This window comes from Thunnus maccoyii, chromosome 5 (assembly GCF_910596095.1).
Source record: "Thunnus maccoyii chromosome 5, fThuMac1.1, whole genome shotgun sequence".
Taxonomy (NCBI): domain Eukaryota; kingdom Metazoa; phylum Chordata; class Actinopteri; order Scombriformes; family Scombridae; genus Thunnus; species Thunnus maccoyii.
Genome location: NC_056537.1, coordinates 32,802,716 through 32,917,373, shown reverse-complemented (window position 1 = coordinate 32,917,373; position 114,658 = coordinate 32,802,716). Strand labels below are relative to the sequence as shown.

The window sequence follows — 114,658 nt, the reverse complement described above, 5'->3', positions numbered from 1 at the left end:
TTGCAAGCCAAGCCCTTGGTCCTCTGAAGGTTTCTGTTCTACTGTATTTAGAGCACTGGGCCCACTTAAATTGCTTTTGCACCTAGTGAAGCTGTTGTCCTGGAAGCGATTACATCTGTTCCTAGATTTTATGTTCACTCAAGCCTATCTGACTCTAGTGAGACCAGGGATTACTGGGACCAACACAAGTCTACCAGAGATTGTTCTTCAATGTGCTGGTCCTGGTTCAACTGTGTCCCTGTTCGCCAACTTCTTGTGTTGAGTGTTTCAGTCAATAGAAGCTACTGCTACAGCTATACTGCTGGTTTACTGGCACAGAATTCCTAGGTCTACTGAAGAGATGGCACTGGGTCTACTGGAGCAGCAGACCTGGGTCAGCTGAAGAGGTGGTCCTAAGTCCTGATTCTACTAGAGTAGCAGTCCTTGGTCTACTAAGATCTAGTCCTGGGTCTAATTGTGTTGTGGTCCTGGGTCTACTGAAGAGGTAGTCCTGGGTCTATTGATGTAGCATTCCTGGATCTACTGAAGAAGTGATGCTGGGTCTGACCAAAGTAGTGTTCCTGGGTCTACTGATGATGTGGTTCTGGGTCTACTGAAGAAGTCATCCTGATTTGACTGAAGTAGCGTCCCTGGGTCTACTGAAGAGGTGGTCCTTGGTCTACCAGTATAGTCTCAAGAAGAGCTAATCCTTCTTTCTGATGAAGCAGGGAGGAAAAAAACAATAACAGTCTGATCTGTTGTTAGATGAAAAATTCTCCCTGTGTCGCTGTCCTCAGCACAGTAAGACAGAAGCATGCTTCTCTCTCAGAGACATCTAGTGAATGCCCTTGCTGCCCCTCTCTCTCTCTATCTCTCTCTCTGTTTCAAGGATAGGGAGAGCTGCTCATCTAATCGATCAAACAGCCATTAACAACCACTTCCTCTCCTCTCAACACAACAACACTGCACATTTCTCTCTCTCTCTCTTCATTCCCCTTACTGTTGTTTGTGTTAGTTTTGTTCTTATAGTTCTTGTGTTCTTTTTTTAATTTTATCACTGGGACTCACATCAATAATCACATTCCTTTAGAGGTTCTTTATACATGACTGTCCACAAACAGCCCTGCAAAGTCAAAATACAGTAATATAACTGAGGAAGTTTAGTTACTGAACTTATTACAACAAATGTATTGTTACTCTAGCGTTTATTGTATGTGTGTAATTAGTGCATTTTTAAAATATTAAATCTAAATACTAAACGTGGCATTTACCTTTAAAACTCAAAAACAGAGGTTAATGCTGTTTGGACAAATTGACTCATTAGGGGACCTGAGAGAAAAAACTATGGGCACCCCATTTCCTCCCAATCTTTGTGCATTGTGTATGTAGCCTTACTTTCAAGTGTCCATCATAGTGAACACAACAGTGTTCATGGCAGTTTCATTACATTTTGCCTGTTGCCCCACATAACCACTACTTTTTTTGCAGGAACACTATCTGTGCCCTCAATTAAGTTTGTGATAATTTAATTAAACAAAATCTATTTAGAAATGTGTATCATTTAAGCATAATATGAACTGAAATAACAGGACCCTTCCATGAGACAGGGCCACAGGATAAGGTAATATTTGTCACTTTATCATTTCAGCGAATATTGTCATTAAGCGGTGGATACTGACATGCAAAAATTGTGCTATAGTGATTTAAAATTATGGACTGTTCCATCAGGATTAAAGGATCATTTTGGTTGTTATTACAACTTGGTCCTTGGTTACACACCAGAAATGTCTGTCTCTAATAATCGCTCATTGCTCAGGAAAACTGAACTACAATACGTCAAAGGTGAACCTCAAAGTTGGTCTGTAAACTGTGATGGATGTTTACAACAGACAGTTTGAGTGATAATTGATCGATAGCCTTTGTTTTCTACTCCAAATAAGTGAATTACCTTTAAAACAGCTTCACATTGTTAAATTCTTCACTTTTATTTGAATACAGGGAAATGTTGTATCATTAAAACTCACAGACCACTACACTCACCAAAGTGTTCTCCTCTATCCCTTACTACCTCTTTATTTCCTATCTTTCATATATTCCTTTTTATCCTTATCTTCTTTCATCCATTTCCCTCTTATATATCCGTCCATCCAAAGTCTAGTCAGCATCAGCAGGTCTGTGGCATTAAGACCACCCCCCACTCTGGTGCATTAGGACTGCTGGAGCTTGATGATAGGGGGATGTTCAGGCTAATACACAGTAACCATCAAAACCTAACCTGAACAAACAGAGAAAATACATACAACATGTATTTGTTATGAAGATATTAATGTTGAGGATCAGTATGTGTCAAGTTCAGGTTGGTGCACAGTGAAATTTAATTCGAGGTCTATTTTTGGATTCCCATCTGTCCATAAAAATGGCTATTACCAAACACACACACACACACACCACCCCCTTCCGTCTCAACACTGTCCTGTTCTGACGGTAATGTATCGAGTAACACTAGAGCACATCAGTCTGCAGAGTCCTGATATCCTTTACAAATCATCAGGGAAGGATGCAGCCACAAAGTCCTGATGGACACCTGAACATTGGATGGACGGATGGATGGATGAATATATGAAAAAATGGAGCACAGGAAGGAGGGAACAATATCAAGAATATGTAACACTGTATTTGAATTTGATGCTTTACAGGCAGATTATTATCAAAGACAAAATCTAACAAAACGGAATATTATTATTATTGTTATTATTATTTACCTTCATATTAGAATAGTTTTACATGATGATACCTTTACTTATTTACATTTTTAGTGATTTGCCCAGCGACTCTTATTTATATCACTGTAGTCAGTGATCAATATTTGGTCATCTGTTGTTGTTAATCTCTGTTTTTCAGTGATTTTGAATGGTTTCCAACTGTGATGTCTTTATATACAGTCTATGATCTGACTGAATGAGAGAGCAACCACCAGAATGAATGAAATGGTTCAAATGAAATTATTATTACTGCTGCTACTAAGTATTCAAAGTAATTTCAAGTACTCAGTATTTCAAATATTTTATTTTAAAACTTTATATTTAGATAATTATTTCATGGTCTGGTCATGAAATTAATTTATGCAACATGTCATTTGATATATATTTATTCCTAATATATTCAATTCAATTTCATTTATATAGGGCCAAATCACAACAAAAAGTCATCTCAGGGCACTTTTCACATAGAGCAGGTCTAGACAGTACTCTTTAATTTGCAGAGAGAGAGACCCAACAATTCCCCCATGAGCAAGCACTTGGCGACAGTGGTAAGGAAAAACTTCCCTTTAACGGGAAGAAACCTCAAGCAGAACCCGGCTCTTGGTGGGCGGCCATCTGCTTTGATCGGTTGGGTTGAGAGAGAAAGAAAGAAGGAGGGGGGCACAGACAAGCACAACAACAACAACAACAATAGATAGATAATATATGTATCACTTATTTATTTTGCTGTCTCTTTATTTATATAATATTGTCACATCTTGCATTCCTTAAGCTTGAAGCTTCTGTACTGTTGTTTTACTGTTGACTATTGGCTAACCTTTATGTAGCTTTATGCTGAGGAGACATTTGGTCATATTGTTACTGATAACAAAGAAGACTGTTAAAAGATGTTAAAAGACACAAAATGACTGTGTGGACACATTATGGATTTTGGCCTCCGTCACTTACATTGAAATCACATTTGAAGGGGATCTTTTAATAGCCAGTGTGAACAGGATGAATGATTACAGCGAGGAAAACCTCTTTCACTGTTCATATGGACATCTGACTGTTGTTTTAGGACACACTTGAAAAATTGCGAAGCTATCCTTTAAGTTCTATAGCAGAGGCCATTAAAACCATTATTTTTATTTTTATTTTTACACCTGACAGAAGCCAACACGAAACAAAAATAAAAAAAGAGAGAGAAACCCACTTACCAGGAACAGATGCCATAGCTTTGAGAGCCTTCACACAAGACGTGTACCTCACCTGTGTGACTTAGGACATTGGGGTACTGCCCATTGGCTGATGACACTTGCATCAGCCTGCACTCATGGAAATAAAATTGGGGGGGGGGGGTGATGGGTATCCTAAATACACAAGGAACATACAGCACTTCCCACATCTCATTAATTGAATCTCTAAAAGTTAGGGATCTGGTAATGTAGCACAAACACAAAGCACACCATGAACTTCTGTCAATCACAATTCCATCAGCAATTTTAATGAAAATAAACTCTTTTTGTACAATACAAAACAAATAAATAGCCATGTAGCCCACAGTTCTCAGACAGACCTCCAGCCCTGCAGAGCATCATACTGTTGTTAGTTGGAATGTACAGCAAAATACAAGCGTCTAATGTGGGCTTGTGTTGTGTTCAGGATTAGTGGGAATTGTGATCTTTTCTGATCTGAGGAGAGGCTGAACCAGGGGGTCAAACGCAAGCTCAGTCAGCAAGTCATTTCAGGTTTCATGAGGTTCTTTTACCTTTGAGGATGCAAACTTCAGAGTTCCCGCTTGTCTTGAACACTAACAGTATGACAGTTGCCCGGGCTGTGAGGTTTGTCTCTTAACAATCTATGATCCCTCTCCTGGGAAACTCCGACCCATCCACGCAACACTAAGGGGGTTTCACAAAGCCAGGCAGAACTGTTACTAAAGGTTGAGTTAAAAAAAAAAAGACATATGCACGTATAAAATCATATTTCTGTCTTTTCTTGGCATCTGTTTTTGGTTTGAAGTGAGTCAAAGGTTGAGGTGAAAACAAAGTTGTGAGGATGAAATTGCCTCACTGATTGTCACTTTGAAAAACACTCTGATCTTAATTCGATTATTTGAAAACTTTCAAAGTAAAACCTGGGTCTACTCCAGAATTAATCTAACTGAGTTGGTTTGATTCCATGTTTTGAAACTTGATGGGAATTCCACTGAGCAATTTCTTGTGTTCCAAAAGTATAAAGTCACTATAATCCATTGCCAGCTAATGTTTCTATTTAATTTAATGTTATTAGAAAATAAATATTGTTGAATTAAAACAATTTTATCTCAATTTACTCAACATGAATCATTAAATGGCATCGGAAAGTTAATCTGTAGAACTTCTGAAATGTCTTTTAGGGATTCAGAAGGTAAACTGGACTGGTCATGCTGAAACAATTAGTCAATGACTCAATAGGTTCATCAACAGAAAATTAATCTGCAACTGTTTAGATAACTAAATAATTGTTTAGGTCATTTTTCAAGCAATAATGCCCCCCAAAAAGTTACTGATTCCAGCTTTTCTCTTTTTATATAATAGTAAACTGAATATCTTTGTTTTTTTGACTTGTTGTTTGGACATTGAAGTGATCACCTTTGACTCTGAGAAATAGTAATGTGCATATTTCACTATTTTCTGACATCTTACAGAAAAAATCATTTGTCGATGAATTGAAAAAATAATCAGCAGATTAAGCATTTATGAAAGTAGAATATTTACCACAAGCTTATCAATTTAACAGTTTTTTGCTGTATCTACTGCCCTCTAGTGGATGCTTTTGGTAAGAAACATCCAGGCAGAAACGAGCCTTTGTGAGACCCCCCTTAATCAGACCATTAGTAAAACAGACAAGTTATGGTTTTACATATTTTATATACAACTCTGATAAATATATGGGGAGAACAACACGCCAGTTTTTTCTCTACATTCATTCCACAAAAGCAGCATTTTCAATTGCCACAGAAAAAACATGGCAAATGCAAATATTTCAGTCTGGTGGACTCTTCTTCATTATCCCCCTGTGTCACATCTACAGTATCTAAATTCATTTGCCTCATATATATGTTCAGATACAAACATGTATATGAAAATGTTCAGATAAAGGCTCTTGCCTTGGCTTCTTCATTTACATTGTTTCAATTAGCAATTTAGTAGACCTTTGTAGATGTGTGATCCTCAAACAGACAGGGGTTTTGTGATTTAGGGCATTGGACTATAAAAATGTTTCACTAATTATCACCATTGCTGCTTGCAAAAATATCAGATAATTTCCAAAAACATTCATATTGGGCATTTACATATTAACATGTACAGTTTCGACTGTGTTCTCTAGTGTTTCTTTGTGTTGTAACATGGTTAAATCAAGGGAACGTCTAACAAAATCATCAGGGTCACATGAACAAAAATATCCTCTATTTCCTCGAGGTCAGACATCAACAAGAGCATTCTCCCATCTGAATATAAATGAGTGCCTCCTAAAGCTGTACATTGAAGGGAGCTACAACATAAAGTGAATTTTAATACAGTTCACTGAAGGTAAGTAAATCTGTCTGAAGCTCTAGCAGTGCTCCTGCCTGCCTCAAAATCAAGGCAATAGTCCGTTTTTGGCCTGATCATGGTCTAGACTGACCTGGTTTAGTCCATCACTCTGGGACTCTGTTGTCACCCACAACATATTCAAAGTCATAAACCACAGGTATACAAAATCGTTACTGCAAAATGTCAAAATACACTGCTTTATCAAATGACTTTCTGAGGAGTTTTCTTCCCTAGAACAAAGAGCAACAGATGACAGCGAGAGTCTGGTGTAGAGACAGGACAGTGTGTTTTGGCAGGTGACATTAAGGCTCCTGTAGTACCTTGTTTCTATGGAGGTGATATTTGTAGAAGCAGGAGGACAAGCAGAGATGTGCTACTGCTGACAGCCACACTATGTTGTATAGATTCAACGTGGATATGGTGTGTAAGAGCTGCAGTGCATTATGTTGCTCCTTATTAGCTGTGTGTGTGTGTGTGTGTGTTAGTAGTGTAGCGGAACCCCCACAGTTCGGTGCACATGTGAATCTCTGTAGCTACAAGTCATGGACAGACAGCGTGTCGCTAACAGGGATTCTGAAGAACAACAACTAAACCAGCATCTAACGGGTCCAAAGTGACATCTGCAGGTATGTTTACATGCTGTTTAAGGGGCTGCAGCTGCAGCCAATTAGCTATCTAGCTGCTAACTGACGTTAGCGGTGCACTTTTCACCGGTGAATGTTTGTTTGGTGGCTCGTTCAACAAACTAAGCTGCAGGACAAGATGTGTGTTTATGTTTCTAAGTTATCATCAAGTTTTGATGATGTGGACACAGACTGTTGTTTCATTCACTACCATGTTTAAAAGAGGAAGGTATCAGGCCTCATATTGCACTTTAATTTAACAACTGAGTATTGAATATTTTATATATTTTAAGATTTTATTTAAACATTGGACATCTTGAATGTTGTTTTCATTTAAGACCATGGACAAAAGTTCCTTTCTTTAAGTGTTATACAGAATAAATGGAAAACAAAGTTATATTTGTCTCCCTTCTTTTTTTTTTTTTTTTTTTTTGATGATCTGAAAAATGATCCGATCCATGTCTCAAAACCGTGATACGATCCGAACCGTGAGTTCTGTAATCCGTTGCACCCCTAGTGTGTGTGTGTGCCTCAGGAGTGGCATTGTACAAGAGAAGATTACTCATATTAAATCTTTTCAAGAATTATGACCTCCACTTCCTCAAATAAAGATGATTTTGAATCATTTACAGTCATTCTGGACTGGTTCTGTTGTCAAAATGGCTAATTTATTTGCATTGAGTTACTCTTATTTAAATGCCTGTCTAGACAGTATTTCCCATTTTTTCTGACTGGAGTAAATTTGAGTAAAAGGCTTCTGTACTGCTTCCACATGTGTTGTATGCATGCTTCTATATATATTTATGTTGTCCACATATCCAGAACATTGTTCCTTGTATATCTTTATGAGTCCAGTAGTCCGGGATGGATGTTTGAAAACCGTTCCCTCAAAGTCCTGAAAGACAAACCAGAGCAGAAAACAGGGTTTTAGCTACTGAAAAAGTACTGGAAGTCTGTGTTCTCATGTGTCTGATAGAGTATGTGAACTTGCTTTATTGTGATACTTTAGGAACTACAGCCTTTTATTTGCTGGTGAGGTGACTTATTGTCTGTTCACATCAGAAAATGCAAAAATTCCTTTTCATATCCGTGTGAAATAGATGGTGCTAGAAGCTTGGTGACACAGTGGCAGCTGGCTGGGCCAATAATGATGTTAAGACAATACAGCTGGTGAGCTATGTGGAAACATGCTAGTATTAGCCAGCAACTGTAGCTAAGATGACTGGCAAACAGTTAGCAAGGAAGCTTTTTTAACTGGTTCAGTTTTTAAAAATGTTTAATAAGCTAGCTAACTTTTTGACCTGTTTCAATTAAAAAGACAACGGAGTGAACAATCTGGGCTTTTGAGCAGTTTCAATTATGAAAAAGACAAAAAGTTAGTAAGCTAGATTTTTTAACTTTTCCAAATAACAAAAATTAACAAGCTAGCTTTTTGAACCATTTTAGTTATTAAGAAAAATGCCAGCTAGCTAGCTTTTTTAACTGTTTTTAGAAGAAAAGTTAGCAAGCAAGCTAGCTCAGTTCCTATTCAGACAATAACACATTAACACACATCATTCAAGAGACATATTTGTACCATTGTCTCCTAACAGCTGACTCCAAACCCTGCCTCATGTCTTTTGAGGAGGAGGTTATACTCCAGCAGAGCAGGTTCATAAAAACTGAGATAGTGTGGCAGAACTAATATGATAGCCTCCTCCATTTTTGGAAATTGCAAATTTTCCTTTGTACAGCGCAATTCTTTTTATATGCAGGTTAACCAAACAAGATATTATGTGTTAGTGAGCTTTGGTTGCTTGCAGGCATATTTTTCACTTCAAAGAGAGCCAGATTAGCCATTTACCCCTGCCTCCAGTGCTTATGCTGAGCTAAGATAACTATGTCCTGATTCCAATTCTGTACTTAACACAGACATGAGACTGGTATCTTCTCATCTCGCTCTCAAAAAGAAAGAAAATAAGGATATTTCCCAAAATGCTGAACTATTCCTTTAACACCATGCTGTTCCAAAAGCACTGCAGCTGAGGCTATAATATTTAGTAGACTTGACTACTATAGTAGAATTGACTACTGTAACAGTGTCTTCACAGGTCTCCCTAAAAAAAAAAAAAAAAAAAAAATCGATCAGACAGCTGCAGGTGATTCAGAACGCTGCTGCTCGAGTCCTCACTAAGACCAAGTGGATCATATAACTCCAGTTCTCAGATCTTTACACTGGCTTCCTGTCTGTCAAAGAATTGATTTTAAAATACAACTGTTGGTTCATAAAGCACTGAATGGTTTAGGGCCAAAACGCATTCCTGATCTGCTGCTACATTATGAACCCTCTAGACCTCTCATGTCATCTGGGACAGGTCTGCTTTCTCTCTCCGGAGTCAAAACTAAACATGGAGGCAGAGTTCAGTTTTTATGCTCCACATATCTGGAAAAAACTCCCAGAAAACTGCAGGTCTGCTGCAACTCTCAGTTTTTTTAAATGAAGACTTTTCTGTTTGCAGCTGCCTTTTATTGAACCAAATTTGAGGGTTAATATTTACACTGCACTGTAACTTTTATTCTCCTGTTTTATGTCTTATTCTTTTTTTAGCTTCTTTTTATTCCCAAATTTAACTCTTTTTAATTGCATTTAAATAGTCTTTTTACTTGTGTTGCTTTTATATTCTGTCTTGATGCCTTTTATGCTCTATGTAAAGCACTTTGAATTGCCTTGTTGTTGAAATGTGCTACACAAATACACTTGCCTTGCCTTATATTTGCAGGCAATATTGCCATGTGTAACAACCATGCCTCTTTCTACATGCTTTTCTAGATGTTTGCTGTTCATGAAGCTACTGTATAATATACCTCTTATCACTGCTGATGTCCTGCCAACTCTCCACAAGTCTCCTCCTCCATTCTCTCCTCCTCTTGCTCAACATCCTCCTCCATTCTCTCCTCCCCTCCTGCTTCCTCCCTCTCTTCATCTTCGGCTCTCCTCTCTCCCTCCCTGGGTGCTGGAGTGCAGCTCTGCCGTCCTCGCTGCCTCTGACTGCGTCGCACCTTGCGGGTGAGGCTTTTCCTCCTCGGCCCTAGACAGGAGGTCTGAGTGAGGGTCGTGGCTGGACTTGTGGTTGGGGACAAGGCGGGACATGAGGAGGAAGGGGAGGAGGGTTTGGACCTTGACAGAGGGCTCTGGGCCTGTGTCGAGGCTGGGGAGGGAGGAGCTGCTGTGGCTGGTGGGTGGCCTGCAGATGTAGAGGTTATGGCTGCAGGGTGCTGTCCATGTGAGCCTGAGGAGGTGCAGGCTGTTTGGGATGGGTGACTGGTTGCTGCCTCCTCCAGATCTGGATGTGGGGCAGTGTTGGAGGATGCACAGATTGTGGAGGAATCAGGAGCTATAGAGCAGCCAGTGTCTTCACCGTCTGCAGCACCTCTGGGAGGAGAGTCTAGGAAAAGATGAGAAAATTATAAACATATATTGTGTACAGTTTGTCACATGAACCCAAGTAATAATCGTATCATGAAATTTAATTCATCCTTAATGAGACAATGGGAATCTTTTGTGTATTTGCTCCTACCAGGACCACTGCTGGTCTGGGACTCATCAGTCATTGGTGGCTCTGCCTCCTCCTGGATCGTTGGTACTGATGCTAGTAGACCTGACACACACACACACACACACACACACACACACACACACACACACACACACACACACACACACACACACACACACACGCACATATATATATAAGTGCATTGTAAAATAATTTTCAGACCACCAAACACTGTGTGTATCTACAGAAAAGTGGCACAGTAGACATTAGGGATGATGACAGTCATTAATAACTTCAACTGTACATAAAGACATGTAAGCCAGGACAAAATAAGTATTTCAGAATAAACAATAAACACACAAGTTCATGCATAGTTCACTGACCCATAAGTGAAACACAAACTGTACTGCAGTACCCTGCAGGTTAGTCTTGTTAGTTGACTTACTAAGTCCTCTGTAATGGGAGAGTTGCTGGTAAACTTGTTTCATCCTCTCGATGTTGAGCCTGCTGCCCTCAGCATGGTTGATCATTGGTTTGGGGTAATCCACTCCCACCACACAGTTGGCTGCCTTCTGGACTGACTCTGGGGCATTCCAGGGCTCATAAATGTAGCGGTTTGGGTAGTCTTTTAAGATCGGGATGTAATGCCTACAGGAAATTTGAAAAAAAAAAGAAGAAGTTTGCAACAATTTTAATCTTGTTTACTGCCAACAGAGATTAAATATGGGAGATAATGGTTGGTGGTAGGGTAGGAGATACTGTAGGAGAACCAGTGTATGGTCTACCTGATATAGTCTCCTGACGGGTCAGTTCTCCTTCCAAAGCCGACAGGACAGTAGCAGTGGAAGAACTGTTGGAAGAAGGCACTGCAGGACAGCCACATCCAGCTGCCAGCATTTACACTCCAATCAGCATCCAGCAGCAGCTCCTCAAACACCTGCAGGAACACACACACATACACACCACGCTTACTGCCTGATGTATACTATCATTTGTCTCACACTAATCATATTGCAAAAGCAAACTAGTGTCCTGCGCCCATCAGACACCAGCTTTGTGTTTGAGACTCTGTCCTACCCTCATGCCGCTCTCCCAGCTGATCCACAGGTCTCCCCTGGTGAGGAAACAGGCCACAGCGTGTCGGGCCAGGTGGTGGATCCAGCCCTCATGTCTCAGCTGGGTCATGATGGCGTCGATCCAGGGGAAACCAGTCCGACCCTCAGCCCACTTGGCCAGTGCCTCGGGGTTCTGATCCCATGGGATCTGGAGATGAACGCATGAGACATGAGAGATGTGAACTTCTCTCTTCTTGCTTTCAGAAGGAGAAAACTATTTTTTTTTTTTTTAAGTCTCTCTTTAACTGTATATTCTGCTCTGAAAACAATCAGTGGTTACATGCTTAGTGTTTAGGGTGATGGTAATTATGTGATATCAAAAACTCAGGAGCAGAACAGCACTCCAATTAAATGGCTCCTGCAGAGACGTTTCAACAGTGTTTGTCGGGCTGAAGACAACATCTCACTCAGAGCCATGAGAATGAGTGAGGACTTTGTTAGAAACAGGTTCACATGGGCAGACATGGGAGTGAGTAAAACTGTCTAGCTGTGATGCAAGCAGCCAAAAGGAGAAAGCTCTCCCCCTCCTGCCTTATCAAACCAAATGTGAACAGCTGCTTTTGTGTTGTGGATTCAAAAGGCCAAAAACATAAGAGGAAGAGACTTTTCAAAGAGCTCTTATCTAGTTTGAACCAGACCGTACCCAGAGGTGTAAGTTTGGATTCAGTCAGGTCTACTGCTAGCAAATCCTGGATGCTTATCTACCTGAATAACACATTATGATAAAACTAGTCGGATTAAGGAGCACTTTAATGATAAAGACTTCTCATTGTCCTATCCTTGTTTTTGCGAGTTCCTTCTTTGAATGAGTATCGTTTGGGATGGAAAACATCTTATTGGTTACATTGTTGCACTTCATTATGTTATACACCTCACCTGTGCTAGGTTGTAACAATGTTGCCATTTGAACACTGAGGGGCATCTGCATGATACGTCTGTGCATGATTAAACTATTTCATTGGAGCACTGCTCCACTCCTGATTTTTGCTTTTGAGTTATGTTATTGTGGTATTCTGTTTTTGGAATTAATCGAGTGTTGCTATGTCTAGATCATCGCTGTTGCTCATGATGTTTGCAGAGGAAAATGCATAGTATGTGGTGCGCTCTAGCAATGACCGCAAGCCTACACATATATCACAAAACATACGTACGTATCGCAAAACATAATGTACTGTGTGAACAGTTATATGGGTTTAGATCTAATAGAACAACTTCATTTGCACTCATGGAATTTGTTTTGATTGTTTTGTTTATTTCTTGTTCTGATTGGTTTGTTTTTGCTGTTTGAGCTGCTCTATTTAACTATCTGTCCCTTTTTGTGTGTTTATGTATGTATAAAAAAAGAATTTGTATATGCAGACCAGACAAATAAATTCTAATTATTTTCTATTAACGATGGAGCTTGTGATAAGCAAGTTTGTACTGTTTTGACATCAATGCTTTCTTTTTTTTTTTTAAATATCAGCATAGTATTAATATTATTGTGGTAAAACTACATAATCATAAATGTGAATAATTCAGATTCTTAGATTTTTAACAGTTGCACCAGAGCGTGACAAGCTGTTGCACTTTATACCAAATGTCTAACACCATTATATTATTTGTGTTGATAACCTCATGTCTGAAAATACTGATTGTTTACAAGTTTCCTTCCTGAGTGTGAACTCTTCTTTATGAACAGAGTGCTGCATAGACCCACCTGGACACAGATGGGGTTTCCCTCCATGCGGTCAAAGTTCGGGTTGTTGGTGGCGGCGGTGTAGAAGAACTCCCTCCATAACAGCTGGCCGAACAGGGACAGAGGTGGACTGCAACGCTTACGGAGCTGACGGAGAGAGTCAGAGAGAGAGGAATTGTGATTAAAAAGTTATTGCAAATATTATAGTTTTCATAATGATCTGAGGTTGAGTTACAGATGTCCACAGTACCTTCATGTAGAGCTCTCTGAGGTTGTAGTAGAGAACTCTACAGGACAGACAGCCGAAACGCAGGTATGGGCTGAGGCCGGTAGGACTGGCATAAAGAGAGCACGTGTTGACCCGAGGGTGCTCGAAGTTAGCCACCCACACCTACACAGACAGACACAAATCATCGATTAATCATTCATTCATTTAAGTCAATTTTAAAGCAAAAATTCCAAATATTTGATAGTTCCATGTCAAAGATACAATTTACTGACTGTCATATGCACATATATGTAGTGATATCCATCTGTCAGTAGTGAGAGCCTGTCTTAGTCTTAGTCTTTATATTTTCCAATGTGTTGTCGTACAGCAGCACCATATGTCTTGAGACTGCACTGTGTCAGATAAGGTTGTAGAGTTGACGTTGTTCTGCCCGTTTGATAGCTCCGCTGCCTCACATCTGCAGGGCTGCCAACTCTCTCGCATTAAGTGGGAGATTCGCGCAACTAACACAGATCTCACACTAAGCATGCCTTTTCTCATGCTAACTCTTAGTCTTCGCTTCCTTGTGATTTTAAGCGAAGGACTTCACTCTCTTTTAGCTCTGTTTTTGCTCTCTACCAACTCCTGAGGGAAATATCTGGTTCTTTAGCTGCTAAATGCTCCACTATGTTCACCAGCTAGTCTACAGCTAACTGTGTCTGTTTGCCGTTTGGTGCTGAGCAGGTAGTGTACAGTGGCTTTTTAGAGCTTTTTCCTTGAAAACAGCTGCCTGCTGCAGCCAAAAACAACAATATGAGAGCACTGAGATTGATCCAAAACAGTAAAGTTGTAGCCAGACAGCTGCAGATTCACTGATAATTCTCTGTAGGTTCATCACTACAAGCAACGCCTCTCACTGTCATTTGATACAACATGACTGAGTCAAATTCATGACTCTGTTGCCCTGAGTTTCTCTCTTCTGTTTTTGTTTTCAATCACTTCCTCTTTGCCGTTTTCTGATCGGTACATACGATCAATGAAACTCAACACTTTCTGCCCAGATGTTTCACATTAAAAGCCTTCCAGGGGTTCATATCGTACTTCCCTTTCCTGACAGATTTTAATCTGAATAAATCTCCAGGATATGTCGGGTTCGACTGGCAAAAAAAACCTTTCTTACCTTTCTGTCCAGATGTTTATTGAGTCTGTCCAAGGCCTCTGACTCTCCTCCTTTCCACACAGCTGGCAGTAAACCCTCTGTCCTGAAACCTGTACACATATTAACACAGAGACAAGATCAAATACAAACCATCCCTAAGTGCTTACTGCTCTCCACTGCATTAAAGGGATATCAAGCTAAACTCCATTTAGCCATGTGGTGTATGAATGTGACTATTAGCAACCGTATCACGAGTAAAGTATGACTCGGGACCTTTGGAGTTATGTGCTAACCCTAACAAATAAGCAAGGACATTTTAATCGACAGATTTCTGAATGAAGTCTGGCATGATGCCATCTCCATTTAAGATGTTATTCAGTTTCACACACTAGCTTGATTTTTTTTTTCCTGAATCAAACATAGCAGTAATCAATAAGGCTAATCACATGCCCTCTCCTTCTTCTCCCTCTGTATACCCAGACAACAGATAAGTGTAACCATCATGGTGTAGTCCTAAAGATGCCATATACTGAATTCTAAAAATGTAATAATAACAGTTGTGTGTACCTAGTTCTTCCAGTGAAGGTATACTGTATAGCTGGTCATGGTTGTCAGCTATTTTGGTGTGACATTTGTCCATCTGCTGCTGGGTGATGGGAGGCAGGGGTCTCCTGGGCAACTCCAGTCTGCTCACAATGGTCTGAAAGCGCTTAAAGGTCAGCGGAGGACTGTTGTTGTTCATCTCTATTATCCTGGAAGCAATACAGAAAAGATACAAGGTGAAACAAATATACAGCAGAAATTATGTAACAAGTTTAATCAGTGACAAAGTTCTGTTCTAAGATCTTAAATCTCATGAGAGAAATTTCAAAAATAAACTGTAATAATATACGACTAAATGTTGGTGAATAATGCTCCAATGCCTCAAACCACTGAAACTACGCAGTGAATTGGCTGCATATACGATGGTTGGCATTATCATTTTTCTACAGATATTTACAAAGATAGTCTACTTTTAACATGACTACTGTTTCACCACATAATCAATCTGAAAGAAAGACCCTAAAAATAGAATATACAATGGTTCACGATTAATTATCCACCACTCTGTGTTTAAAATAAAACTTCATTCATTATGAGAAATCCATGGGTAAAAAGATCATTTAAAAACAATTACAGGAACTTCAACCATCGCTTAGAGCATAGATATGGAGTCTGCAAAAATATCCACAGCAAAGTTGACTTTTTGAATTGAATTGAATTACTTTTCACAATGCCTTGTTATAGATACCATATTTAGAGGTTACCCAGGTAATATAGTTACAATCAGTATCATGATATTTTAAGAAGCCTATATTGAACATTTATGCAAAATCACATAAAAAGAATCAAATTTGATTTTGTTTGATTCTATTGTTAGTTTGTCATAATAGTTTGCTTGAAGTCATTAATTTGGACGACAGAATTTTATAGTTGATATGATCACAATGTGATTCCACTGCAAGTGTATGAACAATAATATTGACAATGTTGGGATATTTTGATCTGATGGTGGTGGTAGACAGACAGCCAAGGGTTTGCAGATCATTTGCGTTTCTCCTCTGACAACCATGAATATTCACAGCAAATTTCTTCAGACTGAGATGGGCAACCTAAATCCATCAACTGCACTGAACTGCCTTTAACCTGCTAAAATTGCATGCAAGAGTGACAGGAACCTATTATTTACCAAAAACTCATCACTTAGCGTTTGTATTTCAACTTAAATGACTTATTTTCAAGCTGTTTGCCAGCAGAGCTGACAGTGAAGCTTTGTATTTATAGTTTCTATCTTATACAACCTGTCTATATCTGTGAGGACGCTCTGAATCCTTGGTTGGTGGATTTGCAGCAGAGATGGCCTCCTATTGGTCAGTTCGTTGTGACTACTATGAATGAGCGCAGTAAGCTGAGCACATGTTCACAACCACCGATATAAACCCAACAGCCGAGTGTACACACACACAAAGCTAAGCTCCCCCTGCCTCATGCACACATACAGTATTCTTAAAACACACGGACCAGTCATACTCTAATAGATTATGTAATGCGGTGCTGTAATACTGTGCTGAGCTGAATGCTCTCCATGCAGACGGCCAGGCACAGGCAGGCTTGTATATGGGGAAAGTCCGTTGCTCCCGTCTCCACTCTCACCCCTTCTGCCACCTGGTCTCAGCACATGGACAGGGGTGTGACCTGCAGTAGCATTGTATGACCACCGGAGGGCTCTGACACATGAGATGCACCAGGATGGATTTTAATACTGGTAGTTGAGATTCTGGCCAGCATCCTCTGGGTGTCTGTTCATCTTGACATGACAACCCAAACTACACTGCTGATGATGGGAGTGTGTTTACCATCAAAGACCGCTGCATTTAGTCCATCAATACTGTGTTGATAATTTACAAGCTGCAGTAGCAAGTGAAACTTCATTAACTCACATCTTTCAGCATCTAGACATCTTGCCTTCATGTAAAGCAGCCTTTGCTTTGAAACTCTAACCTTAAACATAAATGATTTTAGAAGCAGTTTTAAGGGATAAGATGCCTTCTGAGCAGCCTTTATATTTAATACAATTTATCTAGCATTTTTAAGGGTTCATTCTCAGTAAATTTAAGAATTTCTCAGTTTACCACAATTTATAAGATGTAGAAACTTACTTGAGCACTTAATTATTGACTGCATTGCTCTAATTTTTCAGTCTGCATGGCCACCTGTGCAGCATCTTCCTCAACTTCCAGTATCTGTTTCTATGAGACTGACTGAGTCTGATGGCTTTTAGACGACATTCATCTCAAAGTAGTGCCTCAACATTTTACATTAAGGCGCATGTAAATTGCTACATGTTGAATTTAGCAAAATGCTGCACCTAACTACACAATTTGTCAACACAACATAGTTCAACTCTGACCAACAGAGCTCTGCATTAAACATACTGTAACAGAAAGGTCAACCTGAAGCACAGACAGTGTGTGTGTGTGTGTGTGTGTGTGTGTGTGCACGTGCTACAAACCTATCCAGGTTGTAGAGAGTGTGTGAGTTTCTGACAACAGTCTCCACTCCAAACTCTTGGGCCATCTTGATAATGGCTCCATCCCTCTCCTTCCCATAAGGCTCTGGGTCATATTCAAACGACAGCCTGGTCACTTTCCACTCCTGCAGAGGGACAGAAAGACTGCGTTAGTGAGTAAACAAGGCGAGTGCAGATTGCGCCGGGCATATAAAATCTTCATCATGGATCATTCAAGTGTTTGAATTCAACACGGTGCTCAGTAATCAACCTTCAGTGTTTTACAAAGTAACAGAATCAGGTCACGGTTCGTTCCATATGTCCAATCAAGCTGCAGTTTTTTGGACGCAGAAGTAGTGGACAGAAAGGTCACTTTGAGGTCATGTAGTTTGGTTCATTTGGTCTGAACCAAGGACAGAAGTGAGCAATTGTTGCTTTTTAGTTCCAGTCTTGTTCATGTAATCATCACAATTGTGTTGTATCTAGAGCTGTGATGATTAGTCAATTACCTGATTAGTTGATACAGAGATGATTGACAGCTTTCACACCAGAGAACAGTTACATGTGGAAGCACCCTGACGGACAGGATTTGATCAGAAAATTGGTTTGGTGATATTTCTGTCATATATTTAGTGACACAGCACCTCCTGTAACAGCCTACATATTTTACCTGTAAGACTTGTGTTTTAAGGCTGTTGTTCATCATTTGTGATGGGAAATGATCCTGATTTTCACACAGACAAATAAAAAGTGTGTGTCCTGGTATTAGTTCACTAAAAAAAAAAAAAAAAAAAAAGCAATCCAAGGCTCTGTCAGTCAAAGGCTCAGTGGAGGAGGTTGTACCAGCGTCTGATTAAAAAGTAGTTTTGTTGACTTTGTTGACATTCAGCACTGGAGCTTAGGGCGTCAAAACAGAGAACAGAAAAGGGTTGTTCTGCTCTGCATTGTGCTGCCCTTTATTTCCATTACAGTGAGTTTTATTGTTTGGTAATTTGGAGATAAGACTCAGTTTGTAAAAGTTATTCTGCTCTGTGTACAATGATGCAGCTAAAAAAAACAAGTGCAATGATTTGACTGACAAAAAAAACCAGATTCAACTCAGGGGCTTTCAATCATCAACGTTTCAGGGGCAGCCCTAATGTCTAACGTAAATATGTCTTGGTTTTTTCTTTCTCTGTCTAACTCTTTATATTGGATTCAGGGAGAAAGGTCTCACAGAAACCTCTCTTAGCCCAGAAATTAGAGCATTTTTTCCTCCTCTAATGCGAGTTGCTAACTAGGCTTCAAAGAGCTGGTAATGAAGGCAAGGAGGGCAGTTATTACATTATCTTCATCATCTTCTAAACTCATTTATTTGGCATGAAAGGGCCACAAAGAGCTGCAAACTAAACTAGACCAGACAGTAAACACAAGATCAACTGGATGTTGCAAGCTGACTTTCTTTTTTTAAACAAGCTTGTGAGAAGTGACTTCATTCCAACCGAACCTCACAGTAGCACATTTCAGTCTCCGCTGTTCATTGGCGGAGTGACTTGCGGTTGCTCCTGTTGTGTGGTTGTGGAGTGGAAAACCTGCAGACTCTCGGGTCTCCAGAGCACATAATGGAGAAGCAGCAGCGTGTTATGTAAGGGCTGTTGTATTGGAGACGGTGAGCAGCAGAACTGCTCCTCCCTGCCTGGAACTAAATCCCCACCGGGGAACCTCCTCATAAATGTTAACACCGTCTGCAGCTGCTCTAACATAGTTCAGGGTGGTGTGAACGTGCAAACTGCGGCGGGTCTGCAAAGTGTGTATTTATCTGATGTCACCTGCCGTGCAGTGACATGACAGCTCGTTAGATAAGCGTGTGCTCTGAGACAAAAAACCCCACCGCAAACGTGTTAGCGTTTACAACTCGGCTGCAGGCGTTCTCACTCTGCTAAAACAGTCCTTGTGTAACAAAACACAACACATAACAGGGTGTGTTCAGAACATTCGGACATCACATCTTCCATCTAATGTCTGTAAACTCCACATGAGTCTAAATCATTATCTCAGATCACAAGACACATATCTGCTGTCTGTCTCACATGCTCCAGCCACTAGAGGAGTCTGCAGAGAGACATTAAATTGAGGAATCTCTGGTCAAATTCGAGGCTATTGTAAATTCTAAATGATTCTTTATTAATTGTCTTTATTATTCTGCTTTATTTCTCTGCTCTCAGCTTATTTTAGCCTTCTGCAACTTTTTAATGCTGCTGTTTTCTTTCCATTTCTACACAGCAACATTGGTTTCTGTTAGATGTGAGCTACAGTAGTTCAGATTATTTGTGTTACAGCAACAATATTGACAGAGAGCCCAGAAATCATAGCGGCAGTAATGATTAAAATGAACATTCCAGCAGTAGAATTAAAACTGTAGTTTGGCGCTTGCTTACTGGCACTTACAATAAAGAGTATAATAACAGTTGAGCCTGATCTGCTGACAGAGCTGGAGTCTGGCAATGCCTCAACAATACACTGACCTTCTGCCTGACTCTGGCACACAATACAGGAAAAAGTACAATCATGTATTTGCATACCAGGGATGTTATAAAATCATTAAAAGATGTCTACAGAGATTTTAAAGAGTAATTAGGCTCTTTGTATCCAAGCTAGTCTAGCCTTTAATAATTGCTCAAACACCAGACTTTGGTCAGTTTTGGCTTTTATTGTGTAGACTGAATGTCAGTTTTGATTTCTGTGGCCTGCACCAGGGAGAGCGTGTGAAGCTCATGTGGGGAATTTTAAGATAACATGAAAACAATAACCAACGCCAACCGATTCTCTAGATATAGTTGACATTCCAGACTTGCTTAACACCTGAAATAAAAGCATTCAAACCCCTGCTAGCACCAGGAAGGAGTCTATTTCACACACAGCTGCTATTCTCAATAGTCAGCAGAAATAATGTTTGGAAAAACAGACTGAAGGCTTTGTTTCCAAAAAGTCAGTGAAGACGGGTAGCAGGCTAGAGTACAGACCTTAAAAAGTCTTGGGAAAACATCAGTGGGCTGTCCTCTGACTACAAACAATCTGGAGTTGAGCTTCTTCAAACTGCTGTCCAAGTCCTCCAGAGCCTCCAGCAGAAACCTGCACACACATAAAGCAAGGTGTTATTAGGAAGAGAGGAACAGAATTCAGTTGCTTTGGGGATGAAGTACTGACCACTATGCCATTACAAAGCATGAGCAGAGTGAATACAGCAGGACCAGCACAGTAGAAGGTTTGCATGTCTTGGTGAAGTGTTGAAGTTTGATGGTTCACCCACACTGTAGTACCTTGTGTACTTCTAATCAGCTTGCCCTGGCTGTTTCTTTATTCATTCCTCCCTGCAACATTTAAAACTGATGTCTGAAATCTGACAAAAAGCATCTAAATGAAAGATTTACTTTTACACACCAAAAGACACAGCAGTTCCCAACATCAGTTACTAGCAAAATATGTGAAGAACCTCTGAGAACCTGTGATTTTTCAACAATTACCCTAATGAGGTTGAAGTTGTAGACTAAATAATTAGATTGACAGCTTCCTCAATAATCAAACTAATTTGGAGCTGTAGCTGCTTCACTATGATAGGCTGGTAAAAGTTTGGCAGTGAAGCAGCATGGAGATGTTTGTTACTCTGTGCAGACACATGAGAAAACAGAGCTTTCTACCAGGAATTGTTGACGGAGATAGTGATCATGTGGTTGAGATTAGAGGAGAAAAAAAAGCACTCATGATGGTAATGAGGCATAATATTACATGCATGAAGCGTCTCTGTGCTTGAAGAATGGTCAGAAATTCCTTCAAGTGGAGGTTCCAGGTAGAAGTCCCTGATGTGTTACTGCGTCCTCCTACGACTCTTTTTTCCACACTACTACACGCTGTGCCAGAAAAGCAGATGTTAAATAAACCAATATCAATCAATGAAAATCTCAATATTTTTCAGCCTTGATGTTTTTTTTCCCCCCGGATGCATTCCAGCCAACCACTACAGACAGTTTTTCACTTTTAGACAGAAGAGAAATTTAGTCAGAATAATCAGATTGTGGCAAAATGAAGGTAAAGTACTACAACATGTTGTTTTAACCGACAATGAAATCGACAGAACCAGTTGTAATTTTTAAAACATCTCTGAACTTTTGTGTTGTTTTTCCTGTTTCCAGTCAAACATCTGTAAAAACAGTTCAAATACTCCCTCATTCCCTCAACACAAAACACACTGACATTAACAACCACAACTAGAATATAACACACAGAAAAGAAACTGATGGTGCCTCACATTGTTCTCAAATCTGACACTTTGTTGCTTTTCCCTCTTTTACATGATAGTAAACTGAATATTTTGAGGTTTTAGACTTTCGGTCGTACAAAACAACATATTTGAAGCAAATTGTTACGGGTATAGACCAAACAATTCATTTAAAAAACCACAGTCAGATTAATCAATAAAAAAATAATGCCTGACTTAATGTTTTGGTGATCCACAGTACCGGATCACACTGACCTCTTTTCACCTGTCAAGTCACGAAATGAAACGCAAATTGATTAATGGTGTGGAGTCCATTTTTAAGAAAAGAATATCCAAATTCTCTGAGTTTCTCAAATGTGAATGTTTTCTGGTTTCTTTCATCCTCTATGACAGTTAATTCAATATCTTTGGGTTGTGGACTGTTGGTTAGGACAGAACAAGACATTTGATGACGTCACCTCGGGCTTTGAGAAACAGTGATCGACATTTTTGTCCATTGACTGTCAGTTGTTGAAAGTCGACTAACTCAGGTTATCCCTGCTCATACAGCTAACGGCGTCTGTATGGTGAACAGTAGAGCTCCTGTTCAGGAGCGTCATGGTTCCACAGGAAGTTGTAGCTACACTGGACAAGGATCAGCGGCTCAGACGAAAACTGTGTTCACTTAGTTCAATAAACACAAGAAGGTTCTCCTGTAATTCTCCTGGTTTTTTTGTTTTTTCCCCACCGAGAATAATAGAGACTGTTTATCCTTTATCTAAATACTTACTTCAAACATCAGGTTAGTTAACATATTGACATCAGCTGAAGTTTTTAGAATATGTCATTTACTTGCTTGTTTAGAAGTATAATTTACACAGAGTGGGTTGTAAATTACAAAACTGTATTGAACTTAATTAGCTGAGCATGTTCCTAATCCTCCTGCTGGTTGCTTCTCTCATTTAACTGTTAAACTAGGCTTACTGAGAACAATGTTGACACAGATGGGAATCCTGATTACATTTTTAACAGAAAAAAAAAATGCATTCACTGTCTGTTCACTATGTAGCTTCATTTTGTTGCACAGTGGCAAAGATAAACACTGCAAAACATATTTTTTTCTGAATTCTAGCCCCCTGCTCAGGCTGCTTATAACCCACTAATCAGGAACCATTTTTTCTTCTTGTTCCTACAGTTTGATGTTTGAGCTTCACAGTACAGAATGATGTATGTGCAGAGTTTGACACTAGAAGGCTTTTTTCACATTATCTGCTGAAAATGGAAAGTTTCTCTGTGTTGATTGAAAGTCTGATTTTAAGCGGTGGGCCTATGAGCAGGATTTGTGACATCACAACTAGTTTGAAGTCGATCCTGGTCCAATATCCAACTTCTACAAGTGTGATGTGGAAACTTGAAGCCTCCAGTGCACAAACACTGAGAATGGACTTTCCAGTGAAGTAGGAATCATCTTGTGTCCAGCAGTTAGACCTCTGAAATGAAATAGATTCTGGAATATTCAAAAAAGGGGGCATATTATACCCCTTTTCCACAAGTTAACACAGTTTCCTTCTTAATAAAATGTATCTGACATGCTTTGGTCTAAATACCACAAGGATCAAGGACCACAGCAGCCTTCTCATCCTGTCTAAACAGTGCCGCTCCCGCCCACCTCATCCCCCTCTTCCACGGGGTGTGCAGGCTACCATGGCAACTGTTGAGCGTGAACCCCGAAGAAACACGGCTGCTGGAGAAAACATACACACCAAACGCCTCGCATTACTCGCATGAGTTTGACTATGGGGTCATTTGTGTTTATTAATTAAATAACAGGCAGCGAGCACCGGCAGGCAACCCAACCAGCACAGTGATGTTACTGAAGCTCAGCCTGAATGAACCCAAAATAAACTTAGATTTACATCATGAATTCATGCTTTGTCAGGTCTGTCCACAAGACGACAAGCAAGCAGTAACACATGATATTTCTAACATGCAATGTTGATTATTTCAGACAGGATAGACAAATCTACTCAATGTCATCATTCAGTCCTCTGTGCCCTCTGATCTTTGGATCAGCAAAGGTCCTTGGTCATGTGCTGCATCTGTGTGCATGTGTGTTTGTGTGTATGTGAGAGAGAGAAGGGAGGAGGAGAGATTCAATTAATGTATCTTCTTCTTGACTTGTTAAAATAACCAAATTGTTATTTTATTGTCTTTCACATCTTACTGTGAATTGTATTTTCCTGTCAGCCATCTGTCTTTTAAAGAATTGTGAGAGAGTGTTGGTGTGGTCAGCATCATGCTGTCGTAGCCCCACTTGGGAGGAGAGGTGAAAAGGGGTCTAGATCAGGGGTTCTCAACTGGTCTCACCCTGGGACCCACATTTTCCCATGGTCATTAAGTCGCGACCCACTTTTATAAAATTCGAACCAAGCAAGTTTATTTTTCAAAAACATCCTTCTAAAACACACGTGTCATCTTTTTTTTAACATAAATACATATATTTACATGTGCAAAGTGCATTTCAGAGATAGTTAGATTGATAGATGGTTTCATACTCTCAGTTGCAAGCATGTCACTACATATCACACACTGGGGTTTCTGTCCCTTTTTATCCTCAATGTATGAAAATCCACACTTTAAAATAATCCGGGTCATACTTGAGCTTCGCCATCTTGCCTCCAAACATCAACACACACTTAAGGTGAATGTCAATCAAATAATGGTTACCATAGCTACGGCGTGAGACTGCTGCACGTCTCTGACGCATGCCTGTCAAAAATTTTTTTTTTCCAAAATAAAAGACAAGTCCAACATCAGATGTGCATTAAATATTATTTATTTATTTTTGACCAGCTGTCCGTGACCCACCCAGAACGGGTCCGGGACCCACTTTTGGGTCGCTACCCACCAGTTGAGAATCACTGGTCTAGATCACTGGTCTAGTCTAGTGGTTTAAGAGCTTGTAACTTCTGAAAAGGGGTCATATCACCTCTGGAAAAACAATGACTTACTCCCTTGGGAAGAATTAAAACATTTCATTTAGTGGAATTAAAGAAAAGAAACAGACTGTCCTCTACACAGGACTCTCCGGCTCTGCTCCCTAGCTCTTTCCTTCTTTCCTTCCGTCTGTCAGGAAGCAGTGGCTCTGTTCCCCGGTCCAGCCCTACGATACATGTGAATTTTTCCCTGTTAGCTTAGCTTAGCTTAGCCCAGTCCCAGACAGTGCTTGCAAGAAAAACATGACAAACCTCAAGAAATTTAGTGGGTGGAGACTCAGTTAGAGGCATGGATGGGATACCATACAATTTCAATGAAGCCCCAAGTGATGTAAGAGGGGGCATCAAATCTGAATGGCTTGTTGAATCACAAGAGTACAGAGCAAGCCAGCCCACACGAAACTGACTGGGGTGTCTTATTTCACAGCTGGTGCGTAGGCACATCAGAGACCAAAATATATACGCACGAGCACTAAAAAAGTGAGTTTTTCTTCATACGGCCCCTTTAATGAGGGAGAAGAAGATGTAATATTAAAGATTTTAACAATATAATTTAACTTTTTTGTGGAAAAAACATATCAGACACAAATTGTTATGCAAAGTAGAGTGTTTTATATACACATTAAAACCTCTCTGGAGCACTTCTTTGCTTGTTATTCCCATGACCTCCTTTCTACGTCAATAAACACTGTGGACCTGCTTTACAACGTTTAAGTTACTGAGCACTTCGGTTGTACGCCGAACATTAAAGTGGACAGCACTGACTCGATACAGATATCGTCTTCTTCAAGGTGTGGATATCTTGTCAATAAACAAGGACCACATTAAATTGTTCGTTTCTTCTATGTAGCTCTGCATAGCAGTTTCTCCACTCTCAGCTAGCATTAGCTAACTGACGTGGAGTGGAGGCCCAAGCCTAAACTCCAAACGCTGCACAATTACCAGGCAATGAATCATACAAATGGCGACCTCATAAATTGTCTTCACATAATACGTTATGTTCAACAGACGCTGAAAGAACTTGTTAAAAATAGAGTTTAACAACAAACCTCCATCGGTTGATTCCCACGTTAGCTGCGCCAGCGAACCACGGGTCCAGGATATAAACACAGCGCACTGTGTCCGCTCCATTCAGGGCCTCCTGCAACGCCGGATTATCATGCAAACGCAGACCTTTGCGAAACCAGTGCACTGAATTCACCACCATGATTACTTCTTATTCCATCATTAGGGTAAATCCAGAGGGATCGGTCGAAATGAAGCCTAAAATAAAGATTCAAAGGCTAGGATAGTCACAGTTCAGGAGACTCTCAGGAAACTTTGGTGGCTGTCAAACGACAACCAACACTGGAGGGGGCGTGGACAATACTCAGTGGTTACACGTTACTGTCCCTGTATCTTTTCGCTGATTGGGTAGACGGTAATACGTCAACATGAATTACAAAACGGACAAGCTTTGATTGGTTGATTGGCACTTGCAGAGAGCTGCGATGAAGAGCTGTGTCACGTTCCTGTTTGGGAGCAGTGGCGTACTACCTCTAACAGAAGACTCGAGCAAGACTCTTATCTTATGAAATGATCACATATCTATGTATGCCATCATTTCCGTTTTCACATGGCGCATATTTATCCAAAGTAGAATGCTGATTTAGATTCATATTTAGGATGACCTTAAAGCTGCTGGATGATTTAATTAGTTAGATTTAATTAAATTGAATTCTTGAACCACCAAGGAAAATTTGACAAAATATGCATCACAGGCTTGGTTTTTGTCTACACTCAATGATGCAGTTTTTATCTGTAGGTTGAGGATGCATGGTTTACAAAAAACAATCTAATGTAGGCTATGTTAAAAAAAAAAAATCTATGATAGAGGATCCCAGTCTCCAAAATTAAGAAATCTAATTACTCAATGCAGTTTAACAACTTCAAATTGTATTACATGCTCACTAACTAATCCTGCTCCTTGAGATGAGCCCTTTGGCCTTTACATTCCTCAGCTGCTCTCGTCAAAACAGATCAAATCCAGTATTTTAAATCATCATTATGATTGCAAGGAATTGCCAACCCAAACCCAGTCTTTGGAATTATTCTACCTATTGCAATAGTTGACTTAGTTTATAAAAACCTTACACTTCTTGTTAGAGAAAGAAGTCACAATACCCATCTTTGGCTGCTGTTCTTTCCTCCACAAACATGGTCAATGATTTTGATAACATTAATAACATCCACAGCACATCTATCAAATGGGAACAGACCTATCTCAGTGACTGCTGGAAAAAAAAATCACCCCACTAGGGGGAAACATTGCTCAACCAGAAAAAAAAACAAAAACAAAAAAAACCCATTCACTTTTTTCACTTTGAACGCACCTCAGGTTCTCTTGCAATCAGCTGTTGCTACTTACCAATCAATTAACATGGCTTTGAGAACCCTTTAAGAGAAGCTCTTGAGCCTCATGAAGACATTGCAGAGAGGCTCCTGTGGAAGACACCTGCTGTTCCAGTAGCAGGTATGAAGTGTTTCTGTTTGGGCTGCAATCTCATCTTCATGTTTACAGTACTTAATTGTTCAGTGGACTGGTCTTTGTGCATTGCTTCTGCAGTCTCTTGAGAAGTTATAGAGCAGACTATCCTGAAGACATCCACTGAACCAAAATGATGTAAGTAATTGACATGTCTACTTAAAAATTAGAATAATCAAACATTTGGCTTAAGTGAAAATGTGTTCGCAGGATGTTATGGATTTTGTGTCTGCTGATTGGAAGCATGACCTGTACTCCTGTACGAAAAGGTAAGAAATGACCTGCTCAAAATGTTCTATTGCAATTATATGAATCAAACTACTACATTAACATTGACTCTTCCAGCCTACAGATCAGACAATGCTGCTCCGGCACCCTCAGGCCTCATTCCTTTCTCTCATTACTCTGGGCATTGGCGAGGAGGGGTGAGGTCTGACCTGGGCAGCAGCTCTTCTCTACCAAGTCTACCCAACCCAAGCTCTGGCAAACCCTCTGAGCTTCCTGCTCCTCAAGATGGCCTTTCCAGTGCTGGCCCTGGCGGTTACGGCAGCCACAACATGGCTGGGGGTAATAACTACTACAGTGGCTATGCTAGTTTCAGGGATGAGCACTTTAACAGCCCTGAGGTCAGTAACTATGGGGCTGCTTATCCAGCTTCTCAGTCCAGTGGGTATGACAGCAGTGCTCCAGGTGGCAACTATTATGGCTATGACTATGCTAGCTCAGGTATTGGTTATGTGGGGGACGCCTCTACCAGCTATGCTGCCGGTGACGAAAACCCAGAGCCGGTCTTCAGTGACGTGTCTGATCTGGAGCCAGTTTACTCCTTCAGCTCCCGCTCAAGCTACCAGCATGGAAGAGAGGTGTATACTCAAACCCGCTACACCCCAGGAGAGCCTGCTGTTCCCCCAGTCTCAGGACCCAACAGCAAAACTTCAAACCAGAGAAGTCCTGCTAAAGCACCAACCAAAGGTGGCTTCTGAAAGCCTTTTGTGGTAAGGTACAACGTGTGTGTGTATATACTAAGCATTTGCAATCCACTATTGGCTTATTTACTAAGTTTTCTTGCCTTGCAGGTCTCCATGCTGCTCCTGAATTGTACATCTAATGCCAATAAACTAAATTTCATAACAAGTCTTTGAAGGCCTCTTGTATTAAGACTGTCTTGCATTAGGTTTAAACAGACAACTTCTCATATTGGAAAGGTTCAAGTTGCCAGCAGGAACTGTCTCAAACTCAACTAGCCTACTTCACAAAACTTGCCTTTGGGTTATCCTCCCATGTCTTAGTCTGTTTTAGGGGTGTTCATTTCAAATGCCAAGTTGCCTCAACTAAACATGGTATACAGTACAGGTCACGCATGCAACCACAGCATCACTGGGACTGACTACTGTAGCTAAGCTGTTAGCCTTTTATGACATTGACTATGCTGTGCTCTGGTAAAGGCATATTCACATTCCTACTGCAGCTTGCACACACTTGCATCACAACAACCCAAGGTCATAAGATTGGTTGGCGTAGGGTGGAAAAATGCTGTGAAATCAATTGAACAGTGTATAAAGGTCCCCTTTAGCAAATGACACATTCTATTATCTTGCAGAAATCCTGAGAGGGTGCAAACACAAATTAATTCTAATGAGTCTTTATTGTAAATTGGGAGGGGTAAGTTAGAAATTCCACTTCGTAAAAGGCTCAAAGATTACAAAATTCTCTAAACTAGATCTGATACTGACAAACCATTCTTCCACCAGCATTCTGTGTGAAAGCCACCACTCAGTGGAATGTCCTACCTGATATGAAGAACTGTAGTTTTAAAACCAAATAAAAAGGCTGCTAAAAGCTATTCAACTCTGTAACCACTGACTCTTACATTTTCTCATGAACACAAATCTTGCTTTTAATTTGTCAAGCGTATATTTGTCATTTCTAGTTGACATTGTGAGTGTTCGTGATGTGCCACTGCGTGTAAGTTTGTATTATGTGTCCTGTGTTTTTTGCTTCATACTGTTTTGTTATTGTGCAGTTGTATATTTTAACTGACTGGCTGAAGGGACTGCAGATGAAAATTGGCAGTAAGCCAACTCTGGTACAGTACATCAAATGGTAACATATTTATGTTTGGTCTCTTGCAAATAAAATTGTGTATATATATTTATTCCGACAAACAGGGAGCTACCTGCTTTGGTTAAATCCAGAACAAGTTAGAGAGACTACATATCCCATCTAGTCCAGGAAAGCCATTGATCCTCCAAGGGAAGACAGATAATATGGCTAGTGAGGACGTCTAGGTTAGTTTGCTTTGCTTGTTGCCACTGTGCCCTGGATAACAATGTAGATGGTGGATGGATGGATTTGGTTTAGCAGTTAATTGATGTCTCCCAGAGAACATTGCTTTTTTAGCCATATATATACAGGTAACAGGGTTTCTAAGTGACTTTTTATAATTACATATATGCATGACAAATGTCTGCAGACAGAAACCACAGCAGAGTAGTTGGAGAATCATTACACAATGTGGTTGGCCACACTCTGACTGAGTGAAGAATACAGCCTCAGAACGACATGTTTTATGCTGGGCCTGTATGGATGTTATGTTTTCACCACTGCTGATCCATGAGACAATTCTGTGTTGGAGAGTTTCAGCCCTGAGATTGAGTTGAAGTTACAATAAAATTTTGTTATTTCAATAAAAAATACTTTGTTTATCATTACACACATACAGAAACAGATTGCTGTAGTTGAATTCAGGATAACTATTGACCCTTTCAGTCAACAGGGATTTTTAAGAACACTATTGAATATATATCTGTCATTATTGATAATCAACTTGTACATGCCCCATTGTGACTAATCCAACAGTTTAAAGACTGTAGAAAAGTGATGTTACTTTCATGAGCATTTAACAAGGAATGGCAGTACACATTTCATCTCTTGCATTTTAAATTTTGACAAACTAATGAACCATATCAGCAGAGAGGGTTACCTCTGACTGCTCACATATGTGATAAATATCAAACTGGAAAACTACGCATTAAGTCATATAAGAGACCATAATTTAAGGTCATCATCTGAGTATTTCGATGGACAAATACGACAGAGACTAGAAGCATGTGGCTGACAGAGGTCTGTCAATCATTTCATACCTAAACACAACCATTTCAACCATTCTGTGTCAGACTAAACTTTCAGGCTTATCAATGTTCTTTCACAGTTTTTGCTTTCAGCAGTCAGTCAGTGTACATTATCTAAATAATAGCCTACCACATTGTATTTGTCCCGTCATCTCTCTAACCACAGAATAAACAGCTGTTCATTATATATCTGGAATAAATCTGGGTGAGTTTGAGGCTAATGTGGGATCTTTGACATTTATATTGCATAGGTTTCATGGTATTCTATATTTATTATAATATTATGTTGTAAAAGGTAATCTGCCTCTTAAGACTGCATGACTTTGGTTCTTACTGAGTAGGTGTATCTTTTAAAATGGTCACAAAAACCAGGGGTACTTCTGCAGTTGCCAGGGGTAGGTAGAAAGATTGTGGAGGAACTCAACTAATTAGAAAAAAATAGAAATTATAAAAAATAAAATAAATGATAAGCATCTAAACAGCAGGTTTGCAATTGAAAGTGCGTAAAAATGAGTTAGCAAGCAAAATGAAAATTAAAGCTTAAAATAATGAATAAACCGTTTAAATAGTCGGCTAATAGTAATGGATAGAAGGTTGAAATAGTAAGCAAAATAATGGTTAACCAGTTAAGATAGTAAACTCAAAGTAATGAATAAATGATTGAAATGTCCAGCTTCTGCCACACCAAGTGGTAGCAGCAAATTTTACCTAATCAATGTCAGTTGAATTGTATGAAAATAATTGTAATAATATCCGAAGAGGTGAGTTCATCTGAAAGGTGCTGTGGGGGAATGTCTGACAGAAAAGGTTGGGAACCACAGCTTCAGTGAGTATTTCTGGCAGCAGGTTCCTTGAGGAGCAGGGTTTTTTTTGTTTTTTTTTTAATACTTTATTGCAGGAGTACAAGAGTTATACATATGATATTGTTCATACCTACATCATTCCTACAACATTTATATGTTTTTAATGTGAAATATTAATAATAAAGAAAAAAAGAGGGGGAATGAAATAAAATAAATAAGTCAATAACACATACAAACACAAAGAAAAGAGAAGAGAAAAAAAAGGAAGGGGGGGGGGGGACATTAACTCTTCTAACTCTTTAGGGCTGAAACCATCAATATTTTTTAATTGCGGCCCACATATTTAATCCATTTATGCCATTGTTTCAAATGTTCCTGTTCTTTAAGAAAAGACTAAAGACCTAGCTCTTTCATGGACATCTCTGCACTTGATAGACTGTAGGTAGAGAAAAAACAAAAAGACAAAAAAACAACAAACTTGCTTCTATGCAATCTATGCACTCTATGCATTGCCTTGGTGCACTGCCTGTTGGCATCTATGTCCTATCGGTCCCAAACTTAAGCTTTATGGCACTTACTCGTGTTGTTGTCTCCTGACTAGATCCCTGCTTGTGTTGTATCAGTCTCAGATGTACATCGCTTTGGATAAAAGCATCTGCTAAATGAAAAATGTAAATGTAAATGTAAATGTCTATAAGAAGATATATCTGTTGTATCCTTTCCATCTTTATAAAATAACTGCTTATAAAATTCATTAGTGTACCCATCATCTCCTGGGGCCTTCTTTTTTTTTTTTATTTCCTAATTTGTTGTGATATTTCGTCTTCTGATTCACATTTTGCGATAATGAAACTTGTTTTAACTTAAGGTTCTTAAGGTATAATTCCATTCTTCTCATATCGGTGTTGTTGGCTTCATCCTTATATAGTTCCTCATAGTATTTTGCAAAAGCTTATGCAATATTGCTTTTACTTGTTAGAATTTTTGATGTGTCATCCTTTAACTTAGTAACATGAGATTTACTTGTTTGCTTCTTAAGCCTGTAGGCTAAAATTTTCATAATCTACTATATGTAGAGCATCTACCTGATGAGCAGCTGACACAGATTAACCCACGCTCCAGGTGTCCTTTACCACCAGCTGTTAGTAATGAGCAATCAATCCCCACAGCATTGAGAATGGTTTAAAAGCAGCTCATAGTTCATGAAGACACCACAGAAGAACTCCTGTTGGGAAGGTTTTCTGGTTTGTTAGAAGGTATGAAATGGGTTTGGTTTGGGTTATAATATTGTCTCTAGTTGTTGATACTAACAGAATCTTTTTTTTCTTTTTGAATGTACAGTCTCTTTGGGAGAAGTCACAAATTAGCTTTAAGTCTAACCTGAATTTATCCACTTAACTACATCAGGATGAGGTAAGTAATTAACTAAGTTCTTAAAGGGTTACCAAAAATCTTAAGGTTCAAAATCAAATGTTTCTTTCTTTGTTGTTTCTCAGGGTGTTGTGGATTTCATGCCTGCTGATTGGAAGCATCTCTTGTGTCCCTGTGGGGAAAAGTAAGACAGGAACCACTGAAATCAGACATTGAAAAGCTCTTTACTCTAATCTCAGCAGCATGTGATGAATGCTGGTTTCTGCTAAAACAAAATCCTGTTTCTCCCCAGAATATGGTTCAGGCCCTGCTGATGCAGGGTTCAGGTGGCAGCCATCTAATGGGTATTGGTTCAGTGGAGGAGGGGTGAGTTCTGACCTGGGCAGCAGCTCTTCTCTACCAAGTCTACCCAACCCAAGCTCTGGCAAATCCTCTGAGCTTCCTGCTCCTCAAGATGGCCTTTCCAGTGCTGGCCCTGGCGGTTACGGCAGCCACAACATGGCTGGGGGTAATAACTACTACAGTGGCTATGCTAGTTTCAGGGATGAGCACTTTAACAGCCCTGAGGTCAGTAACTATGGGGCTGCTTATCCAGCTTCTCAGTCCAGTGGGTATGACAGCAGTGCTCCAGGTGGCAACTATTATGGCTATGGCTATGACTATGCTAGCTCAGGTATTGGTTATGTGGGGGACGCCTCTACCAGCTATGCTGCCGGTGACGAAAACCCAGAGCCGGTCTTCAGTGACGTGTCTGATCTGGAGCCAGTTTACTCCTTCAGCTCCCGCTCAAGCTACCAGCATGGAAGAGCGGTGTATACTCAAACCCGCTACACCCCAGGAGAGCCTGCTGTTCCCCCAGTCTCAGGACCCAACAGCAAAACTTCAAACCAGAGGAGTCCTGCTAAAGCACCAACCAAAGGTGGCTTCTGAAAGCCTTTTGTGGTAAGGTACAACGTGTGTATATACTAAGCATTTGCAATCCACTATTGGCTTATTTACTAAGTTTTCTTGCCTTGCAGGTCTCCATGCTGCTCCTGAATTGTACATCTAATGCCAATAAACTAAATTTCATAACAAGTCTTTGAAGGCCTCTTGTATTAAGACTGTCTTGCATTAGGTTTAAACAGACAACTTCTGATATTGGAAAGGTTCAAGTTGCCAGCAGGAACTGTCTCAAACTCAACTAGCCTACTTCACAAAACTTGCCTTTGGGTTATCCTCCCATGTCTTAGTCTGTTTTAGGGGTGTTCATTTCAAATGCCAAGTTGCCTCAACTAAACATGGTATACAGTACAGGTCACACATGCAACCACAGCATCACTGGGACTGACTACTGTAGCTAAGCTGTGCTCTGGTCAGAGTGCCATTCACAAGCCTAAGACAAACATTCTTTACCACAGCAGTTTGTCACAAAGACTTGCCCTTCTTGGCTGGACATGCATTGTCAGTCTGAAATACTGGATTTTAAAATGTTTTCACAAGTACAATAATGGGGTCAAGCCATAGCGTGAAGTCACTTTCACCCATTGTTTGTGGACTATTTTGAAGCCTTGCGTTTGGCAATTTGACCATTGCCATCTTTGATTATTGGCACCAGAAGTGACCATATTTGGACGAGAGGGTGGAGGTGGCCCTAGCTTGATTGGTACTGGTTAGCATGGTGCATTTAGTCTATGGTTAACTATGCTAATCTTTTTGCTGGTGAAAAACAGGCTTAAAACCATTAAAACAAAATGTACTTACTGGGAAAGATTAACATCCAACTCCTTTTAGAGGGTTTTGGTACAACCAAGAGCTGAGCAAGATTTTTTTTTTTTTTTTTTTAAGGTGACAAATGTTAACTTTCATGAGCTGAAAACAGTCAGTGAAATAGCAGCAGCTATACCTGTACTCTGTGAATCTGCAGTTATGCCATGGTTATGTTACATAATCAACATTTTCATTGTCATAGTGACTTGTCAATCACAAGGTAGCCATACCCTAAAGCATACTTTGCTTTGTCTATTTTATTCTAAATGGGACCATAATTTACAAAATGAACATCATGCTAAGAAGACTTGCAACTAGCTATTGAGACCATAAACTCATTAGGATGTGTTTACTGAGGTAATAAAGTGAGAAGTAGGATCATTTTCTCAGACTTTCATACAATCAGACTTCTTTTTGCAACCAGTGGAGTTGCCATTAGAAAGAATGCAGGTTTAAGGCACTTCTGCATTGGCTTCACTTTTCAAACTGGGAGCTACTCGCTTGGGCTAAACCCAGAACAAGTTAGTGAGACTACATATCCCATCTAGTCCAGGAAAGCCATTGATCCTCCAAGGGAAGACAGATGATATGACTAGTGAGGATGTCTAGGTTGGTTTGCTTTGCTTGTTGCCACTGTGCCCTGGATCACAATGTAAATGGTGGATGGATGGATTTGGTTAAGCAGTAAGCTGATTTCTATAATGTCATGTAAACTAGACACCTAGGTAACATAATTGGGGTAGCTGTCTCCTGGAGAACATTGCTTTCTTGGCTATATATATACAGGCAACTGGGTTTCTAAGTGGCTTTTTACAAGTATGAATGTGCATGACAAAAGTCTGCTGACAGAGAAAGTACAGTACAGTACAATCACATGGTCTTCCACTTCTTATTCACACAAAACATGTTCAACACCACATTTATGAATATTACAAGTTATCAAAAAGTTATTGTCAATACTTTGCGACATGTAGGATTTCTCACCTGCAAGCACTGTTCTAATGCTTCCCTGTATAACTACTGCCCTCTGCTGGCTAAAACTGGTATTCCCTGTGAAAAGCAGGTCATCTTCCATGTAGTCACGAAATACTTGTTCAAATAACCAACCATTATTCAAATAAACAAACAAATACATTAAGATGGTGTCATAGACATAGTTATATCAGTTTGGAACACAATAATAAGCTGTACCACATCCATGGCACCACACACTCCCCCACTTAAAAAAAGTCTTCATTTTCACAACAGTTGACATATAGTTGGTGCATTCCTGAATAATTAAATGGTTTTAATAACCAAAGACATCTACTCTGTCCAGTAGAAACTTCCATCTTACAACTTCTAAATTAAATGCATTCAAAGACCAAAGTAAAAGTTATTTGTGTTTAACTGTAACACAATGCCATTTTATCTGAACATCAAACCATTTTTCTCTTTTCCAGGCTCCACACCTTAACATTTTCAACATTTTCACCTTATTTGGATGAATTGGCCAATGTAACTCGACTCTGTTACCACACTTCTGTTGTTTACCTATTAGACACCATGAATTACATGTTACCAATGCCTCCACATTAGTCTTTATCAATATGCACTTTTAACTTCAACACTGTTTGAGAAACCATTCTCTCTTGTTTTCGGTGTTTTTTTTGTTTGTTTTGTTTTCTTTGCCATTGTAGTCATTCAGTCTGTCAACGTCTCTGTGTAGGTTGTCCCATTGCATCATATGTCAGCATCCTGGGCCGCCACCTCTCTCTCTGAGGGTAGACATTCAGCAGCTGAGGTGATGACTCCTGCTCTGATTCAGAGTCTTTATCTTGATCCTCTTCATCAGATGCTTGTTCCTACTATTGCTGAAGAGGCTCATGATCATCCTGTGTTACCTGGAGTTCAGGTTCCTCTTCTTCCCCAGTGTCAGCTAAGGCTGCCTCACCATATCATGACTGAGGCTCCTCCATTCCCTCGACTTCAGGCCCACAGGTCTCCACCTCAGGAATAGGAACAGTAACTCTCCTGCCATGTTTGTGATGGTGTGGAAACCTCCACACAAGTTCACCTCCATCCTCTCCATCACTATCCGTATCCTGGTCTGCTAGCTGTTGCCGAATTCATTCTCTTTTATATTGGGGGTCTTTTTTTCCTCTGGTGTGATCTTTTGTCTCAGGTTTATCCACTGGCAGGCTGTCACATGGAAGCAAAAGGTTTCTATGCACTAGTCTGTTCTTGCCTCCTCTCTCCAGTTTGAGCTCATAGACTGGAATGTCAGGGCTCTTTTGACTAACCACTACATACACCTGATCTTCCCAGTGTGAAGCCTGTTTGGCCCTTGTCTTTCTGACAGGTTGCGTCGCAGGATGGTGTGTGTGGAATTGAGATAAAATTAACTACAGTGTGTTTGTTCATGGTAATGAAGGAATATGTCACCCAGTGCAACATTCAGTTTCAACAATGTGTTTTTAATAGTTTTTGGACAACAATGAAGGTCTACGGCACGCATGAATAAGATATATCCGGCTTTAATACACAATACCTATCAGTAGATCAGTTCATTGTTCATTTGGATCTTTTCACAGAATTTGATGACAATAAGAAAAATATAGTATTGGTAGCGTTTGTCAAAGCAAACAAATTCCAGAATTGGGAGAGGAAGAAGAGGAACAGAGCAGAGACCAATATTGTCCAGACACTTTTCCTTCAGGATGTCCACTAAAGTTGATTGTTTGTTCCTTGACGAGCAGGTTAATTAACCCACACTCCAGTTGTCCTTTACCACCAGCTGTTACTAATGAGCAATCAATCCCCACAGCATTGAGAATGGTTTAAAAGCAGCTCATAGTTCATGAAGACACCACAGAAGAACTCCTGTTGGGAAGGTTTTCTGGATTGTTAGCAGGTATGAAATGGGTTTGGTTTGGGTTATAATACTGTCTCTAATTGTTGATACTAACCAGAGTCTTTTTTTCCCTTTTTGAATGTACAGTCTCTTTGGGAGAAGTCACAAATTAGCTTTAAGTCTAACCTGAATTTATCCACTTAACTACATCAGGATGAGGTAAGTAATTAACTAAGTTCTTAAAGGGTTACCAAAAATCTTAAGGTTCAAAATCAAATGTTTCTTTCTTTGTTGTTTCTCAGGGTGTTGTGGATTTCATGCCTGCTGATTGGAAGCATCTCTTGTGTCCCTGTGGGGAAAAGTAAGACAGGAACCACTGAAATCAGACATTGAAAAGCTCTTTACTCTAATCTCAGCAGCATGTGATGAATGCTAGTTGTTGCTAAAACAGAATCCTGTTTCTCCCCAGAATATGGTTCAGGTGCTGCTGACGCAGGGTTCAGGTGGCAGCCATCTAATGGGTATTGGTTCAGTGGAGGAGGGGTGAGTTCTGACCTGGGCAGCAGCTCTTCTCTACCAAGTCTACCCAACCCAAGCTCTGGCAAATCCTCTGAGCTTCCTGCTCCTCAAGATGGCCTCTCCAGTGCTGGCCCTGGCGGTTATGGCAGCCACAACATGGCTGGGGGTAATAACTACTACAGTGGCTATGCTAGTTTCAGGGATGAGCACTTTAACAGCCCTGAGGTCAGTAACTATGGGGCTGCTTATCCAGCTTCTCAGTCCAGTGGGTATGATAGCGGTGCTCCAGGTGGCAACTATTATGGCTATGACTATGCTAGCTCAGGTATTGGTTATGTGGGGGACGCCTCTACCAGCTATGCTGCCGGTGACGAAAACCCAGAGCCGGTCTTCAGTGACGTGTCTGATCTGGAGCCAGTTTACTCCTTCAGCTCCCGCTCAAGCTACCAGCATGGAAGAGAGGTGTATACTCAAACCCGCTACACCCCAGGAGAGCCTGCTGTTCCCCCAGTCTCAGGACCCAACAGCAAAACTTCAAACCAGAGGAGTCCTGCTAAAGCACCAACCAAAGGTGGCTTCTGAAAGATCTTTCTGGTAAGACACAATTGGCCCAATCTCAATATCTGCTATTCATCAACTGATAGTTGCCTTATTAATGTCTCTGCTTTTTGCAGGTCTGATCCAGATGACTCATTACTGTGACTCAACTGTTCATGACAAAATGCCAATAAATTGTAGCTGTCATAACAGCCTTCCTTAAAATGCTTCAAATGACTTTTTTTTTTTTAATTTCATTTTCTAATGTCAGCGGTTATGTAGAATGTAGCAGTATACCTCTGAGGAAACATAACAATTCTGTTTGACTTTTTACATTTCAGTGGTATTGTGTATACACAAACTAGGCCTCATTGATGCTGAGGTCACTGGTCTAAATGAGCTTCACTTCCTGCCAGTGGCTCTTTTTCATACATGGTGCACAAAAATTGTCTGAAGTTGTACTTGCTTGCAGGTCTACATATCAAACTTTTTGGTCAGCACTGTCCTTTAGTTTACTAGTTTGACAGCTCAGTCGCTTAGTTTACTGACAGTATAAATTGGCCTCTTTTTGTACCAAGTAACTTCCACTAGACAGAAATGAGACATGTGGTGAGACATCAGCTGTTCCTAAAGCTTCAGCTGATGCAGCAGTCACTATGAAACAAGTTTGGTCATCAATATTCTTCAGACTTACAAAAGAACTGACTTTTTTTTTTTTTTTTTTTTTGAACCTTAAAAGGGAAACTGCCATCATTCATGGTGAAAGAAACCTGGAAGGCTTACTGTGCAGAGGCTCTGACCCAGGAGCCCCTAATGTGGCTTAACATCACTTAAGACTCAGAGCTCAATTCAATTAAAAACTTTTTTTTTTTTTTTTTTTCCCTTCAAAGAGTACAATCTAGACCTGCTCTAGTGAAAGGTGCCCTGAGATGACTTTTGTGATTTGGTGCTATAAAATTGAATATTACAGCTGTACAGTAGGCCTACAGTATATTCCAGTAAAACTTGAAAATCTGCTTTCAGGTTGTCTGTGATTTCCTTTATTTTGTTCAGTGTCCTGCAGTATTTATGTCTGTGTGAAGGAGTCAGCCTCTTCATCTCCAGTGTGAACTAAATACTGAAGTTCAGCTGCAGTTTTTGAACCAACAGCAGCAGCTAAATTCTGATTCACCGGGAAAAATGTCAGACAGATGCAAAATGACTGAATAACTACAAATGATGCAGCCTATTTGTATGTAGCAGGGATATGTTAACCCTCACATACAGTAACCTCAAGGCAGTTTTTTTTTTTTTTTTTTTTTGCAAGACAAAGAAACAGAATTTACACTAAACCACAGCTGCAGTTTCTGAGGGCATTGCTCATGTTTCTAAATTCTGCAGCTAAGCTGATGACAGACCAACAGAAACCAGAGATGTGGACTCAAGTCAGACTCTGCAAACCTGAGAATTTGTGTGTGTCATTCCAGTTGAGATTATTTATTACACTGAAATGTATACGGTTTATTAAATATTGTACATTGTTACACTGTTGTGTGCAACTGTGTGGTTAAAATGTTTAAATGGCATCGAATCTGCTCAAGTGTACACTATGACTTGTTTAGGATACAAGAAATGTCAAGAATAGCAGAATAATAACATTTGAAATGACAAGTTAGATATAAATAAGTAAAAGTTATTATATTTAAACTCCCCAAACATAAGGGTGTAAATAATCCACTAAAACAAAGAAAGCAAAGAAAGTCACAAATTCAGTTTTTGGCCTCTTTCTGAAAAAATAATTTCACACACTTAATCAGACGGTGTGTAGACCTGATCAGTGTTAAGCATTTAGCAAGTAGTCTTTAGTTTATTGGGCCAGTGTGATACGATGGAGGGATGTTTAAAAAGAGAGATGTGTGCTGACATTGTCAGAAAGGTGATAATTCTACTTTATGTTTATTATTGAGGTCGTAGTGACTCCACCTGCAGGATCAGCTCTCCCAACTGAATGTACCTGACTCCACCTGCAGGTGGATCACAGACTTCCTGTCTGACAGGAAGCAGCATGTGAAACAGTGGAAGAATGTCTCCGACTCCCTGACCATCAGCACCGGTTCCCCTCAAGGTCATGTCCTTTCTCCACCTCTCTTCTCCCTGTGCACCAACAGGGTGTTCCACAAGTGTGGTGCAGCAGAGCAGAAGGCTCCATCCCCCATGGTGCTCCATCTTATACAATTCCATAGATCTTTTCACTAAGAATATATTTTTTCTATATTTATGATAGTTCATATTTTAATTGTAAATTGTTATTTATATATTTTATATCAACCTATCTTTCATGGTAGTGGTATTTTTCCCTTACTTTGTATAGGTACGTGTGTTTTTTCTTACCTTTTTGACTGTTATGTATCACACCAAGGCAAATTCCTTGAATGTGTAAACTTACTTGGCAATAAAGTAGGTTTTATTGCCAAATAAAACCTGCTGATCCAGTGATCCAATCGGATTCTGATTCTGATTAATAGCCAGTATGAACAGGAGGAATGATTACAGCAAGGAAAACCTCTTTCAGCGTGTCCTTTAACATGATCATCCTCTGATTTTACTCTGCTTTTATTTCTTCAACTCCCCAATTCTGACTTTCTGGCTCTGTCCCTGACATGTTCTGCTGCACCCTCAGGTGGTTTAAGGGCTGCTACAACACCCAGAAGGAGTACAAATTTGTCAAACATGGACAAAAATTGTTAAAGGGAAAGTGGGCATTTCTGACAAATGTGCAATTGCTCCAAACTGACACAAAGCGAAGCTGCAGCTTTTCAGGCTGCTTTGCCCAATTTGTGATCAAAATAAAATGAGAAATGTCTCATTAATATAATAAAAGTGTCATCATAAGTGTTTTACTCTATGTTATTTCTTTATTATTGGAGCAAATTGTAATAACGTTTATAATAAAATCAGTTTACCAGTGGTTTGACCACTGTTACTCTTGTGTTTACAACCATTACTGATGCAAATAAACCGTCATGTATTAAGAAAAGTCAATCATTTTGAAAGTGATAGCAGGTTCTAATCATTCTAATCATTATTATGCTACTTCTTTATTGCTTTTTCAGTGTGTGTGTGTGTGTGTTCGCAAAGTGCGCTTGCCTCTGGTAATTTGGTAATTACGACATTTCCAACAGTGCTGTGAATGCAACGTCAGTCAATCTCAGGACGATGCGTCATGACGTATAATTTCAGCGCCATTTTATGATGTTTTTAGCAGCATGGCTAGATCGGGCTAATGCACAGTAGAAACAAATGCTGTAAAGCATTTCCAAGCTGGTGCAGGAATATAAAGTTGGTTTTCTATGTAATGGCGACATGACTTCAGCTATCCTTTCCGCTTTGAATATCCTAACGAAACCTCTTAGCGGTAAGTGAGTAGTTTGACAGACTGAGGATAACAAAAGTAACTAAAGTAACAGCAAATGTACCAGTTCATAAATAATAATGAATAAATAACGCTATAAGATATTATGGGTGTCAATGTGCAGCATTTTGTTTAAGTTAGCTATAACCTAACATATTTTATTATTATTATTATTATTAATAATAATAATAATAATAATAATAATAATAATAATAATAATAATAATAACAATAATAGTGCATTTTATTTAAAGAGCGCTTTTCAAGGTACTCCAAGAAGCGTTAATGGTAAAAGCGTCACGTCAAGTTGCGAAAAACTCATATTTACACGTTTTGCTTTTATTACAGTGCACTGCAATTTAACATGACAGGGAGCGTGAATAAATTATACAAGTCATTTATTTTAAATTCAGTGCTTCGTGGGTATTTATAACGCTATATGTGTCGTATTGCAGCATAAATTACGTTGTAACTCATTACGAAGAAGCATAGAGTGACATTCGGCTAAAAACCAAATATTAACGGTAGGGAAGTTAAGTTCAGGTTAGTAGGTTGACCATGTCAATTTCCAGTTGTAATATATGTATTTCTCAGTATGTACCACTTCAGACAGAGATACGAAGTCAGAGACTTGGCCGGTGTTGAGAAGCTACTCGAAGCTATGAGCTTACATGCTGCAGAGCCGTAAACACATTCATTTCAGTTCTTACAGTTCTTTATTCCAGCATTAGCAATCTATTCATTTGTCTGTATGCCTGATGGTGCTTGCTTGATAATAGTTTTGCAGTGTGATGCAACTTGTAAAGTCATGTACTCAACAGTACTGTTGTGAGAAAACATTGAATTATTTGTATGTAACCCACAATGCTATATGTGTGTGTTATTGTGTGTAGAGGTGTCTGCACATGATGCTCAGTCCTCTCAGCAGGAGGCGCTCCTGGAAGCTCTGCGGGCCAACAGAGCTTTGCTCCTGGAGCAGCTCCAGAGTGATGGGGGCTTTAAGGAGGTGAGGAGGCTGAGGGAGGAGGCGATGGCTGAGGCGCACTGGTTCTCTAACGACACAAAGGACACTACGTGGAGCTTTGTCCAGGAGTGTCTCCTACTGCTGCTCACGTTAGCTCGACACCTTTCTGCTGAACTTGAGCTTTTCAATCAGACCCCCGCTCCCTCTGCTCCTAAACCACGCACCCCTGAGATGGCTCCACCTTTACCTCCTGACGTCCTCAGCGTCACCCAGCAGAAGACTCTCGGAGCAGCTCTTCAGTTTGTGGTCTCTCTTGGGCTCAGCCCTTACCTGGCACCTGGAGTCGGCGTGCCACTGGGTCGCAGGTCAGCGTTTGGTGGGATGGTGGAACAACTGGTCTGTGGAGGGGCGGTGTCGGCAGTGGGACGGCGCCTTCTGACCACCGTGAATGTCTTGTTGGAGTTGGCAGAACTATCATCTCTCGCCACACTAGTGTTCACGCGGCACCTTGGGGATGTGATGGCAGCGCTGTGCCAGCTTGGCTACCAACCACACCGGGCAGATGGATGCAGCACTGAGGAGGAGAAGGTAACACATCTACATATTGGTTTGGTCTTGCCTGTTGGACAGGTAATTTATGGGCTACATCAGTTATTACAAGCTAGTTGGTGACATTTGAAATCTGCTTTCCTGTGAAAAACAATTAGAGTTACAATTAGATTTAAATCCAGTAAAAGACTTCACATAAGTCCCTGTAGTTACCTAATGGTATTATTTTTGTCAAAAATCCTGGCATGCTTACGATGCAGGTAGACATTTGAAAGACTTTGTTTTTTTTCTTCATGCAAACTTTTCAGATGGAGGAGCTCAGTGCTGAAGAACGTAGAACTTGCAGGGAAGCTCTCAAAAGCCTTCTGGGAAAAGTCTACCAGCCAATCGTTATCAAGGAGCTGCTCATCCTACAAGGTGGACCCAAACAGGTATGTATGTGTTTTGGGAGGGATTATGGCAGAGACAGCTGGAATAAGAGGTGGTAATAGTCTGCTTTTTATTTCAGCAATATTTGAAAGGATTATATTGTGTTGTTGCTGCCTCTTGGTTACATGTTTATTTTATGGGTTCAGGGATCATCTCAGTTTAAACTGAACTCACCTGAATGACAACTGCAAAATAGGAAAAAGCATATTTACTTTTTCCATCTGACGCCCATTAATTCACCTTTTTATGCTTTCAATTGTCCAATTTCAACAATTGATCCTTTGAAAAGAGACATTTGTTAGTTAGTTCCACCTGGCTGTCAAGTGAAATTTAAGGAAATCTGAAATTAAAGCTGCATATATGGATTATTTTTCAGGCACTCGGGTGCAGCAGAACAAGCTATAAATGCAACATGTTATTGCTGAAATGACATAAACACGGCCTATTATAACCTTAAGTTAATATGGTGAACATGTTTCATAACTTTTTATCCATTGTTAATATACTATAAACCTACTGATAAGTGCAGCCTTAAGCACGGAAAATCTCAATTGAATAGTGCAATCGTTTTCTGAATGTCTGAATAACTTTGCCAAAACCATAATACTGTGTGACCTTTACTGTCCCTCATTCCAGTCCAGGCCAGTTGGAAGCTCCAGTGGCTCCAGCAGCAGCAGGGCAGGTCTGGGATCAGCTCCAGCCTGGCTGAGGCGTCTGTGCGGTCAGCTGCTGTCTGAGCGTCTGATGCAGCCCAAGGGGGTCCAAGCTGTAGTCAGAGCCATCCTGGAGGGAGGTACAGGTGAGAGGGGGGGGGGATATACAGAAATAATGCATGTTGTCCATCCAACCAGAACAAATACAATTTAACTCTATCACACTGTGTTTGCCTGTATCATATCTGTCTTGTATTTTACATTTTGAATCATTTCACAGAATTGAACTTTCATTTGATTCATCCGAATCTAACTGAAGTGGTGTTTTTGTCCTCTAGGGGGCGAGTCAGACTGGAGGAAATGTGACGGTGTGGCCAGGATCCTGGTGGCCTGCCCGCAACAGTCTGCCTCAGCAGACAGCTACTACAGACAAGTCTGTCCTCAGGTCGGATCAACACACAAACACACACGCACACACACACACACACACTGGAAAACACTAAACTGCAGTGCAAACAGAAAAAAGGTCTTCATCAAACACAAGGTCCGTTTCATTCAGTCGTCTAGTGTAGTTTGGGTGGATCAAACAACGCTCACAGTGTGTGTTGTTTCAGTTAAAAAAATATATAACTTTTCTTCACTAAAATGACTAGACCTGTGTTGTATATTTTGTTGAGTTGTGTATTTAGATGATTCCAAATGTCTCCAACAATGTTCAAATCCAGAGAAATCTGTCATTTTAATCAAAGAAACGGCATGTTTCATTTGGTCGCTTGTGAATGGCGTCATACTCCCTTTGTGCATGTGTTATAAATTGACTTTTTATCCAGTTTTAAGCCACATTTTTACGATACACTTTTTAGATCTTGGTTGTTTTTAACTATATCTTTTAACCAGATGAAGGAATTTAGTCATCAGATGTCTGGATCTTAAGTTATCAGTGAAACAAGCTGAGCAAATGTTAGCGGCATGTTGGCTCACAGCCTCTCCCGACGTCCTGTTGTGTCCACTAAACAGCGTGGGATAAACACTGATTTTTAACGTCAAACTGCTTTATTCAGTGTTTGACTGCAATGATAGCAATAGTGGATGTTTAACAATGAAGACAACAACTCCCATGATCCCACGCTAATTCACAATGTCATCAAACTCTGTCTTTTATTTTTGTTTTGATTGAAGACCCCTAGCAGCAGAAGATTACACATTGTGCATTTAAAAGATAATTCCAGTTCTTATAGTTTGAGTCTTATTATTATGGCTTTGGTCTGTTTGCGCAGATCCTCGACCTTCTGCACTTCAAAGACAAGCTGACAGCCCAACAGTTTCAGCGTGTGGCCACCAGGGCGGTGCTCTCTGTGGTGCAGGAGAAGCCCAGCTTTGCCCAGCAGTACCTGCTCGCTCCTCTGCTCGCACCTCTCCACCGCTGCACCACTGCTTCCAGTCAGTAACACGGCCAACTTAGCACACTGTCATGTGTTTGATGTTAAATTTAAAAAAAACTGCTTAATGCAGCTTTTAAGTAGTCTATGTTGCCATTATTTTTCTTTCTTATACAATAATATAAGCATATATTTCCATTTGCCATGTTCACTCACAATAAGTCCTTTCCAGCTCAGTTACACCTTGCATCACTTCATCATGCATCTAGTAAACACAGTGTATTAAACAGTGAGTCCAGAGATGTGCAGCCTGTGTTTATAGGGACAATGAATTTCCTCCATCAGGAGAACAGATGGTAGCTATTGCCCTGTTTGTTCTGCTAGCTATCATCACTCTATCCCAAAACCAGCAGACAGAAGAGGAGTCAGATCCCAACACAGCTGAACGCTGCTCTACATGTGTGTGTTTTCCAGATGACGCTCATTCCCTAGTTGCTGTGGAGGAGTGGGAGCTGACACGCTGTGTGGAGGACGTGTACAAGGTGAGGCAACCCAAAGGTCTCCATTGTATTCCACACTGATGTTCAATGGTAATCATCGCAAATTCCCTGGAAAAGGCCTTAATAATGTCTTACTGTATGTCAGACAAGACACTGAGAACGTTTGTGTTTTGAGTAGTACTGTATCGATCCTAATATAAGACAACCTCCCCTTTCCCAGCAGCTGTTTTGGAAAGACTTTTTAAAGATACACCACATTTTCACACTCATCCTGTGAGAAAAAAGTTTCCCACAGATACTATTAATCCAAGGAGAAGATTTTCCTCATCCTCGAAGTATTTTCTTTCATAAAAGCGGAATATCACATTTAAAGCAGAACATAAATCCCACATTTGTTTAGCTTGTCTATCAGTCACATAGTCACACTCTCTCCTGTCAGTCAAAATGATTTTCTCTGGCAGTTAGCATTTTTCCAGTCTTTTTGAGCTCTTCATCATCTGTGACATGCAGCAGTAATTTTCGGCTGCTTGACAGATAAATTTAGTCCTCAGTGTGTTTCTGCAGTAAAGACGTCGTTTTCACGCGTTCAGACACTCCTGCAGGTTACAACAGACTCACTATTAATAGACTTGGATACACTTGCTAGCCTGGAAACATTAAGGATACAAACAACCCATAATGCATCACTCTCTGCAGTAGCCGGTGGTGTGGTAGTGGTTGCTCTGATGTTGTGAACATGAAATGTTCTGGTCCTTGAATATAACATAACCCTACTTTTTCAAATGTAATTTCCACAATAAAACATGGTTGGTAATTTGAAACCATCAGCATATAAAATCATGTACCCAGAATGCCTCAGTTTCATGGAGAATAGCACATGCACTATTTATTATGAGAATCCTAAGAAATGATCTGAATAGTAACATTTGCATTTGCAAACAGATTTAAGAATCTCATTTATGTTCACTGCTCTGCATAAAGAATGAGAAAACTGTTTGCATATTGTATTCAAAGAATTATGAAAAAAAAAATCCTGGATGATATGATTGTGTTAAAAGGCTGTGAATGATAATATTGAGTTATTGTATTTGCAAACAAGATAGATGTTTGTAAGAACAAACAAAGTCAGAATTCTTATGAATAATAGTAAAAAAAAAAATGGATTGATGTAGATGTAAATAGTTGTTTTTGCCTCTCACTCAGTGTTGTTGGTGTCTGTGTCTCTTGTTGCTGTCAGATCTGGGTGGTGGGGAACAGTCCATCAGCTCCTCTACTCAAAGCTCTAGAGGAAGTCCTTCCTGTGATCTTCACACTCTTCTGTTTCACCAAGCAGAACGTCTCCCACCTGCGGTAATCTTTTCCTTTGTTATTAGCAGAGATTTTCATGTACACGTACTGGTCCACTCATTGAAAAAAAAATGTTAAAATGCCCGCAACTAAATAACTCTCTGCATGGATACTCTAGCTTTCAGGCAGTCATTTGTGTTGTATCATTGCTGATACCGATTGGTCCGGACCACCGGTGGTTCGGACACAAGCGCGTAACTTGAAACCTGACCAGATAGATTCTCACATGATCTTGTGATCTCACAAGGTAAATTGATTTTCATAGCGTCCTGAAAACTGAAACTGGCACTGTGGAAAATAGTCAGCAGACATGTAAAGTACACATGGTTCAAAGATAAATCCTTGACAGTTATAAGTTCTACATTAAGACACAGAAAATGAGCTGCATGTGTATGTGCTCTGTGGTCCACAGCGCCTCCTGTCAGGAGATCTTGCAGTGGTATCTGCACCACAGTGAGACGTCTGCAGCCCTGCCAGCACTAAGGCGGCTCTCAGGCCTGCAGGAGCAGAAGAACATGTTGGCGGCAGACTTCCACTTCACCCCGGGCAGTGATGGAGGAGCAAGGCTCAGCTGTAGAGACAGCTGCAGGTGACTGACACTCAGCTGCTTGGGACAGAAACTTACAAGTGATCTCTGTGAAAGAGCAAACAATGTATTGAATTGGGCCAATCAGCAACAGTAAAAGAGCCACCCATCATTTATATCTCATCCGTCATCTGTTCTTTTTGTTTTCAGCAATGATCACTGTCCTTTCTTCATTTCTCAGTGTCCTCCCTCACTGTTCTGTTGTTGTCTCCCAGTGATGAAGATGATGCTCTGTATGAGAAGCTGTCAGGGGAGCAGTGGAGGCTGGAGTGTCTGATGCAGCTGCTGGCTGAACTCAAAGACAGCGACCTGCCTGGAGATTTCTTCCTGGATCTGCTGCAGGTAAGCAGATTTTGATTTAGTTTTAGTCTTTTGACAGAAAAACTTAACTCATTTGATTTTTGTTGTTTGTAGTTTTTTTTACTCTCAGTCTTTTAGCTTTTAGCCTTCTAAGCATTATGAGGCTACACCTGTCACCATCTTGTTGTGTACAGTTTCCATGGTTACAAGTGTTGGTTGGTGTAGAAGGCAGTGTTTACTTGTTGACACACACAATGTCCACGTGACTGTGCTCTGTAATAATCCAACAGACTGACTCTCCTCAGTAATCTCTGTGTTTGAACATCTAGAGGAAGATTTCGATTGTTTACCGCTGACATTAATCCTGAAACTGACTCATTCCTTCTGAAGGCAACAGGAAAGATAACCAACTGAAAGTAACGTTAATGTTACATCCACATCCACAGCACTTGATGATGTTACATTAGCTTAGCTTTTTATAAATGTGTCTGTGCTGCCTGCATGTTTTCCTAGTTTGTCTAGCTGTTTTCTTGCTGCGTCTTGTTTCCTTGAAGCACTAACATCGGATAACATTATTGACAGAAACAGAGAGTTACTGAATACAAGATACTTCTTATTAACAGTAGAGCAACGGGTCAAACAGCTAAATCAGCTTCTTAACAAGAGGTATTATTGGCTGCTGGAGGAGACTGTTTTACTAATCAGGAGCTACAGTGTGTAATTCTACATATGTCATTAAGACTTTAAAGCCCCGTTCACACATGCAGTCTATCCCTGAAATGTTCAGGAACATTTCCTACATGAGGTCATGTGCAATGTTCCTGAAAATAATAAGAGACATCTTCTGCTGCGTACACATAAGTCTGGTCTTACTCTATCTTCTTCTTCTGTTGAGTTTTATGGCGGTAGGCATCTATAAGTGTTGTGTTACATCCGTCCATCTGCTGGACTGTCCCGTGCCCCGTCTATTCCAGCATTGTCATGGCATGTGTGGAAAAAGCGCCGGACGGAAATGTTCCTGAATGTAGCTGCATGTGTGAATAGTGAAAATCACTAGTGGTGCCTGAAAGGTTATCTCAGTAATTTACCTCAAACTATGTGTGAAAGAGGCTTTGACATTAGAACAGAAATGACTCCTTTTGTCCGTCTTTCACATTATCGTTTAGTTTTTTTTTTTCATTGACCAAAAATGTAAAACATTTCAAAATCATTCTCATTTTCAAAGGTTTTAGTTTTGATTTCGTTGTGGGAAAAAAAGACTGTCAAAGATTTTTTTTTGTCATAGTTTTCAGCGATGAAATTAACACTGAGGAGTAAAGAACAGTGAGAAAAAGTAAGCTTTGTCAACGTTCTGTTATTTCTTTACTCCTCCCACAGGAGCTGACCAGCTGGGCAGCAGCAGAGGAAGAGGAAGAGGAAGAGGAGGAGGAAGAGAAGCAGGAGTTAGACGTGTCAGCCATGACGCTCCTGGAGGTGGAGCAGCAGCTGCTGGGTCGTGCTGCGAGGCGAGGCCAGAAGCTGGCTTTGCTTCAGGTGCTGGCTGTGATGGTGGAGTGTGTGGAACATACTGTGCTGCTGAGAAAAAACACGCAGGTGAGATAGAAGGAGCAGAAATGCAAAAAACCCAGGTTCCTCAGCCACTGTAGTGCAAAACCAAAGTTGTCGTTTGTTTTCACAACTCTAACCAGTCACAGCCGGTCTCCATTCCAGATTTGAGTGTTTGCATCAGCAGGCTACAGCTTTTAATGTTCATTCATTTCAACTTGAACTTATTGTCCATAAGAGGATTTTTTTTTTTTGGCAGCCGGGCAAAAGACAGAACACAGTCTTGAATATAAAACATGATAAATACAATGCAATGGTTGTCAACAAACACCTGCTGCCGGGTGCTGCTCTTTAGCTTCTCCCCTCTGGGTAAATACACCAACCTACTCTTACAGTCACAGGTAAAAAGAATACATACAGAACTGGATATATGCCACACCTCATTTACCCTGCAGGGGCTTGTATTCAACCCCCACTCTACACCTCCACTGCCATCAGTATCCACCACCTCTGTGTTCATCATGAAATGCTCTTGGGCCTCTAGACACTGAGACAAGCTGGAACCTGCATATTTAACTATGTTTTGGTTTAATGAATACAGTAGAGACTGTCACATTAGCAGAGTTTAAGGTGTGTCTCTCATTAACAGAAATAACTGTGCTCACATAGACCCTTCCAGTGATCATTAGCAACTAGAGACAGTAGCTGTTAGAGGCCTTAAATACAATATCATTAGACCAGACACTGTGGCATCCTTTGGAATCTTAGGAAAAGCTTGGTTTTGTGACCCTTAATTTTTTTTGTCAGAGCCTTGTGTCCTTTTATAAAATGTTTTTACATATATGGGCACAAATTGAAACTGTCCTCTGCCTCCTGCCCAGTGGTTGCTGGGCGACTGTGAAGAGGGTTAGGGAGATAAAGAGAACGGACAGATGGATGGTCGATTGAAATTCGAGAGATGAAATTGCGTGCAATATCTATTTGGGGGCCTTTCAGCTGCTTTCAGGACCCTGTGGGTAGTTCAGCCATGATGCCACAGTTAATTTTGATATTTGAAATTCACCTATCATTATAGTGTTCTTGTTTCTGGTACCGCATACAGATCTGCTCTGTAAATCACATGTCCTTTTGCTCTTTTTGTGAGAAAAAGCAGTATGCAAAAGGGAAAAATGAATGCTTCATATTGTGTGGTTTCACTACAACACTCTCTGTTTGTGCCTAAACTGTAATCAGCATAGATAGCTGCATATAACCAATCAAATCATTTCAATCATCAGTAATTGTCGGTGTGCTATCATTGGCTGACGGTGATACTGAGTCACAACACAAGAGCTACAGACTGAACTGAGCTGCAGGCCACAGCAGTCTTGACGTTAATATCTCCTTCTTTTCTACAAGCACACTTCAGCTTGTTGAACAAGTGAAACAAACATCCACCAGATAGCTAACTAGCTTACCTACAAATGTCAGCATCAGTCAGTTTAGATGCTAAATGTTTGTCTGTCCTCGGCATTGTTAGATACAGTCACCTGTGCAAGACGAAGCTGTCAATCAAGCACATACACTCGCCTGCCCACTGAGAGGAGCATTCCTGATGTATCTCCAAAAACTTCTTTCAATCATACAAACCAATACTAATGTCAATTTAAAAGCGTTTTGACTGCAAAAAAACACTCCAGTTGAACTTTAAAGTAAAAAAAGTAAATTTAAAGTAATTACTGCGCTTGTGGAATGTCGAGACTAAAGTGACTTTTACTGGACACATTGGCTGCTGTGACCCGTTTGTAACAGAATCAGTAGTAAAGAACAGCCTTATTTCCAGCCCATTAACACTAAAAAGACAAATGAGAATCAAGTGAGAAGCAAATGACTGCCAGAAGAACCCATGGTAATCTGTTCTACTGGCTGTAGACGGTGCACAAGCCCACACAGGAGGCACGAAGCCCAAACATTACAGAGGATTCTGGCCTGGTTGTGACTGTCTCTGTGTCCTAAATTCATGTTGTGTGGTTGTTTTGCTCAAGGATTAAACGAAATGAAACCGATGTTGCAAACTGCACTTTGTTGTTAAAACTGCTGTCAGAAGAAATGTGACACCAGCGTCTCACCCTCTGTTAGGTGTTAGCTCGTCCTCCTGGGATTGCGTCGCTCTTTCTTCAGCATATTTTTAAAAATCAGTTGTTATCCTGTGGGAGTTGTTTTAATGGAAGCAGGCCACATTGAGTCATACTGCCGCACAAAAATAGAATAGTTGCTCTGTGCAGTTGATGAGAAAAGGGTGAGAAAGGAGGAAAGTGAACATGCACGCTGGCTGGCTGGCTGGCTGTAATTGTAGGGCCCACAAACATTCCCTCACAGATTAAGAAACGTCTCTGATAAAACTGGCCTTACTTCATGGATAAGCTCTTATTTTTAGCTGTTTTACCTTTGGATGTCTTTATAAGGGTTTAATGTTTTCTGGGAAAAGGTTTGAACAAGTGTCAGACTTAACTACTATTACATTTAGCTCTAGCATAATATTTATTAATTATAGTCCATTTACAATCTCCCTCCGAGAGGTTTAACTTCTATATTTGGACCCTTTGTTTCTCTTTCTGTGAATTATTTGTATCCATGTTTCTGTTTTCCTTTCCTCCAGGTGGTGGACTTCATGGTGTCCCTGCTTCAGAGGGCCTGTGTAGGTCTGGATCAGGCCTCTGGTCCCAGTCTTGGAAACCCAGTAGAGAGCCAGACGCTGAGTATGGGGATGGGCCTGGTGGCTACTCTGCTCTCTGGACCTCAGGTAGTCACTGCTGAAAACTACATCTACTACTTTATACATGTTGTGGATCTTCTTCGTGAAACTGTCGGCTCATTTTTATTTGATGTAATACATTTAATACATACAGTGATGTCACTGCAGCATGGCTAGAGGTCAGTTAATTGTCTGTTGCGGTTAAAGAGCTCCAGTGCAGCTGACGGTCGTGTCTTTTCTGACCTCCAGTGTTTAAACATGTCACTTTGTTGCAGTGGTGATAAAAGTGCACAGGGTGTGTCAGTACATCACTGTTGGGTGTGGTTAGAGGTGCAACAGGACACATTTCTTGCCTCATTTGATTCCACAGACTTGAAACTTTTAACCACAGAGGGCAGTAAAGCCTGCTGCTCTGTCTGCTGTTAAAGGGGATCTCCATTGATTTTACACATAAAAGTGTGTTTACAGGTGTTGTGGATTTGTGGATGTTGTCATCTCATCTCTAGCAGCTCCAGGCTACATTAACCGCTACTATTATAACACACCCGAATCTCTGAGCAAACTGTCAGCGGTCAAGTTGCATTGTTTTTTTGTTTTTTTTTTACTGTCAATCATGGGTCCAACAGTGTTTTAAGAGGGTAATGCTAGATTGGGTTGAGTACTCTTAAGTTACTCTGTAAATGACAACTCAGCTGCTTCCCTTATAAGGTCTGCACTCTTCATATTTTAACACACAAAGACATCTATGGTCAGCAGTCAGGTGTCCATATGAACAGAGAAAGAGGTTTTCCTCACTGTAATCATTCCTCCTGTTCATACTGGCTGTTAAAAGATCCTTCAAATGTGCTTTCAATGGAGGCCAAAATCCATAGTGTGTCCACACAGTCATTTGTGCAAAAATGTATTTAAAAGTTGATGTGAAGCTTATATGAGGCTTCATCAGTCTGAGTTAGTCATATCAAGTGGATATCTGACACTTTTACAGTCTTTTTAGCATCAAATTCTCTCTTTGTGTTTCCTTGGACAGTGTTTCCCTGTTGAGCTGTGGTGGAAGTATAGTAACAAAAAGAAAGACTTTGGCACTAAAAAGACTGTAACGTTGAAAGATATCTACTTGATTTGACTAATTTGGATGCTGAAGCTTCATATTAGCTTCAAATAAACTTTTAAATACAGTTTTGCACAGAAGGAGGACTGTGGATTTTGTCCCCCATCACTTACATTGTAAGTGCTTTATGAAGAGATCTTCTAGTGGTCAGTATGAACAGGAGGAATGATTATGGCATGAAAAACCTATTTCAGTGTCCATTTGGGTATTTGGATTGTTTTAAGACAAACTTGAAAAATTGTGAACCTGTCCTTTAAAGAGAAAGACCTATTTAAAAAACGAAGAAACATTAAAAAAAAAGAAAAGAAAAGGATCAGGAGATCTGTCAGACTGCAGATACAAAGAGATGATATAATCCAACATAGAAACCAATAATCTTAGAAGATGAGTGTTATATTTAATAAAAATGTTAGAATCCTCTGAGGGAAGCCTTGTTCTCTCTTAATAAAACCTCTCTTCCTTTTTTGAAATTTTCAGCTCACTGCAGAGGACTACTCTTCTATGTCGAGGCTGCTGTCACCACTGGAGACATTATCTCAGAAGCACCCTGAGGTGGTTGTCCAGGAACTGGCCTCAAACCTCAGAGCTGTTATTGCCACCCACGGTGCCTACCGGCCTGAAAACCTCACTGCCGCCACTGCTCCAAGCTCCAAAGACTCTGAGACAAAACCAAAGAACAACAGTGTGCCTTTAAAGAAAAAGAAAAAGACACAAACAGAAGGAAACGCCTCACAGACTAGTCCTCACTCTCCTCCCCTGGACACTAACACTCCCAGCAGCACTCACACCAGACACCCAGTGTCCTCTGGAGGGTCTGTAGCAGGAACAAGACCAAAAGGTGAAGGAAGGAGCTCTGGTAAAAATGACACTTCCCCTCCTACCAAGACCTTTTCTGATTGGCTGCTAGAGGCATGTGACCCAGACGTGCCAACTAGAGCGTTTGCCCTGAGGGCCCTGACCCGGATGGTGCAAAACGGAGACCCAGAGGCTGTCCAGGCCCAGGAGAAGGTCCTCATCGTAAGTTGCTTGGTCACTTACTTCAACTTTTTTTTGCCCTTGTTTAAGCATTTAGTCAGTAAAGATGCTCTGATATTATTCTTTTTCTGTGCACTTGAAAACTTGGTTGGTAAAAAAAAAAAAAGGTAAAGGTATGGTAAAGAAAACAGAAATATAATGAGGTAGCTTACCCAGATGTGATACCCTGATACTGTTCTTGATATTTTTCCCCATTTCAGCTCCTAGTAAGTCAAAAATCTGAATAAACATGTCAGCTAAACAAGTATTAAAATTATAACACCATTGTGTATGTGCTCAGTGGTACAAGGTTTGGTCCTATTCAATACCTCCTCATTACCAGTGGGTATCAACAGCCTCTATGGCCCTGATAGATGCTCCTTCTATGGGCATCCTGTTTTCTCTTCTGTGCACCAGATCCTGGAGAGGACTGGACCAGTAGAGCTCTGGTCAGGTGTGTTTGTGTGTGCATTCAATGCAAATGTCGGCTGTAGTCTTTGTTTCAGAATTCTGCACCAGAGCTATTTTTATGGTATAACAATATGCAATGAGTTCAGAAGAAAATGCTGAATTGTGTGTCAAAAATCAGATTTCAGAACAAGGTGGGTCATTCATTACATTAATAGAGAAACATTTTCAGCCATCATTAGGGTGTCTTTTTTATTGATGAATATAGCCATCAGTGGTATACAGACATCTTCACATAACAAGACTGTTGCTTAGTAAATACGCAAACATTAATTAGGAGTGCACATTTTTCATTATTAATTCAATTGATGGTTGGTAATCATTTTTTTGAAAAACCTAATACTCTGTAGGTATTAAAGAAAGTTCCATTATGGTGCACCAGTAAAACTGACACGCCCCTCCAGCCGGCTGAGACAAAAAGGAGCTTTTCTGATATTTCCCCAAAGACCTTTTTTCTTCCTTTTGATAATAAGACTATTAAAAACTATTAGAGATGACTAAATTGGATTTCAGTTGGACTTTAAATATTTAATTGGGTCCAAGGTCATCTCGCAAAAACGCAGCATTTACATTGAGTTATGGGAAAAAGTCGGACCGGGTCCAAGCAGCCATTCAAGGTGCTGTGTGGAGATGCTTCCAGACTGACTGCTCGGACAAAACAGCAGCAGCAGCATGTATGTGTGCGTGAGGAAGCTGTAACTGTAGGTGGAGGTATTGTCTGTGTCTCCTGAGCAAATAATAAATGAGGCAGTTGAACCTCTTCCCCGGTGAGTCAGAGGGGACAATGGCTGTCTCTAGGGACTTGTTAAGGTGGGATGGGCAAGAAAGGATAACAGCTCATTTAATATTCTCTGTAATGAGAAGCCCCCCACTGTGTGCACCTTAGATAACCATCCACCCCCATACTGGCACAGCAGTAGATATTGATTTTTCTTTCTTTTGTGTCATATTTTGGGTGGGTTCTCTCGTATGGTACAACGCAAGGACCCCTTACAGTACCTGGGGGTAATGTTTGGATTATTCCCTTTGATAGTTTGTCTTACAGTTTTAATGTATTCAGTATTGTGCCAGTATTGATCCTCTTTGGTAATATCAGCAGGGAAACTCATGCTGGTGAAAGGTTTGAAGTTTTTCTCACAGAAATGGCAGAATATTCCCAGTAAGGTACAACTGAGATTCATATATATATACACCAGTGTATGTGGTGATTAATCAAGCAGATTGTATGTCTCCTCCAGCTCCTCTTAGAAAACCTGGAGCATGAAGACTCATTCATCTACCTGTCAGCGATTCAAGGTAATATGATGGAGCAGCTTGGCCAAATGTGATGCTAACATTGATTTTTGTGATTATCCATCTACAGATATGGTCTGTTTTTATTCACTGGTAATATTAACAGCCTAGCTGGAACAGTTGTCAGTATCTCTTGAAGGTAGATGGACTGAGTGTGTACTTTTTGTAGGACTGGCTGCACTGGCTGATTCCTACCCTGAGAGGATCCTTGAGAGGCTCCTAAAAGACTTCCAACATGGTCCCTCACTCCCTACATCCAACAAGGACCACTCCCTGGAGACCCGCCTTAAAATGGGTGAAGTCCTGATGAGGGCGAGCAGGGCTATGGGTGAGCACGTTCATGTTTGTATGACTGCATTTCACTTGATACCTATTTCCTGACTGCTAAGAAGGTATAAACTCATAGTTTTGTGCTGGCACTGTTTCTTGGTGAACAACAGTGACTGTGCAGCACAGTGATTTTCTTAAGTTTGGTACCATTGTGTCTGTATAGAGACCAAAACCAAAACCCGTGCTCACTGACAGTATCTGGTAACCTGCGCTATAGCAGGAGATGCTGCACCAATGTTCTGGCTGAATAGATAAACTGTTTTTCAAATAATTACAGCATGTAACTCCAACCAAAAATCACAGATTAGCACCCACCGACAGTCACATTTTAACCCAGTAACTACTCCCACATTGCAACTCTGTACGGTCTGTATTGAGTTAAAGCTGCACTGGTCAATATTTTTTTGTGAACAATAGATTAAATAACTACATCTAATGTGAAAGGTGTTGCTGATAGTGACAAATCCACAGAGAATTATCACCAACTCTGCAGTTCCCCTCAGCTTTCAAGAGCTTTTTAGCATCTGTCAGCTCATTGTTTTGGTTTTAAAGCTCACAAATTGACTGTTTTGTTCACTTTCATCTCTCTCATCAATCTGGTTTCCAGCTAGAGCAGGCTGCTATTTTCAGCAAAAAAGCTCTGATAAATCCACTGTATACTATCTGCTCCATCCCAGACAGCAGACAGACAAAGTTAGCGACTAGCTGGTGAACAAAGTGGAGCATTTAGCTGCGAGAGTTGGTGGAGACCAAAACAGAGCTAAAAGAAGAGTGAATATTGGGATTACATTAATCAGGTGATCACAAACCCAACTTCAAATGAATGTTAATTTTGCTCTACTTCTGGATGTGTAAATAGGCAACTGTTTGCCAACACATTATTATGTCATTATTGTGTTTTCAGCTTGTTGTGCTGCCCCCAAGTGGCCAAAAAAACAATTAAAACAGCTTTAAGAATATACAGTGAGTGACCGTACACCCCATGCCTACCTTTAAACACGCAACATGTTTAGTGATGTTTGTGAGATAAATTAAATCTTGTTTGATGAATCTGTAGCTGAGGCAGACCTATGAGTCTATTTGGAGGGTTGACAGAGAGAATAAAAAATGTTTAAAAAGCTTTTATGTGCTCAAAAGAACATAGTAATTTGACTTTAAACATTGAAGGAATGATAATATGCCTTTTAATGTATGTGTCCATGTTTGTTTACATGCATGTTGCTGTATGTGCATGTTGCGGACAGCTATCGGCATGTAATCACCACACCACAAAAACCACAGTGCAGTCTTGTTTTGCTTGCAGATCTGTGTTCAGAAGGGACCCTGTGTATCAGAACCTTTCCCTGATAGAAAACCCTGTTCTGTTCTGTTTTTTTTTTCTTCACTGCTTTTATCTGCCAGATTGCCATCGTACCACTTCCCTGGGACAATCGGGGGGTTTATATCTTTGCAGAGAGATTGGATAGAGCTTCAGTTTGCTGCACAGACATCCAGAGAGCCTCTGTGTTTGTCTTGAACCCCCGGAGTGGCCAAGATTTGCCTTTTGCCAGGCTGTCATTTGTAAATAAGAAGGTTTTCTTAATTGACTGGCCTGGTTGAGTAAATGTTGAATACATGAATGTTTGGCTCAGCTTTGGTTTTCTCCCGGTTGCTGGCTTATTGCACTTGCAGAGAAGCACTTGCAGAGCACCATGAGCTCTGATGAAGAACGTTACAGCAAATTATTTCTCAAAGATGTAGAGTTTATTTATATGTGGGGATGGGACGTACTGAATAAACTAAATACAGTTCAGCAAATTTAGTAGCAGCTGAGGGAGTGTTGCATCTGTTTACTCAGGTGTATTTGTGTGTGTGTATGTTAATCAACGCAGGCTGATAAACCTGCTGACTCACACTCACTCAGACACAGCGATTCTCTTTCATTAGATCTATTAGAGCCGTGACAGTCTATTGAGACGCTCTGTGTGTGTGTTGTTGGTTTGAATCTTGTGATTCTGAGAGAGTGCTTGGCAGTCTGAAAGCGTAATGTAGGACAAGTACTGTTTCTGGATCAGGCCAATATAACCAGCTGTAACCTACAGACACACACACACACACACATACACACACACAGACAGACACGGGTCAAGCAGGTCTTACTACTACTAGCCAGTCAGCTGGTTGTCTCCTCTCCATGGAGGCTGTTGGCGTCTCTCCCCTGCTGCTTGGCAGGAGCAGCTGTAGTCAGCTCTGTTCTTTGTATGCCTGCCGATGTAACAGTCAACCACAAACGCAGCTTGTTAAACCGAGCATGACTACACTGTAAACAACAACTTTGGCCTTCATTTCTCTTTATACTAACTTATCACTCACCTCACTTCTACAGTAATCACCTTGTCTCTTTTGTTTTTTTTTTGTCTTAGTATTTTGGCACGTTACTGAGCTGATCTGCAACTTTAGCTACGTGTTGTACACGTGTCTTGCTTTCTTTGGGAGCGCTGGTCGTGCACATCCTCAGAAATTAATGCTATGCGTCTGCGAGATGCAATGTAGCTCATGACTGGTGGGGGCAGTATCAGACAGGCAGAAAGTTTTGGAGAGAAACTCAAAGAGATCATCCGCTGCTGCCTGCATTTATATGATGCCCCCATGCCGCTCCACAGTCATAAATATGCATGTCAGAATAGCTGGCGTCAGATTGCTATGACGGCGCTGCTTGCACTTTTTGTCCTGTGATCGCAACATTAATAATATAGTAACCTCCTCGAGTGCCACCATGGTTTCTGTTTACATTGTGCAAAAGTGGAAGGATGAGTAGACCCTGATCTGCCCTCTACTGGATATACGTTTCAGTCCTCCAGGTATACACAAAGTATGTGACGTTGCAGCGTACAAGTTGGTAAAGAGCAAGTATATCAGTGGCATAACTGATTCAATGTGTTTTTCCTTATGGATCTGTAGGTTGAGGCTAATTTCTATTTTGCAGTTACCAAAGATGAATATGATCCCAGTCCACATTTTTTGTTCTCTCATGTTAACCAGTTGCCAAGTCAGAGCTGCAGTATATAGGCTACTTCTCATAAAGACTCTTACATGCAGGGCTTCCTATAGTATATTCTATTAAAGGCAGAGTGCTTAACCTGACATAAAGACAGCCTCCACTAACATTAGAATAAATGATTACACTTTTATGAAATGCCACATATTTAATGAGAGTCAATTGCTCATGCCATTATATAGTAATGGCATGGATAACACAATGAGATGTGTTGGGCTCTTCCTGATTCAGCCTGTATGAAAATGATTGATATCAGGATAATGTCAGGACAAAAATCATCAAATAGCCCATTCAGTCATATTCAGGTGGAGGTGAGTTGAAGTTAATTTTAAAATCACCAGCTGGACACATTTTACTCAGAATGCTCTCCATCAAATTGAAGTAAGTCAGATATTGACTAGCTTGTATTTTAATGTCAACATGTCATGCGGTTTGCATCAGTGACTCTGATAAGAAAGTTATTTTAAGGAATAGTTGGGAAATTCGCTCATTTGCTTTCTTGCTGAGAGTCAGATGAATGGAAAAAGACACAGTCATGTCTGTAAATAGAAGCCAGCAGCCAGTTAGCCTAACTTAGCATAAAGACATGTAGCCTGACTCCCATCTAAAGGTAACAAAGTCTGCTTACCAGCACCTCTAAAGCTTATTAATGAACACATCATATCTTGTTTGTTAAATCCATACAAAAACGGAAGTGTAAAAAGTAAAAGCTGGGCTTTTATGTGAATTTATGTGCTGAACTATGTCCAGGGTGGAAGCAGTAAACTCATGAAGTCTCTGCTTGTTGCCTGGCAACTACCTTTATCATACAGGCATGAGAGTGGTATCAGTCTTCTCCTCTATCAGCAAGAAAGAGAATAAGCTTTTGTATGTTTCTGGTTATATTTATTTTTGGATTTAACTTAAAGATTCTTCATAGTTCTAGTAGTGGATGTTATTTGGCGTTACAGACTTCAGGCCTGACAACACATGCATCTTTTTAAAACAGCTAAATGAGACTAAACCTGAGATTTGATTAGTTACAGCTTAATAAAACATTAAATACTGATCGTTGTGAAACATTCTTTTGGTGTTGCCCACTGATGAGCACTGATATGTCCATAGCCTACATCAATTATGGCTGTTGTAGTTTTTCTTTGCCATGTACAGTAGTGCTGCGAATTGACTATGCATAGTGGTGATGCATAGCTATGACGTTGTTGAATTAAAACATTTACGGAGGGGAATTAAACCATCCTGATGAAATGAATAAAATAAAATGAATTTTATGTGACAGATAATGATTTACACACTGTTACATACAACACAGTCATTGTGTTTCTTTTTCCTAATAACAGACAATTGACTTCATGAACAAAAATCATAAATTCTAGCGTTGTATTTTCACTTTCACATGTTTTACTGTTCGTCAACACTGAATGTAATGTACTGGAGGCCACGCCCACTGTGAGCATGTGACCACACCCATCCCCAACTCCCCTGTCCCGAATTTCACCCATTCTCATCTGGTCACCCTAATTGTATCTGATAGATAATTTACTCTATATGTTAGCACTGTGAATGCATCTTAGACACACACCCTGAGAATTAACCTCATCTTCCTCTCCTCTCCTCCTCCAGGGGAGCTGGCACCCCACCTCGGTCGTCCCCTGCTGGCCGTCTTCCTTCAAGGAACAAGAGACCTGGACCAAAGCGTCCGGGCCAGCAGTCTGTCCAACCTGGGGGAGCTCTGTCAGAGACTGGACTACGCACTGGGGCCGCTGGCACAAGAGGTGAGAGTGAGCTCACTGACATGAACCCTCTATGATCCTCCTGGAGGATCTGGGTCTTTGCAACAGTAAAAGACAGTTATCCATCAGAATCATACATCATGACAACTCAAATGTAGTTCTAGTAAACGCCTTAATCTGTGTTTTAGATCAGCGCTAATGGTAGCACAGCATAATTTAGACTGCCAGTACCCATAACAAAATGCAGATGCATTACACTGGTTACTTACTAAAACCAAAGACAAAGACATCAGAAAAATAGTTTTAAAAATTGACAAAAATATTCAATTTGTCCATTTTGTTTCCTTTAATAAGTGGCTTTGGTGTAAATGTAATAATGCACCGTATAGTATACTCTAATAAGAAAATAACAGATTTTGCAGAGGGCATTCTTCACCACCTCATCTTTTATTGACTACCTCATCATGCATTAGTACTTTCTGATCAAATATAGCAAAGAATACAGAATAAAAGTTACACTGTGAGACAAATCTAATGTACAGAGACCCTGTGTGTGTGTGTGTGTGTGTGTGTGTGTGTGTGTGTGTGTGTGTGTGTGTGTGTGAGAGCTGCTCAAACATGAATACACGCCTGCTCACTTTGATCAGAGTCTGAGTGGACAGAAACTCAATCCACATTTACATGTGTGGGTCCCAGGTTGCCGCAGTGGTCAGAGGCTTAAATAAAGATGCTGCCATGTATGTGTTTTTTTTTTTTTGAGGGGGGGGGGGGGGGGGGGGTGTTCGCCATAGCCTGCTGGCATGAATAAGCAGCACTGTCAGCTTAATGAACAGGGATGCTTATTCATGAACCTGCCCACTTTTACTTTTTTACCCTGACTCTGTTTGTGTGTGTGTGTGTGTGTGTGTGTGTGTGTGTGTGTGTGTGTGTGTGTGTGTGTGTGTGTGTGTGTGTGTGTGTGTGTTTGTGTGTAAAAAGAGATGAAGGGCCCCTGTCAGTTTAAATGTCTGACCAATACGTCAATCGATCGTGTTAAGTTTTGGGACTGACCTCAGCAGTGTAAGCCTGTAGCTGACTCGGAGTCTTTGTGACAGCCATGTGTCATGTAAAACACAGCACAGTCCCAGATGTTATCACCACTGTAAACGACTGTGGTATTGAAGTACCCATGTGTGTGTGTGTGTTGTGCAGCTGAGCTCCTGTCTGACTGCTCTGATAAAGACAGAGAAGGAGGCAGAGGTGAGGAGAGCTGCCGTCCACGTTATTGCCCTGCTGCTCCGAGGCCTCAGCGACAAAACCACCCAGGTACATACACACACACACACACACACACACACACACACACACACACACACACACACACACACACACACACACACACACACACACACACACACACACACACACACACACACACACACAACCTAGTATGCAGGACACTCATACACTCTTGTGCACTATTTTACATCAAAGCACACAGTCCATTTTTACACCCAAGCACACATATGGTATATTCTCTGAACATGTTTTTCTGTCGTAGAAAAATCTGTCTGCAGACGAAGCATTCAAAGCAGGTTGAAGCCCTGACTTTTGACTTGCAGGGAGCATTTCTTCATATGTTAACCTCAAGTCTTGGAACTCTTACAATGTTTAACATAGATAACCAACATCATAACAGTATATAAATAACATAAAATCACAAAAAGCATGATATAGAGTTTAAATATGATACCGAAATTAACCAAATCATATCATCATCATTGCTGACAATTTACTGTGAGGTTTTTAGGGTCGCATTGCAGTATATGGCAATTTTAGTGGCGTCAATTACATTGATGCTGAAACCTCAGGAACACTCACCTCCTCATGAACAGGTGACATTCATCAGGCTGATGTAAGTGATTTATGACGAATTTGTGCAGTTAAGAGTTTGTTGAATCTGACTTTGAACACTCATACGAGCAAACCTCACAGATAAAATACAAAAATGTTCTTACATGAAGCCCATAGTGTCAGTAAGTTTCCCTTTGACCTTCAGGTAAAACTGAATTAATCACCCAGTAAGTATTGTGTTTGTTCTCCCTGCTGACTTTACATAGCACCACCACTTATTTCCTGTTCAACAACAGGAAATAAGTGTTTCGTCACTGGTAATATTCCATCAGAACACAGAGGGATAAATGATGCTTTCAGGTAGCTGCAAAGACTCCAGGAATGGAAGGTTGTATGCTGAAAAGTAAATATTGGGGATAAAACCTTTGAAAACTGTACAGTGATTTCATCCTTTTCTTTACAATCTCTCGTATGAATATTAGTAAAATGCTCTTCAGTTTTTATTATGATTTTTGTCAGTGAAGAAACAAGTGTATTTCTTTGTTCTTGGCTTTCTGATGAAATAAAATATATGTTCAATATTTGCTTCTACGTAAAAACTTCTCAAACTTGTTCTGAAGAGCCACCAGCTTTTATAAACTTTACTTTAACTGTGATCTTCCATAACCTCTTGAATCTACTGTGTACTTCGGGTGATTGAGACCAATTTAAGGTTGGAGCAGGTGTGTGGATATGTGTATGTGTATTCACTGCCATTGTGTCAACATCTACACAGGGGCCAAAAGTTCAGAGTCATGAGTGAGGACTCTTCAGTGTTACCATGTGAACCATCGTTTAAGAATGTCTCCTGTCAGATGGAATAGTTTAAGACAGTCCAATATAATTTAGAAACTACCCACAGAAATTACCCACAAACCGGGTAATTGTTTATGCAAAGTGAATCCATATTGTCTTGTTCTTCTTGGGCTGATGGAATAATGTGGTTCAGGGTGTGTTTTTGAGAGTGAGAGACTGTTCTTACAAAGCATGACAGATCCTGTAATCTAGTCTCAGTTTCCCTGTGGTCTTCACTGGGATTATAGACTGAATGTTAGCTTCTCACAGAGCACAGGAAGGACACTCACTCCAAACACCATGTTTTAGAGTCACACCAGTTCTCTGTCTTTATCACTGTTTCACGTTCCTCAGTTTTAACAGTCAGTTTTAACTTATTATAAATATTATTTTAATAAAATCCCAGTTTCTATTTTTCGGTCTTGTTAATTGAATTTTGTTGTAGTCACCCCTTGACAACTGCAGGAGTACAACACTAACCCTGCTGGTATATCTATTCACAACACTATAAGGCACTCAAAGCAAATGCACTCAACAAATGGAAGATGTGTCAAAAAGTAAATTATCAGTTAAATAAATATGTAAAATTAGAAAGAACAAAACATCGATGCATCAAATTGTATTATCAGGTGAAATCCTTGCAACCACCACTCAGTGGGTTGTAAGACTTCTGCAGTGCACTTTTATAATCGAATTCTTTTGTAATCTAATTGAGTCATCAAACTAAAAACGACATTTTTTCCAAGTTCCCTGGTGACAGTCAAAATGCAAAATAGATGCTTGGTTGGGCCGTCACTTAAAGCAGCTCAGTCTGCTTTCACTCTGACACGTTTCAGCCTTCTTGCAGTCTTAGCTTGAGACCCAGTTAAAAAGATCTCACCAGTTACAAGTCTCACCATGGGACCAACACAGGCTTTGGTTACATACTATTTAACAGAATAAATGTATAGTTTTTTTGTCTTTTTATGGGATTTATGGATGAAAATAAACATCAACCTTATCCTTTCAATTGCATCGCATACAAGCTGCTAAATTCACATTTAGGTCATCCTGGAACAAAATTTGGTGAAAACAGTCTCTCATCTTTAGACCCAGTCTGATTAAAACCTACCAGCAGCATCAAAAACAGTAAATAAATGTATTCTTCCTCATGTGGTAGCCCAGTGGAAACACACCCACATGAGAGCTGATGGCCGCTGGCTCAGGTGTGATACAGCTCTTGAGCCTCTGCCACGACTCCAGTCAGCTGTCCAGCTGCTATTCCCAGGCCAGGTCCTGTCATTATGCGAACAGCTGGACCTTACCAGCTGTACAGGGCTAATAATACACAGAGTGACATGAGAACAGACAGGGAGACAGACCCTGGCAGACGACAGCACAAAGGTTAGGCCAAAGTGGAGAAGAGCAGGCCGGGTGAAGGGCTGTGGGTGGTGGAGGATACGGTGACCCTGATAGCTCAGCGCACTCCAACTTTAAAAAATACATGCAAATACACTGAAACAAATGAGGGAAAACATAGTCGTCAATTTGACAACACATGCAAAGCATTTAGAAAAAATGTTACAAAGTGAGAAAACATAACCAAATGCAGAAAACACAACCACATGCAGAAACGCACTGCAGATATAGAAAACACGCTGCAAGTTTATAAAACACAACAAAATACAGAAAAACACTGCAATTACAGAAAAACACTGCAATTACAGAAAAACACTGCAAATGCAGAACACACTGCAAATGGAAAACAAATCTAAATACTGAAATGCACTGGAAATATAGAAACACCGCAAATATAGGAAACAACCAAATACAGAAACATACTACAATTATGGAAACGCATGTGCATATGTTTTCTAACATTGTGTCTACACTGAAAGTGTCTCAACCATGTTTTTCAGTTGTCCATGACACACACACGTACGCTGTTATGTTAATCAATACACCTGTCTGTATAATCACAGTTAGTGTTTAATGACGTTGGTGCTAGCTCGTGATTGTCTCGTCTTAGTCACGGAAAAAAAAGGTAGTTGAGGAACATATGTTGTCATAGTTTTCGTTAAAGAAATTCACAACGCTCAACATCTCCTGCAGTGGCCCTGGTAGCTCAATGCCCTGCAAGTTACGCTGTGCCTACACAGAAAGCGTAGCATGAGCAGCACGTTAGCAGAGCAGCAGCAGTGAGTGCTCTGTCTGTGTGTCTACACTGGAGGAGTTCAGGTGCAGTGTTGAGTTTAGTCTCAGTCACCCACGTCTGGAAGGGCTGTAGTTGCACATAAAATGTAGGGAAAAAGACTCCAGGTCACATTTACATGTATATAGTGTGAGTAACATGTGAGCCATTACACAGCCTGTGTAGACAGCTATGATTAAAATAGCAGTGTATAACGTTACCTTTCCTTATCATGGTTGTTATTCTAGCAAACCTTGCTTTGTTTAACCTTTAATATTGTAACAGTGTAACCTCTGTCTCTCCCTTGTGACTTCTCCAGGTTCTCAGTGATGTTTTGTTGGATCTGTACCGAGCACTAAAGTGGGTGGTTCGCTCGGACCCGGATGAAGTCACAGTGCTCCATGCTCAGCTGGCTCTGGAGGAGCTTGATGACGTCATGAGGAGGTTCATCTTTCCCAAACAAAAGCTGGAGAAGAAGATTGTTGTCCTGCCATAGAACTCAAATTTTATTTCTGTGCGGTCTTCATAACCCCTACATGATTTGGACTTTATTTTTATGTACTAATGGGCAGTACTGGTTCTGCCTCCATGTGAAGTGGACTCTGTGTTGTCCTCAGAACAACAGACCAACAGCCATCAAAGTCTTTTTTTGAAGACCCTACACCATCATGTTCTATTGTACAACTGACAGTCCACTGCTAAAATAAAGTTTCAATAAACACATATTCTCCTGAAATATTATTATAGAATTTGTCCAATATGTAGGCATTACACTGTTTTGAAACTGCTGCCACTATTATACTCAAGATGTACAAACTAGTTCTGACAGCTTATTATTCATCACATATCAGCCAAACACTTTGGACTCATAATTAAATAACAGTCGCTGATAATTCAAAAGAAAACTCTTATTTTGGCAAGATTAAAGGGGCACTCCACTGATTTTACATGTCAAAATGAACTAATTTCTGTGGCTCTGCATTATGGGAAACGTAGGATCCAGTATTTTCAGAGCTTGATATGAGGAACCAAAACTCAAGATGCCTTTGCTGCTTCGCATTTGACCTTTTTTTATGTGACTCTAGTGAGCCCCTAACTTTTTGGAAGTGCAATACTGAATCACTTGAGTGCCCCTTTAACTAAACACACAATTCACTGACATACAATTTTTAAATTATTTCCTCAAATGCCAGAGTGTGTAAAAATATACATCCCTTCAAGAAGTACACGTTAATGATGATAATTACTTGGCTTTGCTTCTCATCTTAATGCAATGTTTCAAGAACATAACAAGGTTTTGGTTTTTCTACATAAAGTCAGACTTCTGCAGCATTATGGTTACATCTTAATGTCAGTGAAAATATGGTATCAAGCAGTATATGCAATAATTTATTGTTTGGGATATATTCATACAAACCTTAAGTGTAGAATGGCTGGACTACTCTTAATAAACATGTAGGGTCCACCAGGGTTTGAACAGAGTAAAGCTCAAGGCTGACAGAGAGGAATGAGACATTCCTTCTTTTGTCCTTCATCACCCCTCTCATCAATTGAGCAATAGGCTAACAGTGTATGAGGCATGACCTTCTTCGTCTCTCCCTCTGTGTGTGAACATACAGCAGGCAAACATGACGGCTTCAGCCTTGTTTGCAGTCCATGGATATTTCCCCTGATGCGGAGTCAAGGTATCACTGTGGCAGGCACTTAAGAAGCACAGGCTCTTTCATCATGGTGGCAGATTTAGGCTTCTTCACAACACCATCACCAAACTATGGCTCTTAAATCACACCTGTGTTTACTCAGGAGGTTATGCATTTTTCTGTTTGTGCCACCACCAATAGCCTGAAGGGAGATTTTTAACAATAAGCCAAGTAAAAGGGAAAAAAAAGTTTGCTAATGACTAATCCATCACTTATGTCACACAGAGTGAATTTCCATGAAATTAAAGCGAACAGCCTTTGTAGACAATGCTTAATGTCTAATATGGGGGAATTGGCAAAAAGTGTCTTTCCTGTAGCCAATAGAAACCTTCTAATCAAGAGTGAAGCCCATTTTAGGCTTTCAGGTAAGTGAAATCTCATTCACAAAGGCCTAAGCTGGAGTGAAGTTGGGGGATTTCACATGAATTCATTTGACTGCATGAATGTGAGCTCTATCCTGTTTCTCTCAGTGGATGCTCACAGTATAGTTGTTGTTCAGAGTTTTCAATTTGAGATTCATTTTTTAAGAATGAGGCATTGTAGAGTTATTTTGGTCAAGGTCCTGGCACATGCTATAAATGGAAAACTAAATCAGTCTTACAAACACATTTTAGCTGTGCAGTTGCAACTCTTTGAATCGAAAGACACTAAAACCAGAAGCTTTAAACATTCACTCTCTGATGTTGGTTTAATGCTCATTAGCATCCTCACATCTCTAAAAACTTCTAATGTTGCTCTGTATCTGCTGGATGTGTAAATCAGTAACTGTTTGCCAAGATGTTCACCGTAACTTTAAGGTCATATGTCAGATGTGTTTTATCTTCTTGTTGATTTCCCAAACTTCCCCAAAAATCTGTTAATTAAGCTTTAAGTGACAAATATCAACTGAAAGGTGTTTTGTCACTAGTCCCATCATCTGTTACTGTATCTCCAGGCACTGGAAGTGTTTGACCTGGTTTGGATTATCCTTGATAAAGAAGTCAGCTTTTCCACATGAACCCTTCAGAGCCAAAATATCAAACACTAACAACGGAGCTCACTTTATATGCACAGTATAGATGTGTTATGTCTGCCTCAGATGTTTTATTTATACAATTAATTTTTGTACAGAAAGTCAAAAGGAGGCAGCGAAATAGGTCCACATTCAAATCCCAAGAGACACTGGATGAAGTCCCTAGCAAAGCATTTTTGCCTTTCAGCAACTCACACTTCACAGTAGGAGCCTCATTCTGCCTGCAGAATACTCATTACAGTCAAGGTCAAGAGGCTGGTTGTGCCTCTGGGCAAGACAAAGGTCTGTTTGAATTAGCTGCCATTGTCTTTTAATAGGATATGAAATTGTTCTCTAAGCCATATTGTTTTTACCATCAACCTTGTTTTCTGCCATTAATAAAGAGTTTAAGAAAAAATGATAGATGAAATGCCAATGTTAAATTGGATCAGAGATTTTAATCCACTCAGCATTTTGATCAAGGTCATTCCGACTTTGGAACAGTTGGGGTCTCCTGCTAGCATGCTAAACGACACAATAGACCACTACTCAACATGGGAGGCAGCATGAAGAGTTAATGACAGAAATGTAGTTTAACTTCAAGGTACAAAACTTGATTCTGATCCAAACTGGGTTGGTTTTTTTTGCTGTTGTTTTTTTTAAATCAGATCAAGGGATTTGTTAATGTTGAGATTTTACAAGCCACTTGAGTTAAGGTTGTTGGAAACGGGAACAGACAAACACAGCGACTGTTTCAATCTTGGGATCCAAATGTTATTTTGTCCCACTTCACATCCTCAGTATCTTCTTTTTTTAATCTCAAAATTGATTCTATAACTATAAAAATCAAAAGGGAAATCTAACTTTAAGGGTCTGTTTAAACAGATAAACATATTTTCACACTTACCTCTAGTAGTAAGTAACTATGCTAAAAGCTTTGGTTTTATTTGCACAAAATTTGAGATATCCATTTCAGATATCTGCCTTCACACTAACAGAACGCAGCAATTTAATTTTATCTGAAATGCTCAAACCATTCAAAAAATGTTCCTTTTTATTTTTCATTGGATATCCATTAGCTTCTGCTGATAAGATTGCTGGTCTTCTGGGGTCCATAAATCTTGACATTAACAGTTATAAAAGGAAAAAATAACATGATAACATAGTGAATTTAAAAAACTGCAAAAAACAAAACACAAATCATGTTGAGGCTAAATTTGCACATAACCAGAAAAGGATAAGAGACGGGTTCTCTGTAGGCTCTGTATAGAACATTCCAAAAATTTGGGAAGAGATACCTCACCTGTCTTATATGCAGGAGATTCTGACCAGTGTGTGTTTTTAAAGGTCCTGTGTGTAGACTTTAGTGGAATCTAGCAGAGCAGTCTTTAAGTATAAGTATGTTTTAATTAGTGTATAATCACCTGAACATAAGAATCATTGTCATTTTGTTACCTTAGAATGAGCCCTTTATATCTACATAGGGAAGGGTCCCCTATCAAGGAGGCCGCAATGTTGCACCACCATGTTTCTACAGTAGCCCAGAATGGACAAACCAAACACTGGCTCTAGAGAGAGCCTTTTGCGTTTTTCACGAATTTTATGGACAGCGTAGGTTCTCCTACATGCTTGGAAGGGGAGGGAGAGGGCGAGGGGTTATTCAGTTAGTTGCAATCTGAAACCTCACCACTGGACACCACTAAATCCTACACACTGGTCCTTTAAAGTATTTTGGGGGCATTTTTAAACTTTTATTAGGCTATAGACAGTAGATAGCTGAAAGAAAGCTCGCAGGATGGACTTGAATTTGCAGCAGGTTAATGGTGTCTTTAAGCTGAGCCAAAAATAATTAGGGTTCACCAAAGAAACTGGTTTGCCTGATCAACAACAGGATACTAAGATGAAGTTTGGTCTTTATGGCTAACAAGGCTAGTTTGGAATGCATTTGGCTCATGCTAATGTGACATGGACATTGCAAAGCTAATCTAGCTGCACTGTTTTTAGTAAAAAGAGGCCTTTGTATAACCTTCTAATTGGCTATGGACCAAACAACAGAGCAATATTCAAGGTGGCTTGGTTGAACCAACCCTTATATTTAAGTTAATAACATTAAACCAATCTGAAACCAAAGGGTCTTAAGAAAACTTCGGCATACCATTAGTGCTCCACCAATTTTACACATGAAGCTGAGAGAATTACTCTTATTGTGTCATCAGTAAATGTAGGGTTGGAGACTACAAACTTTTGAAAGAGTTTGGCATTTATTGTCAGGTAGGGTCAAACAAAATTAGCTATTAGCTTATTAGCTATAAGTTTTCAGTATGGGGAATGTAGAATCCAGCATTTTTGGATCTGTCCCATTCTATGGACTTAATGTCAAGATATCTCCTCCTCTAATGCTTTAATTTGAACATTCCTTTTTTTAATCTGTCTCTGGCAAGACCCCCAACTTTATGAAACTGTAATATTGAATTATTCCTTTAAGGTACCAATTCCCTTCATTTTTCAACCTCATTTGGCAGTGAGTGGCTCTGAGTGTTTGAACCCTTTTTGTTCAGTTCACTGTGGTAGTCTGTCTCACATACAGCTATCTACAGTTGGTTTTACTCTGTTTTCCCACTGAGAGGGAGGGAGAGAGTGCTAAAGTGCCGGTCTCTGGCTGCTGAAGCCATGAGAGGTCTATTACAGTAATTACTATAGCTTACCATGTGTCACAGTCAGCGAGCCAGAGATGAAAATGAAGAGAGGAGTGTGAGAGAGAGTATGAATGCAGGGTGGTTGAGTGGAATTGCATTGTATGTATTACCTGACTGTAATGAAATGTGTTAGAGGGGCTTTGGCAGCCATCTATCGATTCTCTGAGGCGTGCTGCAGTTTATGACAGGCTGCCAGCTCGGCCGTGGCCGTGGAACCTACAGGATGTCTGCAGCTCAGCCTCAGAGCAGGAGAGGAGAGGGAGAGGGAGGGAGGGTAGATAAATAAGCCCATAAAGGATGCTTTGAGTCAGGCGGAGAGGTGGAGAGGAGAGGGGGCTCCGGTCAAACAGTCCCCACGCTTGTTGGAGGCTGCTGGCTGCATTGCAGAGAGATAGGGAGCTATAGCTGGGGTGTCCAGGGAGGGAGGCAGGGGAGAGAGGCAAGGAGAGCAAGAGGAGGGGGGTTAAAGAAGCCAGAGAGAGGAACTAGGGAGGAGAAGCTCAGCAGTGTCGGTCTGCCAGCCAGCCAGCCAGGCGGGACAGTGTGACAGAGGAGGAGAGAGGGAAAGGAGGATTTAAGCTCTGCTGCAAACAGAGGACGCAGAGATGGGCTGATACTGCAGCACAGAACGGCAGCAGACAGAGAGGGGTGGAGGAAACCTGGAGAGGGCGCAAACGAGGAATCAGACTTGAGGACGGGGCCAAGATCAAGCTCCTCACTCTGGCCTTCAACCTTCATCATGACCATCACCATCACTTTGGCCCCAGGTAGCTCATGCATGGCGGAAAGGAGATGAAGGTCCAGTGCCGGGATGGAAATCACCAGAGACAGAGACCAGAACAGATGCCACCCCCAACCTGTAATCTACAGATGTAAGACAACAGCATCAGTTACCAGCTGAGCACCTCTGATCACATCTGAGCTGGGAGGGGGCTTCATGCCCTGGGACAGTCCTGGGAGATAGAGGGAGGAGGAGGAGGAGGAGGAGGAGGAGCAGGCAGCGGGGAGGCTGGCTCACAGAAGTAGTGGAGGGTGGTGGTTTAAGCTGCCTGCTGTATTTTTGGATGTGGGATCTCCTGAATTAAGCGACCAAGCTGGAATAAAGATGTAGTGTGAGCTGGTGGAAGGAGGGGGACAGAACAAGGAGAGTGCTGTGCTGAGGAGAGGAGAGGGCTGGACGTCCCAGCTGGACGGACGGACCAGGAGGACATAGATCTGGGGGGATTCTTGAGGGGGAGACGAAAACGGAGGGTCCACCGGATCAGGAAGGTAAGGATATTGTTATATGTTCGACACTAATAGACTACATTGTGTCCTTATGATGTAAATTGACCCCCACTAAGACGGAAAGATAAGATAAATCCCTCTTTTGTTGGTCTTCACTTTTGCATTTCAACTGGGGTTTAGGATTAAGATTAAAGCTAGAATTAGCTTTAAATTAGAGTAATGCTTCATGTTTGGTATACAGTTGTGAAGGTTTGAGAAAAGAGAATGAATAAAAGTATTCACAAGTGAGAGCAAATGTGTTCAAGGGGAGGAGAAACTGAAATGAGAGTTTTAGAAAAAATGGAGTAAGCAACATTAAAGCTTACTTAGAAAATGCAGGACAAAGAGTTGAGTGTGTTCAGGCCTGTGTGGTGAGTGTGTTTGCAATGTGAGGTAGAGAAAATATTTTTTTCTGCCTGACACTGTGAGTGTGTGTATGAGTGAATTAGTTGACTGAACACTTCAACAGGAGGAAAGAAGGTCCAGAACTGCTGGGAAAAGTTGTAAAAATGCTCAGTAATGACAAAAGAATAGTCTATGTTCCCTGTACATTATCACTGTGTGTATGTGTGTGTGTGTGTGTGTGTGTGTGTGTGTGTGTGTGTGTGTGTGTGTGTGTGTGTGTGTGTGTGTGTGTGTGTGTGTGTGTGTTGCCTCCTGGCATGTACTACACGTGCTGCTTTTTTCCCCCGTGGAGGCAGACAGTGACCGTTAGGAAACAGTTGACAGGAACGCCTCAGAGTGGCTGTTTGAAGGCTGCTGGCGTCTCCAAAGAAAACGCTTGACTGTTTGATTTTCCATGGCATCACTGCCATACTCAACCTGTCTGGTCTGGTGCCTTTTATACAAAGCCTGTTATTTGACAGACTACTTGTATACAGTGAGACCTAAGGTGAAGTAGACCTGCTAACCACAAAACATACTTTGATCCAGTCAGAAAGATGGATAAATGATAACTTCCAGTGATGGGTAGCATGAGAAAAAAACAGAACTAAAAACAAGATTAAAACAGATTGTTTAAGCTTAGAAGTAAGAAATAATACAGTCTTTCCCTTACAAATGAAAAGGTGAATTCATAAGTAATAAACATACCCTTTATACACTCAATTCTTTCAAGGGTGTTGCTGCTACAGGCCTAATAGGTCTGGTATGACCACTATCTTATAGTGGCTAATGTTAGCTAATGCTATCAAACTTTAGATAGATATTGATGTGTAACTGACTTTATTTGGTCAGTTTGTCGACTTTATGACTTTTTTCTACTTGTTCTACTGTACATTTCACAGATAAATATTTCAGTGGTTACAAAACTGTTTTTTTTTTCATTCTCAGTCTGATGATGTCTTTAAAGCTGCATTAATCAATATTTTTAAATGTACAGTGGGTCAAATGACTACGTGTAATGTGAAAGGGGTTGCATGTAGTGACTAATTCACACAGAATTATATGCTAAGCACTAAACAGCAGACAAAGTGAACAACTAGCAAGTGAACGTAGTGGAGCATTTAAACAGCCACTTATTTTTCTTAGGAGTTGGTGGAGACTGGAATAGATCTAAAAGGAGAGTGAATATTGGACTTACATTCATCAGGTGGACACAAATACAACTCTGAATGAATGCTAATGTTGCCCCATATCCTCTAGATGTGTCAACAAGCAATAGTTTGCCAATTCATTAACCATTTTTAGCTACTTTACAAGGTTATAATAAACATCAAACATTTGCAATTTTTAACTTGTTTTGGAGTTCTGCCCTCTGCTAATTTAATGCAGCTTGAAAGCAATTAACCCATGAAAATGTTAGGAAATGAAGAACGATGGAGTGTGCCATTACCCTGTACTTGCCACTTGAGGCCTAGTCTCACATAGTGTTGCTTTAAAAACCTGTCTGCACTGTGTGTAAAGTTAAAGGACGGGTTCACAATTTTTGAAGTCTGTCTTAAAACAACAGTCAGGTGTAAAATGAAAAATGAAAGAGGTTTTCCTCGCTGTAATTATTCGTCCTGTTCATACTGGCTATTAAAAGATCCCCTTCAAATGTGTTTTCAATGTAAGTGATGGAGGACAAAATCCACAGTGTGTCCACACAGTCATTTTGAGCAAAAAGCTTTCAAAAGTTGATGTGAAGCTTATATGAGGCTTCAGCAGTCTGAGTTAGTCATATCAAGTGGATATCTGACACATTTACAGTCTTTTTAGCATCAAATTCCCTCTTTGTGTTTCCTCAGACAGTGTTTCCCTGTTGAGCTGTGGTGGAAGTATAGTAACAAAAAGAGGGACTTTGGCACTAAAAAGACTGTAACGTTGAAAGATATCTACTTGATTTAACTCATTTGGACGCTGAAGCTTCATATTAGCTTCAGATAAACTTTTAAATACATTCAAACACAGGAGGAGGACCGTGGATTTTGTCCCCCATCACTTACATTGTAAGTGCATCTTCTAATGGTCAGTATGAACAGGAGAAATGATTACAGCAAGAAAAACATGTTTCAGTGTTCCTTTGGGCTCAAGACTATTGTTTTAAGACAGACTTGAAAAATTGTGAACCTGTCCTAAGATTTTGTTCTGAGAGTGTGAATACAGAATACTTGTGCTAGGGTAAATAAAATCATCAGGACTCCTCCTCTGGGAATCATGGATATCTACAGCAAATCTGTTTCATTAGTTCTAGATCAAAATGTAGGCAGGCCAAATTATATTATTGCAATGAGAAGGACTCATGATGCATATCAAGATCAGGTCTGAAAAACATTAAACTCTATATCACATATTAAAATATTGTTAACCTCAGCTATTCTCCACAACATATGAATGGAGGGCCAGACGCTGCATTTAGTCTATGTTAATAGCAGGTAGTGTGAAATGACATGGCCTGAAATACAATTGAGGCATTACTTTTTTGCATGAATGGTCATCCTGTGACAACTTCCATCCCTCTTACACACACACACACACACACACACACACACACACACACACACACACACACACACACACACACACACACACACACACATCTCCTCAGCTGTGAGTACTTTATTAGGTTTTCCCCAGCTACATCACTTCCTTCATTATGTAGTGAGGTCTGTAAAAGAGGATTTTGTGCTACATTCACTGGAGAAATCTGAGTGGAGGCACTGAGAGAGCCCTCTAGTGGCAGAAAACACTGAAATCTTGAAGTCTTTGTATTCCTCATCACTGGGTCGGAACAACAGTGCTGTTTATCATATCTCTTCATATCAAAACAGGTTATACGGGTCTCTTGAGTGTGTTTTATGAATGTGTTTGTGTTGAAGCCCTGCTCAGCTGATCTTGACTCATCTTATTGATGATATCATGACTCACATTCGCAGGAAGTGTGGGGCTGTGAGGATCTGACGGCCGATAACATATTCAAGTTTGTTCATGCACCGACAATGAACATGTCGAGCCTGTCCTCTCTTCAGTGCGTTCTCCTGGGCACCTCAGACACTATACTGTATTCACCAACCCCACTTCCTGAATGCTTCTCTGCTCCACTAACCATGCCTCTCCCTCCCTCCCTGCTGTCTGATCTCCAGCACTGCCCTCCTACAGGGTTTACTTGTAGGGAGGGATAACAAATGTTTCTGAATGAAAAGCTAGTTTTTCACACCTGTATAAGTAAAAAGTACACTCACACACACATTATTTTATATTAAACCAAACACTACAGTTATATCACAGTAAAAAAAAAAACAGAGAAGTTTTTAACTTCTATTGTGCAGACAAGTATTGTTCAAGCAAATGTTGTACTGTCATACAATTTAAGGCGAAAATTGCTATTTGAGAGATTAAAGTTATTTTAATACCACTATTTTGGAGAATTTAATGTGTCAGCTAAAGGGTCCATGTAAAATCATTATAAACCATTCTTTATTGAATCCTTTCAGGTTGTATGAAGGGAGCAAGAGTCGTTGAATGTTTTGTGACATAAAAAACTCAGCTTGGAATAATAATTTGTGTCTAATATAATTTTTCCATAAAAAAAGTTCAATTACCTTGAAATTCTTGATATTTCATCTACTCCTTGTACCTCATTGAAAAAGTCAGAATCTATGATAATGCAAATATTGATCAATTCAAAAGTTTTCCTGCTAGACACAAGATGTCTCCTACTTCACCATCTAGTCCATTCTCAGTATATATGTACTGGAGGCTTCAAGTTTTCAAATCACACTTGTGTTATGTTGAATAATGGACCGAGATTGGCTCCAAACTAGTTGTGATGTCACAAATCATTCTTGGAGATTCACGTGTTAAACTCAGATTTAAGGTGAGCACAGAAAAACTTTCCTCCTTCAGCAGACAAATGTAGAAACAAACCGCACAGTGAAGAGAACAACATCACAATGAAGGAACAAACTGGAGGCCAGTTACACACAAATGATTTTGTTGTTTACGGTCGAGGAAGAGTTAAAAGATGAAATGGAAAATGTATTTAATATTCAATTCTCCTTCAGCTGATGAATGTGAAAACAAACTCTGCGCATGCATCATTCTGTACAGAGAAGAGAACAACATCCAACTGAGGGAACAAGAAGAAAAACATGTTTTTGATGAAAACAGACACTGCTGACGTCATGAATAAAGGTTCAGTAACTGATTGTTCATTCAGCAGTGTGCTCTTAGACAGATTTACCCCCAAAAAACATTTTGTTCCAAACCCAGAGTGTAGAGGAATTCCACCCTTGGTGACTGGCTTCAAATTCTGATCATATTAGTTCTTCCCTAACTTGTGTCTTCAAATCAGTGGTTCTTTAGCTCGCCCACTGAGGTATAATTTAACCAGTGAATTTTTCTCCTCAGAGCAACTGAACTCAATTGTTGAACTCCAGTTTGCCCTGTTTGATACTTTATTGAACATTTGCATTATTGTAAATGAGAGGTAACACATAACACAGTATAGAGAGTATGTTAACAGTTCCAGTTTTCTGACTTCCCTCCCTTGTTTTCAATTTCCACCCAATACTCTCTTTCCAAACACCTTTCTTGCTCCCCCTCTTCCTCCACAAGCTGTGTAAAAGTCCCCTATCCCAGGGCCAAAAGCATCATCATTCAGTAACACCTCCCCACCTCCTCACCTGAACTCCCAGCCCATTCAGTCTCATCACCTGGATGTGGGAACTCCTTCCCATCTGGCACTGCCACTCCTGGGAGAAACCTGGGAATATTACTTCTGACTTGAGTTAAAGTGGTTCGTTCCTAGAGATACTGATCAGTGCTGGAATCATTTGGGAGGAAACACTTTTTTCTTTTTCTTTCTTTGATTTGTGGTTCATTTGGAAGTTTGGAATTCTCTGCATCCTGGATTATTTGTAAAATGATGACCCAGTGTTCCTGGACAATTTTTCTAACAAACACGGATCCTCATCAAGATATGGACATAGACCTGGACCACATGTAGACGGGCTTGTGTAGAAAAATCCTTCTGGATATGTGGGTAAAATATAAAGCCACAACTTCAGGTTTTACACACTATAAGAACCACACAACTGTCAGATATGTCTTTTTAACATTTACTACAAAAAAGTGACTTTCTTTTCTAGAAGAAAAGCAATTACTACTGAAGATTTTTTGTGTGTGGGATGACGAAGGTGATGATGTAATTCTTAATCTTTTATCTTTCACAATTTTGATGATGTGTTATTTCATGGGATTTGGTTTCTGTGAATTTGTGTTCAGGTAGAAACTTGCCTCTAGATACTGGTGTCACTGCTGTTACTCACAAACCTCGGAGCAGGCTGACTTGTGCCTATAGTTGGAATTTTCTACTTCTTATTGAATTATGATTGATTCTGCTGCTCAGAAGAAAGTCCTTCCTTTTCATGTTTAATGTCATTGTTGTGCATGGCGGTCACTGGTAAAATTTGAGTATCCAACTTTCATCCCAGAAAACAGCTGGGCTGGAGTCAGGATAGGCAGGCAGATGTAACCTGGGGGCTAATTGCACCTGTCCCCCCCAGTCCCTTCACTAATCCCAGCTCCCGGCCTGACAAAACCCCTCTGGTGACTGTGGCCCTCTAATCAAACAGCACTTGTTACTGTCTGCTTGTTATCTGGCCTGTGGCCCCAGGGCCATGCTGCCTCTGTCTGCTGGTTTAATCCGCTATGGATCGCATATTGAGGAGAAACTCTTTGCTCTGTGACAAACAAGGAATTTATATCCCTAATGAACATACAGTGCAATATACAGTCAGCTGACAAAATTAAAGGAAAAACTGGTCCAGGTCTGAATGTTTGACCCCTACAGTGAGGGGATCTGGTGGCTCTGTTATGCTGTGGGGGGCATTTTGCTGGCATGGTTTGGGTCCACTTGTCCCTTAGAGGGAAGGGTCATATAATTTGTCACTCATCTACTGTCATCTGTGGCATTCAATAATGGTTAAAGAGTGAGTTCTCCTAAATTACAAAAAAAGCACTTTCTTAATTATTTATTACCTCTAGTGGTATCTATCCATGTAGATAGTTTTGGTTTTAAGATTTTCATTTTTATTGGAACTACTTTCTACCAAACAAATAGTCAAATGATAGCTGTAGACAGTGTGTTGTGTAGACTATCCAGAAAAACCGGGACACTGTTTGTGGAAAGAGATATTGCTGTTAAATCCTTAATACAATTTTCAATGCTTTTAGCACCACAAATGAAATTCCATTCACCTCCATTGTATTAGGGTTTAAGCAGAGCTCTCAGAGACAGATATCGCAAAAAACTGGATTAATAAACCAGATCATTTAGAATGTTAAAACTGTAATTTGGATAAACCCATTCTTTAAGATTGCACTAAACCTCTTGAACATATTAGGTTTTACATACTTTATGTGTTGGATTTGTCATCATTTTGACTGATGCTCCTATTCTGAATAAGTCAGTGCAAAAGAAATACAAAATAGAAAGAGAAGAAAACAGGGAGAGAAATTAGGAAAACTGTCGATGGAAAGTTGCAGTTTTGAGATTATTCAAAAGAACCTCTAAATGACAGTGATGACACACCAAAACAATGCCTGAGAGGGAAAATGTATTGTGTGTGTTCCAAAACCTCTATCTACAAAATTCCCCTCTCTGTCAGTGCCTGAATATCCAATAGACAGTGTCTCCTGAGTAGAGTGTACATCTGTGGAGTTAGTGTGATTCATTGCCAGCATGTAAATCTGTACGTCCACTCAGCAAGCCTGTTAAATCTTTCTGTGCATGAGTGTCTCACAGAGCTGAATGTAATGATATAAATATCAGTCTCTCTGTCTCTCCTGCATGGGCCTGGCCAGGTGGGGTGTGGGCTGGGAGGGGGGCCAGGAGGTAATTTCATGAATGAAAGGACAGAATTGTTCCTCCATTTCGACTGGTCCCAAGCATTGGCCAAACCCCGGCTGGCCTTTTAATTAGAGCTATTAACCCGCAGAGAGGGAAGAAGGGAGCGCCAGAAGGACTGATGGGAGGGGTGCTGAGGGGAGAGAAAGGGGGGAGGAAGATGAAGGAGGGGAGAACAGGAGGGCAGGAGGTATTGAACTGTAAGTTCTTTCACTTAGAGTGATTGAATGCATGTTTAATCTGGGCCAAGCTCTTTGACAAGATATCAGCACTACACCTACTGTAGTAGCAGCACCAGTGTCAGCGGTAGCGAGTGCAGCAATAATGTGAGTTGTAGCAATAATATCCATGTGAGTAGTAGCAATAGTAGGAGTAGCATCAATAGTAGTGATAGCTGTAGTAATAGTTTTATTTTTGGTTATAGTCTCTGTCACCACTAGTTAGAGTAGCAGTAGGCTATATCAGTGGTTCTCAAAGTGGGGTCCCCAGCAAAAAGGGAAATCATTTATTTTCACTATAATTCCATCTATCACACACAATGAGAGAATGTGTGACTATTTTGGTCATGGGTTTCATACACTTTCTGTAATAAAACATCTAAAAGCAAAAATCTTATCAGATGGAGGACCCTGGGACAAAATCTTATCAAATGGGGGTCCATGGTCTAGTTTGTGTCAGTATGGGGTTTCTTGATGTGAAAAAGTTTGAGAACCACTGGGCTATATGACAACAGTAGTAGTAGTGGTAGCAGCAACCTGAGTACTATTATTATTGTGGCAGTAGTACTTGTGCTAGTAGCAGCAGCAATGGTAGTGGCGGCAGCAATAGTACTGGTACTGTAAAAGCAGTAGCACTTGTAGCAAAAGTACTAGTAGCAATAGCATGCATGTGTGAATAGTAGTCATAGTAACAGTTGTGGTATTGGTAAAATAGCGGAAGAGGTTGTAGCCTATTGGTAACAGCAATATTGCTAGAAACACTAGTGGTACCTTTACTAGGAGTAGTAGTAAAAGCAGCAATAGCACTAGTTGTACTACTAGTATTAGTATTAGTTGTATTAGTGGTACTAATAGCCGCAATAGTACTAGTATAAGCTGTAGTTGCAGCAGTAGTAGTGGTGGTAGCAACAGTGCTAATAAAAATGGTATTACTAGTACCATTACTACTACTAGCAGTTGTAGTTGCAGCAGTAGTAGAAACAGTAGCAATTGTACCAGTGAAAGTAGCAGTACTAGTAATAGCAGCAACAATAGTACTGGTACTATTGGTGGTAGAAGTATTAGCAGCAGCAGCAGCAGCAGCAGCAGCAATAATGATAGCTGTTGTAGCAGCCCACTACTACAGTAGGCTAGTATTTTCCTTTGACTTACACCTTCCATGTTTCCTGCACCATGATGTCAGTGACTGCTGTGGGTGTGTGTTCAGCTGATGGTGACCGATGAAAGGTTTTAAAGAAAAAACAGGAAATGGCACTTGGGTCAACTAATGAGGAGTTACAAGCTCTCTCTGTCCAGAGGCCCTGCTCCCTGTCTCACCTGACATGTATAAGCAGACATGTGTTGATACTGCCCCTTTCATGTACTGTACAGCATGCTCAGATTCCTCACGTGTGTGTGTGTCCATGTATGCATGTAAGAAGCAAATTATATGCGATACATGTGTCTTACTCAGTGACATTGCTGTGAATATCCGGTGAAAGTTAATTTGTACATAGTGTATCCCCTTGCAACTGTAATTTTCTCCTCTCCTCCCTACCTTGTCTTCTCCCTCTGCTCACCCTCTATAAAACTCTTTCCCCTCCCTCGCTCTATTCCTATCTTCCCCCTCAACTTCTCTCTGATCCTGTCTCCTCTTACTTTTTGATTCTCACCTTGACATCTGTTGGGATCCTCGCTGCCTCACATCCTCCTCCACCTCCAGATGCCCTCTCGCTGCAGGAATGCGCTGAACATCGTGGTCACCACCCTTTTTGCTGCGGTGGTCCTCTTCACCATCCTGCTGGCCTATGTCACAGGTAAACTTGTTAATTATATTCATTTATTCTCTATGTTGCATGACAAAAACGATATCATACACAGAGCAAAATACTTGAGGATCAAAACTATTGAAAGTCATGTTTTTTACTTGCTCTCTCTGTATTCTTGTGTTCATGTAAAGGTTATCAGTTCATCCACACTGAGCAGCACCACCTCTCCTTCGGCCTCTATGGTGCCTTCCTCTCCCTCCACCTTTTCCTCCAGAGCCTTTTTGCCTTCTTGGAGCATCGGCGGATGAGGAGCCCCTCCCGGCCACAGCATCTCCGTCGCTCTGTGGCCCTCTGCATAGCCGCCTACCAGGAGGACCCAGACTACTTGAGGAAGTGCCTGCGTAGCATTCGCCGAATCTCCTTCCCTGGCCTGAAGGTGGTGCTGGTGGTGGACGGGAACCGGCCTGAAGATCGCTACATGATGGACATTTTCCAGGAGGTGATGGGTGGGGCTGACCAGGCTGGAAGTATGGTGTGGAAGGGAAACTACCACAGTGATGGAAGCGGAGAAGGAGGTGTCGGAGGCGGAGGGAGGAGCACAGTGCACATGGAGGAGGCAGCACGAGTGACTCGGCTGGTCAGAGGCTGCCGCTACTCCTGCATCATGCAGGAGTGGGGAGGGAAGAGGGAGGTGATGTACACTGCCTTTAAAGCACTAGGGGACAGTGTGGATTATGTGCAGGTAAGGGCCTTGCACAGTTAATTATTTACATGCACCTCTATATTGAAAGTAAGAACTGGATACTGGACTCATTTACTTGAATGAAAGCCAAAATGAAATGAAATCCTGTGTTCTTGCTCAGCCCATAGACTTAACATTTGGATGATATCATGCACATAAAAATAGCTTTTCTAGGCAAATAAAAAACATTCAGAAATTCACAACACAAAGAGTACTGATTGACCTTGTGTCAGGTCAACAGTTTTACAATCATCTATTTTATAATAGTGGTCTATTGGGAAAATGCCTTTTTTGCAGTACCAAGAATGGCCACTGAGTGGCAGCAAAGCTGAGTAGTGGCGCTGTAGCCAGCATTGTTAATAGATCCATGATTAAAGTCCAATGTTCTTTTGACTCACCCATCCACCCCAACCTCCTCACTATGAGGACTTTGTCTCTCTATAATAACTCCACCTGATTCCATCCATTTGCTCCCATAATTACCACGACCGCTAGAGGGAATTGTATGTTGAGCGTTAACATGAGGTTATGAGACACTTGCTGAAATGACTTGGCTTCTTGAGAATTTTTTTCAATTTTTTTTTCTTGAATTCTTAGTATTAAAACAGAAACAAAAAGACTTAAGTTAGAAATTGTATGCTACAAATATGCACTATTACATTTATTTTTCATGTGGCTCCTATCTTCCTCCATAAAAGCAACAGAATCTGCAATGCAGGGCAAAAAAGAAATTGGCACTTAAAGGATGAAGAAATACCCACACTCACTTTTAAAATGTGACCCACTGTGAAGACATACAGTTGAACCAACACACCTATCATGTCTTGTCTTAACATTGTCCATTTATTGTTCTGTGATGTTGTACTGCTTGGATAAAAGCTTCTTTTCTTGTCACTGAGGTATAACTTTTGGTACTGTGTTGTTTGTAGCTGCTTCTGGAAAAGCATCATGTCCTTTTCACTTTGACATACTTATTTAATTTATTGTCATTTTCTTGTGTATTTGCATACACAAAAGAACAAAATGCTGTTCCTCCCAGCCTAGCAGTGAAACAACAACAGAAAGGATAAAGATATTCTGTATATCTAAAAATTCCCTTTAGAAAAATGATAAAAACATATAATTCCCAAGAGAAAAACATAAGAAGAACGAGAAGTTAGCAGCACAGTGCATTAAAGTGCATTTAGAGAGAAAAGTATCTCTCAGTTCGATGTAGACAGCTCTTGCATGTCAACGAGTGACCAGCACTGATGAAGGAGTTATATAATCCATTTTGCTGTCCAGAGAACATCAGAAAACATTAGGCAACGTGATTGTTGGAACTGCTGGTTTGTATGGGTTAACAGTTAGCCTAGCTTGCACTTCTCTGCGCTTGCCCCGCTTCCACGTCCTGTTGTACCGCTTTTGATGATTCCTCTCTGGCGCAGCTCCAGGCAAGGCCATGGTCTCCTTTGTGTCCGCTGAGTGTAGCAGACCATGCGCGCTCAGCCAATTTAGCTCCTAGCCATTTCTCATAGCAACAGTCTTTGTTACGAATGTCCAAAAGAAACTGACGATCATAGACATATTTCCCTTGCACTCCACACAATGACACAAATGTAGACGTAGACATGGACTAACACACTACAAAGTCGAAACTAGGGGAGGCCGCCACAAATGTTGGTGGCGCTGCAATCACACCAGTTCATGGAGAGAGAGAGAAAGAATACCATCAACAAGGACCCCTTAATTTCTCTTGTCTTCATTAAATAACTCTTCTGTGAGCTTCCTCAGTGGAGATTCTCCTTCAGAATGTTGGTAACAGTGGCAGGTAGAAGTTACCAGTTGACAGCAAGGTAGTTGTTTTGATTTAAAAAATATCCAAAGATGATATTTTCTCTTCTGTTCTTGCTGATTAAAACTGTTACGTCTTCTTCAGAGTCTTTTCTGAAGATTATTTGAAGATTATTTTGCAAAATGTCACACTCTTTAGGTCCAAGTTTGAGATGTATTCAGGAGCCCATCTCCAGTGCAGCCACTCTCTCTCATAGAACATGGCAGCTTCTATTAAGTTAACAGATCATTTTGGCAGCAGGCCTCACACAAAAATAAAAAAACAAAAACACCATTAAAAGTGTGATGATAGGGGTGCTGTGAGGCAGTAGCCAAAATTTCACAAAGCCATCAGTGGATGCTTATTTATATTCATCTGCACGCTCTAAGCAAGTATCATTTAAATCAGCTGTATTACTGATTTGATATCTGCACTGCTTCTGTGTTGGCGCATACAGATGTCCACATTCCTCCGAATGAAATAGATTTTAAACAGGAAACTGAACCTTGCTTGTGAATGCTAATACTGTCTTCGGAAAGTCCAACTTTTTTAATAGTAGAAATACCAGTAACACTTAATTTGGATATACTTGTGCTTATAAGGTACCACAAGGTAAATGGGTATCTATGGGTGCCCACAGAACACATAATAGTCAGTCATGTCAATTATAAATCTATATCGGACTGTTTATAGTATAAAGAGGTTGCTTATTTGTCTTCCAAACCCAATGGACCCACATTGGACAAAAAACTCTCCTTTCATAGCCAGCTATTGCATGCCCTCTATTGCCCTTACTCTGGGTCAAAGATCACATCCACAGCTAACCCAGAGCTGTGCGATTACAATGAACCAGCTGGGATCTCTGTCAGCAGTCTCTCATTTCTCTCATGGACTTTAGCATTAATACTACTGAGTGTTGTACAACACCTGCAGCTGAGTTTGACCAGCAGTTATACATATGAGTATGGGGGCTTGTGTGTGAACCTCATCATTATTGCACCTGTGTATTTGTCATGTCATATTTTAGGTGTGTGACTCAGACACAGTTCTAGACCCAGCATGTACCATTGAAATGCTGAAGATCCTTGAGGAAGATCCAATGGTTGGAGGGGTTGGTGGAGATGTACAGGTAAAAACTTTACTTTTCAGTTGTAACAACTTAAGGAAGGACCAAGACTATAATATTTTGTCTGAGAGTCAACTAGTCAACTCTTGGGCCACCAAAAGTGATCAAAAAGCTGACATGACAACATGCCTGTAAAGTTCAATGAACCCTTTTATTCCTTTCTTGACTTTCTGAATCATTTCTCCACACTTTCTGTCCTCCAGATCCTCAACAAGTATGACTCGTGGATTTCTTTCCTCAGCAGTGTGCGCTACTGGATGGCATTCAATATTGAGCGCGCCTGCCAGTCTTACTTTGGATGTGTCCAGTGTATCAGCGGCCCTCTGGGGATGTACAGGAACTCCTTGCTCCAGCGCTTCCTGGAACCCTGGTACCACCAGACCTTCCTAGGCTCCAAGTGCAGCTTTGGCGATGACCGCCACCTGACCAACAGGGTGCTCAGCTTCGGCTACAAGACGAAATACACAGCGCGATCGCAGTGCCAGACTGAGACGCCAACCCAATACCTGCGTTGGCTCAACCAGCAGACTCGATGGAGCAAGTCTTACTTCCGTGAGTGGCTCTACAACGCCCTGTGGTTCCATAAGCACAGCCTCTGGATGACCTATGAGTCCGTGGTCACTGGCTTCTTCCCCTTCTTCTTGGTTGCCACAGTCATCCATCTCTTCTACCGTGGAAGGCTGTGGAACATCCTGCTCTTCTTGTTGACAGTGCAGCTGGTTGGGATGGTGAAGGCTACTTACGCCTGTTTCCTGCGTGGCAGCCTGGTCATGATCTTCATGTCACTCTACTCTCTGCTCTACATGTCCAGTTTGCTCCCTGCCAAAATATTTGCCTTGCTCACCATCAACAAGGCTGGATGGGGCACTTCAGGACGCAGGAAGATCGTGGTCAACTTGATTGGTGCTGTGCCTGTCACAGTGTGGACTATGGTGCTGCTTGGAGGTGTGGCATATACAATCTATTGTGAAACACAGGAGCCATTTAGTGAGACAGAGAAAGCATTATTGATAGCAGGGACGATACTCTATGCCTGCTACTGGCTCATTCTGCTGGTGCTCTACCTGGCAATTGTAGCCAAACGGTGTAACAAGAGGGAAGAGCAGTATCACCTGCCATATGCTGAGGCATAAACCTGCTACCAGAAGGACTGGTAGGGCATTCGCCCCAGGTTTCATTGCAGTGTGACTCTAGCAAGGTCTCTAGTGACCCTGTGAACTGCTAGAGTGATGAGCTGTGCACCAGGAACCCGGTCACATCTTTATCACCGGTGCTAAAAAAGGTGTGAATCTGAAATCTGAGCAGCAGCAATCTGATCCAGTTGGGGGAAGACTTGAAGATATGTGGATCCATACAGCTCTCCCATTTATATCATGCTCAACGGTGCTTCACATTGAAAAACCAAACCAAATGGAACTGATCCAGGTTGTAAAGTCTTCATATACATGTAATAGTGACATGCTCAGAAGAACATTAGGTAGTTTATGGGTGCAGGTTAGCTGTAAAACTGTGATAAAAGGGTGCAGGAAGGTGCTTTTAAAGAATGTAAAGCAAGATAAGGTACACAATGAGACTAAGGAGACAAAGTTCTCATTTAATAGTTGGTACATTTTTTGTGTCCTTCATTTTAATATAGATGAGATGGGATGAAATGTGATGGGAGTGAAAATAAATAAAAATAAATAAAAAAGCAGGGCAATTTTCTCAGATTAGTCAAAGCACAGCTAAGCGAAGGGAATCTTAGAAGTGGTGCATTTGCATAAAAAGTCAGTGGAAAGATGCAACTGGGCGTAAACAGATGGAAATTTGCTCTTTGCTGCACAAATCAAGGCGAAGACACGTCTGAGCAAATTGAAACATTTTTAACTTGAGTATAGAAGTGTGCTAAATCCTGGCGCCTTATGATTCTATTTTATTAAAGTATAAAGAAGAGAGAAAGCGAAATAACAAAAAAATCTTTGTGAGTTCTGAGATTAGTCAGAGCTGACACACAAACACACACATACATCCTACACACACACTGTTTGTGCATGGATTCCTAGCCAGCTACAGCTAATGTCTGTACAGTTGGTACATTGACCGCTTGTGAACAATAAACATGGACTGCAAAAACAGTCAAAAAAGACGAACATTAATAGCATTGCATAGCCTGGCATGGCGGACGCGGACACACACACACACACACACACACACACAGCTGGCAGATGCAACAGCATCATTAATATAAGCATATGGATAGAGGTACACCAGCACCAACATGCTCAGTAACATTAAAAATGACTGGCATGGCAGCCACATAAACCACACACATGCATACACGCACACACGCACACAGACACACACACACACACACACACACACACACACACACACACACACAGCAGAAGCAGCAATATCAGCATAAGATCCAATTATACACCCAACAAAAACTATACCCAATAAACAAAAATATTGCAATGGGCAATAGGCTACAACAGTCCGAAATAGTAAATCAGCTTACTTTTGATGATTACAACAGGAGACAATGGGGTTCGGTGTTGAACACTGAAATTATTTCATTACAGTCCAATGATTCAGTCAGTTCTCTTTCAAAGGAGAGCAGGGACAAAGAGTTCAGTCTGTATGTCATCGTTGGTACCCTGATACCAGTTTTTATCCGACTGACAGTTTAAAAGAGTCTTTCAACAGTACAGCTTGTTGCTGCTGCTGACGGGAAAAGGGTTGAATTAGCAGAAGGAGGAATGATGAGCAACCCAAAACTCTTTTGACATACTGTACATATGGGCGTGTGAGTACTGTATCAAGATAGATTTGAAAAATCTGAACCTGTCCTTTAAAAGTGTCTATATAATGACAGAGACTGCCGCCGAAAGTTACCAACGAACAAGAAATGCAGAGAATATGATATGTTCTCCTGTCACACAAATTGAAATTGGTTGTAATGGTGTGAATGTGTTCAGGGCACAGACTGAGACAGCTTAAGTGGTTATCCTTCAGCTCTAAGACCAGTCCTTATCAACTCTCATCAGCCATGAACAGTACAATCATCTGCTCCAGCTGTATTTTGTGAAGCAGCTATGATTTACCAGAACAGACAATCTCAACATTTCTGAATATGTGACATGCAGTTGTACTTTTGGTGCTGTTGAGCAGTGTCAAATGATTAACTTATTACTGTACATTCTGGTCCAATTCTCAGTTTACAATCACCAGTGGGTCGTAGTTTCATTCAGTGGTTTAAAGAAGTTTTATATGGTTACTTTTATATATTGTAAAGGTGCCAAATCATGTTTGTGTAATAGTAAAGTTTTACTACAGGACACTATTCTCTTAACTTTGGACATTTGTGTCCTTTTTATGCTAAATGTAGATCATGTTCATTCTTTCCATCATCTACAGTGTAAAGACTGAAGACCAAAGAGATTTCTTCTAAAGTGAGAGACTTGAGAGTTTTGCTTTCACTCTGTCTTTTTGTTCTATGTTTTCCATGCAAATTCCAACTCATTTCAGATCAGACAGCTCAATTTCTAAAAGGTATGTTTCAAAACTTAAACATCAGGTCTGTCTGTCAAGGGTGAGTAGTATCAGCATATGTGTCTTCACTGACATCCGCTTTTTTCTTTAAGCAGTGGAAATTTCCTCTGTGTTCATATTGTTTTTCTGTGCGGTCTGTGTAAGTTGAAACTTGAAAGTTGAAAAAGGACACATACATTAAAAGAAAATTATGTTTACAGGCTTGTTCAGCCTTTTTGATGGTCAACCCACAATGCAAGAGGATTTGTTTCTTCATCTGCTGATAGATTTGCATCTCTGGGCATCACAGGACACTGGAATTTTCCTAAGTCATTAAACATGCTTTCTGTTTTTGACACAATCCTTCCATTCATACCAAATACAGCCTGATCCCATATATCAATGACTGCATTGACTTTTTCCTCATGCTATCTTTGTCAATATCCTGAATATTCACAGTACTGTATGTTCACTTAAAAAGGGGGAAATACATTTTCAGGAATTAATTGGGCCAGAGCATCAGTGTTTTCATTAAAGGACTAAAATACTTAAGCATGATAAATGCTAAGTGGTCAGCCTTCTCCTCGTACAATCCCCCTTATGTCAGGTGGTGCACAGATCTCAGAAATTGGATGTTGTTTTGTCTATTTCTTGTCACTTTTTCAAAAAAGTTTGAACTAATTTGAACTAACATGTGATTTGTTCAAATTCATTTGTACACAACCTACTTGGCCTACCTCTATGCTATGTTGTAAGGGGTTTATTTACTGTGCCTCTGCTGCCAAGCTAACAATCATCTAAGACAGGTGCATTTAAAAAAAAAAAAAACAGCAAACAGCCTTACCTTTAGCCATGATTTGTCTATCAATGGTGCTCATTTTAGTAAGCATGACACTAAACCATTCTGAGATGGTGTGGTGTCACTAGTTTCCACCATTTTGTATATGCAAAGAGAATGATAGCCTAGTTTACTGATAGGGCAACAGAGCATGCCATGGGTCAGTCAACCCTTCTCTGGATTACAAGATACGTCCTGTTGTGCTGAAACTAGAAATTTTCAATTTAAACGGTAGTTCAAATTTCAAATAAAAAATGACAGTCATACAGCAGACATATGATGCTCTTTTCTTTTTAGCTATGCTATCAACATGGCTTTATAGATGGCAGACATACATTTTATTTAAATTCTCTATCATATAACTGTGAACATTGCACCTCTAGGGGCCGCTAGGTGGGCTCTTTTTTGCTGACAGGCACTGCATGGTTTTATTTGATCTGAATGAGGACTTCTTTACAAGACCTCTGAATGAAAAACTATATTATTTCACTTTATTTCATTCCAAACCAATATGGAGAGTGAGTACAGACAAAGAGCTGTTTCATTTATGAAGTTATGTGAGAAGTCACTCACAAACTAAAATGACTTTCAAAACATGTTGCCAGTGTGGCCAGGAAGTGTATACATTTAATGTACTTCATGTGTGTGAGAGTGTTTGGGGGAGGTATCTGAATGCTTATGAAAACGAACAGAAACTTTACAGCAGCTGAATGAATCGGTCCCTTCAGTCACTTCGCACTAACAGGGTGGCTTTTTACTTCTGGGGTTACACCTCAACATGGGAACTGCCTTCATCAAACAAGCACATACACACACACTTACACGCTGGAAGTATTCTGGCAACATGTCAACATGCTGTTTGCTAGAAGATTGAGTCAAATATTTTAAATGTTTATGCACACCAAACTGATCTCTCAGCTGTTCTTTCTACTCATTCCTTGTTCTAGTGATGGTAACGTTGGTCAGTCCACAACTGTGCTCCAAAATGAAATATCTCAAACATTGGATTGATCACTATGAAAATTTATACAAACATTCACAGTTGCCAGAGGAGGAATCCTACTGACTTTGGTGATTCCCTGACTTGTCATCAAGTGCCACCAGCAGGTCAAGGTTTTCCCTTATACAGTGAAATACCTCAACATATACTTCACTGGCACACATTCATGGTTGTAAAAATCAGAAAAAAGAGATCCCCACACTGTAGTAGTAGCTCCTAGGAAATTTAATTGAGCAACGTTTCGATCTAACACAAACACATTCAGCATTCAGGTTCATGGTTCCAAGAGTATGAATCCTAATGACTTTAGTGATCACCTGACTTTTCAATTCTAACACCACCATGAGGTTGACATGTTATATTGAGTGAAATGTCACAACAACTATTGGATGGATTGCGATGACATTTGGTACAGATTGTCACCCCTTCACTTTCCATCTAGTGTCTTCACCAGGTCAAAATTATAACTTGTTAATACTTTGGTTTCTGACGAAATATCTGCAAAACTGACATTCCCATCAGCCTCAGCTGTACTTCGTGTTTAGTGCTAATTAGCAAATGCTAGCATGCTGACATGCTAGACTAAGATGGTGAACAACATGGTAAACATTATACCTGCTAAACATCAGGTATGTCATTGTGAGCACATAAGTATTAATAGCATTTACCTAAAAGCACTGCTCAAGTACAGTCCACACAAAACACATGATTGTAGATTGTCTGGTTATTGATACGATTGTGTGTGTGTGCAGTGCTGCAGTTAGCATGTGTGTTTTTAAAGGCCAATCCTGACGATTTGGACTGAATCTGCAGGCAGCAAATATTCAGTTTAAAATTCTATGTTTTTATGCCCCTACATGTATTAGTGTCGGGGTAAGAAAGCACTTAAAACTATGTTGTTGTCAGTGGCGGCTGGTGACTCAAAAAACTGGGGAGGACAGGAGGAAAAACAAACCATGGCATCATGTTATTTTACACTAATTGGCTACTTTCTTATGTTCAAGTTATGTTATGTTCTTATGTTCAAATGCAGGGCCATGCAGAGACCTTTAGAGGGGCAGGAATTCAGAGTTAAAAGGGGGCACATAGAACAAGATTTTAAAACACCATTAACCAACATAATTTATAGCATAACCTGTTGAATTGTAGCAACCTACATTCACATCTAACAAGGCTATTTCTTTAAAGACATTTAGCATATACATATTGTTTCTAAACAGAGAAGCATCATTTTAGCCGTGGAGTGGTTCACGTGTGTCATTTTACCAACAAAGTTAAACAAAGTGAACTTCAAATTTATAGCATTGTTCTATTGTGATGAAAGTTTTATGTTCTCATCAAAAACAAACAACATATCACATGATTTACATGTGTTTCCTATGTATTTTCTTAGTATACAAAAATATATTAAGTACCACAAAGCTGATAATCTGATACAGGTACAGATCAGTGCTGAATACAAGAAAGACTGAACACTAAAAATATCCACAGATCTAAAAGTGAAGCTTCACATCAAAAAGTATTAATGCATGTATCAAATACATGACTTATACACTCTTACCTGTATGAGCCAACATTAAAAAAATAGCCTACAAAGCAGACATGTTAACACTGTTGTTATTCTAGTTACTTTTAGTATTTAAAAAGTCCTAATTCTGGTTACTTTAAGCTTATTACTCAATATACAGCTCAGCTTAAAAATGAACAATGAAGACACTGTCACAAGCAAGCAGCCAGACCTCCTGCACACTCATTCACAAATCACACAACATCAACAGGTGACTGAACAACCACTCAATTAAAAACTGGATTGATTCCAAATGAATCAGGCTCTTTCCATGTCTAAACAGCTCACTGTAACTCTTCAACAGGAAAACTACTTACAGCACATTATATGATCTCTGCTGCGATCTTGTTAAGGAGAGAAATTCACACAACAGCCACAGAGACACCAGAGAAGAAATTAGTAACCAAAGAGACAGAGAGGACTTCATGAAGATGTACAGTCCTTCAGAGCTGCTACAACAATGTATGTTTATGGAGTGGACAAAATGTTAGGAACACCATTCAATATAATGCACCCCAGTACACCACCACCCACTAGGACCTCAATAATAAACATATAGTAGAATTATCACCTTTCTGACAATTTCAACAAAAACTGTGTAAGCTTCGTAAAAGTAGAATTTATGGCAGAACTGTTGTACTGGATTGCATTAGATTGCACAGGTGTGCCTAATAAAGTGGCTGGTGAGTGTGTATTACAGATATTTCTCTCAGATAAAACTGATGATAACACACACAACATATTGTTTGGCTACCTCCAACTGTCACAGTACATTCATTGGTTTTTGTCTTTTCTTATATAAAAAACTTCTTTGTTTTAATTTAAACTGTATTTTCCCAAATCAGTCATTGAAACCATATATACTGCTTCTATCTAAATAAAGACAATGTCCCATTCATATTCCACTGTTGTACTCAACTGTCCTTGCACCATATGTAATATGAATATAAAATATGCTTCAGAACTGACATGACAAATTCTTTCCACAAAACATGGGAAACTTACTTATTCAGAATGACTAGACTGAAATCAAATGAAAAGTCTCTGTAATCATTAAATAATTATCTGAAAGCAATGCCCAAAGTTATTAGGTTAAAGTGGATTTACAGTGTTTGGGATGAACACACTTTCTCTCATGAAGTGCCATGCAGTGGAAATGTCAGATCCAAGCCTCTTTATATACAGTCTATCATCCAAGCACAGTAAATGTACCCCTCCCCCAGGTTGCCATCACGGACAATGTAACCCCCACCCACCCCCACACAGGTCACAGGAGAGCTGAGGAGACTCCATTCCAGCAAGGCCTCTGGCCCGGATAGGGTGTGCCCAAGAATGACTAAGGCCTGTGCTCTCAAACTGGGGGAGCTCCTTCAGCATGTTTTCAACCTGATCCTGCAACCAGGGAGTGTCTCTGTACTATGCAAGACACTGTGTCTCATCTCAGTTCTAAAGGAGACACAACTCAATGTGCTGAATGACTTCAGGACAGTTGCCCTGAGGTCACATATAATGAAGGCCTTGAAACGGCTATTGCTCCATCAAGGTGGGTATGGAAGATACCATCTGCTACATCAGGCTTACTTTCAAGGGTACAAGGGGAGTGGTGCTGTGAGGATCACATTCTTTGATTTTTCCAGCGCCTTCAACACCATCCAGTCTCTCCTGCTGAGAGACAACAGAGTTGAGGGTGGACTCGCACCTGGTGACCTGGATCATGGACTTTCTCACAAGGAGACCACAGTATGTCAGATTGAGGGACTGCTCCTCTGAGACTTTGGTCAGTAGCACTGATGCACCACAGGGGACTGTGCTTTCAAGCACAGCTCTGAGTCATGCCACATGCAGAAGTTCTCAGATGATACTGCGATTGTGGGGTGTATTAGTGGTGGACAGGAGGGGGGAGTACAGGAGCCTGGTGGAGGACTTTGTGACTTGGTGCAGGTCGAACTATCTGCAGCTGAACACCTCCAAGACCAAAGAGATGGTGGTGGACTTCCGGAGGACCAGGCCCCATCTCCAACCAGTCTCCATTGAGGGGGTAGATGTGGAGGTGGTCAACACCTACAAGTACCTGAGGCTGCAGCTGGAAGATAGACTGGACTGGTCAGCAAACACTGACACTCTTTACAGGAAGGGGCAGAGCCGGCTCTATTCCCTGAGGAGTCCTTCAACATCTGTAGGAAACTTCTGCTGATGTTTTACAAGTTGGTTGTTGCCAGCATTTTCTTCTATGCTGTGATGTGCTGGGGAGGCAGCATTAAGAGGAGGGATGCTGTGTGGCTGGAAAGACTGGTGAGGAGAGCTGCCTCTGTAGTTGGCACGAAGCTGGATTCCCTTATGTCAGCAGCAGAGAGAAGGTTTTCCGTCATGGACAACGCCCTCCACCCTCTGCACAGCACATTCACCGGGCAGAGGATTGTGTTCAGTGGCAGACTGCTGTCTCAGTCCTGCTCAACAGACAAACTAAGGAACTCTGTTGTCTCCCAGGCCACACAGCTATTCAACTACTCCCAGCGATGGCAGGGTGAAATTGAAATTAACTGATTGACTATCAGGTGTGATGCTGCCTCTCCGTTGCTACCGATGCTCACCTGCATTGTCATTAGGCTGCTGGACTGTCGGTTACTGGCTATGTGAGCCCTATGCACAGCTTGTATTTGTATTCTATATATTTATCTCTAATTTGTATTTTGTATTATTTACAATAGTTGTTAATCTTGCACTGTTACTCACCTTGCATCTCCATTGGCACATAGTCTATCATAGTGACAGCTCTCTGTAGTAATTCTGGTGACTAGACTATCACTTCCCAGCTGTTTTTATTCTTCTGTGTATTCATGTTTTGGATGTGCTGTTTAAGTTACTGGATGCCTAAATTTCCTTAGAGATCAATACAGTTTCTATCTATTTACCTAAATGTAAATGTGGCCATCTAGTGGAAAAGTTGCCTGTGTGTCACTGGTATGGATACTTAAAAGATTGAAGCTGCTGATGTCCAAAACTTTATTTATTTTTACAGAAAAGATTCACAATTATTCAGCCATCCATCCAGAACGTGATTCTTGTCAGTGCAGACAAGCCTTTGAAACAGCCTTCAAACTTTTCTCCGTTTCTCAGGAAAATAATACCTGCAAGGAGCCTCATTTAAGTGTCTCAATAGAATCAGTTCAGGTTAAAGGTCTCCCAACTTGCAGTTTCAATCAATATGAGGAGTAATATTGATCAACTGAACAACAAATCAAACTGCATCCTATCAGATGTGGAAGGCAATGACTTATTCAGTAACTCTGTGTTTCATAAAAAGTCCAGTATGTGTCAGATGGATCAGCATACCCTCCATCCTGTTTGTCTCCATTACACATGACCGCTGGCACAGTGCGGACATGAAGCTACACCTTCTTCGGTACATTAGTGATGATGGGTTTGGGGCGTGTCTTAAAGATCAGCTTCCGCTTGATGAGGGCAGACACAGAGTAAGAGGTGGAAGTGGATCCTTGCTGGTCCATTTCCATGGATACCTGGGAGGCATCATTGTTGTCATGGCTGCCCATGGTGTCTCGTGAATGGCTGGAATGCTTGGTGAGGACAGCAAAGGGTTTCTCCAGTTTGACTTGCTTCCCATACAGAATGTGATGCCCTACGATCAACACCGGCACCCCCTGGTGGAGGGAGGAGGGAAGAGCGGCTGATTAAAGTGAGACGAGAATAACAGAAAAGGATTGGCCTTAAGGTATTAAGACATGTCTCCTGATCCACAGAATGGCCAGGAGGGTCTTGGAATTTTAAACACTGCACAGTGTTGAACACTCACTGAATGATGAGTAATCAGTACTAGACAAGTCTATTTGAGAATATAAAGCTATTCTAATGATCTACATGTGAGGAAATGCACTCAGATACAGATACAGTACCTGTACTCCACTACTCAGTATAATAAGTGCAGCCACATTAAAAGCAATATTACATCAACAAACACAGTAAAAGTGGTAGCATTCACAGGCAAATAACATTGCTTACACTCTGTGATCAGAGGTGTGCTCAGAGGTTCTTACACACAGCAAGGCTTCACACAAGATCTAGTGTCTTTAAAAAATAAATATCCGCCATCTATGGTGGCCCTGAGGTGCAAAACACGACATTTCAGGAAAAGTAAACAACAACATTTCATTTCAACACATTTCAGAAAACAAAATGAAATTTTGGAAAACACAACATTTCACATTCATTGTGATTTGTGAAATGTTGTTGTGTTTTTGCACCTCAGGGCCACCGTAACAGAACAGGGACAATATATTGTATGCCCATTTATAGAAAACACTATATAGACAGATAAATACTAGATATAGACAGATAAATACTGGAGCTGAAATGGTTGTCAACTTTCTGTTGACAAGTGGGTCAACAGAAAGTTAATGAACTATTTGATTAATTGTTTTTTGTGGTCCTTTGGTTTTAGCAAATACAAAACAAGCAGTCCAAAATGACATAATTATGTTAGTGCACATCAAAACAGCTCAAGTACTACAGCTAATTCTTTACTATTGTAATGTCATGTCCTGATCCTGATGAAAGACACCACACTGTTTTTTTTTTTTTGTTGCATGTACATTATTTCTGTGCATGCAATGACCAGCCCGGGTTCTATCGAAGAACTTACTTAGTTTAGTTTTAGTTTGGTACCTGTGTGCTTTTCAGTCTGTTGCTTACCTCTGTTGTGTACAGCAGGTCTCCCATCACATTTCCTGCCAGACCAGAGTTGTGTCTGGACACCATCTCTCCCTGCAGCTCCACCAGCAGCCACTCTGGAGGACTGCTACCGTCCACACTGCCTCTACAGGAGCACACACACACACACGTCAGCTAAAGATACCTGGATAGACTTCATTATAACAATCCATGTTTTTATAATATTAGAATGCCAAAACTGTTGGAGTAGGGGGAGCACCCCTCCTTACTCCCTTATATCCCTTAACACCAAACTCCACTCAAAAATTTCCTTCTAAAATGTATACTGCCAATATTAGTAAATATATATAGTGTGTAGAATATAACTCAACTTTTTATAATCTCCAGGAACTACTTTTCAATTCAGCGTGTATTCACTTTCCCTCTTGTAAATAAAATGTACATCTGATTACCCCATTAATTCCACTAACATCAAATCACAGCGTTTTGTCCCTGTGATTTACACTTAATTAGTGTTATCTAGCCAAATAACATATTCACTGTAAGTTACTGTTCTCAGTAATACTCAGATCTTTCATTAAAAGTATGAATACCATAACGTAACAATACTTCATTACAAGTATAAATCCTGCGTTAAAAATCCTACTTAAAGAAAATTCGTTCTTTTTCTTTAGTACTTTAAGTAAATTTAGCAGGTAATACTTCTATTTTTACTTTTAAATGCAGGATTTTCTTTTCGATCTTAGTATTTGAAGTATGTATCTTCCAACACTGCAGGTCACAGAGTCTGATGACTCACCAAGTACGGTGTAACACCGACAAATACTAGCTAGTAGGTAAACTAACGTTACTGTTAACTTTAGTTCACCGTTCTTACCTTATGACTATTTGAACCATTGTCCAATCAGATAGCGAGGACACGCCGTTACAGTGACATTAACCAAAGAAAAAGGCAGATAAATTATGGAAGCCTTTACATTAAAAATATTCACAACAACACGCAGAGTTATCTTTTATAAAAAGAACAGACGCCGTTCGGTCACTGCTCATATTTGGATAATATTTCCCGCCAGCTGAGCGTGCTGTCAGTGTGATGACGTATTTCCGTTTTTTTTCAATCATTACCGGTTCAAAGGTCCTCAACGTGGCTCCCGATGTTTTCCAGCGTGTGGAGTTATTAGCAAAGAAAGTTGAGAGTGTGAAGTAAAACAACAGGTAAATGTCATTATTTAGTGACAGTACATACTTCATAGCTTAAATGAATTGTTAAACCTACAGCCTGTTTTCTGTTAGACATTCAGGAATGTAATGTGTTAGGTGTTTTGTATGCTAACAGACAGCACATTCACGTGTCTGCCCATTGTAGATAACCTGCCTGCTTGTGTTTTCACTTCTTAGTAAAAATGGGCGAGTTCAAGGTGCACCGGGTTCGGTTCTTCGACTACATGCCCAGTGCTATCCGGGCCATGGCGCTCAGCAGCCGCAGTGAGCGGCTGGCTCTGGCCCGGGCTGACGGAGCTCTGGAGATCTTCAACTTCGCTGACAACTACTTCCAAGAAAAGGTAAGAACCTCAGAGGAAGTTTAGATATTCTAGTCCTCTGGTGAACTCAATACGCTGTATAAATAACTGAACAGCACACCATGATGTAAATGTTTTTGTGTTGTATTTTGTTGGAACTAGCAGAGGTGCAACTAACGATTCTTTTCAAATGATGAGTCAATAAAACGTCAGAATGATGTGAAATATCCATCAAAATGTCCTGAAGTCCAAGATGATGTCATTTACGTTGTTGTTTTGATGACAGTCCAAAACCCAAAGAAATACAATTTATTATAATGAAAGAGGAGGAAAAACAGCAAAGTCTCACACTTGAGAAGCTGGAATTGGAGAAAGTTTCAAATGTTTGGTATAGATAGATGATATCAAATTGATTATCTACACAATTATTTTTCTATTATTAACTATAACAATGAATTGTAGTATAAGAAGAAAGCCTTAGTAATAAGTTGACTATATTATATTTACATAGTATTATACAGCACTAGTCAAAAGTTTGGCCACAACCTCCCATTCCCTTAAATAAGAAAGTGTCTTCAAACTTTTTTGATTGATACTATATAATACTTAATGTAATAGCAAACACTCCTAATTTAATAAGATAGTGGCTTCTTGTTGGGTTATGAATATGCTGCAGAGAGTGGTCATTGTGCACATGCTTCGACAGATAAGCATGGCAACTCTAAAGTGCTTGTTTTTTTTATTTTTTCTTCCAGTGTAATGTGGCATAACATTGTCTTGGCACAAGGACTGGATTTTATAGGCTATATGTCAGATACTTATAATGGGAGGTTAGATGTGTGGTAATAACTTCCAGACTTGTTTTGACTCTGATGCACAGCTGATACCAGGACAGGACGGCAGGGCTGTTGAGGCTCTGTGCTGGGTGGGTCAACGGCTCTTTAGTGCTGGTTTGAACGGAGAGATCACAGAGTATGACCTGGAGAACCTGAGGCCCAAGTACAGTGTGGAGGCCTATGGAGGACCAATCTGGACTATCAGTAGCAACAGCCAGGGGACACTGCTAGCGGTCAGTCAACACCTTGTGGATATTATGTTTACACCTCATGCTGAAAGTTTTTCCACCCAGGTGTATGTTCCAGGGGTAGAATTGATATACATATAGCCTTCTGCTTTGGTTGTTTGATAAATGAATGTTTTGTGTGTCAGGCTGGTTGTGAGGATGGGACGGTGAAGATGTTTGAAATACTGGAAGAGAGGATTCAGTTTCAAAGGAACCTCGACAGGCAGAAAGGTAAGAGAACAAGCTGATACGGAGGTATTGTTACTTTTCAAATGACAGGTCTATTCATAAATACATACCTGTCATTTATATGTCCTGTAACATGTTGTTTATTTGAGCTTATGTGACATTTTTGAACAAGAAACTACATTTGTTCATGAAAAACCAGGCTGTATGGTGGCCAGTAGAGACCACTAGTGTTGTCTGAGGAAGACTGTGATCCAAGGTAATTATGGTCCCTGTCTGTGGCTCTCAGTGACACGCAGTCTTTGATTTCCTTTCATGTGATCTTCTAGGTCGTATCATATCTCTGTCCTGGCATCCCTCTGGCACATTGATAGCTGCTGGCATGATGGACATGATCAGAATCTTTGATGCTGAGACAGGTAAGCAGATACAACTCGACACAGAAGTGATTTTCACAATAAACACAGAGCCCACCATCAGTTAAAATCTTCAAATGTAACATGAGAAGATGAGTCTGGTGTCTTGTTTTTTCTCCATTGATATGATTGTGACTCCTCAGTGCCTCTTTGTCTGTGCTGAGTTCAGGTCACGCCACACACAGACTGCTGGTGGAGAGGGGCATCGGAGCGTCTAAGAGCAGAGAGGTGGTGGTGTGGAGCGTTGTCTTCCTGTCTGACCACACCATTGTCAGCGGTGATTCTGCAGGAAAGGTCCAGATGTGGGATGGACTCACAGGAACGCTGGTCCGAACTCACCTGGTCACCAAATGGGACGTGCTGGCTTTGGCTGTTTCACAGGTACATGTGTAACCAATGATGAGGACACATTACACACCCTCTAGACTGAAGCCAGGTTTACACTCACATGATAAATATTTCAAATGGTTAACAGGACGGGAGCAGTCTGGTAGCTGGGACATCAGAGGGTACTGTGGTCCAATTCCAGTTCATCTCCTCCATTGTGGGCCAGCAGGACAAGGAATGGGTCCGAACCAGGACCTTTAAAAATCACTCACATGATGTGAGGGCGCTCGCCCACACCGAGACCGCTGTGGTTTCTGGAGGTCAGTGTTTAATCTGCTGCTGTGGTCGGAATCATATAGGTATATGTTGTGTAGGGGTGAGGTTACACATTCACTGAAACTGCTGGAAGAGATGCTTGTTTGGTAATAAAGTCATACTTATTACCTCATTCCTCATTTTTATTTTGCTTTGGACTAAAGTGCTGTCTTATGAGAGAAGCTTTGCCTGTTATTCACCGCAGTCCAGTGTGAAACAGCAAGATTTTCATACATGCTAATGTTATGAATATAATAATCAGAATGGGTCTTAATGTGCTCTTAACCTGTGCAAACAGCTGAAATGTCATGCTGATGTTGCTATTTTGTTTTTTATGCCAATGTTGCTTTTTTATTTTTTATACTATCATTACTTTGTAGTATTTATGCTAACATTACTTTTTAGTTTTATGCTAACATTACTTTTTAGTTTTTATGCTAACATTACTTTTTAGTTTTATGCTAACATTACTTTTTAGTTTTTATGCTAACATTACTTTTTAGTTTTATGCTAACATTATTTGTGTGAGGGGGACGTCTGTGCTGCTGGTTTGGGATTCTCACAGCTCATTTTTCATCACCTGTAGAGATATTGTGCAATGTAAAAAATCTCCTATTGCATCAAACATACAGTTGGGTCCAAAAGTCTGAGAACACTAGTCAAGATTTGATCCATTCAGTCTGATAACATTCGGAAAGTCTAAAAGAGCCATAAGATAAAATTATTTTATCCCCATTCAAGTTAGCAGCTAACAGCTAACCAGTAGTTAGCCCACTTAGCCAGCAGAAGTCTCTAGTGTGCACATGTGCAGTACGCATTCATCCAGCCAGTGTGGGAATGTCAAACCTGACACCAGATTAAAAACTCTGTATACTGTGAAATACAGAGAGATTTATCTGGCAGGGAGGCTTGATCAGTATTGTGTGAAGTTGTTTGGCAAGGACTTAAATGTAACGGACGTTTATTTCTATGTAAAAGTTCCACACTGTAGGTTTAACAATTTTTTTTTTAAATATTTTTTGGGGGAGATTTTATGTCTTTATTATAAGGACAATGGAGTGATGCCAGGAATTGAAGGGAGAGAGTGATGGGGGGTGACATGCAACAAAGGTCTGCAGCAGGATTTGAACCGCAGACGTGCAGTTATATGGCGTGTGTCTTAACCAGTAGGCTACCAGGGCGCGCCCAGGTTTAATAATTTGAGTGAATAGTAGAATCTTTGAAAAGTGTAGATGAATTTCATAATATCTCAGTATTTGGTATGTCCTCTTTTGCTGTAATGACAGCATGCACTTGAGCTGGCATGGACTCCATGAATTAAAACCTGATGACCCCTGTTATCACAACATGATTTGACAATGTTTCAAAGAGGTTTTTGTGATGTCACAGAATGATCGTGCTTAGGATACAACTGATCCAGTTTCTGCAAAGTGTGTTAGAGTCTCATGCTCTGCCCCCCTTAGAAACCTTTAGTCTAGCCATGATTTGACGCTGAGAAAGCCCCTCTTTGCTTAGAATAACAATTTGACTTCTGACACTTTCACTTAATCCTGATGCCATGTTTCCACTAACACAATGCTACTTAGTAAGCAATGATCTGCTGGAAAGGTGAGGTACAGCCATATTTATAACAGGTGAACACTGGCTGCAAGTTGAGTCACTTGAATGAGCCTCTGATGAGTCGATCAAATGCACCTGAGTGTCATCTGAATGCAGGAAGAAATACAACTCAAGAAATCTGACCTTTTCTATAAATGGCACAAATTTGCTTAAATTTGATTGCTGACCTAGAAATAGTACAGAATCTTAAATATTTCCTCTTCATTTTCCATGTCATAACTTCTTGTCTTTATTAAATGTTTCTGATTCCTCAAACTTTCTGATTATTTCCAGGTTTACGTGAAAATATTAGAGATTTTCAATGTGGTCTCTCAGACTTTTGGACCCTACTGTATTTTAAATGTGAACTTGTCATATGAAAAGATGCTGATGTTTTGGCATTTTAATCCTGGCAGGTATGGACACCCAGCTGGTAGTGCGACCACTGCTGGACAAGGTAGAGAAGAACACTCAGGAGTCAGCCCTACGCAAAATAGCGTTCCCACATGTGAGTACACAATCAACACAATGAAACCTCTCACAGCCTATCACGAGTTGAAGAAGACTTTTTTGGAAAATCATATTTTTATGTAGTGGCCAATATGCAAATTGGCAGCCACTGTATATCATTGGTGTCGATGCTTACGTCTGACTGCCTGCCTGCCTGTCTCTCTATGTAGAGGAGTCTGGTTTGTTGTGCAAAGAAAGCAGGACTGCTGCTCTTCCAGTTCCCTGATCATTTAGAGCTGTGGAGACTAGGGGAGAGTGAAGGGCACGGTAAAAAAACACACACACACGCAATAATGTACAGTAAAAGTGATGGTGATGACAGAAAATGCGTCTAATGAAAGTGTTGATACAGTGTAATTGTGTTTGTTATCAGGAAAGCCTGGTGACAGTCTACCTGTAAAGAGGAAACCAGAGAAACTGATCCAGCTGAAGAGGAAGGTGTGTACTGATGTTTGTATCTTTGTTTTACATGAGAGAGAAACTGACATCTGTATGGCTCAGTTGGAGCTGAACTCTCAGATGGGTAAAAAGGTTATTTTCAGTGAAAAGGTGTAGAGTGTATGTGTGTAATGTATGACCATGACAGCCATATTAGAAATCCATATCGCTTGGTTATTTATGTGCTTCTCTAAGTGGGAATTGCTCATTTTGCCACAGATAAATCTTCATTTTTGTTTGATGTCAGAGCTTATCACTACACGCTACCTGCCCAGCACCAAACAGCAAATAAAGTTATCAACTAGCTTGTTGCACGTGGTCATCTCTGTCAGCTGTGTAAATAAGGCATATAGTGCCTCAAAATACATCTAAAAAAGGAGTGACTAGCGTCTCTGATCAGGTTAGATAGATATTTATTATTTGCAGACATCCATATATATATATATCTATATAATCTGTCAGGTGACCTCACTGCTTTGTTTGTTGAGTTTTGAGGACATTTAAAGAAAGTGCTCGTGTGGTGACGTCTGCAGGGAGAAGATCACATCTGCTGCAGTGCTTTGTCTCCATGTGGAGGCTGGTTGGCTTATGCTACCGTCTCCAGCGTCCGTCTCTACAGGTTACAGTTCAACAACAACAACATCAGCATCACAAAGGTGGGGCCCCTCGACACTGACAACACAACACTCAGCAGCTCACTCACTGTTTTTAAGTCTGTTTGGAGTATGAGCTAAATGTAAAATAAATTCAGTAAATGTTTGGTATGTGGAATAATAGAATGTTTGTAATGTCCTTCCTCCTCCTCCTCCCTCCAGGTGTCCAAACTACCCAAGATCCTTCACTCAGCCCACCGGCTCTGCTTCTCCTCTGACTCCTCCAAACTCTTTGCTTCCTCCAGCCATTCTTCAGTCATTGTTGTTGCCCTCAGCCAGTCAGAGTGCAAATACCTCCACACCCTCAAACCAAAGTCAGGTGAGTCTGGGTTCAGGGTCCTGCCTGTTAATAGAGCTTTCTGGAATATTGAGAGAAGCACAATCCTATGTAAGGCAACCACGCACCCAGTAAGCAACTTACATCCACCCCATCGACGTGAAATGTAGAGAGTCTGACATGCACATGCAGTAATGAGTAATAAACCTGACACTGCTGGACAGTTTTTGATGGTGAACACAGTTGTGACAGATTTCAGGTCATCAGGCAGTTTGTTCTAGACTACTGGACCAAAGAAACTAACAGCATCCTAACCAGATCTGGATCATACCATCACTTGATGACCTCTGGGGTCTGTCACATTGTAGTCTGTGAGAAGTTCAGACATGTACAGGGGAGCCAAACCATCCAGGGCTTGGAACAACTGTAAGAAGTTGACTCTGTATTGCAGTGGAAGCCAATGAAATGATTTAAGCACCACAGCACAAATATGTTTATAGTGCATAACCAGTATGGTGTGTGTTTGTGTGTGATGTCCAGGCTCCAGACAGCCAGTCCACCTGCTGTTTGCCAGTGAGGATGGTAAGTGGCTGGCTACAGCCAACACCGACTGTGAGATCCACGTCTACAACCTTCACAAGCTAAAGGTGAACTGAGACTTGACTTTTGTTTTCTATACATATGATATGTTGATGATAACGTTGCACGTGTTCTGTCCTAAATGCCGCTTAAACTGTGAGATTAAGTGTCTCTGTATGTCTCTATGTGTATAGCTTCACTGTACAGTTCCAGTGTACAGCTCCTGTCCCACTGCTATAGCCATCCACCCAACAACCAGCAACCTCGTCATGGTGCATGCTGACCAGCAGGTAAACACTGCGACAGGCGTTGTCTTATAATAAACTGCCAGTCACCTGCTCTGTTGGTGTTTCAGTTTGTGTTCTCCACACCTAGTTGTGTTTATAAATGAAAGAAAGCACAGTTAAACTTTCTCAAAGATGATAATGAGATATTGTTCTTACAGTTTGTGTTTTCTGTCCTCTGTGCGCGTGCTGCAGATCTTTGAGTTCTCCCTGGTGCAGAAGGAGTACACAGAGTGGAGTCGGAAGCTGCAGAAACAAGGACTGCACCCTCTGTGGGTGGAGAGGGACACACCCGTCACCCATGTCACCTTCAATCCTAAAAACCCAGCTCACATCATTTTGCACGACATGTTCATGTTCTGCATCCTTGACCAGAGTCTGGTATGTTTAAACTGATAACTGTCTGCCTGTCCTGAATGACTGAAATGTTTGCTTTATTGCTGTCATACGCATTTAGTTTTAAAAAGAGGGATGTTTATGAGGGTTAAATCATAGTGTAGTTACATTTTTGTGTCTTGTTCCACATGCAGCCCCTCCCTGAAGCAAAGACTCTGCTCTACAATCAGATGACACTGAGGAGTCTTCCTGAGCCAGAGAGGATCAAACACAACCACGCCTTCAAGATATGCAAGAACTTCCAGGTACCATCATCATATTGAGCACTGTGGAGCTCCACTTTATCTGCTGCACTGCTTCATTGTCAATTTTCTGGTTTAAATGTTGTATTAGAGGAATATTATTGGCTTAGGTGTCCTAAAACTGTGATTCCCAACCAGGGGTACTCATGCAGTTGCCAGGGGGTATGTGGAAAGTAATGTATAAATAGTTGAAATTGTTAGATAAAAGTAATGTTGGGAACCACTGTCATAAAACATAAATGTATAGCATTTTGAGGATGGAATGCTTCTCACTGTTTTCATACAGCTGGACAGAAAAAGTACAAGAATTGTTAATAGTATTTGAACATTTGTCATGAATAATTGTAGGAATGTGCATGGGTTTTTTTTTGGCTATGTAAAGGTACACTATATTAAATTTTCACTATCACACCAGTATAGACTGTTAAATCTCTGCTTAGATAAATATGTATTTATTTTTTTCTTCTGAAGTCCTGCTGATGTTTTATGTCGTTAACCTGATATTTTGTCCCACAGCACCTCATGTGTGTGAGTTTACTGGAGGACCATTCTCTGGTTGTGGTGGAGCGCCCCCTGCTGGAAATTATGTCTCAGCTGCCTGCTGCTGTCCGACAGAAGAAGTTTGCCACATAAAGGAATTAAAACCAGGTTTTCCTGAAAGTGTCTCAGCCCAGATGTTCATGTCAGATCACAAGAGAGGAGTTTGAACTAGTCGGAGCTTCTACATCCAAAATCATTTTCAACAAATGTTAATATGTCACCACTTTGTAAAGAATGTTTTGTTACATTAATAAATAGAACTATTTACAGTCATTCCTATTTGACTGAGAAGTGTGCTGCTTTTGTTGATTTTAGAATTAATATTTTTAATTGTTGCCCTGTAATCTGCTCTCAGGCCAGAAAATAGGACAGAATTTCATAAACTGTCTGCCAGCTCCTCTAAACGAGGCTGTGGATGTCTTTGTGTCAGTTCAGCAAACTGTGGAAGAACAGATGATAAAGTCTGTGTGTGTGTGTGTGTGTGTGTGTGTGTGTGTGTGTTCAGATCACCATGAACTGAACAAAACATTAAACATCAAATTTACAACATTCCAAACAATAAACAGTCAATTAGTTTCACTTCACTGATTAGTAGAACAAGTTGGCAACACGTGATGGTGCATTATATTATGGGCTATGTTTATATATGACAGATTTAACTTTCTGTGATGTAGATTAAAGATGATGAGCTGTTAGTAGAGATAACAATCATATCTTATGTACTGTACTGTAGATGACAAATGGTAAAGTGCAACTTTATGAACCAGGAAGGGAGAAAAGAAACTGATAATACCCTCCCCCTTTTCAGACACCACACCCTCCATTCATTTTTTTTGTACAGGCCCTGGAACCTTCACAGCAACATCTGCACACTCTTTGCACAAATGCTTTTTGTCCCAAAATAAATTCTATCCAATCTGCGTGCAATCTTTGAAATTATTTCCAATCATCAATTCACAAACTGAAAATCATCTGAACTCTTTTGATCCCACTCTGTTGTCCAGCAGAAGTCGTCTGTGTCTGACTCAACTGCTGCTGCTTCCTGTCATCTGTGGTACAGCTGCTGTTCTGACAGCAGGGAGTGCTGTGATACCTAATATACTACTAACTAGCTTTCATGTAGTCAGCAGGTGGTGGTGTTTTAATGTGGAATTTAAGTTAGAATTTTATAGAATCTAAAACTAAATGCTGTATTTGTCTTTTTTTTTTTGACAGTGAAAATAAGAGCATCCAGGTTCAGTGGTTTGGAGAAACACTCTGATTTCACCTTCCTGCTGCTTTCAAAAACTTCTTCCATTGACTGATATGTAAAGCAGCACACCTTTCAAAGACTACACTGAAAATAGTTTGAAGCCAAAAATATTTATATATCGAAAGGAAACTATTACACTCCATTCAAATGTTTGGAAACAGAACTATAAATAAGGGCCTGTTTTGAATGAAATAGTAACTATGCAAACTAAGATTAGACAAGATTTGTTATTTGATATAGATAAAAAAAAATCCATTTACAAGAAATAAATAACATTTGAGTTCTCCTAACTGTATGTCAGTCATGCAGTAATATGACTGACAAATTAAAGGAACAACTTGAATAAATGAGTGTTGAACTAAACATGACAAATGCACATATTTCCATAGAGGTTACATGAGCTCACTGAATGGGTTTGATGAGTATGAACATGTTGTGAATCATACTGAATGTTGTGGCCTCCACAGTCACCAGATCTCAACCCAACTGATCACCTACGGGAGACTTTGGAGCGTTGGGAAGGATTCTGTTAGAGTTCTGTACATTGGAGAATGTATGACAAGGAGCATTGAAGCTTTTCAGGAGGCTAGTAGTGGAGCAACACCTCACTAAGAATTATGGATCATCACCATCAACATTCCTCATTGGCGGTTTGACCACACAAGCTTTATGTTGGTTGTTCCTTTGAATCGTCACCCATCTATACAAGCCCATGAGCAGATAAAACAGGTAGGGGTCCCCAGAAGGGTTTCTGTTGGAACCCTTCTGACCCCTCAACCTTTACCCTGCTACACGTGGCAGTTTCAACATTTGCTCAAAGGCCCAGAGATCCACAACAATACTCCTGGAACAATACCCAGCCGTAAGCTTTGTAGTAGATGAATCACAGGTGCTACTAATGACATTAATGATGGCTCTATTTTATTAAAATGGTTCAGTAAGCCATAATAGCTACATGGAATTCAGCCATCATTCATTCGTTCGACATGTTGAAATATCGTCATGGGAAAAAGGCCTCAGTTATAAAAACTAAAATAATGGGCCCCTGTAAAAGAGGGGCTACAACAGCTAGGAAGGCAGAACCTGCCTTTGTTGATAATGTACTTTGGTGGTTGAAATTTATTCACAAATTTTCATCAAACAGATGGTGAAGAAATGGAACAGATGATTCATAGCACTGTACCGTGTTGATGTAATGCTGTTAGTAAAGGGTTTGTTCAATACAATGGACTACGTCAACAAACACCATGGATCATTTGTCCACAAGCCCTGAGCAACACTGATTATTTTTAGTATGTATATTCCATTCTTTAGCTGTATCTGAATGCTGATTTTAGCCTCCATCACTTACATTGAAAGCACATTTGAAGGGGATCTTTTAAAAGCCAGTATGAACGGGAGGAATGATTACAGCGTTCGTATGTTCGTATGGACACCTGATTGTTGTTTTAAGACACACTTAAAAAAATTGTGAACATGTCCTTTTATCTATACAAAAGGGCTCTCGGTTTACAGGTCCAAATGAATAGCAACATATTCCTTTACACTCTATTGGCTAGTTGTTCATTGCATAGGAAGCATGATTACCTTTTCACCATTTTGATGGATAAGTAAATCCTATTAGAGTGTCCAAGTTCAAGTGTTCTGTTAATTGCTTGCTTAATAGGTCACATATTCTCCCTGTTATGGCAATAAATCAGTATTCAGACACACTTAACAAAGCATTAATGTATGTGTCAACATTATGTGTTTTATACTTTTGTATTACAGTTTTGAAACTATGTTTCTATTATAGATTTTACTCTTATTTATTTACTATTTTTTATTCCAAATACGGTTTTTACTCTATTTACAGAGAGCAGGCAGGTCTTATCCTTATGAGCAGGCTTGCTAACAGGACTCTATTCTTATTCTTAGTGAGCTATTGTATTACCTGACTAAAGCTGTTAATGCAACAGCAGTGTTTACTTCTCAGTTTCTCTCACCACTATTGACACGATTAGCACATTATTTTTCTTGCTTAGAGACAATTTTCTTGCACTGCAACCTGGATCCAACAAATTCTGAATAAAATACATGAACTCCTATTTCCTGACCACTCCTCAGAAAGACTGAAATGCTTCCCTAACCAGCTAAACATATGTTATGTAATAAAATGACAAACCCACTGACGTCAGTGAACCTGGGACTTGCCCTGGGATTATGGGGTCATAAGGGCAGCTGCTCACTTTGTCCAGTTGATAAAGAAAAGCCTTGAATATAGAAACACACTGAGAATTTGTTTTCCTTTAAAAACCATCTTTTTTTTTTAAATTTATTTTGCTTCAAAGAAGCTGACCTTTTAAGTCTTAGACTTATCAAGTCCCACTGGGACAAAACCAACAAGAGATCCGATACAAATGAATACAAATTTCATCACAGTCACAGGTTTTCCTCATCCATTCATGAGTGTTCTATAGTCTTCAAAAGCTCAAACATTTCACATGCAAAATAAACCAAATAAATAGATTATTCAAATATTATTAGAAGTTAAATTATTATTTTATAAAACTATACAATAGCTATTTTCTCCGATGACAAGGCCATCAATATGAAAACAAATACATGGTAAAATACCCAGTTTACATTACCTGCACTATACAGAGCTGTAAACAAGTCATAATAAAGAGCAAACAGGGCCTATAAAGACCTACAAAACACACATTGTAGATGTATCAATTATGATGTCATCATTATGACAATAAATAGGCCTAAAAAAACAGGCTGATGTGACTTTGACTTTTGAAGCCTCATAAATTACCCCGGGGGTGTCAGCTGTAGAGTGCAGATATATAAAACAGGTCAGATGCCTATCAGGAAGCATGCTAGACCAGTGTTTCCTTTGATCACACTGTAGGACATGACACACCCGAGTTAGACATTCCAGAGAATTAATTGCATTTTAAAACAAACACAACATCAACTATAGCATGCTACTGTAACAGCTGGTCTGGATGGGTCCCCTCTAGGAGGAGGTTCTGGCTCTGACGCAGGTACAGCCCACTGCTACATCTACTCTGATGGGCTTCAGGCGGTATGTTCTATTTTCCTGGTTCTCACAGAGCTCCTTCTCGAGAAACACCCTGCTCTGCACTATGGGGACTGAGTTGAAGTTCTGGCTCTCCACTGGGGCATTGTCCTTGAACACGATGCATCCTGAGCACAGGCACTCGGCCTCGACATAGGTGGAAGGGTAGCGAGCCGTGTTGGTTTTAAGTCTGGAAAGGAATAAGATGTCAGAGTGAGCAGCTGATCTGACTGAGATACATGACATCCAATAAAACCACACTTTCCTGAAAATGCAACTGATTTCTTTGTCAAAAACCTTTTTATTCCTACATCAATAAGAAATCGAATGTGTTTTTGGAGATACAGGATTTTCCCATCAGCACTTTGAATGCTCAAAAATAAAATAACACATTTTCAGACACTTGGCAACTTTCTCAGTGTAGCAAGTGAAGTAGGGCATCATTTGCAGGACACTTCTCATCAGATTGGAACTTAATTACCCTCCAGACACAGGAGGCAAATGCTCCAGGACCCCAAACCTTCAAGGGCCCAAAAGTTCCAGGTTCAAGTGGAGGATCATGCATTATGGATTTTGTCATAATTTTGTGGCCCTCTCCTGCAGTCATAGAAGACCAACTTAGATCATTTACTTAAGTACAAGAAAATACTCCATTACAAGTAAAAGTCCTTGATTCAAAGTCCTATGAAACAGATAAGAGGACTTTGGAGCATCACCGGCTCTTCAGAAAGGTTTGGAAGACTGCAAGTAAACAGGAAAAAAGCTCTCAGATCACCATTAACGAGCAGATAATAAAGTGCAACAGATTACAGAGTGAACAGATGTGACGCAATCATGTCATTCCCGGGGGATGTGTGCCAGCAAAGCAGCGGTCGTAAAGGTGGAGGGGACTCTCCCTTCCCTGCACACAGGCGTGGCGCGTACGAGCTCGTCATCGGCCTCCAATGACTAAAGCCAGCGGAACTAATCACAACTAATAAATAATATGAAGAAGGAGGCGTGAACGCAAACGTTGCACGAGATATGACAGGATTGCAAATATTAATATCACCTGAACAGCTGTGCAATCATTTCACTGACGTGTAATGATGCAGGACAGAGGATGCCTGAGTTTTAATGGCTGCATCATTCCATCATATACATTCAATATAACAAGACGTGCTTTGGTAGCTTTGAAAACTTAAAAAAATATAAGCTTAAGACAAAGTTTTAAGCTTTGTCTTGAAGTGAAGGTGGGATTTTCTTGTTGACGAAGTTCTTTTTTGAAGGTCTCAAAAACACTCCTCATCTCTCTGAGATTTGTTTCTCTCTCTCAACTTTCCAGGACTTCTGATAACACACAGTAAGAATTTTAATCTGTGAGCTCAGAGAATTAAAGTCTGACTGGAAGATCATCTGAACTGCGGAATATCTCAGTAGCATCCCAGTCACTATTTACATCGGATCAGCCAATGGGAAAACCATATATCTCCAAGTTTGGTGATTTTTACAGTTTTGAATAGGTTCATATTTTTTTTAATGGGAAACCATTTGAAAGATGGATTATAGCTCAAAAAAATATACTGGCACACCTTAAACCAAGACAGTGGGTTTTCATGACAGCAGTCCTTTAAAATCAACTCAGTCAGGTGTTACACGTGATCCAATTAAGTCACCTATGTATGTAGTGTCTAAAACGTTTTAAATTTAAAGAAAAACAACGAGACAATGAGGACTTACACGTGTCTCCATGGTGACAGGGACCTGTCGCTGATGAGCTCCTGCGCCTGCTGACGGTAGAGCTCTACCGGGCAGGACGGAGATGAGCCAGGTGTGGCCCGGCGTGAAGGCAACGGGGGCTGCGGGTAGTGCCTACTCAGCTTCCTCCCTGCTGCATCGTCCAGCTCGGTCTCGTTATAGCACCTGCTCTTGCACGTATACACGGGCACGAGAAGAAGCGCGAAGAAGAGAATCTGTGGAGGGAGAGAGAAACAAGAGTTGAGCCCGGTGAAGGGATGGAGGAGGCAGAGCCGCCTGTGCCTGTCTGTGTGTCACTCACCTGTTTCATGTCCATCATGTCTGACTCCTCTTGTCTTGTCTTGACTGTTAACACGCGGGGCTGCTTTGCTTTTTTGCTGCCTTCATGCTTGCGTCTCTACTATTTATGTACCTGGGAAAAAACGGGGAAATAGAAATACTGTTTAGTTCCTCTTCCTAAGTGAAAGTGGGCTGTAGTAGTGGGTGTGCCACACATGTGTTGTCATAGGCATGCATCAGATAGAGCTCAGGCCAGGAATTCTCAACACACACACACACACACACACACACACATGCACGCGCGCACCCACGCACGCACACACACACACACACACACACACACACACACACACACACACACACACACACAAATAAAAAGGTGTGTCATACAAATGACATAATAAATACATTAAGTCATAAAATCTATTCACAATGGTGTTCTCACTCAGGGACAGGATATTTATAGACATGTCAGCTTCCTCACATAAACACAACAGGCTGCATAGATCGATCTGTGGGCTTTCCTAATATCTCTCTTCAGCATCTGTCTCAGTTTACACACTGTCCTCTGTGGTCGACAGCATTTTTCCTTAGTGCTGTCAACGCCATCGGCCTGTGTGCGCTCAAGTGTGTATGTGTGTGTGTGTGTGTGTGTGTGTGTGTGTGTGTGTGTGTGTGTGTGTGTGTGTGTGTGTGTAGGGTTCAGACTTAGTTTAAGGTTAAGGTTAGGTTAAGTTTCCGGGGAATTAATGTCAGTCATTATATTCATTCATTTTTTTGTGAAAGAAACATTTTTGTTGTTTATTTATTTATTTATTTATTTACTTAAGGACACTTGCAAAGATAATTAAAGCATTGTTCATTTATGTGTCTTGGAACATTTAGATATTTTATTTATTTATTCAAAAATAAAAAATACAATTGAAAGTTATTTTTTTGTTTGTTTATTTCAGAACATTAAAAAAAAACGAATGAAAAACAGAAACTATTTGTATTTTATTTATTTATTTAACTTATTTCAGCACAGCAACATATATAACACACAACATATAATAACTATTGAAAATGTATTTATTTATCATTTTATCACTCTGAAGTTAAAGTAAATAACATAAAAACAATTGTTTAGGAACACAGATTTATTTATTTACTTAAGCACTCTGAATTAAAACAGTTTAAACTTTA

At 40.4% G+C, this 114,658-nt stretch overlaps 9 protein-coding genes and 1 long non-coding RNA gene across 10 annotated transcripts; 6 read left to right on the top strand and 4 right to left on the bottom strand.

Annotated features, from left to right (window-relative positions):
• Positions 1–7,382: 7,382 nt before the first annotated feature.
• On the bottom strand, positions 7,383–26,276 carry cry2 (cryptochrome circadian regulator 2). The gene is made up of 13 exons (XM_042410955.1): positions 25,949–26,276; positions 20,672–20,780; positions 17,673–17,815; positions 15,188–15,372; positions 14,642–14,730; positions 13,504–13,644; positions 13,275–13,400; positions 11,538–11,723; positions 11,246–11,397; positions 10,906–11,108; positions 10,482–10,562; positions 9,769–10,349; positions 7,383–7,819 (listed from the first exon to the last, which is right to left on the bottom strand). Exons 1-12 carry the CDS (start codon positions 26,104–26,106, stop codon positions 9,775–9,777), a joined length of 2,148 nt encoding a protein of 715 aa, XP_042266889.1. The 5' UTR covers positions 26,107–26,276; the 3' UTR covers positions 7,383–7,819; positions 9,769–9,774.
• A 1,082-nt stretch (positions 26,277–27,358) lies between these two features.
• On the top strand, positions 27,359–28,560 carry LOC121896894 (prisilkin-39-like). The gene is made up of 5 exons (XM_042410957.1): positions 27,359–27,411; positions 27,505–27,561; positions 27,634–27,692; positions 27,769–28,418; positions 28,500–28,560. The coding sequence occupies exons 2-4, from the start codon at positions 27,557–27,559 to the stop codon at positions 28,404–28,406; spliced, it is 702 nt and encodes a 233-aa protein (XP_042266891.1). The 5' UTR covers positions 27,359–27,411; positions 27,505–27,556; the 3' UTR covers positions 28,407–28,418; positions 28,500–28,560.
• LOC121896896 lies at positions 27,815–33,177 on the bottom strand. Its single transcript, XR_006096135.1, has 2 exons — positions 33,107–33,177; positions 27,815–27,860 (listed from the first exon to the last, which is right to left on the bottom strand). It is a non-coding gene; the product is annotated as an uncharacterized LOC121896896 (long non-coding RNA).
• LOC121896893 (prisilkin-39-like) lies at positions 32,528–33,808 on the top strand. The gene is made up of 5 exons (XM_042410956.1): positions 32,528–32,613; positions 32,699–32,770; positions 32,854–32,912; positions 33,021–33,670; positions 33,748–33,808. The coding sequence occupies exons 2-4, from the start codon at positions 32,766–32,768 to the stop codon at positions 33,656–33,658; spliced, it is 702 nt and encodes a 233-aa protein (XP_042266890.1). The 5' UTR covers positions 32,528–32,613; positions 32,699–32,765; the 3' UTR covers positions 33,659–33,670; positions 33,748–33,808.
• Positions 33,809–37,274: 3,466 nt separating this feature from the next.
• On the top strand, positions 37,275–38,591 carry LOC121896895 (probable ATP-dependent RNA helicase ddx17). Its single transcript, XM_042410958.1, has 5 exons — positions 37,275–37,370; positions 37,458–37,529; positions 37,613–37,671; positions 37,780–38,423; positions 38,504–38,591. The coding sequence occupies exons 2-4, from the start codon at positions 37,525–37,527 to the stop codon at positions 38,409–38,411; spliced, it is 696 nt and encodes a 231-aa protein (XP_042266892.1). The 5' UTR covers positions 37,275–37,370; positions 37,458–37,524; the 3' UTR covers positions 38,412–38,423; positions 38,504–38,591.
• A 2,987-nt stretch (positions 38,592–41,578) lies between these two features.
• tango6 (transport and golgi organization 6 homolog (Drosophila)) lies at positions 41,579–67,282 on the top strand. The gene is made up of 18 exons (XM_042412534.1): positions 41,579–41,760; positions 42,650–43,308; positions 43,578–43,700; positions 44,335–44,497; positions 44,690–44,796; positions 45,629–45,791; positions 46,205–46,272; positions 47,468–47,580; positions 47,990–48,166; positions 48,379–48,505; positions 49,841–50,056; positions 52,647–52,790; positions 54,328–54,867; positions 56,571–56,628; positions 56,795–56,953; positions 61,613–61,764; positions 62,914–63,027; positions 66,879–67,282. Exons 1-18 carry the CDS (start codon positions 41,709–41,711, stop codon positions 67,053–67,055), a joined length of 3,312 nt encoding a protein of 1,103 aa, XP_042268468.1. The 5' UTR covers positions 41,579–41,708; the 3' UTR covers positions 67,056–67,282.
• A 13,983-nt stretch (positions 67,283–81,265) lies between these two features.
• Positions 81,266–87,399, top strand: has3 (hyaluronan synthase 3). Its single transcript, XM_042412475.1, has 5 exons — positions 81,266–81,274; positions 82,463–82,556; positions 82,700–83,250; positions 86,091–86,192; positions 86,393–87,399. Exons 1-5 carry the CDS (start codon positions 81,266–81,268, stop codon positions 87,320–87,322), a joined length of 1,686 nt encoding a protein of 561 aa, XP_042268409.1. The 3' UTR covers positions 87,323–87,399.
• An 8,697-nt stretch (positions 87,400–96,096) lies between these two features.
• chtf8 (CTF8, chromosome transmission fidelity factor 8 homolog (S. cerevisiae)) lies at positions 96,097–98,856 on the bottom strand. Its single transcript, XM_042412712.1, has 3 exons — positions 98,671–98,856; positions 97,815–97,938; positions 96,097–96,766 (listed from the first exon to the last, which is right to left on the bottom strand). Exons 1-3 carry the CDS (start codon positions 98,688–98,690, stop codon positions 96,497–96,499), a joined length of 414 nt encoding a protein of 137 aa, XP_042268646.1. The 5' UTR covers positions 98,691–98,856; the 3' UTR covers positions 96,097–96,496.
• Positions 98,857–98,910: 54 nt separating this feature from the next.
• utp4 (UTP4 small subunit processome component) lies at positions 98,911–107,411 on the top strand. Its single transcript, XM_042412711.1, has 17 exons — positions 98,911–99,008; positions 99,192–99,355; positions 100,194–100,382; positions 100,523–100,607; positions 100,892–100,981; positions 101,148–101,359; positions 101,454–101,625; positions 103,636–103,727; positions 103,900–103,996; positions 104,103–104,167; positions 104,701–104,823; positions 104,983–105,139; positions 105,638–105,744; positions 105,871–105,966; positions 106,156–106,341; positions 106,491–106,601; positions 107,115–107,411. Exons 2-17 carry the CDS (start codon positions 99,197–99,199, stop codon positions 107,229–107,231), a joined length of 2,058 nt encoding a protein of 685 aa, XP_042268645.1. The 5' UTR covers positions 98,911–99,008; positions 99,192–99,196; the 3' UTR covers positions 107,232–107,411.
• A 3,323-nt stretch (positions 107,412–110,734) lies between these two features.
• il17c (interleukin 17c) lies at positions 110,735–113,744 on the bottom strand. The gene is made up of 3 exons (XM_042412506.1): positions 113,496–113,744; positions 113,177–113,409; positions 110,735–111,647 (listed from the first exon to the last, which is right to left on the bottom strand). Exons 1-3 carry the CDS (start codon positions 113,511–113,513, stop codon positions 111,395–111,397), a joined length of 504 nt encoding a protein of 167 aa, XP_042268440.1. The 5' UTR covers positions 113,514–113,744; the 3' UTR covers positions 110,735–111,394.
• Positions 113,745–114,658: the final 914 nt, after the last annotated feature.

What these genes read in the sequence shown, in the direction of transcription:
- tango6 (XM_042412534.1), top strand. Translation starts at nt 41,709, where the DNA reads ATGACTTCAGCTATCCTTTCCGCTTTGAATATCCTAACGAAACCTCTT. An exon ending in GTGTGGAGGACGTGTACAAG is followed by an intron (nt 46,273 to 47,467) that starts GTGAGGCAACCC and finishes TGTTGCTGTCAG; the next exon opens with ATCTGGGTGGTGGGGAACAG. An exon ending in AGCTGTAGAGACAGCTGCAG is followed by an intron (nt 48,167 to 48,378) that starts GTGACTGACACT and finishes GTTGTCTCCCAG; the next exon opens with TGATGAAGATGATGCTCTGT.
- LOC121896894 (XM_042410957.1), top strand. An exon ending in CTGTACTCCTGTACGAAAAG is followed by an intron (nt 27,693 to 27,768) that starts GTAAGAAATGAC and finishes TGACTCTTCCAG; the next exon opens with CCTACAGATCAGACAATGCT.
- chtf8 (XM_042412712.1), bottom strand. Translation starts at nt 98,690, where the DNA reads ATGGTTCAAATAGTCATAAG. An exon ending in ATGGTTCAAATAGTCATAAG is followed by an intron (nt 97,939 to 98,670) that starts GTAAGAACGGTG and finishes GTGCTCCTGTAG; the next exon opens with AGGCAGTGTGGACGGTAGCA. An exon ending in ACCTGCTGTACACAACAGAG is followed by an intron (nt 96,767 to 97,814) that starts GTAAGCAACAGA and finishes TCCCTCCACCAG; the next exon opens with GGGGTGCCGGTGTTGATCGT.
- LOC121896893 (XM_042410956.1), top strand. An exon ending in TTGTGTCCCTGTGGGGAAAA is followed by an intron (nt 32,913 to 33,020) that starts GTAAGACAGGAA and finishes GTTTCTCCCCAG; the next exon opens with AATATGGTTCAGGCCCTGCT.
- has3 (XM_042412475.1), top strand. An exon ending in ACAGTGTGGATTATGTGCAG is followed by an intron (nt 83,251 to 86,090) that starts GTAAGGGCCTTG and finishes GTCATATTTTAG; the next exon opens with GTGTGTGACTCAGACACAGT. An exon ending in GGGTTGGTGGAGATGTACAG is followed by an intron (nt 86,193 to 86,392) that starts GTAAAAACTTTA and finishes TCTGTCCTCCAG; the next exon opens with ATCCTCAACAAGTATGACTC.
- utp4 (XM_042412711.1), top strand. Translation starts at nt 99,197, where the DNA reads ATGGGCGAGTTCAAGGTGCACCGGGTTCGGTTCTTCGACTACATGCCC. An exon ending in AATCTTTGATGCTGAGACAG is followed by an intron (nt 100,982 to 101,147) that starts GTAAGCAGATAC and finishes TGCTGAGTTCAG; the next exon opens with GTCACGCCACACACAGACTG. An exon ending in TGATCCAGCTGAAGAGGAAG is followed by an intron (nt 104,168 to 104,700) that starts GTGTGTACTGAT and finishes TGACGTCTGCAG; the next exon opens with GGAGAAGATCACATCTGCTG.
- cry2 (XM_042410955.1), bottom strand. Translation starts at nt 26,106, where the DNA reads ATGGTGGTGAATTCAGTGCACTGGTTTCGCAAAGGTCTGCGTTTGCAT. An exon ending in GTGGGAATCAACCGATGGAG is followed by an intron (nt 20,781 to 25,948) that starts GTTTGTTGTTAA and finishes ATGTGTGTGCAG; the next exon opens with GTTTCTGCTGGAGGCTCTGG. An exon ending in GAAACCCCATCTGTGTCCAG is followed by an intron (nt 11,724 to 13,274) that starts GTGGGTCTATGC and finishes GTTCATCTCCAG; the next exon opens with ATCCCATGGGATCAGAACCC.
- LOC121896895 (XM_042410958.1), top strand. An exon ending in TTGTGTCCCTGTGGGGAAAA is followed by an intron (nt 37,672 to 37,779) that starts GTAAGACAGGAA and finishes GTTTCTCCCCAG; the next exon opens with AATATGGTTCAGGTGCTGCT.
- il17c (XM_042412506.1), bottom strand. An exon ending in CTGTCACCATGGAGACACGT is followed by an intron (nt 111,648 to 113,176) that starts GTAAGTCCTCAT and finishes ATTCCTTTCCAG; the next exon opens with ACTTAAAACCAACACGGCTC.